A 144,179-nucleotide genomic window follows, 5' to 3' on the forward strand; every position below is an offset into this window, starting at 1 on the left:
TGAGGCCTCACTGTACAGGAGAGACCGGAGCGAGGAGCAGGGGCCTGATCACAAGAGCTGACAATCTGAGGACACAGCAATGCTGAATAACAGTCAACACTGCATCACTAGATCCTTATACATGGGTATAATGAGGCCTCACTGTACAGGAGAGACCGGAGCGAGGAGCAGGGGCCTGATCACAAGAGCTGATAATCTGAGGACACAGCAATGCTGAATAACAGTCAACACTGCATCACTAGATCTTTATACAGGGGTATAATGAGGCCTCACTGTACAGGAGAGACCGGAGCGAGGAGCCGGGGCCTGATCACAAGAGCTGACAATCTGAGGACACAGCAATGCTGAATAACAGTCTACACTGCGTCACTAGATCCTTATACAGGGGTATAATGAGGCCTCACTGTACAGGAAAGACCGGAGCGAGGAGCAAGGGGCCTGATCACAAGACCTGACAATCTGAGGAAACAGCAATGCTGAATAACAGTCTACACTGCGTCACTAGATCCTTATACAGGGGTATAATGAGGCCTCACTGTACAGGGGAGACCGGAGCGAGGAGCAGGGGCCTGATCACAAGAGCTGACAATCTGAGGACACAGCAATGCTGAATAACAGTCTACACTGCGTCACTAGATCCTTATACAGGGGTATAATGAGGCCTCACTGTACAGGAGAGACCGGAGCAGGGGCCTGAACACAAGAGCTGACAATCTGAGGACACAGCAATGCTGAATAACAGTCTACACTGCGTCACTAGATCCTTATACAGGGGAATAATGAGGTCTCACTGTACAGGAGAGACCGGAGCAGGGGCCTGATCACAAGAGCTGACAATCTGAGGAAACAGCAATGCTGAATAACAGTCTACACTGCGTCACTAGATCCTTATACAGGGGTATAATGAGGCCTCACTGTACAGGAGAGACTGGAGCGAGGAGAAGGGGCCTGATCACAAGAGCTGACAATCTGAGGAAACAGCAATGCTGAATAACAGTCTACACTGCGTCACTAGATCCTTATACAGGGGTATAATGAGGCCTCACTGTACAGGAGAGACCGGAGCGAGGAGCAGAGGCCTGATCACAAGAGCTGACAATCTGAGGAAACAGCAATGCTGAATAACAATCTACACTGCGTCACTAGATCCTTATACAGGGGTATAATGAGGCCTCACTGTACAGGAGAGACCGGAGCGAGGAGCAGGGGCCTGACCACAAGAGCTGACAATCTGAGGAAACAGCAATGCTGAATAACAGTCAACACTGCGTCACTAGATCCTTATACAGGGGTATAATGAGGCCTCACTGTACAGGAGAGACCGGAGCAGGGGCCTGATCACAAGAGCTGACAATCTGAGGACACAGCAATGCTGAATAACAGTCTACACTGCGTCACTAGATCCTTATACAGGGGTATAATGAGGCCTCACTGTACAGGAGAGACCGGAGCGAGGAGCAGGGGCCTGATCACAAGAGCTGACAATCTGAGGAAACAGCAATGCTGAATAACAGTCTACACTGCGTCACTAGATCCTTATACAGGGGTATAATGAGGCCTCACTGTACAGGAGAGACCGGAGCGAGGAGCAGGGGCCTGATCACAAGAGCTGACAATCTGAGGAAACAGCAATGCAGAATAACAGTCTACACTGCGTCACTAGATCCTTATACAGGGGTATAATGAGGCCTCACTGTACAGGAGAGACCGGAGCGAGGAGCAGGGGCCTGATCACAAGAGCTGACAATCTGAGGACACAGCAATGCTGAATAACAGTCTACACTGCGTCATTAGATCCTTATACTGGTGGAGAATGAGGCCTCACTGTACAGGAGAGACCGGAGCGAGGAGCAGGGGCCTGATCACAAGAGCTGACAATCTGAGGACACAGCAATGCTGAATAACAGTCTACACTGCGTCACTAGATCCTTATACAGGGGTATAATGAGGCCTCACTGTACAGGAGAGACCAGAGCAGGGGCCTGATCACAAGAGCTGACAATCTGAGGACACAGCAATGCTGAATAACAGTCTACACTGCGTCATTAGATCCTTATACTGGTGGAGAATGAGGCCTCACTGTACAGGAGAGACCGGAGCGAGGAGCAGGGGCCTGATCACAAGAGCTGACAATCTGAGGACACAGCAATGCTGAATAACAGTCTACACTGTGTCACTAGATCCTTATACAGGGGTATAATGAGGCCTCACTGTACAGGAGAGACCAGAGCGAGGAGCGGGGGCCTGATCACAAGAGCTGACAATCTGAGGAAACAGCAATGCTGAATAGCAGTCTACACTGCGTCACTAGCTCCTTATACAGGGGTATAATGAGGCCTCACTGTACAGGAGAGATCAGAGCGAGGAGCCGGGGCCTGATCACAAGAGCTGACAATCTGAGGATACAGCAATACTGATTAACAGTCTACACTGTGTCACTAGATCCTTATACAGGGGTATAATGAGGCCTCCCTGTACAGGAGAGATCAGAGCGAGGAGCAGAGGCCTGATCACAAGAGCTGACAATCTGAGGAAACAGCAATGCTGAATAACAGTCTACACTGCGTCACTAGATCCTTATACAGGGGTATAATGAGGCCTCACTGTACATGAGAGACCGGAGCGAGGAGCAGGGGCCTGATCACAAGAGCTGACAATCTGAGGAAACAGCAATGCTGAATAACAGTCTACACTGCGTCACTTGATCCTTATACAGGGGTATAATGAGGCCTCACTGTACAGGAGAGACTGGAGCGAGGAGCAGGGGCCTGATCACAAGAGCTGACAATCTGAGGAAACAGCAATGCTGAATAACAGTCTACACTGCGTCACTTGATCCTTATACAGGGGTATAATGAGGCCTCACTGTACAGGAGAGACTGGAGCGAGGAGCAGGGGCCTGATCACAAGAGCTGACAATCTGAGGAAACAGCAATGCTGAATAACAGTCTACACTGCGTCACTAGATCCTTATACAGGGGTATAACGAGGCCTCACTGTACAGGAGAGACCGGAGCAGGAGGGGCCTGATCTCAAAAGCTGACAATCTGAGGAAACATCAATGCTGAATAACAGTCTACACTGTGTCACTAGATCCTTATACAGGGGTATAATGAGGCCTCACTGTACAGGAGAGACCGGAGCGAGGAGCGGGGGCCTGATCACAAGAGCTGACAATCTGAGGATACAGCATTGCTGAATAACAGTCTACACTGAGTCACTAGATCCTTATACAGGGGTATAATGAGGCCTCACTGTACAGGAGAGACTGGAGCGAGGAGCAGAGGCCTGATCACAAGAGCTGACAATCTGAGGAAACAGCAATGCTGAATAGCAGTCTACACTGCGTCACTAGCTCCTTATACAGGGGTATAATGAGGCCTCACTGTACAGGAGAGATCAGAGCGAGGAGCAGGGGCCTGATCACAAGAGCTGACAATCTGAGGATACAGCCATGCTGATTAACAGTCTACACTGTGTCACTAGATCCTTATACAGGGGTATAATGAGGCCTCACTGTACAGGAGAGACCGGAGCGAGGAGCAGGGGCCTGATCACAAGAGCTGACAATCTGAGGAAACAGCAATGCTGAATAACAGTCTACACTGCGTCACTAGATCCTTATACAGGGGTATAATGAGGCCTCACTGTACAGGAGAGACCGGAGCGAGGAGCAGGGGCCTGATCACAAGAGCTGACAATCTGAGGAAACAGCAATGCTGAATAACCGTCTACACTGCATCACTTGATCCTTATACGGGGGTATAATGAGGCCTCACTGTACAGGAGAGACCGGAGCGAGGAGCAGAGGCCTGATCACAAGAGCTGACAATCTGAGGAAATAGCAATGCTGAATAACAGTCTACACTGCGTCACTAGATCCTTATACAGGGGTATAATGAGGCCTCACTGTACAGGAGAGAGAGGAGCGAGGAGCCGGGGCCTGATCACAAGAGCTGACAATCTGAGGAAACAGCAATGCTGAATAACAGTCTACACTGCGTCACTAGATCCTTATACAGGGTATAATGAGGCCTCACTGTACAGGAGAGACCGGAGCGAGGAGCAATGGCCTGATCACAAGAGCTGACAATCTGAGGAAACAGCAATGCTGAATAACAGTCTACACTGCGTCACTAGATCCTTATACAGGGATATAATGAGGCCTCACTGTACAGGAGAGACCGGAGCGAGGAGCAATGGCCTGATCACAAGAGCTGACAATCTGAGGAAACAGCAATGCTGAATACCAGTCTACACTGCATCACTAGATCCTTATACAGGGGTATAATGAGGCCTCACTGTACAGGAGAGACCTGAGCGAGGAGTAGGGGCCTGATCACAAGAGCTGACAATCTGAGGAAACAGCAATGCTGAATAACAGTCTACACTGCATCACTAGATCCTTATACAGGAGTATACTGAGGCCTCACTGTACAGGAGAGACTGGAGCGAGGAGCAGGGGCCTGATCACAAGAGCTGACAATATGCAGAAACAGCAATGCTGAATAAGAGTCTACACTGCGTCACTAGATCCTTATACAGGGGTATAATGAGGCCTCACTGTACAGGAGAGACTGGAGCGAGGAGCAGGGCCCTGATCACAAGAGCTGATAATCTGAGGAAACCGCAATGCTGAATAACAGTCTACACTGCGTCACTTGATCCTTATACAGGGGAATAATGAGGCCTCACTGTACAGGAGAGACTGGAGCGAGGAGCAGGGGCCTGATCACAAGAGCTGACAATCTGAGGAAACAGCAATGCTGAATAACAGTCTACACTGCATCACTTGATCCTTATACAGGGGTATAATGAGGCCTCACTGTACAGGAGAGACCGGAGCGAGGAGCAGGGGCCTGATCACAAGAGCTGACAATCTGAGGACACAGCAATGCTGAATAACAGTCTACACTGCGTCACTAGATCCTTATACAGTAGTATAATGAGGCCTCACTGTACAGGAGAGACCGGAGCGAGGAGCAGGGGCCTGATCACAAGAGCTGACAATCTGAGGAAACAGCAATGCTGAATAACAGTCTACACTGCGTCACTAGATCCTTATACAGGGGTATAATGAGGCCTCACTGTACAGGAGAGACCGGAGCGAGGAGCAGGGGCCTGATCACAAGAGCTGACAATCTGAGGAAACAGCAATGCTGAATAACAGTCTACACTGCGTCACTGTCTTACCGAGTTTTCACCTTAAGAGGGGCAAGCCCCTTACGTACGTAGCGCTCACTAATATCCTAATTAGGCAAGAAGACTACTAGGTCTTTATATTGGTAAAACAATTTATAGTTTATTAATATAATAGTCCAATATATATGTATTATAGGCACATGAATTATAGCAGCACTAGTCTAACATCACATGATCATCATCATCATCATCTATAACATAGAGAAAGTCATCATCTATAACATAGAGAAAGTAAGCATCAATATATATTACCAGATATTGCAGCATCACTCCTCCATCGGGGGACTCGACTGGTGAGGAGGAAATATCCAGCAGCACATCATCACAGAAGTTATGGGTCCATAAAATCTCCTGGAATGTCCCTGCTCACCAGTGAGAACCCCCTTTGTTATATGCTGTTTACGATCAGATATCAGTTCAGTCATGCGCAGTACACTTTTTGTAAGTAATACTCATATAACATGTTTACGTTTGACGCCTGCATGATTAATTCTTGAGCTTGTAATCAGCTCATGTCACGCAGGCACTGTATAATTGTTTTTTTTTCACTGAAACCCCCATGCTTTTATCAGGTCATGTAGCGGTCAACCACTTCAGCCATCTTAAACTGTGCTGAATTAAATGCAAAAAGATTAATAAGACCCGTGATCACCTAATCTAGAATCTGGACACCTATCTTCTTCATGCACACACCATATATATCACATAGGTATCACAATCGGTCCTTGATCACGGGAATTATTTTCCACTTCTGTAGGTCACCATCAGCACTTTTGGTTTCCTACAGAAGACTTTGTATGCCATGTAGCAATTCCATATGGATAGAAGCATTACTACAATGACAAGCACCAACACAGGGTGAATGATCCAATTTAACATCTTTTGAGCTGAAGGGGAATGACCCATGAAAATATCATACCAATGATGAGAAGTGGCATCAGCAATTACAGAACCTATTTTAACAATTTTTCCCGCTACTATAGTGGTACTAATTATATGCTGTTGTATAGTCCTATTTAGTATTTTAATCATTTCAGAACCTTCTTTAGATTTTTCTATGATATCCCGAAGTTTGGTCATATTCAGCTCCCAGTTGTTTATCTGCAGCATGGCAGGTTGCCATTGTATGGTTTCCCGCACCACTCGATCAGGAGTAAGAAGAAAAGTTTGATTTTCCCACTCTAAAGCTGAAACATTTTGCAGACGTCCAACATAAGGAACTTTCATACATGGGACCACAGGAACATCCGTTATTACACAAACTTCCTGTGGACCAATTTCCACCAACATTTTATATGATGTTGGGAGAATGGTAAATTCACAAACATTCACAGTTCCTTGTAATAAGCACGGTTCATATATAGCAGAATGCAATCTACAAATTTTACCTTCTAAAGTGTTTTCACATAAACTTAAATCATGTGTACGATTATTATTATCAATATATAGACCATTCATTTTAGGCATCCATAGCCATTGGTCCCCTGGAGGTCCTAACAGCAATGGTAAAATAACATATCTACACATTATTTGTTGATTTGTTACATTATACAGACTTAATATACCTTGGCATACTGTATCATTGCAGACCATTTTGGGAGCCTCAATTTTTAACCTTGAAACTCCAGGGATCGTATTATTAAACACGGTCCTCCATACCCACTCATTTCCTGTCATAAGCCGGGTCTGCATTGTTGCCTTTTGTTGCATTTGATAAATGGCTTGCATGGTACACATGGTCCAATTAAAAATGGCACTAATATTTGATCCTTTTTTCAAAGCAAAAGAATTCGTAGCATTTTGCATTTTTAACAAAAATGTATCTATTTGTAGGGCCTGTTTCCAAGGGTACCATATTGTAGGCATCCACTTCCCCTGTACAGTTAAAACATCTTGTATATCTCTACCTGCATTACTCATACGATTAGCTAATGTTTCTATATCAAACGAATTCAAAGTTCCAATAACCACTCCCACCCCTCCTAATAGTGTGTCATACCATGCTCTTCTTTGTCTAATAGGACAAAGAATGTTAGGCGGAAAAGTTACTATAGCAGTCACTACAGTTTTTTGTGATTGGATTCCAGTCGTTAAACAAGATGAGGGGATCTTCTTCATATGTGCTGAATCGCTTTTAAAGACGGTGCTTTGATATACCCTCAACCATCTACTCCAAGCCGAAGCCCGCAAATTTGGAGTCCCACAACATAGTCCAGAACCATTATAGTCACCCGTGACATTATCACACTGTGGAAATGTCTTCCCCACCAGGAATTCCACCTTTCTATCCGTAGCATTAGCACAAATTATTATCATAGTGTGGTTTAAAGGAAATATAAAAATTGTCTTATTCTCCCCTTTGTCTGTATAATGTATCCAGACAGAAACATTAAGCCTCCCATAACCAATATCTTTCTCTATTTTTTCTTCCCAACAAATTATTTCCTCTTCCGATTCAATAATCACTTGTCCTGTTCCTTTAGTCACGATAGTATCAGGCCAATAATAGTACGCCGCCTCTCGTTGATTCGGATCTTCCAATGGTGGTCCATACATCCAACTCTGATCTGTTTGATTCAAAGTTAAGTTTACTCGGAAGACTGGTTGTGAGAAGTTATAATTTACTCCCCACGTGCCACAGCTTTCTTTGGGTAATGTTCTATTGTACGCATTCCAGTCCCCTGGTTTAGGATGAGGCCACACTTGTTCTGTGGTAAGTTGCGTTCCAGGTGTCCATCCTTCAACCTTGGCCAAATATCCACTTCCAAGGATTCCACATATTCCCAGAAATATCTGAAAAAAAGATCAAAGCACAATTTTATTCACACAAATAGCATTTCTCTTGAGGAACATATTCCCATTTTTCCACTCCGGGTCTCATAATCAACAAAGTGCGATCTTTGCCTACAGCTATTACTTCAGCTGCTGAGGGCGGTCCCTGGGGACTCTGTACCCAAATTTTGGCTCCTACATTGGTCACATCTGATGATCCAAATCCTTTGTCTCCCCTTAGGGATAATTCCAAAGGAGCCTGTCCTTCTATTGCATGACCAAATTGTCAGGGATTACTAACATTTGAGCCATTTTCTGTCCTTTAGGGATGACCAACGGCTCCTGTCCTACATTAAGCATGATTACTTTAATTTTCCCTTGATAATCAGCATCAATTACTCCTCCCACCACTACTGCCCCTTTCACAGCAAAGCTAGAGCGGGTTGCCAACTGGCCATAGTGTCCTTTTGGCATCTGACACCCCAATCCCGTCGGTATAGGAACAGTCTTACCTGGCGGCACAATAGTCACCTCTATTGCGCTGAGATCCAATCCCGCAGACAGGGGAGTTGCTCTTTCAGGAATTTTAGCCTCTTGATTCATCTTCCACCAAGTGATTGTATGTACAATATGAGTTTCGTGTATGGTAAGATTGGGTGTCAGCATTCTCATCAATGGTGTCATGGAATCAGTTATAGGCCTATTGTTGATAATTTGTAAAGCCTCACTCAAATTGTCTCTCCACTGGCCATATTCTCCTTCCTTATTGTGTATCTTTTTCAGAGTGGACTTCAAGAGTCCATTCATCCTTGCCACCAACCCTGCAGCTTGGGGATAGTAGGGCATATGATATACCCATTGGACATTATGCTCATTAGCATAATCCTTTATCTGTTGACCAGTGAAGTGTGACTCATTGTCAGTCTGTATCTGCAGTGGAACACCATAGTATTGTGTGATAATCTCTAATGTACGTAATGTGCTCCATTGTGTGGCTGCTTTGCAAGGGAATCCTATCATAAGTCCTGAGTAGGTATCTACTGCTGTGCAGACATATTTACATCCCCTACTCTCAGTGAGTGGACCAATGAAATCCATCTGCCAAATTTGAGCTGGTAATTGTCCTCGAGCTATGTGTCCCATTACTGTGTGTGGAACTTCCTTTTTTTGTGAATGCTGGCATACTGGACACTGCAATGACTTGTTTTATAATGTCCATGGTTAGTGGAACACCTCTTTCTTGGGCCCACCTGTAAGTGGCTTTTTCTCCAAGGTGTCCACTCTTGTTGTGCGCCCAAACAGCTGTACCTTGCAGCCATTTTTCTTTTTCTTGATCAACTTCAGAAGTCTGTCTAATGGCGGCGGCTTTATCTGCTTCAGAATTGAACAAACGGTCAAGTGAGTCAGCAGGCATATGTGCATCAACATGAAAAACAGTAGTAGGGGTGACTTGAACCATTTCTTCTATAAATTCCCACACCTCCTTACCCCAAACTTCCTTACCATGGATTAGCCAACCATATTTCTTCCATCCCATCATCCAAGTTGCAAGACCATTAGCCACAGACCATGAGTCTTTGAAAAGGTGACACTCTTTCCCTTGTTCAAAACTCAATGCCAGAAAGATAGCATATAATTCTGCATATTGGCTACTTTTACCGTGACCTTCCATAACCAAATGTTTTTCCAGTTTCGGGTTATAAGCCACACTCTTCCAGTGTCGCTTTCCATTGACATATCGAGCTGACCCATCAGTGAACCAAGCATGTTGCTGTTGTTGTTCTGTTAAATCTTCATAAGATTTTCCCCATTTTACAGGGGACTCTTCCAGGACAGTTGGTTTCACAGGGGATTTGATTTCTTCCCCTATTTCAGCTATTTTCTCATGGAGGGAGGCGATCCCGCCTTCTCCTTTCTTTGCTCTTTCAGAAATGTACCATTTCCATTTTATGATACTTTGTTCCTGTGCATGTCCTACCCTATTGGTTTTAGGGTTAGACAATACCCATTGCATTATAGGTATTGCTGGTCTTAATAAGACTTCATGTCCTAAAGTTAGCTGTTCTGTTTCTACCAATGCCCAATAACAAGCTAGCAATTGTTGTTCAAATGGAGTATACTTTTCTCCAGCATCAGGGAGTTTTCGATTCCAAAATCCTAAGGGGATTCTTTTTTTCCCCCTTGTTTTTGCCATAATGACCAATTTGCATAATAATAATAATAATAATAATAATAATAAATTTTATTTTTATAGCGCCGACATATTCCGCAGCACTTTACATTTCAGAGGGGATTTGTACAGACAATAGACATTATAGCATAACAATAATCACATACAGTAGATTATAACAAATAACAAGAGGAGTGAGGGCCCTGCTCGCAAGCTTATAGTCTATGAGGAAAGAGGTAGACACGAAAGGTGGGTGGTAACAGTTGCTCTGATTGTATGGACCAGCCATAATGTTAAGTGTGTAACAGTACAGACACAGAGGGCTAATGGATGCATAAAGCATGTGGGAACATGATGCTGGGAACCTGGTTATGGTAAAACTTTTGGCTCTGCCACACAGGGATAGGTTAGGTTAATGTGTTGAGGCGATAGGCCAGTCTGAATAAATGCGTTTTCAGGACACGCTTAAAATTGTGGGGATTGGGGACTAATCGTATTGACCTGGGAAGTGCATTCCAAAGAATTGGCGCGGCACGTGTAAAGTCTTGGAGACGGGAGTGGGAGGTTCTGACTATTGAGGATACTAACCTCAGGTCATCAGCAGTACGGAGGGCGCGGGTAGGGTGGTATACTGAAACAAGGGAGGAGATGTAGGGTGGTGCTGAGCCATGGAGGGCTTTGTGGGTGAGGGTAATAAGTTTATACTGAATTCTGGAGTGGATGGGTAGCCAGTGTAATGACTGTCACAAGGTAGAGGCATCGGTGTAACGATTGGTGAGGAATATGATCCTGGCTGCAGCATTCAAGACAGATTGGAGAGGGGAGAGTTTGGTAAGAGGGAGACCGATTAGAAGAGAGTTACAATAGTCGAGACGAGAATGAATAAGAGAAACAGTAAGAGTTTTTGCAGAGTCAAAAGTAAGAAAAGGTCGAATTCTAGAAATGTTTTTGAGGTGCAGATGACAAGAGCGAGCCAGTGATCGAATGTGGGGGCAAAGGAAAGCTCGGAATCAAGTATGACCCCAAGACAGCGGGCATGTTGCTGGGGAGTAATAGTGGAACCACACACAGAAATAGCAATGTCGGGTATAGGTACATTAGTAGCGGGAGGAAACACCAGGAGTTCAGTCTTTGACAGGTTCAGTTTCAGATATAGTGAGGACATGATATTAGACACAGCATTTAGACAATCGCCAGTGTTTTCTAGAAAGGCTGGCGTGATGTCAGGAGAAGAAGCGTATAATTGGGTGTCATCAGCATAGAGATGGTACTGGAAACCAAATCTACTGATTGTTTGACCAATAGGGGCAGTGTACAAGGAGAAGAGGAGGGGGCCTAGAACCGATCCTTGAGGAACCCCAACAGTAAGGGGAAGGTGAGAGGAGGAGGAACCGGCAAAAGAAACAGTAAAGGAGCGGTCGGAGAGATAGGAGGAGAACCAGGAGAGAACGGTGTCCTTGAGGCCAATGGAATGGAGCATAGTGAGGAGGAGCTGATGATCCACAGTGTCGAATGCTGCAGAGAGATCCAAGAGAATTAACATGGAGTAATGACCATTTGATTTAGCTGTTAGCAGATCATTAGAGACTTTAGTGAGGGCAGTTTCAGTGGAGTGTAAAGAGCGGAAACCGGATTGGAGAGGGTCGAGAACAGAGTTTTCTGAGAGATAGCGGATAAGACGGGAGTGGACCAGGCGTTCCAGGAGTTTAGAGATGAAGGGAAGATTAGAGACAGGTCTATAGTTAGCGGCACAGTTTTGGTCGAGGGATGGTTTTTAAGTAGTGGATGTATGATGGCATGCTTAAATGAGGAGGGAAAAATACCAGAAGAGAGAGAGAGGTTAAATATTTTAGTTAGGTGAGGGGTGACAGCAGGGGAAAGGGACTGGAGGAGATGTGACGGAAATGGGTCACTGGTGCAAGTAGTTGGGCGAGAAGATGCAAGGAGCCTGCTTACTTCTTCTTCTGTGACTGGTTCAAAATCAGAGAGTGAGTTAGATGCAGTGGGGGAGGGAGGACAGTGCATGGTATGAGGTGATTGGGAGATAATTTCCTGTCGGATCTGGTCAATTTTTTCTTTGAAGTAATTGGCCAGATCGTCAGCTCGGAGCTCCGTGGTTGGGGCCTGTACTCTTGGATTGAGTAGAGAATGAAAAGTGTCAAAGAGACATTTCGGGTTATTGGACAGTGAGGTGATGAGGGTGTTGAAATAGGTTTGTTTGGAGAGGTGAAGGGCAGTGTTGTATGTTCTAAGCATAAACTTAAAATGGAAGAAATCTTCGTGTAGATTGGATTTTCTCCACAGACGTTCGGCGCACCTGGAGCACCGCTGCAGGAAACGTGTTTGCACCGTGTGCCAGGGTTGTCGCCGTCTGTGTTGTGGTGTTCTATTTATAGGGGGTGCAAATTCATCCAGGGCACTTTGAAGTGTTTCATTGTAATGCTTCAATGCAGAATCAGGACAAGAGAGGGAGGAGATAGGGGCCAATGAAGACTGCAAGTTCTTCAGAAGTTTCTGGGTGTTAATGGCCTGTATGTTTCTATAAGTCTGGACAGTGGGGGTGACCTGAGCAGCCTGGCAGTTCTTTATAGAGAATGAAAGAAGATTGTGGTCAGAGAGCGGGAGAGGGGAGTTTGCAAAATCATCCACTGCACAAAGCCGAGAGAAGACCAAGTCGAGGGAGTTTCCGTCTTCATGCATTGGAGAATTAGTAAGCTGCGAAAGGCCAAATGAGGAGGTTAGAGATAAAAGGTGAGTAGCAGATGGGGAGAGGGGAAGAGCAATGGGGATGTTGAAATCTCCCATGATGAGGGTAGGGATGTCACAGGAGAGAAAATGTGGAAGCCAAGTGGCAAAATGATCCAGGAACTGATGGGAGGGGCCGGGAGGACGATACACCACCGCCACTTGCATGGAGAAGGGGGTGTAGAGTCTGACGGCATGGACCTCAAAAGAAGGGAAGACAAGTGAGGGTACTTGAGGGATAACCTGAAAGGTACATTTTGGTGATAGGAGCAGACCAACGCCTCCACCAGCTCTATTGTCTGATCTTGGGGTATGAGAGAAGTGTAGCCCCCCGTATGAAAGAGCAGCAGCAGCGGTAGTATCTGACTGCTGGATCCAGGTTTCAGTAAGAGCCAGGAGGTTAAGAGAATTAGAAAGGAAGAAGTCATGGATGAAGGAAAGTTTGTTACACACTGAGCGAGAATTCCAAAGTGCACAATTAAGAGAGACAGATGGCATGCAGGGAATATTAATAAGATTAGAGGGGTTTCTGAGTGTAGCAGTGGGGGGGTTTGACTTTCTATAACATGGGGGACCAGGGTTGGGAGCAATGTCTCCTGCGACTAGGAGAAGGAGGATAGAAAGAGTGAGCAGATGGTTAAGTGATTTGTGAGAGCGTCTCTGGTGTTGACTGCCTGGATCTGTGCAATTTAACAATGTGAAAAGAGCGTGAGTGCTATACATAGGAGAGGAAAGAAGCGAGGGGCCAATATGGATGGAGTGTGGAGAGTTAATGCCAGGGCGGTGGATGTGTGTGAATGCAGCGGCCAGGATATAAATTACACAAATGCATATGGCATATATTTGTTGCATTCCAAATGTACAGGGAGTAGATGTATATAAATGTCTTACCTGTCTCCTGCCCTGTCTAACAGCCATGTTATAACTGCCAGAAGTACTTTGATACATGTACTTCGATTACATGTGCATAAATGCCACCCCTGCATAAATGCTCCCCCTAGCTATGTCTGAATATATAGGAGGTTAAGGCTAAGTTTTTTTTTTTTGTTTTTTTGTTTTTTTTTGGCTCTCTCTTCTCGTTAATCAATCACACTAAATTGAGACACCAGGACCCAATAAAATGTTGTGGTCAAATAAACACATGTCCAGCACTACATGGATCATAAAGCACTTTGAAAAGTTTCTTGACCTCACAACATAAGGGGACAAGCAGAGTAAGTTGAAAAAAACTATATACCAGATATAAGTTTACAGAGTTGAAAACACATAGATAGCATTCAGGATTAACTGCTTGCTGACATTGAATGGAGACACAGGAGTGGATTCAGAGCAGAGATTGGAAAAGCTGGTTACCTGTATGAAGAGAATAGAGATGCGTGTCACATTCATCCATGTTATAACTGCCAGAAGTACTTTGATACATGTACTTCGATTACATGTGCATAAATGCTACCCCTGCATAAATGCTCCCCCTAGCTATGTCTGAATATATAGGAGGTTAAGGCTAAGTTTTTTTTTTGTTTGTTTTTTTTTGGCTCTCTCTTCTCGTTAATCAATCACACTAAATTGAGACACCAGGACCCAATAAAATGTTGTGGTCAAATAAACACATGTCCAGCACTACATGGATCATAAAGCACTTTGAAAAGTTTCTTGACCTCACAACATAAGGGGACAAGCAGAGTAAGTTGAAAAAACTATATACCAGATATAAGCTTGCATAGTTGAAAACACATAGATAGCATTCAGGATTAACTGCTTGCTGACATTGAATGGAGACACAGGAGTGGATTCAGAGCAGAGATTGGAAAAGCTGGTTACCTGTATGAAGAGAATAGAGATGCATGTCACATTCATCCATGTTATAACTGCAAGAAGTACTTTGATACATGTACTTCGATTACATGTGCATAAATGCCACCCCTGCATAAATGCTCCCCCTAGCTATGTCTGAATATATAGGAGGTTAAGGCTAAGTTTTTTTTTTTTTTTTGTTCTTTTTTGGCTCTCTCTTCTCCTTAATCAATCACACTAAATTGAGACACCAGGACCCAATAAAATGTTGTGGTCAAATAAACACATGTCCAGCACTACATGGATCATAAAGCACTTTGAAAAGTTTCTTGACCTCACAACATAAGGGGACAAGCAGAGTAAGTTGAAAAAAACTATATACCAGATATAAGTTTACAGAGTTGAAAACACATAGATAGCATTCAGGATTAACTGCTTGCTGACATTGAATGGAGACACAGGAGTGGATTCAGAGCAGAGATTGGAAAAGCTGGTTACCAGATATAAGTTTGCAGAGTTGAAAACACATAGATAGCATTCAGGATTAACTGCTTGCTGACATTGAATGGAGACACAGGAGTGGATTCAGAGCAGAGATTGGAAAAGATGGTTACCTGTATGAAGAGAATAGAGATGCGTGTCACATTCATCCATGTTATAACTGCCAGAAGTACTTTGATACATGTACTTCGATTACATGTGCATAAATGCCACCCCTGCATAAATGCTCCCCCTAGCTATGTATATGCATACATATATGCATACATATTTTATACTGATAAATGCAATTCTACACTCCCCGCTGTCATTGGCCATAAATCTACAGCTTGCTGTATGGCCTCTTTTACCATTTCAAAGGCGGTTTGTTGTTCTTCCCCCCAATGAAATTCATATTTCTTCCTCGTAACTTTATACAAAGGGGACAGCATTTGTCCTAAATGAGGTATATGCTGTCTCCAAAATCCAAATAGCCCAATATAAGATTGAGTCTCTTGCTTAGACTTGGGAGTAGGGAAATTAATAATCTTCTGTTTAGCTTTTGGTAAAATTTCCCTATGTCCTGTATTCCATTGGATTCCAAGAAATTTTACAACTTGAGCCGGTCCTTGGACCTTTGCTTCATTTATTTCCCATCCTTTGCTCCTCATATGCACCAAAAGTTTTTCCAATTGTGATTTCACTGCCTGCGCCTCATTTCCTTGTATCATTATATCATCAATATAATGTGAAATTTGCATATCTGAGGGCAAGGAGAACTGATCTAGATGTTCTGCCACCGTCCGGTGACAAATAGTAGGGCTATGAAGCCATCCTTGAGGCAATCTGGTCATTGTATACTGTCGCCCTAACCAGGAAAAGCAAATTGATCCTGCGCCTTTTCCTCTATTGGAATTGTAAAGAAGGCATTAGCCAAATCAATCACTGCATACCAAGTTCCATTATGACTCTGTATATTTTCTATTATAGTGATAGTATCTGGCACTGCAGCTGTTAATGGAGGGGTACATTTGTTCAATTCCCTGTAATCCACTGTCATACGCCAGGAGCCATCACTCTTTTTAACTGGCCAGACTGGATTATTCCATGCAGTAGTAGTGGTACGCATGACTCCTGCGTCCACCAGATTTTTAATTGTTTCAGTAATCTCTTTGTGTCCCCCTGGTATTCGATACGGTTTCATTGCCACCATTTTGGTAGCAGGAGGGATATGTACAGGGGGCATTTTTACTTTTCCTACCGTTACAGGTCTCATTTGTATTTCTGCCCTTTTTACTCCAAAGGAGAATTTTCCCGCCGATAAATTTAAAGTCATTCCTTTTAAAACATCAATTCCCAATATATATTCCGGAATGGGTACTACTAAAACACGGTAATTTCTTATCGGTAGGTTTCCTATTTTCAAAGCAACTTGTGTTTGTACTCCGGTGATTACCTGTTCCCCTAGTCCGGCAATTTTAATTTTTGGACCTTTGAATTTCGTGGGATTTCCATATATTAGGGTAACCTCCGCCCCAGTATCAATCAAAGCAGGGACCCTCTGCACATTGCTCCCTTTCCAATGGATACTTAAATTTACGTATGGACGCTGATCAGCTTTTATCCATACGGGGGCTTGGCTGGCTACCTATGGGATCTCTTCGCCTGAGTCCACATTCTTCCCGGTAGCTGCCTCATAGGCATTCCTACCCCATCCATCACTCACTCGAGTGGCTACTGCTGCAGCTAATTCTTCCCACGGATAAACATTTTTAAAGTCCTCCCAAGACACTTTCTCAGGTGCTGTGGGGGTCTTACCCTGATTTTCAGCTTTACCTATTCTAGTAGTGCCTTTTTCAGCATCAACTTTCTTTGCCGACAGCACCTTTTGTTTATACAACCTCCATAATTCACCTGTCTGTTTTCCATCTATAGATTCTTTGCTCACTCCAGCCTTTAAGAATGCCTGAAACATCTCTCTCCTGGACACTCTATCCATTTGATTTGTAGTATTTCCATCTTTTTTCCATTCAGGGTTATATGGTTTACTGTTATCTGGATGTTTTTGAGAGGAATTCTGAGAGGAGGCTAAACGATCCGTCGCCTTCCAATCACCCATATCCTGCAATTCTCTCATACGTGTAATTACTTGGCTCACTGGGTTCCCTGTCATAGCCACAGTTAACGTCAATATAATGGCTTTGTAAGCGGGAGGAGCAGTCTTCACTAACCTACTTCTCATACTAGCAGTCATTGGAAATTCCAAGTAATCATCATCTATATTGAGTACATCCACGACACTTCGCATCGCTTCCTCCTTCAGTCTGTCAATTCCATCTCGCAAAGTATACCATGGTTTATCATTAGCTGGGATATCAGCTTCAGTAGGATATTTATCCATAATTGCTCGGGCCAAAATGATCACTAAATTCTGCATGTTATCCTGTGCATTTTCTCTAAAATAATTCTTGAAATATCTTTGGATCACTGGATCCCGGGACAATGTGACAAATTTAGAAATATCCTGTGGATCTACATTTATTCCTATTCCTCCATAATCATGCATCCTGACCAACCAGGAGAGTTCTGATTCTCCCAACCGCTGTTTAAATTGCGTTAAAATGCTATTTCATTTTGGGTATAATCTTCCACAGAAACTCTAGTACGGGTATGGGAAACTGTCCGTTCCACCATAATAGGCTGCCTGTTCTCATCTACTTGGAGCTGGCCACCTGCATCACGGACCTGCTCTCGAATAATTTCATTTTCTGTCCGTTCCATCCGTCTCTGATTTGGATTGGCTTTTACCTTAGATCCTTTTGGGGGATCTATAACGGGATCGGGTGGATTCTTCCAATCATCTGATGAGGAGGTATCCCATACATCTCCGTCCCACTTATCTGGGTCCCAATTTACAGATGCAGTGGCTATACTTTTACATACTTTTTCTTTATTGATTTTTCCTTTTCTCTTGCGATATTTATTTTGAGCAACTTTGATAGCAGCTTTCTCTGCCACACTCTGATAATGTTCCAACTTATCTTTGAGCAGACGGGTATTGCAATCCAGCACCACTTTCTGCCCTCCTAACTCTATAACTTTTTGTTCCAACTGGGAACATTTCTTCTGCATCTGTATATTCCGCTCATGCATCGCACGATATGCACTGAGCAGAATCCAGGTTCGTCGCCCAAGGGACACTACATCACCCGCCTTGGCGGGGACACCCCTGAGTACATTAACAACATCAGTGGGTTCACTACCTTTAAGCTTACTAGACCACTGTTCTGCTAGTCCAGAACTGCTCAATTCATGTGCCAATATATTATATGGTGCCTCAGTCCAACCGGGCATATCCACAACATCCTCTTGCTTTTCCTTTCGTTTCTTAAACATTTTAGAGGAAAAAAAAAAAAAAATCCTGCCGACTACGCCAATTTATGTCTTACCGAGTTTTCACCTTAAGAGGGGAAAGCCCCTTACGTACGTAGCGCTCACTAATATCCTAATTAGGCAAGAAGACTACTAGGTCTTTATATCGGTAAAACAATTTATAGTTTATTAATATAATAGTCCAATATATATATATATTATAGGCACCTGAATTATAGCAGCACTAGTCTAACATCACATGATCATCATCATCATCTATAACATAGAGAAAGTCATCATCTATAACATAGAGAAAGTAAGCATCAATATATATTACCAGATATTGCAGCATCACTCCTCCATCGGGGGACTCGACTGGTGAGGAGGAAATATCCAGCATCACATCATCACAGAAGTTATGCGTCCATAAAATCTCCTGGAATGTCCCTGCTCACCAGTGAGAACCCCCTTTGTTATATGCTGTTTACGATCAGATATCAGTTCAGTCAAGCGCAGTACACTTTTTGTAAGTAATACTCATATAACATGTTTACGTTTGACGCCTGCATGATTAATTCTTGAGCTTGTAATCAGCTCATGTCACGCAGGCGCTGTATAATTGTTTTTTTTTCACCGAAACCCCCATGCTTTTATCAGGTCATGTAGCGGTCAACCACTTCAGCCATCTTAAACTGTGCTGAATTAAATGCAAAAAGGAATAATAAGACCTGTGATCACCTAATCTGGAATCTGGACACCTATCTTCTTCATGCACTCACCATACATATCACATAGGTATCACAGTCACTAGATCCTTATACAGGAGTATACTGAGGCCTCACTGTACAGGAGAGACCGGAGCGAGGAGCAAGACCCTGATCACAAGAGCTGACAATCTGAGGAAACAGCAATGCTGAATAACAGTTTGCACTGCATGACTAGATCCTTATACAGGGGTATATCGAGGCCTCACTGTACAGGAGAGACCGGAGCAGGGGCCTGATCTCAAAAGCTGACAATCTGAGGAAACAGCAATGCTGAATAACAGTCTACACTGCGTCACTAGATCCTTATACAGGGGTATAATGAGGCCTCACTGTACAGGAGAGACTGGAGCGAGGAGCGGGGGCCTGATCACAAGAGCTGACAATCTGAGGAAACAGCAATGCTGAATAACAGTCTACACTGCGTCACTAGATCCTTATACAGGTGGAGAATGAGGCTCTCACGGTACAGGAGAGACCGGAGCGAGGAGGAGGGGCCTGATCACAAGAGCTGACAATCGGAGGAAACAGCAATGCTGAATAACAGTCTACACTGCGTCACTAGATCCTTATACAGCAGTATAATGAGGCCTCACTGTACAGGAGAGACCGGAGCAAGGAGCAGGGGCCTGATCACAAGAGCTGACAATCTGAGGAAACAGCGATGCTGAATAACAGTCTACACTGCATCACTAGATCCTTATACAGGGGTATAATGAGGCCTCACTGTACAGGAGAGACCGGAGCGAGGAGCAGGGGCCTGATCACAAGAGCTGACAATCTGAGGAGACAGCAATGCTGAATAACAGTCTACACTGCGTCACTAGATCCTTATACAGGTGTATAATGAGGCCTCACTGTACAGGAGAGACCGGAGCGAGGAGCGGGGGCCTGATCACAAGAGCTGACAATCTGAGGAAACAGCAATTCTGAATAACAGTCTACACTGCGTCACTAGATCCTTATACAGGGGTATAATGAGGCCTCACTGTACGGGGAGACCGGAGCGAAGAGCAGGGGCCTGATCACAAGAGCTGACAATCTGAGGACACAGCAATACTGAATAACAGTCTACACTGCATCACTAGATCCTTATACAGGGGTATAATGAGGCCTCACTGTACAGGAGAGACCGGAGCGAGGAGCCGGGGCCTGATCACAAGAGTTGACAATCTGAGGAAACAGCAATGCTCAATAACAGTCTACACTGCGTCACTAGATCCTTATACAGGGGTATAATGAGGCCTCACTGTACAGGAGAGACCGGAGCGAGGAGCCGGGGCCTGATCACAAGAGCTGATAATCTGAGGAAACAGCAATGCTGAATAACAGTCTACACTGCGTCACTAGATCCTTATACAGGTGGAGAATGAGACATCACTGTACAGGAGAGACCGGAGCGAGGAGCAGGGGCCTGATCACAAGAGCTGACAATCTGAGGAGACAGCAATGCTGAATAACAGTCTACACTGCATCACTAGATCCTTATACAGGTGTATAATGAGGCCTCACTGTACAGGAGAGACCGGAGCGAGGAGCGGGGGCCTGATCACAAGAGCTGACAATCTGAGGAAACAGCAATTCTGAATAACAGTCTACACTGCGTCACTAGATCCTTATACAGGGGTATAATGAGGCCTCACTGTACGGGGAGACCGGAGCGAAGAGCAGGGGCCTGATCACAAGAGCTGACAATCTGAGGACACAGCAATACTGAATAACAGTCTACACTGCATCACTAGATCCTTATACAGGGGTATAATGAGGCCTCACTGTACAGGAGAGACCGGAGCGAGGAGCCGGGGCCTGATCACAAGAGCTGACAATCTGAGGAAACAGCAATGCTGAATAACAGTCTACACTGCGTCACTAGATCCTTATACAGCAGTATAATGAGGCCTCACTGTACAGGAGAGACCGGAGCAAGGAGCAGGGGCCTGATCACAAGAGCTGACAATCTGAGGAAACAGCGATGCTGAATAACAGTCTACACTGCATCACTAGATCCTTATACAGGGGTATAATGAGGCCTCACTGTACAGGAGAGACCGGAGCGAGGAGCAGGGGCCTGATCACAAGAGCTGACAATCTGAGGAGACAGCAATGCTGAATAACAGTCTACACTGCGTCACTAGATCCTTATACAGGTGTATAATGAGGCCTCACTGTACAGGAGAGACCGGAGCGAGGAGCGGGGGCCTGATCACAAGAGCTGACAATCTGAGGAAACAGCAATTCTGAATAACAGTCTACACTGCGTCACTAGATCCTTATACAGGGGTATAATGAGGCCTCACTGTACGGGGAGACCGGAGCGAAGAGCAGGGGCCTGATCACAAGAGCTGACAATCTGAGGACACAGCAATACTGAATAACAGTCTACACTGCATCACTAGATCCTTATACAGGGGTATAATGAGGCCTCACTGTACAGGAGAGACCGGAGCGAGGAGCCGGGGCCTGATCACAAGAGTTGACAATCTGAGGAAACAGCAATGCTCAATAACAGTCTACACTGCGTCACTAGATCCTTATACAGGGGTATAATGAGGCCTCACTGTACAGGAGAGACCGGAGCGAGGAGCCGGGGCCTGATCACAAGAGCTGATAATCTGAGGAAACAGCAATGCTGAATAACAGTCTACACTGCGTCACTAGATCCTTATACAGGTGGAGAATGAGACATCACTGTACAGGAGAGACCGGAGCGAGGAGCAGGGGCCTGATCACAAGAGCTGACAATCTGAGGAGACAGCAATGCTGAATAACAGTCTACACTGCGTCACTAGATCCTTATACAGGGGTATAATGAGGCCTCACTGTACGGGGAGACCGGAGCGAAGAGCAGGGGCCTGATCACAAGAGCTGACAATCTGAGGAAACAGCAATGCTGAATAACAATCTACACTGCGTCACTAGATCCTTATACAGGGGTATAATGAGGCCTCACTGTACAGGAGAGACCGGAGCGAGGAGCCGGGGCCTGATCACAAGAGCTGACAATCTGAGGAGACAGCAATGCTGAATAACAGTCTACACTGCGTCACTAGATCCTTATACAGGGGTATAATGAGGCCTCACTGTACGGGGAGACCGGAGCGAAGAGCAGGGGCCTGATCACAAGAGCTGACAATCTGAGGAAACAGCAATGCTGAATAACAATCTACACTGCATCACTAGATCCTTATACAGGGGTATAATGAGGACTCACTGTACAGGAGAGACCGGAGCAAGGAGCCGGGGCCTGATCACAAGAGCTGACAATCTGAGGAGACAGCAATGCTGAATAACAGTCTACACTGCGTCACTAGATCCTTATACAGGGGTATAATGAGGCCATCACTATACAGGAGAGACCGGAGCGAGGAGCAGGGGCCTGATCACAAGAGCTGACAATCTGAGGAGACAGCAATGCTGAATAACAGTCTACACTGCCTCACTAGATCCTTATACAGGGGTATAATGAGGCCTCACTGTACAGGAGAGACCGGAGCGAGGAGCAGGGGCCTGATCACAAGAGCTGACAATCTGAGGAGACAGCAATGCTGAATAACAGTCTACACTGCCTCACTAGATCCTTATACAGGGGTATAATGAGGCCTCACTGTACAGGAGAGACCGGAGCGAGGAGCAGGGGCCTGATCACAAGAGCTGACAATCTGAGGAAACAGCAATGCTGAATAACAGTCTACACTGCGTCACTAGATCCTTATACAGGGGTATAATGAGGCCTCACTGTACAGGAGAGACCGGAGCGAGGAGCAGGGGCCTGATCACAAGAGCTGACAATCTGAGGAAACAGCAATGCTGAATAACAGTCTACACTGTGTCACTAGATCCTTATACAGGGGTATAATGAGGCCTCACTGTACAGGAGAGACCGGAGCGAGGAGCAGAGGCCTGATCACAAGAGCTGACAATCTGAGGAAACAGCAATGCTGAATAACAGTCTACACTGTGTCACTAGATCCTTATACAGGGGTATAATGAGGCCTCACTGTACAGGAGAGACCGGAGCGAGGAGCCGGGGCCTGATCACAAGAGCTGACAATCTGAGGAAACAGCAATGCTGAATAACAGTCTACACTGCGTCACTAGATCCTTATACAGGGGTATAATGAGGCCTCACTGTACAGGAGAGACCGGAGCGAGGAGCAGGGGCATGATCACAAGAGCTGACAATCTGAGGAAACAGCAATGCTGAATAACAGTCTACACTGCGTCACTAGATCCTTATACAGGGGTATAATGAGGCCTCACTGTACAGGAGAGACCGGAGCGAGGAGCCGGGGCCTGATCACAAGAGCTGACAATCTGAGGACACAGCAATGCTGAATAACAGTCTACACTGCGTCACTAGATCCTTATACAGGGGTATAATGAGGCCTCACTGTACAGGAGAGAGCGGAGCGAGGAGCAGAGGCCTGATCACAAGAGCTGACAATCTGAGGACACAGCAATGCTGAATAACAGTCTACACTGCGTCACTAGATCCTTATACAGGGGTATAATGAGGCCTCACTGTACAGGTGAGACCGGTACGAGGAGCAGGGGCCTGATCACAAGAGCTGACAATCTGAGGAAACAGCAATGCTGAATAACAGTCTACACTGCGTCACTAGATCCTTATACAGGGGTATAATGAGGCCTCACTGTACAGGAGAGAGCGGAGCGAGGAGCAGAGGCCTGATCACAAGAGCTGACAATCTGAGGAAACAGCAATGCTGAATAACAGTCTACACTGCGTCACTAGATCCTTATACAGGGGTATAATGAGGCCTCACTGTACAGGAGAGACCGGAGCGAGGAGCAGGAGCCTGATCACAAGAGCTGACAATCTGAGGAAGCAGCAATGCTGAATAACAGTCTACACTGCGTCACTAGATCCTTATACAGGGGTATAATGAGGCCTCTCTGTACAGGAGAGACCGGAGCGAGGAGCAGGGGCCTGATCACAAGAGCTGACAATCTGAGGACACAGCAATGCTGAATAACAGTCTACACTGCGTCACTAGATCCTTATACAGGGGTATAATGAGGCCTCTCTGTACAGGAGAGACCGGAGCGAGGAGCAGAGGCCTGATCACAAGAGCTGACAATCTGAGGACACAGCAATGCTGAATAACAGTCTACACTGCGTCACTAGATCCTTATACAGGGGTATAATGAGACCTCATTGTACAGGAGAGACCGGAGCGAGGAGCAGAGGCCTGATCACAAGAGCTGACAATCTGAGGAAACAGCAATGCTGAATAACAGTCTACACTGCGTCACTAGATCCTTATACAGGGGTATAATGAGACCTCATTGTACAGGAGAGACCGGAGCGAGGAGCAGAGGCCTGATCACAAGAGCTGACAATCTGAGGACACAGCAATGCTGAATAACAGTCTACACTGCGTCACTAGATCCTTATACAGGGGTATAATGAGGCCTCACTTTACAGGCAAAGACCTAGAAAGATGACTGTGTAAAACGGATTCCTATTTTAAAAAAGAGCCGTTTAAAGAGCCAAAAGAGCCGGCTCATTATGGTGAGCGGAGCCGAATTAGCCGATTCACCAAAAAGAGCCGAACTTCCCATTACTACACCGGATATCATGTGACCCCCTGACTCCTCCCCTTCTGTGACCTCGGCACAGGTCCTGTGCGCAAAGAGGAGTCAGCCATATATGTGGAGTGCGGCTGTGCGGGTGGAGGTAAGTGCTGGAGATTCCCCATTACTGAGTGGAGGGGGGACATTAACCCCTTCACCACTGAGACTCTTTTGGTGTTTTTGTTGCCACTTTAGAATCATTACGTTTCTGTTCTGTTCCCTGTACTAGATACATACGACCCAACTGTGGAAGGGAGGAAACGGATTGTTCTCATAGTACAGGGCCCCTTTCTTGGCCCCCACAGTGTAATGCCCCCATTATGCCCCTTATGCAGTATATATGATGCCCCCCACACAGTGTAATGCCCCCCTTATGCCCCTTATACAGTATATATGATGCCCCCCTTATGCCCCTTATACAGTATATATGATGCCCCCACACAGTGTAATGCTTCCATTATGCCCTTTATGCAGTATATATGATGGCCCCACAGTGTAATGCCCCCATTATGCCCCTTATGCAGTATATATGATGTCCCCACACAGTATAATGCCCCCATTATGCTCCTTATGCAGTATATATGATGCCCCCACACAGTGTAATGCTTCCATTATGCCCTTTATGCAGTATATATGATGGCCCCACAGTGTAATGCCCCCATTATGCCCCTTATGCAGTATATATGATGTCCCCACACAGTGTAATGCCCCCATTGTGCCCCTCATGCAGTATATATGATGCCCCCACACAGTGTAATGCTTCCATTATGCCCTTTATGCAGTATATATGATGGCCCCACAGTGTAATGCCCCCATTATGCCCCTTATGCAGTATATATGATGTCCCCACACAGTGTAATGCCCCCATTGTGCCCCTCATGCAGTATATATGATGGCCCCACAGTGTAATGCCCCCATTATGCCCCTTATGCAGTATATATGATGTCCCCACACAGTGTAATGCCCCCATTGTGCCCCTCATGCAGTATATATGATGGCCCCACACAGTGTAATGCCTCCATTATGCCCCTTATGCAGTATATATGATGTCCCCACACAGTATAATGCCCCCATTATGCCCCTTATGCAGTATATATGATGTCCCCACACAGTATAATGCCCCCATTGTGCCCCTCATGCAGTATATATGATGCCGCCACACAGTGTAATGCTTCCATTATGCCCCTTATGCAGTATATATGATGACCCCCACACAGTGTAATGCCCCCATTATGCCCCTCATGCAGTATATATGATGCCGCCACACAGTGTAATTCTTCCATTATGCCCCTTATGCAGTATATATGATGTCCCCACACAGTGTAATGCCCCCATTATGCCCCTTATGCAGTATATATGATGTCCCCACACAGTGTAATGCCCCCATTGTGCCCCTCATGCAGTATATATGATGCCGCCACACAGTGTAATTCTTCCATTATGCCCCTTATGCAGTATATATGATGTCCCCACACAGTGTAATGCTCCCATTATGCCCCTTATGCAGTATATATGATGTCCCCACACAGTGTAATGCCCCCATTGTGCCCCTCATGCAGTATATATGATGCCGCCACACAGTGTAATGCTTCCATTATGCCCCTTATGCAGTATATATGATTACCCCCACACAGTGTAATGCTCCCATTATGCCCCTTATGCAGTATATATGAGGCCCCCCACACAGTGTAATGTCCCCATTATGCCCCTTATGCAGTATATATGATGCCCCCACACAGTGTAATGCCCCCATTATGCCCCTTAGGCAGTATATATGAGGCCCCCCACACAGTGTAATGTCCCCATTATGCCCCTTATGCAGTATATATGATGCCCCCACACAGTGTAATGCTCCCATTATGCCCCTTATGCAGTATATATGAGGCCCCCCACACAGTGTAATGTCCCCATTATGCCCCTTATGCAGTATATATGATGCCCCCACACAGTGTAATGCCCCCATTATGCCCCTTAGGCAGTATATATGATGCCCCCACACAGTGTAATGCCTCCATTATGCCCCTTATGCAGTATATATGATGCCCCCACACAGTGTAATGCCCCCATTATGCCCCTTATGCAGTATATATGATGCCCCCACACAGTGTAATGCTTCCATTATGCCCTTTATGCAGTATATATGATGGCCCCACAGTGTAATGCCCCCATTATGCCCCTTATGCAGTATATATGATGCCCCCACACAGTGTAATGCTACCATTATGCCCCTTATGCAGTATATATGATGGCCCCACACAGTGTAATGCCCCCATTATGCCCCTCATGCAGTATATATGATGCCGCCACAGAGTGTAATGCTTCCATTATGCCCCTTATGCAGTATATATGATGACCCCCACACAGTGTAATGCCCCCATTATGCCCGTTATGCAGTATATATGATGCCCCCACACAGTGTAATGCTCCCATTATGCCCCTTATGCAGTATATATGAGGCCCCCCACACAGTGTAATGTCCCCATTATGCCCCTTATGCAGTATATATGATGCCCCCACACAGTGTAATGCCCCCATTATGCCCCTTAGGCAGTATATATGATGCCCCCACACAGTGTAATGCCTCCATTATGCCCCTTATGCAGTATATATGATGCCCCCACACAGTGTAATGCTCCCATTATGCCCCTTATGCAGTATATATGATGCCCCCACACAGTGTAATGTCCCCATTATGCCCCTTATGCAGTATATATGATGCCCCCACACAGTGTAATGCCTCCATTATGCCCCTTAGGCAGTATATATGATGCCCCCACACAGTGTAATGCCTCCATTATGCCCCTTATGCAGTATATATGATGCCCCCACACATTGTAATGCCCCCATTATGCCCGTTATGCAGTATATATGATGCCCCCACACAGTGTAATGCTCCCATTATGCCCCTTATGCAGTATATATGATGCCCCCACACAGTGTAATGCCTCCATTATGCCCCTTATGCAGTATATATGATGCCCCCACACAGTGTAATGCCTCCATTATGCCCCCACACAGTGTAATGCCTCCATTATGCCCCTTAGGCAGTATATATGATGCCCCCACACAGTGTAATGCCTCCATTATGCCCCTTATGCAGTATATATGATGCCCCCACACAGTGTAATGCCCCCATTATGCCCCTTATGTAGTATATATGATGCCCCCACACAGTGTAATGCTCCCATTATGCCCCTTATGCAGTATATATGATGCCCCCACACAGTGTAATGCCCCCATTATGCCCCTTATGCAGTATATATGATGCCCCACATAGTGTAATGCCCCCATTATGCCCCTTATGCAGTATATATGATGCCCCCCACACAGTGTAATGCCCCCATTATGCCCCTTATGCAGTATATATGATGCCCCCACACAGTGTAATGCTCCCATTATGCCCCTTATGCAGTATATATGATGCCCCCACACAGTGTAATGTCCCCATTATGCCCCTTATGCAGTATATATGATGCCCCCACACAGTGTAATGCCTCCATTATGCCCCCACACAGTGTAATGCCTCCATTATGCCCCTTAGGCAGTATATATGATGCCCCCACACAGTGTAATGCCTCCATTATGCCCCTTATGCAGTATATATGATGCCCCCACACAGTGTAATGCCCCCATTATGCCCCTTATGTAGTATATATGATGCCCCAACACAGTGTAATGCTCCCATTATGCCCCTTATGCAGTATATATGATGCCCCCACACAGTGTAATGCCCCCATTATGCCCCTTATGCAGTATATATGATGCCCCACATAGTGTAATGCCCCCATTATGCCCCTTATGCAGTATATATGATGCCCCCCACACAGTGTAATGCCCCCATTATGCCCCTTATGCAGTATATATGATGCCCCCACACAGTGTAATGCTCCCATTATGCCCCTTATGCAGTATATATGATGGCCCCACACAGTATAATGCCCCCATTATGCCCCTTATGCAGTATATATGATGCCCCCCACACAGTGTAATGCCCCCATTATGCCCCTTATGTAGTATATATGATGCCCCCACACAGTGTAATGCTCCCATTATGCCCCTTATGCAGTATATATGATGCCCCCACACAGTGTAATGCTTCCATTATACCCCTTATGCAGTATATATGATGTCCCCACACAATGTAATGCCTCCATTATGCCCCTTATGCAGTATATATGATGGCCCCACACAGTGTAATGCTCCCATTGTGCCCCTTATGCAGTATATATGATGCCTGCACACAGTGTAATGCCCCCATTATGCCCCTTATGCAGTATATATGATGTCCCCACACAGTGTAATGCCTCCATTATGCCCCTTATGCAGTATATATGATGACCCCACACAGTGTAATGCTCCCATTATGCCCCTTATGCAGTATATATGATGGCCCCACATAGTGTAATGCCCCCATTATGCCCCTTATGCAGTATATATGATGCCCCCCACACAGTGTAATGCCCCCATTATGCCCCTTATGTAGTATATATGATGCCCCCACACAGTGTAATGCTCCCATTATGCCCCTTATGCAGTATATATGATGCCCCCACACAGTGTAATGCTTCCATTATACCCCTTATGCAGTATATATGATGTCCCCACACAGTGTAATGCTTCCATTATGCCCCTTATGCAGTATATATGATGACCCCACACAGTGTAATGCTCCCATTATGCCCCTTATGCAGTATATATGATGCCCCCACACAGTGTAATGCCCCCATTATGCCCCTTATGCAGTATATATGATGCCTGCACACAGTGTAATGCCCCCATTATGCCCCTTATGCAGTATATATGATGCCCCACACAGTGTAATGCCCCCATTATGCCCCTTATGCAGTATATATGATGCCTGCACACAGTGTAATGCCCCCATTATGCCCCTTATGCAGTATATATGATGTCCCCACACAGTGTAATGCCTCCATTATGCCCCTAATGCAGTATATATGATGTCCCCACACAGTGTAATGCCCCCATTATGCCCCTTATGCAGTATATATGATGCCCCCACACAGTGTAATGGCCCCATTATGACCCTTATGCAGTATATATGATGCCCCCACACAGTGTAATGCCCCAATTATGCCCCTTATGTAGTATATATGATGCCCCCACACAGTGTAATGTCCCTATTATAACCCTTATGCAGTATATATGATGCCCCCACACAGTGTAATGCCCCATTATGCCCGTTATGCAGTATATATGATTCCCCCACACAGTGTAATGCTCCCATTATGCCCCTTATGCAGTATATATTATTCCCCCACACAGTGTAATGCCCCCATTATGCCCCTTATGCAGTATATATGATGCCCTCACACAGTCTAATGCCCCCATTATGCCCCTTATGCAGTATATATGATGCCCCCACACAGTGTAATGCCCCCATTATTCCCCTTATGCAGTATATATGATGCCCCCACACAGTGTAATGTCCCCATTATGCCCCTTATGCAGTATATATGATGCCCCCCACACAGTGTAATGCCCCATTATGCCCCTTATGCAGTATATATTATTCCCCCACACAGTGTAATGCCCCCATTATGCCCCTTATGCAGTATATATGATGCCCTCACACAGTCTAATGCCCCCATTATGCCCCTTATGCAGTATATATGATGCCCCCACACAGTGTAATGCCCCCATTATGCCCCTTATGCAGTATATATGATGCCCCCTCACAGTGTAATGTCCCCATTATGCCCCTTATGCAGTATATATGATGCCCCCCACACAGTGTAATGCCCCATTATGCCCCTTATGCAGTATATATGATGCCCCCACACAGTGTAATGCCCCCATTATGCCCCTTATGCAGTATATATGATGCCCCCACACAGTGTAATGCCCCCATTATGCCCCTTATGCAGTATATATGATGCCCCCACACAGTGTAATGCCCCATTATGCCCCTTATGCAGTATATATGATGCCCCCACACAGTGTAATGTCCCCATTATGACCCTTATGCAGTATATATGATGCCCCCCACACTGTGTAATGCCCCCATTATGCCCCTTATGCAGTGTATATGATGCCCCACACAGTATAATGCCCCCATTATGCACCTTATGCAGTATATATGATGCCCCCACACAGTGTAATGCCCCCATTATGCCCCTTATGCAGTATATATGATGCCGCCACACAGTGTAATGCCCCCATTATGCCCCTTATGCAGTATATATGATGCCGCCACACAGTGTAATGCCCCCATTATGCAACTTATTCAGTATATATGATGCCCGCCACACAGTGTAATGTCCCCATTATGCCCCATATACAGTATATATGATGCCCCCACACAGTGTAATGCCCCCATTATGCCCCTTATGCAGTATATATGATACCCCCACACAGTGTAATGCCTCCATTATGCGCGTTATGCAGTATATATGATGCCCCCCACACAGTGTAATGCCCCCATTATGCCCCTTATGCAGTATATATGATGCCCCCCACACAGTGTAATGCCCCCATTATGCCCCTTATGCAGTATATATGATGCCCCCACACAGTGTAATGTCCCCATTATAACCCTTATGCAGTATATATGATGCCCCCACACAGTGTAATGCCCCATTATGCCCCTTATGCAGTATATATGATGCCTCCACACAGTGTAATGCTCCCATTATGCCCCTTATGCAGTATATATTATTCCCCCACACAGTGTAATGCCCCCATTATGCCCCTTATGCAGTATATATGATGCCCCCACACAGTCTAATGCCCCCATTATGCCCCTTATGCAGTATATATGATGCCCCCACACAGTGTAATGCCCCCATTATGCCCCTTATGCAGTATATATGATGCCCCCACACAGTGTAATGTCCCCATTATGCCCCTTATGCAGTATATATGATGCCCCCCACACAGTGTAATGCCCCCATTATGCCCCTTATGCAGTATATATGATGCCCCCACACAGTGTAATGCCCCATTATGCCCCTTATGCAGTATATATGATGCCCCCCACACAGTGTAATGCCCCCATTATGCCCCTTATGCAGTATATATGATGCCCCCACACAGTGTAATGCCCCATTATGCCCCTTATGCAGTATATATGGTGCCCCCACACAGTGTAATGTCCCCATTATGACCCTTATGCAGTATATATGATGCCCCCCACACTGTGTAATGCCCCCATTATGCCCCTTATGCATTGTATATGATGCCCCACACAGTATAATGCCCCCATTATGGACCTTATGCAGTATATATGATGCCCCCACACAGTCTAATGCCTCCATTATGCCCCTTATGCAGTATATATGATGCCGCCACACAGTGTAATGCCCCCTTTATGCCCCTTATGCAGTATATATGATGCCGCCACACAGTGTAATGCCCCCATTATGCAACTTATTCAGTATATATGATGCCCGCCACACAGTGTAATGTCCCCATTATGCCCCATATACAGTATATATGATGCCCCCACACAGTGTAATGCCCACATTATGCCCCTTATGCAGTATATTTGATGCCCCCACACAGTGTAATGCCTCCATTATGCGCCTTATGCAGTATATATGATGCCCCCCACACAGTGTAATGCCCCCATTATGCCCCTTATGCAGTATATATGATGCCCCCCACACAGTGTAATGCCCCCATTATGCCCCTTATGCAGTATATATGATGCCCCCCACACAGTGTAATGCCCCCATTATGCCCCTTATGCAGTATATATGATGCCGCCACACAGTGTAATGCCCCCATTATGCAACTTATTCAGTATATATGATGCCCGCCACACAGTGTAATGTCCCCATTATGCCCCATATACAGTATATATGATGCCCCCACACAGTGTAATGCCCACATTATGCCCCTTATGCAGTATATTTGATGCCCCCACACAGTGTAATGCCTCCATTATGCGCCTTATGCAGTATATATGATGCCCCCCACACAGTGTAATGCCCCCATTATGCCCCTTATGCAGTATATATGATGCCCCCACACAGTGTAATGCCCCCATTATGCCCCTTATGCAGTATATATGATGCCGCCACACAGTGTAATGCCCCCATTATGCAACTTATTCAGTATATATGATGCCCGCCACACAGTGTAATGTCCCCATTATGCCCCATATACAGTATATATGATGCCCCCACACAGTGTAATGCCCACATTATGCCCCTTATGCAGTATATTTGATGCCCCCACACAGTGTAATGCCTCCATTATGCGCCTTATGCAGTATATATGATGCCCCCCACACAGTGTAATGCCCCCATTATGCCCCTTATGCAGTATATATGATGCCCCCACACAGTGTAATGCCCCCATTATGCCCCTTATGCAGTATATATGACGCCCCCACACAGTGTAATGCCCCCATTATGCCCCTTATGCAGTATATATGATGCCCCCGCACAGTGTAATGCCCCCATTATGCCCCTTATATAGTATATATGATGCCCCCACACAGTGTAATGCCCCCATTATGCCCCTTATGCAGTATATATGATGCCCCCACACAGTGTAATGCCCCCATTATGCCCCTTATGCAGTATATATGATGCCCCCACACAGTATAATGCCCCCATTATGCCCCTTATACAGTATATATGATGCCCCCCACATAGTGTAATGCCCCCATTATGCCCCTTATGCACTATATATGATGCCCCCACACAGTGTAATGCCCCATTATGCCCCTTATGCAGTATATATGATGCCCCCACACAGTGTAATGCCCCCATTATGCCCCTTATGCAGTATATATGATGCCCCCACACAGTGTAATGCCTCATTATGCCCCTTATGCAGTATATATGATGCCCCCCACACAGTGTAATGCCCCCATTATGCCCCTTATGCAGTATATATGATGCCCCCACACAGTGTAATGCCCCCATTATGCCCCTTATGCAGTATATATGATGCCGCCACACAGTGTAATGCCCCCATTATGCAACTTATTCAGTATATATGATGCCCCCACACAGTGTAATGCCCCCATTATGCCCCTTATACAGTATATATGATGCCCCCCACACAGTGTAATGCCACCATTATGCCCCTTATGCAGTATATATGATGCCCCCACACAGTGTAATGCCCCCATTATGCCCCTTATGCAGTATATATGATGCCCCCACACAGTGCAATGCCCCCATTATGCCCCTTATACAGTATATATGATGCCCCCACACAGTGTAATGCCCCCATTTTGCCCCTTATGCAGTATATATGATGCCCCCACACAGTATAATGCCCCCATTATGCCCCTTATGCAGTATATATGATGCCCCCACACAGTGTAATGCCCCTATTATGTCCCTTATTCAGAATATATGATGCCCCCACACAGTTTAATGCCCCCATTATGCCCCTTATGCAGTACATATGATGCCCCCACACAGTGTAATGCCCCCATTATGCCCCTTATGCAGTATATATGATGCCCCCACACAGTGTAATGCCCCTGTTATGCCCCTTATGCAGTATATATGATGCCCCCACACAGTGTAATGCCCCCATTATGCCCCTTATGCAGTATATATGATGCCCCCACACAGTGTAATGCCTCCATTATGCCCCTTATGCAGTATATATGATGCCCCCACACAGTGTAATGCCTCCATTATGCCCCTTATGCAGTATATATGATGCCCCCACACAGTGTAATGTCCCCATTATGCCCCTTATGCAGTATATATGATGCCCACACACAGTGTAATGCCTCCATTATGCCCCTTATACAGTATATATGATGCCCCCATTATGCCCCTTATGCAGTATATATGATGCCCCCACACAGTGTAATGTCTCCATTATGCCCCTTATGCAGTATATATGATGCCCCCACACAGTGTAATGCCTCCATTATGCCCCTTATGCAGTATATATGATGCCCCCACACAGTGTAATGCCCCCATTATGCCCCTTATGCAGTATATATGATGCCCCCACACAGTGTAATGTCCCCATTATGCCCCTTATGCAGTATATATGATGCCCACACACAGTGTAATGCCTCCATTATGCCCCTTATACAGTATATATGATGCCCCCATTATGCCCCTTATGCAGTATATATGATGCCCCCACACAGTGTAATGTCTCCATTATGCCCCTTATGCAGTATATATGATGCCCCCACACAGTGTAATGCCTCCATTATGCCCCTTATGCAGTATATATGATGCCCCCACATAGTGTAATGCCCCCATTATGCCCCTTATGCAGTATATATGATGCCCCCACACAGTGTAATGCCTCCATTATGCCCCTTATGCAGTATATATGATGCCCCCACACAGAGTAATGCTTCCATTATGCCCCTTATGCAGTATATATGATGCCCCCACACAGTGTAATGTCCCCATTATGCCCCTTATGCAGTATATATGATGCCCCCACACAGTGTAATGCCTCCATTATGCCCCTTATACATTATATATGATGCCCCCCCACACAGTATAATGCCCCCATTATGCCCCTTATGCAGTATATATGATGGCCCCACACAGTGTAATGCCCCCATTATGCCCCTTATGCAGTATATATGATGCCCGCACACAGTGTAATGCCCCCATTATGCCCCTTATGCAGTAGATATGATGTCCCCACACAGTGTAATGCCTCCATTATGCCCCTAATGCAGTATATATGATGTCCCCACACAGTGTAATGCCCCCATTATGCCCCTTATGCAGTATATATGATGCCCCCACACAGTGTAATGGCCCCATTATGACCCTTATGCAGTATATATGATGCCCCCACACAGTGTAAGGTCCCCATTATGACCCTTGTGCAGTATATATGATGCCCCCACACAGTGTAATGCCCCCATAATGCCCCTTATGTAGTATATATGATGCCCCCACACAGTGTAATGTCCCCATTATAACCCTTATGCAGTATATATGATGCCCCCACACAGTGTAATGCCCCATTATGCCCCTTATGCAGTATATAGGATGCCCCCACACAGTGTAATGCTCCCATTATGCCCCTTATGCAGTATATATTATTCCCCCACACAGTGTAATGCCCCCATTATGCCCCTTATGCAGTATATATGATGCCCCCACACAGTCTAATGCCCCCATTATGCCCCTTATGCAGTATATATGATGCCCCCACACAGTGTAATGCCCCCATTATGCCCCTTATGCAGTATATATGATGCCCCCACACAGTGTAATGTCCCCATTATGCCCCTTATGCAGTATATATGATGCCCCCCACACAGTGTAATGCCCCCATTATGCCCGTTATGCAGTATATATGATGCCCCCACACAGTGTAATGCCCCATTATGCCCCTTATGCAGTATATATGATGCCCCCACACAGTGTAATGTCCCCATTATGACCCTTATGCAGTATATATGATGCCCCCCACACTGTGTAATGCCCCCATTATGCCCCTTATGCAGTGTATATGATGCCCCACACAGTATAATGCCCCCATTATGCACCTTATGCAGTATATATGATGCCCCCACACAGTGTAATTCCCCCATTATGCCCCTTATGCAGTATATATGATGCCGCCACACAGTGTAATGCCCCCATTATGCCCCTTATGCAGTATATATGATGCCGCCACACAGTGTAATGCCCCCATTATGCAACTTATTCAGTATATATGATGCCCGCCACACAGTGTAATGTCCCCATTATGCCCCATATACAGTATATATGATGCCCCCACACAGTGTAATGCCCACATTATGCCCCTTATGCAGTATATATGATGCCCCCACACAGTGTAATGCCTCAATTATGCGCCTTATGCAGTATATATGATGCCCCCCACACAGTGTAATGCCCCCATTATGCCCCTTATGCAGTATATATGATGCCCCCCACACAGTGTAATGCCCCCATTATGCCCCTTATGCAGTATATATGATGCCCCCCACACAGTGTAATGCCCCCACACAGTGTAATGCCCCCATTATGCCCCTTATGCAGTATATATGATGCCCCCACACAGTGTAATGCCCCCATTATGCCCCTTATGCAGTATATATGACGCCCCCACACAGTGTAATGCCCCCATTATGCCCCTTATGCAGTATATATGATGCCCCCGCACAGTGTAATGCCCCCATTATGCCCCTTATATAGTATATATGATGCCCCCACACAGTGTAATTCCCCCATTATGCCCCTTATGCAGTATATATGATGCCCCCATACAGTGTAATGCCCCCATTATGCCCCTTATGCAGTATATATGATGCCCCCACACAGTATAATGCCCCATTATGCCCCTTATACAGTATATATGATGCCCCCCACATAGTGTAATGCCCCCATTATGCCCCTTATGCACTATATATGATGCCCCCACACAGTGTAATGCCCCATTATGCCCCTTATGCAGTATATATGATGCCCCCACACAGTGTAATGCCCCCATTATGCCCCTTATGCAGTATATATGATGCCCCCACACAGTGTAATGCCTCATTATGCCCCTTATGCAGTATATATGATGCCCCCCACACAGTGTAATGCCCCCATTATGCCCCTTATGCAGTGTATATGATGCCCCACACAGTATAATGGCCCCATTATGCACCTTATGCAGTATATATGATGCCCCCACACAGTGTAATGCCCCCATTATGCCCCTTATGCAGTATATATGATTCCGCCACACAGTGTAATGCCCCCATTATGCAACTTATTCAGTATATATGATGCCCCCACACAGTGTAATGCCCCCATTATGCCCCTTATACAGTATATATGATGCCCCCCATATAGTGTAATGCCACCATTATGCCCCTTATGCAGTATATATGATGCCCCCACACAGTGTAATGCCCCCATTATGCCCCTTATGCAGTATATATGATGCCCCCACACAGTGTAATGCCCCCATTATGCCCCTTATACAGTATATATGATGCCCCCATACAGTATAATGCCCCCATTTTGCCCCTTATGCAGTATATATGATGCCCCCACACAGTATAATGCCCCCATTATGCCCCTTATGCAGTATATATGATGCCCCCCACACAGTGTAATGCCCCCATTTTGCCCCTTATGCAGTATATATGATGCCTCCACACAGTGTAATGCCCCCATTATGCCCCTTATGCAATATATATGATGCCCCCACACAGTATAATGCCCCCATTATGCCCCTTATGCAGTATATATGATGCCCCCACACAGTGTAATGCCCCCATTATGCCCCTTATACAGTATATATGATGCCGCCACACAGTATAATGCCCCCATTATGCCCCTTATGCAGTATATATGATGCCCCCACACAGTGTAATGCCCCTATTATGTCCCTTATTCAGTATATATGATGCCCCCACACAGTGTAATGCCCCCATTTTGCCCCTTATGCAGTACATATGATGCCCCCACACAGTGTAATGCCCCCATTATGCCCCTTATGCATTATATATGATGCCCCCACACAGTGTAATGCCCCAGTTATGCCCCTTATGCAGTATATATGATGCCCCTACACAGTGTAATGCCCCCATTATTCCCCTTATGCAGTATATATGATGCCCCCACACAGTGTAATGCCTCCATTATGCCCCTTATGCAGTATATATGATGCCCCCACACAGTGTAATGCCTCCATTATGCCCCTTATGCAGTATATATGATGCCCCCACACAGTGTAATGCCCCCATTATGCCCCTTATGCAGTATATATGATGCCCCCACACAGTGTAATGTCCCCATTATGCCCCTTATGCAGTATATATGATGCCCACACACAGTGTAATGCCTCCATTATGCCCCTTATACAGTATATATGATGCCCCCATTATGCCCCTTATGCAGTATATATGATGCCCCCACACAGTGTAATGCCTCCATTATGCCCCTTATGCAGTATATATGATGCCCCCACACAGTGTAATGCCCCCATTAGGCCCCTTATGCAGTATATATGATGCCCCCACATAGTGTAATGCCCCCATTATGCCCCTTATGCAGTATATATGATGCCCCCACACAGTGTAATGCCTCCATTATGCCCCTTATGCAGTATATATGATGCCCCCACACAGTGTAATGCTTCCATTATGCCCCTTATGCAGTATATATGATGCCCCCACACAGTGTAATGCCCCTATTATGCCCTTTATGCAGTATATATGATGCCCCCACACAGTGAAATGTCCCCATTATGCCCTTTATGCAGTATATATGATGCCCCCACACAGTGTAATGCCTCCATTATGCCCCTTATACATTATATATGATGCCCCCACACAGTGTAATGCCTCCATTATGCCCCTTATGCAGTATATATGATGCCCCCACACAGTGTAATGCCTCCATTATACCCCTTATGCAGTATATATGATGCCCCCACACAGTGTAATGCCCCCATTATGCCCCTTATGCAGTATATATGATGCCCCCACACAGTGTAATGCTCCCATTATGCCCTTTATTCAGTATATATGATGCCCCCCCACACAGTATAATGCCCCCATTATGCCCCTTATGCAGTATATATGATGCCCCACACAGTGTAATGCCCCCATCATGCCCCTTATGCAGTATATATGATGCCCCCACACAGTGTAATGCCCCCATTATGCCCCTTATGCAGTATATATGATGGCCCCACACAGTGTAATGCCCCCATTATGCCCCTTATGCAGTATATATGATGCCCGCACACAGTGTAATGCTCCCATTATGCCCCTTATGCAGTATATATGATGGCCCCACACAGTGTAATGCCCCCATTATGCCCCTTATGCAGTATATATGATGCCCGCACACAGTGTAATGCCCCCATTATGCCCCTTATGCTGTATATATGATGTCCCCACACAGTGTAATGCCTCCATTATGCCCCTTATGCAGTATATATGATGTCCACACACAGTGTAATGCCCGCATTATGCCACTTATGCAGTATATATGATGCCCCCATTATGCCCCTTATGCAGTATATATGATGCCCCCACACAGTGTAATGCCCCTATTATGCCCTTTATGCAGTATATATGATGCCCCCACACAGTGTAATGTCCCCATTATGCCCCTTATGCAGTATATATGATGCCCCCACACAGTGTAATGCCTCCATTATGCCCCTTATACATTATATATGATGCCCCCACACAGTGTAATGCCTCCATTATACCCCTTATGCAGTATATATGATGCCCCCACACAGTGTAATGCCCCCATTATGCCCCTTATGCAGTATATATGATGCCCCCACACAGTGTAATGCTCCCATTATGCCCCTTATGCAGTATATATGATGCCCCCCCACACAGTATAATGCCCCCATTATGCCCCTTATGCAGTATATATGATGCCCCACACAGTGTAATGCCCCCATTATGCCCCTTATGCAGTATATATGATGCCCCCACACAGTGTAATGCTCCCATTATGCCCCTTATGCAGTATATATGATGCCCCCCCACACAGTATAATGCCCCCATTATGCCCCTTATGCAGTATATATGATGCCCCCACACAGTGTAATGCCCCCATTAGGCCCCTTATGCAGTATATATGATGCCCCCACATAGTGTAATGCCCCCATTATGCCCCTTATGCAGTATATATGATGCCCCCACACAGTGTAATGCCTCCATTATGCCCCTTATGCAGTATATATGATGCCCCCACACAGTGTAATGCTTCCATTATGCCCCTTATGCAGTATATATGATGCCCCCACACAGTGTAATGCCCCTATTATGCCCTTTATGCAGTATATATGATGCCCCCACACAGTGAAATGTCCCCATTATGCCCTTTATGCAGTATATATGATGCCCCCACACAGTGTAATGCCTCCATTATGCCCCTTATACATTATATATGATGCCCCCACACAGTGTAATGCCTCCATTATGCCCCTTATGCAGTATATATGATGCCCCCACACAGTGTAATGCCTCCATTATACCCCTTATGCAGTATATATGATGCCCCCACACAGTGTAATGCCCCCATTATGCCCCTTATGCAGTATATATGATGCCCCCACACAGTGTAATGCTCCCATTATGCCCTTTATTCAGTATATATGATGCCCCCCCACACAGTATAATGCCCCCATTATGCCCCTTATGCAGTATATATGATGCCCCACACAGTGTAATGCCCCCATCATGCCCCTTATGCAGTATATATGATGCCCCCACACAGTGTAATGCCCCCATTATGCCCCTTATGCAGTATATATGATGGCCCCACACAGTGTAATGCCCCCATTATGCCCCTTATGCAGTATATATGATGCCCGCACACAGTGTAATGCTCCCATTATGCCCCTTATGCAGTATATATGATGGCCCCACACAGTGTAATGCCCCCATTATGCCCCTTATGCAGTATATATGATGCCCGCACACAGTGTAATGCCCCCATTATGCCCCTTATGCTGTATATATGATGTCCCCACACAGTGTAATGCCTCCATTATGCCCCTTATGCAGTATATATGATGTCCACACACAGTGTAATGCCCGCATTATGCCACTTATGCAGTATATATGATGCCCCCATTATGCCCCTTATGCAGTATATATGATGCCCCCACACAGTGTAATGCCCCTATTATGCCCTTTATGCAGTATATATGATGCCCCCACACAGTGTAATGTCCCCATTATGCCCCTTATGCAGTATATATGATGCCCCCACACAGTGTAATGCCTCCATTATGCCCCTTATACATTATATATGATGCCCCCACACAGTGTAATGCCTCCATTATACCCCTTATGCAGTATATATGATGCCCCCACACAGTGTAATGCCCCCATTATGCCCCTTATGCAGTATATATGATGCCCCCACACAGTGTAATGCTCCCATTATGCCCCTTATGCAGTATATATGATGCCCCCCCACACAGTATAATGCCCCCATTATGCCCCTTATGCAGTATATATGATGCCCCACACAGTGTAATGCCCCCATTATGCCCCTTATGCAGTATATATGATGCCCCCACACAGTGTAATGCCCCCATTATGCCCCTTATGCAGTATATATGATGGCCCCACACAGTGTAATGCCCCCATTATGCCCCTTATGCAGTATATATGATGCCCGCACACAGTGTAATGCTCCCATTATGCCCCTTATGCAGTATATATGATGGCCCCACACAGTGTAATGCCCCCATTATGCCCCTTATGCAGTATATATGATGCCCGCACACAGTGTAATGCCCCCATTATGCCCTTTATGCTGTATATATGATGTCCCCACACAGTGTAATGCCTCCATTATGCCCCTTATGCAGTATATATGATGTCCCCACACAGTGTAATGCCCGCATTATGCCACTTATGCAGTATATATGATGCCCCCATTATGCCCCTTATGCAGTATATATGATGCCCCCACACAGTGTAATGCCCCCATTATGCCCCTTATACAGTGTTTATGATGCCCCCACACAGTGTAATGCCCCCATTAGGCCCCTTATGCAGTATATATGATGCCCCCACACAGTGTAATGCCTCCATTATGCCCCTTATGCAGTATATATGATGCCCCCACACAGTGTAATGCCCCCATTATGCCCCTTATGCAGTATATATGATGCCCCCACACAGTGTAATTCCCCCATTATGCCCCTTATGCAGTATATATGATGCCCCCACACAGTGTAATGCCCCCATTATGCCCCTTATGCAGTATATATGATGCCCCCACACAGTGTAATGCTCCCATTATGCCCCTTATGCAGTATATATGATGCCCCCACACAGTGTAATTCCCCCATTATGCCCCTTATGCAGTATATATGATGCCCCCACACAGTGTAATGCCCCCATTATGCCCCTTATGCAGTATATATGATGCCCCCACACAGTGTAATGCTCCCATTATGCCCCTTATGCAGTATATATGATGCCCCCACACAGTGTAATGCCCCCATTATGCCCCTTATGCAGTATATATGATGCCCCCACACAGTGTAATGCCCCCATTATGCCCCTTATGCAGTATATATGATGCCCCCACACAGTGTAATGCCCCCATTATGCCCCTTATACAGTGTTTATGATGCCCCCACACAGTGTAATGCCCCCATTATGCCCCTTATGCAGTATATATGATGCCCCCACACAGTGTAATGCCTCCATTATGCCCCTTATGCAGTATATATGATGCCCCCCACACAGTGTAATGCCCCCATTATGCCCCTTATGCAGTATATATGATGCCCCCACACAGTGTAATTCCCCCATTATGCCCCTTATGCAGTATATATGATGCCCCCCACACAGTGTAATGCCCCCATTATGCCCCTTATGCAGTATATATGATGTCCCCACACAGTGTAATGCCTCCATTATGCCCCTTATGCAGTATATATGATGCCCCCTCACAGTGTAATGCTCCCATTATGCCCCTTTTGCAGTATATATGATGCCCCCACACAGTGTAATGCCCCCATTATCCCCCTTATGCAGTATATATGATGCCCCCACACAGTGTAATGCCCCCATTATGCCTCTTATGCAGTATATATGATGCCCCCCACACAGTGTAATGCCCCCATTATGCCCCTTATGCAGTATATATGGTGCCCCCACACAGTGTAATGCCCCCATTATGCCCCTTATGCTGTATATGATGCCCCCACACAGTGCAATGCCCCCATTATGCCCCTTATGCAGTATATATGATGCCCCCACACAGTGTAATGCCTCCATTATGCCCCTTAGCAGTATATATGATGCCCCCCACACAGTGTAATGCCCCCATTATGCCCCTTATGCAGTATATATGATGCCCCCACACAGTGTCATGCCCCCATTATGCCCCTTATGCAGTATATATGATGCCGCCACACAGTGTAATGCCCCTTATGCAGTATATATGATGCCCCCACACAGTGTAATGCCCCATTATGCCCCTTATGCAGTATATATGATGCCCCCCACACAGTGTAATGCTCCCATTATGCCCCTTATGCAGTATATATTATTCCCCCACACAGTGTAATGCCCCCATTATGCCCCTTATGCAGTATATATGATGCCCCCACACAGTGTAATGCCCCCATTATGCCCCTTATGCAGTATATATGATGCCCCCACACAGTGTATTGTCCCCATTATGCCCCTTATGCAGTATATATGATGCCCCCCACACAGTGTAATGCCCCCATTATGCCCCTTATGCAGTATATATGATGCCCCACACAGTGTAATGCCCCCATTATGCCCCTTATACAGTATATATGATGTCCCCCACACAGTGTAAAGCCCCCATTATTCCCCTTATGCAGTATATATGATGCCCCCACACAGTATAATGCCCCCATTATGCCCCTTATACAGTATATATGATGCCCCCCACACAGTGTAATGCCCCCATTATGCCCCTTATGCAGTATATATGATGCCCCCACACAGTGTAATGCCCCCATTATGCCCCTTATGCAGTATATATGATGCCCCTCACACAGTGTAATGCCCCCATTATGCCCCTTGTGCAGTATATATGATGCCCCTCACACAGTGTAATGCCACCATTATGCCCCTTATGCAGTATATATGATGCCCCACACAGTGTAATGCCCCATTATGCCCCTTATGCAGTATATATGATGCCCCCACACAGTGTAATGCCCCCATTATGCCCCTTATGCAGTATATATGATGCCCCCACACAGTGTAATGCCCCATTATGCCCCTTATGCAGTATATATGATGCCGCCCACACAGTGTAATGCCCCCATTATGCCCCTTATGCAGTGTATATGATGCCCCACATAGTATAATGGCCCCATTATGCACCTTATGCAGTATATATGATGCCCCCACACAGAGTAATGCACCCATTATGCCCCTTATGCAGTATATATGATGCCGCCACACAGTGTAATGCCCCCATTATGCAACTTATTCAGTATATATGATGCCCCCCACACAGTGTAATGTCCCCATTATGCCCCATATACAGTATATATGATGCCCCCACACAGTGTAATGCCCCCATTATGCCCCTTATACAGTATATATGATGCCCACATTATGCCCCTTATGCATTATATATGATGCCCCCACACAGTGTAATGCCTCCATTATGCGCCTTATGCAGTATATATGATGCCCCCCACACAGTGTAATGCACCCATTATGCCCCTTATGCAGTATATATGATGCCCCCACACAGTGTAATGCCCCCATTATGCCCCTTATGCAGTATATATGATGCCCCCCACACAGTGTAATGCCCCCATTATGCCCCATATGCAGTATATATGGTGCCCCCCACACAGTGTAATGCCCCCATTATGCCCCTTATGCAGTATATATGATGCCCCCACACAGTGTAATGCCCCCATTATGCCCCTTATGCAGCATATATGATGCCCCCCACACAGTGTAATGCCCCCATTATGCCCCATATGCAGTATATATGATGCCCCCACACAATGTAATGCCCCCATTATGCCCCTTATGCAGTATATATGATGCCCCCACACAGTGTAATGCCCCATTATGCCCCTTATGCAGTATATATGATGCCCCCACACATTGTAATGTCCCCATTATGACCCTTATGCAGTATATATGATGCCCCCCACACAGTGTAATGCCCCCATTATGCCCCTTATGCAGTGTATATGATGCCCCAGACAGTATAATGGCCCCATTATGCACCTTATGCAGTATATATAATGCCCCCATTATGCCCCTTATGCAGTATATATGATGCCGCCACACAGTGTAATGCCCCCATTATGCCCCTTATGCAGTATGTATGATGCCGCCACACAGTGTAATGCCCCCATTATGCCCCATATACAGTATATATGATGCCCCCACACAGTGTAATGCCCCCATTATGCCCCTTATGCAGTATATATGATGCCCCCACACAGTGTAATGCCTCCATTATGCGCCTTATGCAGTATATATGATGCCCCCCACACAGTGTAATGCCCCCATTATGCCCCTTATGCAGTATATATGATGCCCCCCACACAGTGTAATGCCCCCATTATGCCCCTTATGCAGTATATATGATGCCCCCCACACAGTGTAATGCCCCCATTATGCCCCTTATGCAGTATATATGATGCCCCCCCCACACAGTGTAATGCCCCCATTATGCCCCCACACAGTGTAATGCCCCCATTATGCCCCTTATGCAGTATATATGATGCCCCCACACAGTGTAATGCCCCCATTATGCCCCTTATGCAGTATATATGATGCCCCCACACAGTGTAATGCCCCCATTATGCCCCTTGTATATATGATGCCCCCACACAGTGTAATGCCCCCATTATGCCCCTTATGCAGTATATATGATGCCCCCACACAGTGTAATGTCCCCATTATGCCCCTTATGCAGTATATATGATGCCGCCACACAGTATAATGCCCCCATTATGCCCCTTATGCAATATATATCATGCCCCCACACAGTGTAATGCCGCCATTATGCCCCTTATACAGTATATATGATGCCGCCACACAGTATAATGCCCCCATTATGCCCCTTATGCAGTATATATGATGCCCCCACACAGTGTAATGCCCCTATTATGTCCCTTATTCAGTATATATGATGCCCCCACACAGTGTAATGCCCCCATTATGCCCCTTATGCAGTACATATGATGCCCCCACACAGTGTAATGCCCCCATTATGCCCCTTATGCAGTATATATGATGCCCCCACACAGTGTAATGCCCCAGTTATGCCCCTTATGCAGTATATATGATGCCCCCACACAGTGTAATGCCCCCATTATGCCCCTTATGCAGTATATATGATGCCCCCACACAGTGTAATGCCTCCATTATGCCCCTTATGCAGTATATATGATGTCCTCACACAGTGTAATGCCTCCATTATGCCCCTTATGCAGTATATATGATGCCCCCACACAGTGTAATGCCCCCATTATGCCCCTTATGCAGTATATATGATGCCCCCACACAGTGTAATGTCCCCATTATGCCCCTTATGCAGTATATATGATGCCCACACACAGTGTAATGCCTCCATTATGCCCCTTATACAGTATATATGATGCCCCCATTATGCCCCTTATGCAGTATATATGATGCCCCCACACAGTGTAATGTCTCCATTATGCCCCTTATGCAGTATATATGATGCCCCCACACAGTGTAATGCCTCCATTATGCCCCTTATGCAGTATATATGATGCCCCCTCACAGTGTAATGCCCCCATTATGCCCCTTATGCAGTATATATGATGCCCCCACATAGTGTAATGCCCCCATTATGCCCCTTATGCAGTATATATGATGCCCCCACACAGTGTAATGCCTCCATTATGCCCCTTATGCAGTATATATGATGCCCCCACACAGTGTAATGCTTCCATTATGCCCCTTATGCAGTATATATGATGCCCCCACACAGTGTAATGCCCCTATTATGCCCTTTATGCAGTATATGATGCCCCCACACAGTGTAATGCCTCCATTATGCCCCTTATGCAGTATATATGATGCCCCCATTATGCCCCTTATGCAGTATATATGATGCCCCCACACAGTGTAATGCCCCCATTATGCCCCTTATGCAGTATATATGATGTCCCCACACAGTGTAATGCCCGCATTATGCCACTTATGCAGTATATATGATGCCCCCATTATGCCCCTTATGCAGTATATATGATGCCCCCACACAGTGTAATGCCCCCATTATGCCCCTTATACAGTGTTTATGATGCCCCCACACAGTGTAATGCCCCCATTAGGCCCCTTATGCAGTATATATGATGCCCCCACACAGTGTAATGCCTCCATTATGCCCCTTATGCAGTATATATGATGCCCCCCACACAGTGTAATGCCCCCATTATGCCCCTTATGCAGTATATATGATGCCCCCACACAGTGTAATTCCCCCATTATGCCCCTTATGCAGTATATATGATGCCCCCACACAGTGTAATGCCCCCATTATGCCCCTTATGCAGTATATATGATGCCCCCACACAGTGTAATGCTCCCATTATGCCCCTTATGCAGTATATATGATGCCCACCACACAGTGTAATGCCCCCATTATGCCCCTTATGCAGTATATATGATGCCCCCACACAGTGTAATGCCCCCATTATGCCCCTTATACAGTGTTTATGATGCCCCCACACAGTGTAATGCCCCCATTATGCCCCTTATGCAGTATATATGATGCCCCCACACAGTGTAATGCCTCCATTATGCCCCTTATGCAGTATATATGATGCCCCCCACACAGTGTAATGCCCCCATTATGCCCCTTATGCAGTATATATGATGCCCCCACACAGTGTAATTCCCCCATTATGCCCCTTATGCAGTATATATGATGCCCCCCACACAGTGTAATGCCCCCATTATGCCCCTTATGCAGTATATATGATGTCCCCACACAGTGTAATGCCTCCATTATGCCCCTTATGCAGTATATATGATGCCCCCTCACAGTGTAATGCTCCCATTATGCCCCTTATGCAGTATATATGATGCCCCCACACAGTGTAATGCCCCCATTATCCCCCTTATGCAGTATATATGATGCCCCCACACAGTGTAATGCCCCCATTATGCCTCTTATGCAGTATATATGATGCCCCCCACACAGTGTAATGCCCCCATTATGCCCCTTATGCAGTATATATGGTGCCCCCACACAGTGTAATGCCCCCATTATGCCCCTTATGCTGTATATGATGCCCCCACACAGTGCAATGCCCCCATTATGCCCCTTATGCAGTATATATGATGCCGCCACACAGTGTAATGCCCCTTATGCAGTATATATGATGCCCCCACACAGTGTAATGCCCCATTATGCCCCTTATGCAGTATATATGATGCCCCCCACACAGTGTAATGCTCCCATTATGCCTCTTATGCAGTATATATTATTCCCCCACACAGTGTAATGCCCCCATTATGCCCCTTATGCAGTATATATGATGCCCCCACACAGTGTAATGCCCCCATTATGCCCCTTATGCAGTATATATGATGCCCCCACACAGTGTAATGTCCCCATTATGCCCCTTATGCAGTATATATATTGCCCCCCACACAGTGTAATGCCCCCATTATGCCCCTTATGCAGTATATATGATGCCCCACACAGTGTAATGCCCCCATTATGCCCCTTATACAGTATATATGATGTCCCCCACACAGTGTAAAGCCCCCATTATGCCCCTTATGCAGTATATATGATGCCCCCACACAGTATAATGCCCCCATTATGCCCCTTATACAGTATATATGATGCCCCCCACACAGTGTAATGCCCCCATTATGCCCCTTATGCAGTATATATGATGCCCCCACACAGTGTAATGCCCCCATTATGCCCCTTAAGCAGTATATATGATGCCCCTCACACAGTGTAATGCCCCCATTATGCCCCTTGTGCAGTATATATGATGCCCCTCACACAGTGTAATGCCACCATTATGCCCCTTATGCAGTATATATGATGCCCCACACAGTGTAATGCCCCATTATGCCCCTTATGCAGTATATATGATGCCCCCACACAGTGTAATGCCCCCATTATGCCCCTTATGCAGTATATATGATGCCCCCACACAGTGTAATGCCCCATTATGCCCCTTATGCAGTATATATGATGCCGCCCACACAGTGTAATGCCCCCATTATGCCCCTTATGCAGTGTATATGATGCCCCACATAGTATAATGGCCCCATTATGCACCTTATGCAGTATATATGATGCCCCCACACAGAGTAATGCACCCATTATGCCCCTTATGCAGTATATATGATGCCGCCACACAGTGTAATGCCCCCATTATGCAACTTATTCAGTATATATGATGCCCCCCACACAGTGTAATGTCCCCATTATGCCCCATATACAGTATATATGATGCCCCCACACAGTGTAATGCCCCCATTATGCCCCTTATACAGTATATATGATGCCCACATTATGCCCCTTATGCAGTATATATGATGCCCCCACACAGTGTAATGCCTCCATTATGCGCCTTATGCAGTATATATGATGCCCCCCACACAGTGTAATGCACCCATTATGCCCCTTATGCAGTATATATGATGCCCCCACACAGTGTAATGCCCCCATTATGCCCCTTATGCAGTATATATGATGCCCCCCACACAGTGTAATGCCCCCATTATGCCCCATATGCAGTATATATGATGCCCCCCACACAGTGTAATGCCCCCATTATGCCCCTTATGCAGTATATATGATGCCCCCACACAGTGTAATGCCCCCATTATGCCCCTTATGCAGTATATATGATGCCCCCCACACAGTGTAATGCCCCCATTATGCCCCATATGCAGTATATATGATGCCCCCACACAATGTAATGCCCCCATTATGCCCCTTATGCAGTATATATGATGCCCCCACACAGTGTAATGCCCCATTATGCCCCTTATGCAGTATATATGATGCCCCCACACATTGTAATGTCCCCATTATGACCCTTATGCAGTATATATGATGCCCCCCACACAGTGTAATGCCCCCATTATGCCCCTTATGCAGTGTATATGATGCCCCAAACAGTATAATGGCCCCATTATGCACCTTATGCAGTATATATAATGCCCCCATTATGCCCCTTATGCAGTATATATGATACCGCCACACAGTGTAATGCCCCCATTATCCCCCTTATGCAGTATGTATGATGCCGCCACACAGTGTAATGCCCCCATTATGCCCCATATACAGTATATATGATGCCCCCACACAGTGTAATGCCCCCATTATGCCCCTTATAAAGTATATATGATGCCCCCACACAGTGTAATGCCCCTTATGCAGTATATATGATGCCCCCACACAGTGTAATGCCTCCATTATGCGCCTTATGCAGTATATATGATGCCCCCCACACAGTGTAATGCCCCCATTATGCCCCTTATGCAGTATATATGATGCCCCCACAAAGTGTAATGTCCCCATTATGACCCTTATGCAGTATATATGATGCCTCCCACACAGTGTAATGCCCCCATTATGCCCCTTATGCAGTGTATATGATGCCCCACACAGTATAATGCCCCCATTATGCCCCTTATGCAGTGTATATGATGCCCCACACAGTATAATGCCCCCATTATGCACCTTATGCAGTATATATGATGCCCCCACACAGTGTAATGCCCCCATTATGCCCCTTATGCATTATATATGATGCCGCCACACAGTGTAATGCCCCCATTATGCAACTTATTCAGTATATATGATGCCCCCCACAAAGTGTAATGTCCCCATTATGCCCCATATACAGTATATATGATGCCCCCACACAGTGTAATGACCCCATTATGCCCCTTATGCAGTATATATGATGCCCCCCACATAGTGTAATGCCTCCATTATGCCCCTTATGCAGTATATATGATGCCCCCACACAGTGTAATGCCTCCATTATGCGCCTTATGCAGTATATATGATGCCCCCCACACAGTGTAATGCCCCCATTATGCCCCTTATGCAGTATATATGATGCCCCCCACACAGTGTAATGCCCCCATTATGCCCCTTATGCAGTATATATGATGCCCCCCACACAGTGTAATGCCCCCATTATGCCCCTTATGCAGTATATATGATGCCCCCACAAAGTGTAATGTCCCCATTATGACCCTTATGCAGTATATATGATGCCTCCCACACAGTGTAATGCCCCCATTATGCCCCTTATGCAGTGTATATGATGCCCCACACAGTATAATGCCCCCATTATGCCCCTTATGCAGTGTATATGATGCCCCACACAGTATAATGCCCCCATTATGCACCTTATGCAGTATATATGATGCCCCCACACAGTGTAATGCCCCCATTATGCCCCTTATGCATTATATATGATGCCGCCACACAGTGTAATGCCCCCATTATGCAACTTATTCAGTATATATGATGCCCCCCACAGTGTAATGCCCCCATTATGCCCCTTATACGGTATATATGATGCCCCCACACAGTGTAATGACCCCATTATGCCCCTTATGCAGTATATATGATGCCCCCCACATAGTGTAATGCCTCCATTATGCCCCTTATGCAGTATATATGATGCCCCCACACAGTGTAATGCCTCCATTATGCGCCTTATGCAGTATATATGATGCCCCCCACACAGTGTAATGCCCCCATTATGCCCCTTATGCAGTATATATGATGCCCCCCACACAGTGTAATGCCCCCATTATGCCCCTTATGCAGTATATATGATGCCCCCCACACAGTGTAATGCCCCCATTATGCCCCTTATGCAGTATATATGATGCCCCCACAGTGTAGTGCCCCCATTATGCCCCTTATATAGTATATATGATGCCCCCACACAGTGTAATGCCCCATTATGCCCCTTATGCAGTATATATGATGCCCCCACACAGTATAATGCCCCCATTATGCCCCTTATGCAGTATTTATGATGCCCCCACACAGTGTAATGCCCCCATTATGCCCCTTTTGCAGTATATATGATGCCGCCACACAGTGTAATGCCCCCATTATGCCCCTTATGCAGTATATATGGTGCCGCCACACAGTGTAATGCCCCCATTATGCAACTTATTCAGCATATATTATGCCCCCCACACAGTGTAATGTCCCTATTATGCCCCATATACAGTATATATGATGCCCCCACACAGTGTAATGCCCCCATTATGCCCCTTATACAGTATATATGATGCCCCCACACAGTGTAATGCCCCCATTATGCCCCTTATGCAGTATATATGATGCCCCCACACAGTGTAATGCATCCATTATGCGCCTTATGCAGTATATATGATGCCCCCCACACAGTGTAATGCCCCCATTATGCCCCTTATGCAGTATATATGATGTCCCCCACACAGTGTAATGCCCCCATTATGCCCCTTATGCAGTATATATGATGCCCCCCCACACAGTGTTATGCCCCCATTATGCCCCTTATGCAGTATATATGATGCCCCCACACAGTGTAATGCCCCCATTATGCCCCTTATGCAGTATATATGATGCCCCCACACAGTGTAGTGCCCCTATTATGCCCCTTATATAGTATATATGATGCCCCCACACAGTGTAATGCCCCATTATGCCCCTTATGCAGTATATATGATGCCCCCACACAGTGTAATGCCCCATTATGCCCCTTATGCAGTATATATGATGCCCCCACACAGTGTAATGCCCCCATTATGCCCCTTATACAGTATATATGATGCCCCCCACACAGTGTAATGCCCCCATTATGCCCCTTATGCAGTATATATGATGCCCCCACACAGTATAATGCCCCCATTATGCCCCTTATGCAGTATATATGATGCCCCCCACACAGTGTAATGCCTCCATTATGCCCCTTATACAGTATGTATGATGCTCCCACAGTGTAATGCCCCCATTATGCCCCCTATGCAGTATATATGATGCCCCTCACACAGTGTAATGCCCCCATTATGCCCCTTATGCAGTATATATGATGCCCCCACACAGTGTAATTCCCCCATTATCCCCCTTATGCTGTATATATGATGACCCCACACAGTGTAATGCCCCATTATGCCCCTTATGCAGGATATATGATGCCCCCCACATAGTATAATGCCCCCATTATGCCCCTTATGCAGTATATATGATGCCCCCACACAGTGTAATGCCCCCATTATGCCCCTTATGCAGTATATATGATGCCCCCACAGTGTCATGCCCTCATAATGCCCCTTATGCAGTATATATGATGCCCCCACACAGTGTAATGCCCCCATTATGCCCCTTATGCAGTATATATGATGCCCCCACACAGTATAATGCCCCCATTATGCCCCTTATGCAGTATATATGATGCCCCCACACAGTGTAATGCCTCCATTATGCCCCTTATTCAGTATATATGATGCCCCCACAGTGTAATGCCCCCATTATGCCCCTTATGCAGTATATATGATGCCCCCACACAGTGTAATGCCTCCATTATGCCCCTTATACAGTATATATGATGCCCCCCACACAGTGTAATGCCCCCATTATGCCCCTTATGCAGTATATATGATGCCCCCACACAGTGTAATGCCCCCATTATGCCCCTTATACAGTATATATGATGCCCCTCACACAGTGTAATGCCCCCATTATGCCCCTTATGCAGTATATATGATGCCCCTCACACAGTGTAATGCCCCAATTATGCCCCTTATGCTGTATATATGATGCCCCCACACAGTGTAATGCCCCCATTATCCCCCTTATGCAGTATATATGATGCCCCCACACAGTGTAATGCCCCATTATGCCCCTTATGCAGTATATATGATGCCCCCACACAGTGTAATGCCTCCATTATGCCCCTTATTCAGTATATATGATGCCCCCACAGTGTAATGCCCCCATTATGCCCCTTATGCAGTATATATGATGCCCCCACACAGTGTAATGCCCCCATTATGCCCCTTATGCAGTATATATGATGCCCCCACACAGTGTAATGCCTCCATTATGCCCCTTATTCAGTATATATGATGCCCCCACAGTGTAATGCCCCCATTATGCCCCTTATGCAGTATATATGATGCCCCCACACAGTGTAATGCCTCCATTATGCCCCTTATACAGTATATATGATGCCCCCCACACAGTGTAATGCCCCCATTATGCCCCTTATGCAGTATATATGATGCCCCCACACAGTGTAATGCCCCCATTATGCCCCTTATACAGTATATATGATGCCCCTCACACAGTGTAATGCCCCCATTATGCCCCTTATGCAGTATATATGATGCCCCTCACACAGTGTAATGCCCCAATTATGCCCCTTATGCTGTATATATGATGCCCCCACACAGTGTAATGCCCCCATTATCCCCCTTATGCAGTATATATGATGCCCCCACACAGTGTAATGCCCCATTATGCCCCTGTAAGCAGGTTCTGCAGCCACAACCAGCTGCGTCTGGCACATTTCCATGGCCGGTACCTCAGATTCTTCCCTGGCACCCCGTTCCTTTGCTTGGTGCCAAATTTGCTCTGGCTTTGGGGTCCTAACCTTTGTAATATCAGGAAACTGCGCCATCAAGATCACCTGACCTCATGTACCATCTAGACTTGTTCCTGAAACTCTCCCTCTTCCCATTGATTCCATAGGGTTCTGTCTGGATGGCAGATGGCAGTCTTTTTGTACAAATGCCGCACAGCCTGAGATTCCTTCTTGTGACACGCCTTACAACACCCCTTATGCAGTATATATGATGCCCCTCACACAGTAAAATGTGTCCATAGTACTGGCATCTCTCGTATCCCCCCCCCACACAGTATAATGTTCCCACATTACCGCCATTCCCGTAATAATAATAATAATTAATATTTTTATATAGCGCTAACATATTCCGCAGCACTTTACAGTTTGCACACATTATCATCACTGTCCCCGATGGGGCTCGCAATCTAGAATCCCTATCAGTATGTCTTTGGAATGGGGAGGAAACTGGAGTATCCAGAGACAACCCACGTAAACACGGGGAGAACATACATACTCCTTGCAGATGTTGTCCTTGGTGGGATTCAAACCCGGGACTCCAGCGCTGCAAGGCTGCAGTGCTAACCACTGAGCCATCGTGCTCAGTAGACAGTATAATGTTCCAACAGTACCGCCATCCCACCACATACAGTATTTTGCTCTCACAATACTGCCCTCTACATTCACAATATAAAAATCAAAGACAAGAATTGTGTATAATGGACGCGATCAACCCCAGAATCAAGAGTGTAATATGATATATAAAAATAGTAGATTTTATTAGCATACAAAAAAGACACACACAAGTGACAAGAATCAAATTAAAAACAATTAAAAAGGCCAAGACAAATTGGCCATATTTTTGACACTCCAGAGAAAAAAGTTCTAAGGCTTCTTTCACACTTGCTTTTTTTTGCAGCGCGTTTTTCCCGCAAAAAAATGCATGGAAAAAACGCATACAAATGCTGCGTTTTTTTCAAGCATTTTTATGAGCATGCATGAAAAAACCGCAGCGTTTTTATGCGTTTGTATGCGTTTTTAGTGCGTTTTTACCGCGTTTGCGTTTTTTTCCAACATTAGTTGGCCCCTCACACTAACCCAAACGATGATTTTACTAACCCTGACCCTTAACCAAACCATACTAACCCTAACCCTTAACCAAACCCTAACCCTAACTAACCCTTAACCAAACCATACTAACCCTAACCCTAAACCCCCTTAACTAACCCTAACTGTAACCCAAACCCCTAAATTCCATTGTCTAACTAATGGTCAACAAAAAAACGCATGCGCAAAAAAACGCATACATGAGCATGGTAGTGCGCACATATGCGCACCCATAGACTTATAATGGGTGTCTTGCTGTAAAAAAACGCATTGCGCGCGCATGCATTTTTTTGAGGCAAGTCGGACGCCCAAAAAATGCAACAGGATGCATTTTGTGCGCCCGAGCGCACACCACAAAAAAACGCATGCGCGGAAAAACGCATACAAACGCATGTGTATGCGCACATAAGCGCATCCCATGCAAAATATAGGAAAAAAAAACGCATGCGTTTTTTAGCGCTAAAATCCAGCGCAAGAAAACGCAAGTGTGAAACCAGCCTAAAACAAGGACCTAGTGCTCACTTCCTCCAATATGCTGGGCAAAAGCACACAATACAGTAATGCATAGGACAGAATGCAAATATATGCAGAAAGCAAGACCTATATAAAACATAAACTAGAGATAATGATAATACGTAACATGACAAGGCATTAAGTACAAAGAGCAAAGAATTGCATATCCTGAAGAACTATCAGGTGGACTCCTTATTAGCTACCATAAAAATTCAGACCTGTGTCATTGAGATAAAAATAAGCAAGGTAATATATATCACAATGAGTAGCCTGTAATTCTCAATACTGTCCTCAGGCTCTCAGATGGTAAAATTAACCAAGGCTCCTCCTCCGCTGACATCACAGAGTGAGAGAGCGCATCAGCCCAGACATTCTTCTCACTGGAAAGGAAATGTAGGGTGAAATGGAACCGGGAGAAGGAGAGACCATCGGGCTTGGCGAGAATTTAACCGCTGGGTGGTTTGGAGATAGACCAAGTTTTTGTAGTCAGTGTAAACTTGGAAGGGATAGCGAACCCTCTCCAGGAGGTGTCTCCATTCAGAAAAGGCCAACTTCATGGCTGGCAACTCCCTGTCCCCAGTGGAATAGTTTCTCTCCGCCGACGAGAAGGTCTTGGAAAAGAAGAAGCAAGGATGCTTCCGACCTTGAGCATCCTTTTGGAACAGGACTGCTCCAACACCGACGGACGAGGCATCCACCTCTAAAATAAATGTCTTATCCACATAGGTGATGTAAAATGGGAGCGCTAGCGAAGTGGGACTTGATGGAGAGGAAGGCCTTGGAGACCTCCTCTGACCACAATTTAGAATTCGCTCCCTTCTTGGTGAGGGCAACCAAGGGAGCTACCAAAGTCGAGAAGTGCGGGATGAATTGGCGGTAGTAGTTAATAAATCCCATAAAGCGCTGCACCGCTATGAGGGAGTGAGGCTCCTGCCAATCCATCACCGCCTGTAGTTTGGCAGGATCCATGGCCAACCCCTGGGCCGAGATGATATAGCCCAGGAAAGGCAAGGACTCCTGCTCAAGCACACACTTCTCCAACTTGGCATGTAGGGAGTTTGCCCGTTGGAGATCGAAGACTTTGCAAACATCCTTCCGGTGGGAGTCTATATCTGGAGAGTAGATGAGGATATCATCCAGAGAGACTAAACCGAGGTGGTGAGCATATCCCAGAATAGGTCGTTCACAAAGTCTTGGAAGACAGCAGGAGCATTATAGAGCCCAAAGGGCATCACCAGGTATTCATAATGCCCGTCCCTGGTGTTAAAGGCCGTCTTCCATTCGTCTCCCTCACGGATGCAAATCAGGTTGTAAGCACCCCGCAGATCCAGCTTAGTGAAGACCCTCGCTCCCCGCAGCCTATCAAAAAGCTCAGATATTAGGGGCAAAAGGTACTTGTTCTTAACGGTGATTGTTATGAATTGGTCGCCGAGGAAAAAAAAACACCACAAGCTAGCAACTAGCAGCAGTCTTGGAGCGTTCCTACGTTGGTCCTAGATGCCTCGTCACAACCGGAGAGCTAAATAAGCCTAAAGCAGGAAAAGAGGAAAACTAATTGCCCCAGAGCAGACCTCAAAGGAAAGACAGCCCCCCAACATGTATTGACGGTGAAACAAGATGAAAACACAAACAAAGGCAGAAAAATAGGCTGAGCAAACGACGGGGCAAAACTAACTAGAAAGGAAAGGAAAGACACTGTCTGCAATCTGCCGAAAACCCTACCAAAAATGATGTCCAACACATCTGATAGCAAAATTAAGCCTGAAGTCACTAGACTTCTCCCACTATATCAGCACTCTGAAATATTCTGAGACAGAGCAAAAAGAGGCCAGTCTAATAAGGGACAAAAAAAAAGCAAATTGGCAAATACAGATAAATAAGAGTGGAAATTCAGCACAGCCCAGCTGGGCTGGCTGACCACACAAGAAACTGAATTGACAACAAGAGCAAGTGTGAACATTATCAAAAACAAACTTAACTTGAGAAGACTGGAACAGAGCTGAGTCCAAGACCTGAGAAGCAGACTGAATCACCAGCACCAGGATAGGGCGTCGGCTGTCTTATATCCAGTCTGATACTCCAGAGATCCAATCGTTATCCTCCTCACCAGGTGGCAGATTACTACCAATTAAACCAACCTCACTATCTCGTGTCACCACCAGAGGGAGAACGGAAGGAGAACTCTCAACTGGTGGAGCAGAAAATGAGCTCATAACAGGTGATGGCGTTAAGACCCCTGTAATCTATGCATGGACATAATTCTCCGTTCATCTTCTGCACGAAGAAAAACTCTACCCCTGTGTCATGATCCATGCTGGATCAGGACATATAAAAAGCACAGGTAACCTTTTTTTTTTTTCCTAAGCTGTGCTTGGGGTTGGTTTTTGCCCCCGGGGGCCATTAGGATTATTGCACTGTGGTGTTGTTTGTTCTAAGTTTGCCCCCAGTGGTGGTGAGCGTCATTGCACTCTAGTTTCTTTAGTTAAGTGCACATGTTTATTATGCAGGTGTGATGGCTGGCTCTGCTATAAAAGAGTCACAGGTGTTGCAATCAGGGTTGGTGATAGTGTTCATTTCAACCATCCTTGGTGGAGGAAGGAGCTGGAGAGCGTTCCTTGGAACTCTGTCTTAGCCTGGTGTGAAAGGAGTCATATGGGATTTCCTCGTAGCTCTGACAGAGCTTGGTGGCAGCGATTCAGGAGGAGAGGTGGATGCTGGTGGTGGACTCTGTTGCCAGGAGCAAGTGCAACAGAGTAAAGCTAAGTGTTGTCTCCCTGTCTGTGTTTTTCCTTAGTGTGTATTAGTGCAGTGGTGGGGCCAGTGCCTGCACCACCCAGATTCCTAGCAAGGGATAGTTGTAGGGTGTGCTAGGGCGACAGGTTCCTGATCGGCGCCCGGTGCGGAATCGGCATAGGGAACGTTAGGAGTGTTAGGGACACTGACTCGGGAGTTCAGGAGGTCTCCACGTCCGCTTTCTCTTTCGCAGAGCCCACCGTTGTAACCTTTTCCCTTCCCTTTGTCTTGTTGTTTTAGTTACCGGCCTGCGAGCCGTGTCACACAGGACAGTATCACGTGCCACGTCCTGTTGTTCTAGTTACCGGCCTGCTGGTCGCGTCACACAGGCCGGGTCAACGTGACACCCTGCAGGTGACACTGACTTCCTAATAAAGCCTCTTGCCAGATTCTCCCTGATGCACTGAGACAAGGCCTCTGTCTCCGGGAGAGATAAGGCGTAGACTCGACCCCGGGGAGGCTCCACACCCGGCAAGAGGTCACTAGATAGTCATACGGGCGATGCGGTGGAAGGGTCTCCGCTGCCTTTTTGGAGAACACGTCCGCATACTGTCGATAATGTTTAGGGAGTGAGGAAAGATCTGCGGGGACCTCGGTGGAGGCAACCTTGACACACTCCCTCAGACATCTACCCTCACATGACTTACTCCAACCAAGAATTCTCCCCGAGGACCACTCTATATGGGGAGAGTGGTACCGCAACCAGGGGACCCCTAGAAGGACCTGGTCGATACCATTGGGCATGACGAAGAGGGATTTCATCTCCTGATGAGATGGAGACACCAAGAGTATCAGTGGAGCGGTTTGGTGGGTAATCTGTGAGGGCAGAGTCACACCGTTCACTACTCTGATGGTGACTGGCTTAGATATCATAACCAGTGGTATTGCGTGCCGTTGAGCGAAGGCAGATGACATAAAATTGCCCTCTGCTCCAGAATCCACGCAAACCTCAACCGCCAAAGTAGAAGAACTAAACTCAAGTGTCCCCTTAAAGGACAACTTTGAGAAAAACGCCGCGGATTCTAGTGAGCCACCTCCTACAGCCACTAGATACGAGCGTTTCCCCAGCCACTGTGGGCACCAGTTGGCAAGGTGACCGGACTACTGGCAACCAAGACAGATCACAGGGACTCGAGCGGACCGGGGCCTGGATCCCTCACGACAAGTGCCCTGATGCTCGGACGCCCGATTGGGAGGTTCCAGAGGTTTAGCAAAACTGGATGCCAACCTAAACCTCTGCCTACACTGGGACTGCTCCAAACTTCGCTCGGCAAACCGAAGGCATACGGGTGGAGACGGTGATAAGCTCCTCCAGTGTAGCGGGAATCTCCCTGGTGGCCAGAGCGTCCTTCACATGGTCAGCCAAACCTCTCCAGAATGCCGGGATGAGGACCTTATCTGGCCACTCTAACTCTGAGGCCAGTATCCGGAACTGAATGGCAAAGTGGCTGACCATGGACGAGCCCTGTGACAATGCCAGCAGCCGGATCGTGGTGTCATGGGTGACTCGCTGTCGCAGGAAGACCTGCTTCAGAGTGCCCAAGAACTGCAAAGCACTCTGCACCACATGATCACCACGCTCCCACAGCGGTGTGGCCCACTCCAAAGCCCTGCCCGACAAGAGGGAAATAATAAATCCCACCTTAGCCTGCTCGGAGGGGAATCGTGCTGCCAGCAGCTCCAGCTGTATAGAGCACTGGCTCACGAAACCCCTACAAGAAGCACTATCGCCTAAGAACTTCTTGAGCAGCGGGAGGCGGGACAAAGTCGGGGCAGGGATGGCAGTGGTCACACGGGAGACAGCCTCCGTGGCTGCCTGAACAGCGACCGCAGTAACATCCGCAGCTGAGGCTGAACACTCGAGAGCCGCCAACCTGCCCTGCAGCTGCCGGATGTACTGCAGCAGTCGCTGTACGGCCGCCATTACTAGCCAGACCCTGGTGCTAGTATAATGTTTGGGCTAGCGGAACACACCTGATAATAAAATAATAGTAAGGTGCGTTCACATCCCGGGGTCCACCGTGCAGGGGTGGTAAACTGCAGCTTAGTAATGGCGGAAGTATAAAGCGGTGTTCAAAATGTCACACATGGGTTAACATCACCCAGTGTGAACAGAAGCGAACTCTGTTAACTCACAGAGCCGCGCTACCGCAGAACATTAATGCCGGGGCCTGTTTAGCTCACAGAGCCCGGCCACGGAGTGCACGGAAAGTGGTCACAGAACTCTGCCCCAAGGACACGGGGTCAGAGTCCCTCCAGACCATCTGAGCGCACGGTGTCGCACCTGCTGATGTCACTATAGACGCTGACTATGGAGTGCACCGTGGACACTCAAGCCTGTCTCAGACTCTGTCCTACCTACACCTAAGCCTGGGCGCTTAACAGGTTAGGCTGCACAACACATACGTATCAAGGGTAGGGGTTTCTTAATGAGTCATTCACCAGAGACATTCATACATGCATACGACACTCACTCCTCATAGTCTGATAATGCAGTCTATACTAGCGCATGGCCGAGCGACCATGTGAACCTTTTATAGCCATGTCCTTCTGGGACCTTCCTGACCTTTCTGATGGTCCAGTCCAAGCTGGAGAAGGACCTGAGCATGTAACCTCCGATCTCCAATGAGAGATCGTCCCACGGGCATGCTCAGTGGACCGAAAGGAGGACTTAGTCCCTGGAGTAGCTCGCTGCTGAACAGCATGCGTTGCTATAGCTGGGCCAGAGGTGGCAGCAGCAACCAAACTCGCAGAGCTCCGGGATCGATGAGTCTGCTTAGCAGATACCTCTGCGGCTGAAGAGGAGTGGGAGACTGCCGAATGCAAGGCTCGGGATTCCTGCTGTGCAGCGACAGGAACCCAATGCCTAACAATGTGTCTTCTGTTTTTCCATGTTTTTTTCTTTTTGCAAGAATTGTTGGAACCATGTTTTCTTTTCTGGTGTTTTTCTAGTAATATACAGTAGGAAAGTCTAAGGCCAGAAATAAACCTCATAAATCACTGTCCATGGAGACTTTGGGATCAGATAATTTCCATGGTGTTTCTGCAGACAAAAAACAACTTTTATAAAAGCCTCAAACTTCTGTGTATGAATCAGACATGAGATCTAACTTGATAGAAGATTAGAATGCGGGGAAGACGGGAAACCTTCATATAGACGGCCGGTGGTGATGGAGTCAGTGACGGACTCTGGACAGATATGTGTCTAGAGCCGTAGTAGAAGATGAAGATGTCGTCCTCATCATGAAGTAGTTATTTCTCCTGTCACGTGTAATGAATATCTCCTGCAGTATTGCTAATGCCGATTCCAGTGTCGGGAAATGAGACGAGAATTAGCGTTTTGCAAGATGAGTCTATGAGAAACGTATTCAGCTGCCGACTCCGAGGAAGAAACTGCTTGTTGTCTGTGGCCTAAATATATAGGTTTTATTAGTAGATGTAAAGAAGAAATCTATATACTTTAAAATAATAAATCTCCTCATATGTTTCCCTTATTATCTCCAGTAATTGTATTATTACACAGGATTTTTATGATGTTACATCGGCTCGTCTTCTCATTCAGGTCTCTACAATATCGGATCCTGTGAAGATCATCTATATAAGAGAATTTTCCTGATTTACCCATCGAAGATGGATATGGACAGAGACAAGATGGCGGAGAGGATATTACACCTCACCCTAGAGATCCTCTTCCGACTTACTGGAGAGGTGAGAGATTCTGATGACGTCACATTACATCATTCTTATCTATGGGAATAACAGATGGACAGAACTGGAGAGGTGAGGACTCTGGAAATGTCTGTAGTGAGATATATTAATGTGTCTCTTCATAACCAGGATTACACAGTAGTGAAGAAGACCTCTAGTGAGCGCTGCCAGGACCCTGTGTCTGAGGGATGGGGAAGACCCCTGAGCCCAATCACGGGGCCTCCACCTCACCCTCTGATACATGAGGACATCAATGACCAGAAGATCCTAGAACTCACCTACAAGATGATTGAGCTGCTGACTGGAGAGGTGACTCTGCTGGAAATGCTGGGATATTATACTGTAACCGTCTGAAGGGATTGGGGGGATGACGGTATCATTTTATGTGTCAGGTTTCTATAAGATGTCAGGATGTCTCGGTCTATTTCTCCATGGAGGAGTGGGAGTATTTTGAAGGACACAGAGATCTGTACAAGGACATCATGATGGAGGTTCCCCAGCCCCTCACATCATCAGGTAATAGACAGGACTAAATACACATGGCCTAGAATTATCTATATGTAAAGAATGAATTCAGTCCCTGTATGTGTTTCCTCCAGATCTATCCAGTATGAGGACAACACCAGAGAGATGTCCCCGTCCTCTTCTTCCACAGGATTGTAAACAAGAAGATCCCAATGTTCCTCAGGATCATCAGGTAGATGGAGAGAAGGTGTCATGAGATCTCCCCTATGATGTGTAGACGGCTGTGAAGGTCTTGTGCTCAGTCTTGTTTTATCCACCAGTATTATATGTTTTATACTTGTGTAATGAGAATGGTGGAAATGGCAGGATTAGAGCTGATCATAGATGTGACTTCTCCATCTGTCTGACTTTTACAATATTTGTTTCAGGGTGAAGAACTGACCTATATTAATACTACAGGGACATATGCGAAGGGTGATGAGTGGTGTAAAGAGGAGATTCCTACATATGACTACCCAGGTGAGTAGTAACCACTAAATGCAGAGAAGTAACAGATTCTTCTCAGTCACCAGCTGTGGCTGCTTTATCGGTGGTGTAGTACGGCCGAATTACCATGGTCACCATTTTGCCTCTAGACCACAACATTCTCCTCCACCCAAAATTGTTCTAATGATTTTGGGCATTGAAAGCCCTTTTCCAGGACGTCCACCTGACAGCACCATGGAGGACGTCCTCCTCCTCCTTACAGGGACAGGAAGCACACGAGAGGTTAAAGGTCACGTCCCACCCCCTCTCCCTCAGTGTTTTTCCTGTCCCTGCACGGAGGGACACACGAGAAGCTTACCGGAGGGGCTCAGGGGATCGTACGGCTAGTCCAAGCCTTCCCCTGTCAAGAGGCCCCGGGGCCGAAACTCTCCAGTGGGGAGTCCCTCTGCCCCAAAGGCCAGGAGCAGGACGACGCTCCTGGAGGGAACCGTTCCTCCCTATGGGAGGCTCTCGGCTCCAGGAAACTCACCGCCATGGCAGGTGATAGTCGGCTCCCCGCAGGCGGCTGGCCGGGCGGGCACCGACGGACGACTGACGCAGCGGCACTGAGAGGCAGGAATGAGGCCTCCGCAGTCCGCCATAGCAGGCGAAGAGGCCGGAGTGGCAGTCCGCCGCAGATGGATGGGGGTTGGCTCCCCACGGCGGCAGGCCAGCGGAGGCCGCCATAGATGCGCAGAACAGGAAGTGGAGGAGGCGGCCTAGCGCGAGAGGCCGCGCGTCACATCCGGTGACGTCAGACGCTGGCCTTTGAATCACAGCGCACGCTTCTGAAGCCACAGAGCGCTCGCTTCTGAAGCCAGACAGCGCTCGCTACTGACAGCGCTCGCTTCTCAAGCCACACAGCGCTCGCCACTGAACCACACAGCGCTCGCCTCTGGGGTCCACAGCGCGTGCTCCTAAGGCACAGAGCGCGCTTCTGGAGATCCAGGGATCACGCTTCGGAGGTCCATAGCACCCTGCGGACCGCGCCAGGATGGAAGGGGGCGCTCCAGCAGGCGGAGGGGTAAGTGCGCATAGCGCAGACCACCCTCCCCCACCCATTACCCCAACCCAGATCTGAGCAGGTGCCCCTTCTGTATTATTAGGAAAAGGGAGCCCCGACAGAATCCCCCTCGGGGGCGAAGGACCCGGCAAAGGCCACCTCCAAATCGGTTAAGTGCCCAGTATGCAGAGTAAAGCTGCCAGACGCATATAACAAGACCCTATGCGGCCCCTGTACCTCAAGGGTCGTAGGCGAGGAACAGCCATCCCTCCTGGCCGAGATGAGATCGCTGATAAGGGAGGAAGTTCGGGCCTCTACATCCAGCCTCGCACGACGTCAGTCCCCCAGCGCAGGGCCGAGTCGCAAACGTCCAAGGTGGGAAGCGGACCCAGAGTCGGAAGTAAGCCCTAGTGAGGAGTCCGAATTCCGGGATTCGGATCAGGAAGAAGAAGGCGAGATCCGGGGGGATAGACAGGATCAGAGCAGGAAATACCTATTCAGACTGGAGGACATGGACGAGTTGGTCCAAGCAGTCAGAAATACTATGCAGATAGAGGAGGTCCCTAAACCACAGTCCAGACAGGACTTAATGTTCGGAGGACTGGTGGCCCGGAGACAGGTAGTGTTCCCTGTAAGTGAACACATCAAAACGATGGTCCAGGAGGAGTGGAAGGAGGCAGAGCGTCGACTGACACTCTCCCGAGACTTTAGAAGCAGACTGCCTTTTGATCCTGAGGAAACCCGGGCATGGGAGGAAATTCCTAAAATAGATGTCCCAGTCGCTAAAGTTGCCAAGAAGACGGCTATTCCATTTGAGGACTCATCAGGTCTTCGAGACCCGATGGATAGGAAGGCAGACGTCTTATTAAAAAGAGCATGGGAGACGTCGGCGGCTCTTATTAGGGCCAACATAGCAGCCACCTCGGTGGCCAGGTCTATGTTTTTGTGGATGGGGCAGTTGGAAGAGCACCTAACCAACAAGACCCCTAGATCTGACATCCTAGCATCCCTTCCGCTCATGAAATCGGCTACGGCGTTCCTATCAGATACGTCGGCCGAATCGGTAAGATTTGCAGCCAGAAACAGCTCCCTCTCCAACGCGGCCCGAAGAGCTGTCTGGCTCAAATCCTGGTCGGGGGACAACGTTTCAAAAACTAAGCTATGCGCCATCCCCTTCTCGGGCCTGAGGGTGTTCGGGCCAGCCCTAGATAACGTTCTAGAGTCGGTGTCCGATAAAAAGAAGGGATTCCCGGAGGAAAAACCCAGGCGGCCCCAGTCCTTTCGGAGAGGCTCCTTTTCTAGGAGGCAGACCGAGTTCAGGGGTCGGGCAAGGTCTAGTAGAGGCTCCTATAAGGGCTCCTTCAGCCAAACCGGAAGGGACAGAGGTCCTCCATTCACATCAACCTCTAGATCGAGGAGGCAATGACGCCATAGGTATTGGGGGGAGACTTCGCCACTTCGCAACAAACTGGTCCCGAGTCACCCACAATCAGTGGGTCCTCAAAACCATCGCGGAGGGCTACAATATAGAGCTTTATTCTCCTCCCCCCGAAAGATATATTACCCCCACGGTTCATAGAATCATAGAATCGTAGAGTTGGAAGGGACCTCCTGGGCCATCTGGTCCAACCCCCTGCTCAAAGCAGGATTCGCTAAATCATCCCAGTTAGATGTCTGTCCAGCCTCTGTTTGAAGACTTCCATTGAAGGAGAACTCACCACTTCTCGTGGCAGCCTGTTCCACTCATTGATCACTCTAACTGTCAAAAAGTTTTTTCTAATATCTAATCTGTGTCTCCTCCCATTCAGCTTCATCCCATTGCTTCTAGTCTTTCCTTGTGCAAATGAGAATAAAGTTGATCCTTCTACAATGTGACAGCCCTTTAGATATTTGTAGACAGCTATTAAGTCTCCTCTCGGTCTTCTCTTTTGCAAACTAAACATTCCCAAATCCTGCAACCTTTCCTCATAAGACAGGGTTTGCAGACCGGTCACCATTCTGGTCGCTCTTTTCTGAACTTGCTCCAGTTTGTTGATGTCTTTTTTAAAATGTGGTGCCCAAAATTGGACACAATATTCCAGATGAGGTCTGACCAAAGAGGAGTAGAGGGAAATAATTACTTCACGTGATCTAGACTGTATGCTTCTGTTAATACATCCTAGAATTGCATTTGCCTTTTTTGCTGCTGCATCACACTGTTGACTCATATTCAGTCTGTGATCTATTAGTATACCCAAGTCTTTTTCACATGTGCTGTCACTTAGCCCTATTCCTCCCATTCTATATATGCTTTTTTCATTTTTATTGCCCAGATGTAGTACTTTGCATTTCTCCCTGTTAAAAACCATTCTGTTAGTTGCTGCCCACTTCTCCAGTTTATTTAAATCTTTTTGAATCCTCTCTCTCTCTTCTCTAGTATTAGCTATCCCTCCTAGCTTTGTGTCATCAGCAAATTTAATCAGTTTACCCTCAATTCCTTCATCTAAATCGTTGATAAAGATGTTGAACAATACAGGGCCCAGGACAGAGCCCTGTGGTACCCCACTTGAGACATTCTTCCAACTGGATGTGCAGCCATTTACGACCACTCTTTGGGTCCGATCACTAAGCCAGTTATGAATCCACCTAACAGTTGCCTTGTCCATTCCATACTTAGTCATTTTTTCAATAAGGATTGTATGAGAGACTTTGTCAAATGCTTTGCTGAAGTCAAGATATACTATATCTACAGCATTTCCTTGATCCACCCAATCAGTAATACCGTCATAGAAGGAAATTAAATTAGTCTGACATGACATATTAGTTACAAACCCATGCTGACTCTGTTTAATCACTTCATTCTTATCCAGGTATTGACATACATGTTTAATAATTTGTTCAAAGATCTTTCCTGGTATAGAAGTCAGACTCACCGGCCTATAGTTGCCTGGGTCCACCTTCTTCCCCTTTTTGAAGATAGGAACAACATTTGCTCTTCTCCAGTCTTCTGGCACTTCTCCTGTTCTCCAAGAATTTTCAAAGATTATGGAGAGGGGTTCAAAAATTTCTTCTGCTATCTCCTTCAGTACTCTGGGGTGTAATTCATCTGGACCTGGAGACTTGAATACATTTAGGTTAGCTAAGTGTTTCCTCACTATCTTTCTGTTTATAGATATCCTGGATTCTTCTATTCCCTTAATAGGACAGTGAATAACAGTTGATGTTACATTTCCTTTCTGAGAGAAAACAGTCCTGGAGGACTCCGCAATGTGGACGGATCTACAGGACATGGTAAAATCAAAAGTCATAGTATCAGTTCCCCCGTCAGAAAGAGGGAAGGGACACTATTCGTCCCTGTTCTCGATCACAAAACCGTCTGGCGAGGCCCGTACCATCATAAACCTGAAACCACTAAATGCCTGGTCAGGTACAAGAGATTCCGGATGGAATCGGTCCGATCCGCAACCCTCCTGATAGATCGGGACGCCGTCATGTGCACCCTAGACCTGAAGGCCTACTACCAGGTCCCTATCCATCCCTCATCCCAGAGACTGCTAAGGTTTGCGGTCAGTTTACCAGCCCGGACCTGCCACTTCCAGTTCCAGTGTCTTCCATTCGGGTTGGCCTCAGCTCCCAGAATCTTTACAAAGCTGGTGGGAGAGGTAGTGGCCTACCTGAGAGGTCAGGGTATTGTGATCATACCCTATTTAGACGACTTCCTATTGGTGGCAAGATCCAGGGAAGCGCTCGTTCGCGACAGAAACCGAGCAACTGCGGTAATGGAGTTTCTTGGATGGGTGATCAATTGGGAGAAGTCGAACATCAGGCCAGAAACCAGGAAAATATTTCTCGGGGTCCTCCTAGACTCAACCGACAGAATATCCTGGCTACCCGAACAGAAGCAGAGGACTATTCAGACCAGAACCAGAGACCTGTTGAGACGTCAGTGCTCCATAAGAGAGGCAATGGAGGTCCTGGGCCTCATGATGGCCTGCATTCAGTGCGTCCGATGGGCCCAATTCCACTCAAGATCACTGCAGAAAGAGATCCTTGCGAGGTGGGACAGAAATCAGGCGTCGCTGGACAGACCCCTAAGGCTGTCAGAACAAGTAAGAGAGTCCCTTCGGTGGTGGACACGGTCCAGAAACCTTCAGGTGGGCTTATTCTGGACAGCCTCTCCATACGTGGTAGTCACCACGGACGCCAGTGCGTGGGGTTGGGGAGCCCACATAGAAGGGAAAATCTTCCAGGGGAGATGGCCAGTAGACATCAAGACCAGATCCTCCAATTTCAGAGAACTCTACGCGGTCTGGAAAGCGCTACGGCGGAACCAGTCGATACTGGAGAATCGTCATGTCCGTATACTATCCGACAATATGACGACAGTGGCATTTCTGAAGCACCAGGGAGGGCCCAGACATCGACCACTACAGGACCTAGCGGGAAAAATATTCTCTTGGGCAGAAAGAACAGTCCAATCAGTGACCGCAGTACACCTAGAGGGTTCCCAGAACGAAGTAGCAGACTACCTGAGCAGACAACGGATCCGCCCGACAGAATGGGAACTGAACGAAGAGATCTTCAACCATCTCTGTCAGCGTTGGGGGACCCCCAGTATAGATCTCTTTGCAAGCCGAAAGAATTCAAAAGTCCCCAGATTCTATTCCCTGAATCCGACGGAGCACCCAGAAGGTGTGGATGCCCTGAGTCAGACCTGGGGAGAACCCCTCTCCTACGCATTCCCGCCACTGGCCCTCATACCGGCAGTGCTCAGAAAAATACGCGAGGACCACGCAAGAGTGATGCTGATCGCTCCATACTGGCCGAAGAGAAGCTGGTTTCCCCTTCTAGGAGCCATGGCAGTCGGAAATCCAGTTGAGCTACCCCTGTGGAAGGACATCATCCACCAGGGCCCGATCTACCATCCAAACCCAGCAAGACTTCATCTATCGGCTTGGATCCTGAGAGGGACATCCTGAAGTCAAAGGGATTGTCAGACCAGGTCATATCCACCCTACTGGCCAGTAGGAAGCCGGTGACATCCGCAATCTATAGAAAGATATGGAAAAGATTCTGTCTGGAGGGTGGCAGGTCCGATCTCGTGGCAGGCAGCCCCGACCTCCCTAGCATACTAAGTTTTTTGCAGGCAGGTTTTAATAAAGGCCTTAAGCCTAGTACTCTAAAGGTCCAGATTTCAGCCTTAAGCACCTTCTTCGATTACCAGCTAGCTTCACATCCCTGGGTAATAAGATTTATAAAAGCCACGCAGCGCCTGCGCCCCACGATTAGGCAGCTCACCCCGCCTTGGGACCTGGGCCTGGTACTCAGGTTTCTCTGTACAGACCCCTATGTTCTAGATGAGAAAATAACCATCTCTGCCCTCACCCGTAAAACGGCCTTCCTAGTAGCCATTACCACGGCCAAGAGAATAGGGGAGATCCAGGCCCTGTCCACTAAGGACCCATATCTTCAGATAAGAGAGGATAGTATAATCCTAAGGTTAGACCCGGCATTTACCCCGAAGGTAGTCTCCTCAAAAAATCTAAACCAAGAGGTAGTGTTACCATCGTTCTGCGACAATCCCCGTAATAAAAAAGAACAGCACCTTCACTCGTTGGATGTGAGGCGCGCGGTGCTAGACTATCTAGAAGCCACCAATAGCTGGCGCATTGACCCAAACCTGTTCATCCTCTTTGGGGGTAAAAATAAAGGGAAGAAAGCCTCAAAGGCGTCTATCGCGCGCTGGATTACCTCAGTAATCTCTGACGCCTACCAAGCTGAAGGCGTTAGCCCGCCAGGGTCCATAAAAGCCCACTCTACGAGGGCGGTATCAGCCTCATGGGCTGAACGGGCGGGGGCCTCGGTTGACCAAATCTGTAGAGCAGCAACCTGGGCCAATCTGAATACATTTTGCAAGCACTACAAGCTTGACATGTTGGCTGGTCAGCAGACCGCATTCGGGAGAAAAGTTCTCCAGGCGGTAATCCCACCCTGAGGAGGTGCTTTGGTACTCTCCATGGTGCTGTCAGGTGGACGTCCTGGAAAATAGGTATTAGACCTACCGGTAATGATGTTTCCAGGAGTCCATCCTGACAGCACGGGTAGTTCCCTCCCTGTTATGTTATGCTATGTTGTATTTTGATATGTCATATGCTGTAATATGATTGTTTCATTAAACTGTTACTAGCATCATCCACCTTGCGGTACTTGTTAAATCACTGAGGGAGAGGGGGTGGGACGTGACCTTTAACCTCTCGTGTGCTTCCTGTCCCTGTAAGGAGGAGGAGGACGTCCTCCATGGTGCTGTCAGGATGGACTCCTGGAAACATCATTACCGGTAGGTCTAATACCTATTTTCTATAGAACTTACCACCTGGAGGATCCACCTACCCCCTGGGATTAGGAGACGCTGACCGTTACCTGCCCAGTTTTGTAAACTACAAAGCCAAATGACAGCGTACGTAGAATGTGCTGACAAGTTAGAAAATCACTTGAAGAAAAATATTATGATGGGCCTGTAAGAGAAAGAGGAGGGTAATGATGCTGTTGGCTTCCTAGAACCCTGATATCTTATTGGATGAATCTACCTTCTCTCCCTTCTGTGCTGCTGAATGTCTCATATGGTCCCTACAAGACCAGGTCCAGTCTTTCTGGCCAAACTTTGCTTTTATGATCAACTACATTAAATGTGCAGTGAGGCCAAGTGTGAATTTCCCTTTATCCTGACATTTTAATTTGTTTTAAAACTAACTAATTTGAAGGAGGTTTGTGATAAACTACAGGGCAACCATTACACCTGTGCCATGATATATCTCTAAGCTGTGTGTGGCTGATGGCTGTAATATACATTTATTCACCCCTGCAGGAGATGTCTTGGCATGGCTCGAGCCCTGGTTTCATGGATTCACTCCACGTCATAAATTACATTGTTTTCGATCCTAAGAAATTCAGATTACTGCACAATCTCTCCTGAAATGGGGAGTAATATTATCTTCTCTAATCTTCTGGTCAGGATTCATAGTAGTTCCAATGGTCCACCATAAATGAGTGCAACTCCGGTTTACTGTTGGAGTTCTCCCCTCATACATACATACGTTGTTGTTGGGGATGTAACATAAAAAAGACTTTTTTTAATTCTACCTGTTCATTCTGTATGATAGTTTGATTGTGGTGGGATTGTCCTGCCTCACTTATGTGAGTCTGTAGCTCCCTGATGGTCCTGGTGATGTAATCCATCTTGGTGTTGTTGTTCAGTCTGTATTTGTAGTTTTCAGTTAATGAGATTCTCATGCTCTGGGGCGGGGCTGTGGGCGGGGCTTTATGTGGTGCTCTGATTACATATGCATCTGTATTGGCTTATGACAGGTCACTAATCCTTCAGTGACCTGCCCCCCATTTTTACATAATGCATATGATAGTGTTAGTATTCTTGTTGATTATGCCTATAATATTGTGGCTATTCTGAGGCTTAGAAAAAAACCCACCCAAAACACAGCTAAAAACACCCAAGAATGGCTAAGAGGAAAACATTGGACTATTCTGAAGTAACATCTATGACCACTGACCGAAATCCTACTGAGCATCTTTGGAAAGAGCTGAAACATGCCGTCTGGAAAAGGCAACCTTCAAACACGATGGAGCAGATTGCTCTTGAGGAGTGGGACCAAATACCTGTCCAGAGGAGCAGACGTGTCATTGACAGTTACGGGAATCGTTTGATTGCAGTGATTGCCTCAAAAGGTTGCGCAACAAAATATTAAGTTAAGGGAACCATCATTACTGTCCAGGCCTATTTCATGAGGTTTATTTTTTAATTCTGAGGAAGCATAGCTGAAAAGCAATGTCTGACTTTCATTTGTTCATTTTCACAGATTTTTTTATTTATTACTTTTGTTTTGTTTTTGTTTTTATTAATTTTAAAGTCATATTTAAAAACCATTTTGCCTCCAATCATTGTACATTGTTACAGAAATTTCCTCAAAACATTAATCGGCTAAATATAATAATAATTGAACATGGCTAATTATTATAGGGGAAAGGGAAGGGGTGATGACAGCAGACTATTATACCCGTGTATTACTATGAATAGCTCTATTACCTCTCTATAACCCCAGTATTTAGTCTGGAGGATCGCCAGCTGTCCCATCTCCTGAGATATGATGTTGTATTATCGGTGGATGAAGCAATTATCTTCTCTGATAATTGTCATTCACCAATGCTACGATCTCAGTCAATGACGGACATTTGGAGTTTTTCCAATACCCTGCAATTTTATTTCTACTAGCTATGAGGATGTGTGTAATCACTGTCCTGAACTCGTGTGGAATTAAATCCAGGTCCATGGCCAGAAGCGCCTACTCTTTCCTAATATTTATTGGGATGGCGCTAATTTGAGACACTAAATGGGAGATTGCGTCCCAGAGCTGCTCTACTTTACCAGACATGTAACATATCTGCGTTGGTGTCTCCGCTCCTCCAGCACACATCTGGGGTGTTGTGGTAGATCTTAGACAATCTGTATGGTGTGAAGTACCACCTGTACAGCAGCGTTCTGGCATTCTCCAGGTGACTGGTGCACTTAGAGTGTGTCCCTATCATTGAGAAGGACGTCCACCATTGACCCGGGGTGATCCCGCACTGCAGATCAGTCTCCCATTTGTGGAGATACGAGTCCAGACAGGGGAAGGTCTCCTCCAGCATACGTTTATAGCTTAGACATCACTCTTACTTGCCGTGCTGGGGCGAGGAGCATTGCATATAATTTGGAGGGTTGTGAGAATGTTCTCTTTTTTTTTTTCCCCTGTAGAAAATGTCTTATTTGTAGATATTTATAATGATCTCTATGTTGTAGCCGATATTTCTCTCTGATCATAGAGAAGGATAACAATATTCCCTCCTTATACATGTCTCCAATCAGTAGGACTCCCAGGGATTTCCAGGTTTGAATCTTGAGGTCCGGAATACACAGCTCCAAAGTCTCTATGGGGGCTTTAGAGAGCGCCAAATTGATAGTATGCAGTTTATTGCTTAGAAGGCTCCACACTCCCAGCGCCGCTTCCACCGCTGGTGGCAGACACAATTTTTTTATCATCACCGGGGTTAGGCCCAATAATGATATGAGTTAAAAACCAATGCAGCATTTGGGGATTTTATGAGATGTTTGTCGATTTCTATCCAATGTCTGTTATCCTTATCATTCCACATCAACCTCAGTTGTTAAGATATAAGGCTGCCCTATAATACATCACCACTGAGGGGCAGCCCAGTCCCCCCTCTTTTATTGGGATATATAGTATATCTGCTTTAACTCTGTGCTGTTTTTCCTGCCATATGTATTTTAATATGATTGTTTGTAACATTTTGAGTATTTTCATGGGGACAGGGAGTTTGCGGAATACGTACAATACCTGGGGGATTAAGAACACTTTTACGAACCCTGTTCTTCCTAACCAAGACATGTTGTGTTGTCTCATGCGCAGCATGTCGCCTTTGATCTTCTGTCTGAGAGCTTCAGAATGCTCTCATTAAATTATATCTACTGAGGGGGATAAGCGGATTCCAAGATATGTTATGTTTTCGTTTTCCGGCTTAAAAGGGTACTTAGCTGTAAGATTTACAGGGTGTGGTGCGGAGGGTGTTAGATTTAGAATTTGGGGATATTTAATTTATATATATAATCGTCATATCATGTCTGTCTGTAACCGAAATCCTGCGTCGCTGATTGGTGGCGGCCGGCCGGGCTTGACCAATCAATCAGCGACGCAGGATTTTCGTGACAAACAGGTACTGTATGGTCATGGGTATGGCGCCAGAGATCGCGATCTCCGCTGTCATACTTACCTCACCAGGAGGAGCGTTGCCGCGGCGCTTCTCTTCTGCCGGTGACCGGGGCAGGAGTGCGTGTTGAAATCGCGCAGGCGCATAGCGCGATCTGGCGCCATTTTCCTGAAGACACATTTGCGGTGTGTCTTCAGGAAAATGGCGCCGGACAGCACGGTATGGAAATGCTCGTACTCTGGCGCCAGACTCCTCCCCCAGCCTCCGGCAGAACGGGACAGCGCTGGACCACAGGAAAGATGGGTGAGTATAAACGTTTTGGTTTTTTTTTTAAATGTGTGCAATTTCCTAGGGGTGAGGGGGGCCATACATATCAGGATAAGGGGGGTGAGGGGACCATGTATACCAGGAAAGGGGGGGTGAGGAGACCATGCATACCAGGAAAGGGGGGATGAGGGGGACCTTGCATACCAGGATAAGGGAGGTGAGTGGAACATGCATTCCAGGATTGGAGGGTGAGAGGGACCATGCTTACCAGGATAAGGGGGTGAGGGGAACCATGCATACCAGGAAAGGGGGGGGGTGAGGGTAACCATGCATACCAGGAAAGGGGGGATGAGGGGGACCATGAATACCAGGAAAAGGGGGTGAGGGGAACCATGCATACCAGGAAAGGGGGGTGTGGGGACCATGCATACCAGGAAAGGGGGGTGTGGGGACCATGCATACCAGGAAAGGGGGGTGTGGGGACCATGCATACCAGGAAAGGGGGGTGTGGGGACCATGCATACCAGGAAAGGGGGGTGTGGGGACCCTGCATACCAGGAAAGGGGGGTGAGGGGGCCATGCATACCAGGAAAGGTGGGTGAGGGGGACCATGCATACCAGGAAAGGGGGGTGAGAGGGACCATACATAACCTAGGGAAAACAAGGAAAGAGGAGGGTGCAGCCCCCCGGTCTACCGCCCTCCCGATGCGATAGCATCGGGCCTCCATCTAGTAGTATGATACTTGGGTAAAAGAGTCTATCGCTTCCATTACGCTACTGAGCGACTCTTCGGGATTAGTAAGGGATAAGATAGTCGTCCGCAAATAGCCCGATTTTGTGCTCTACATTACCAATTTTAATACCGGTTATTCCAGGGTGTGATCTAATTTTTTCAGCTAAGGGTTCGATTGTTAGTGCAAATATTAGAGGAGAGAGTGGGCATCCCTGCCTCGTTCCATTAACGATATCAAATGTATCTGACATCATTCCAGAAATGAGGACTGACGCTGACTATTAACTAGGATTTTGGAATAGATTTTAAGATCTGTTTTAATGATATCGGCATAAAATTGACGGTTCAGTCCTGATTTTTCCTGGTTTGGGGAGGGGTATAATTGTTGCCTGAATCATCTCTTTTGGAATTTTTCCTATCAGTATAAAATTTTGGAAAAATTATGTCATGTGAGGGATTAGTATGTCTTGAAACGTTTTATAATATTCGTTCGTTACTCCATCAGGGCCGCGGGACTTTATTTTTCATCCCTCTCATTGTTTGCTGTATTTCTGCTTGGGATATTGGTTGGTTTAATATACAGTGCCTTGCGAAAGTATTCGGCCCCCTGGAACTTTTCAACCTTTTCCCACATATCATGCTTCAAACATAAAGATACCAAATGTAAATTTTTGGTGAAGAATCAATAACAAGTGGGTACACAGTTGTGAAGTTGAACGAAATTTATTGGTTATTTTAAATTTCTGTGGAAATTAAAAAAACTGAAAAGTGGAGCGTGCAATATTATTCGGCCCCTTTACTTTCAGTGCAGCAAACTCACTCCAGAAGTTCGTTGTGGATCTCTGAATGATCCAATGTTGTCCTAAATGACTAATGATGATAAATATAATCCACCTGTGTGTAATCAAGTCTCCATATAAATGCACCTACTCAGTGATAGGCTCAGGGTTCTGTTTGAAGCACAGAGAGCATCATGAAGACCAAGGAACACAGCAGGCAGGTCCGTGATACTGTTATGGAGAAGTTTAAAGCTGGATTTGGATACAAAATAATTTCCAAAACTTTAAACATCCCAAGGAGCACTGTGCAAGCAATCATATTGAAATGGAGGGAATATCATACCACTGCAAATCTACCAAGACCCGGCCGTCCCTCTAAACTTTCATGTCAAACAAGGAGAAGACTGATCAGAGATGCAGCCAAGAGGCCCATGATCACTCTGTATGAACTGTAGAGATCTACAGCTCAGGTGGGACAGTCTGTCCATAAGACAACAATCAGTCATACACTGCACAAATCTGGCCTTTATGGAAGGGTGGCAAGAAGAGAGCCATTTCTCAAAGATATCCATAAAAAGTGTAATTTAAAGTTTGCAACAAGCCACCTGGGAGACACACCAAACATGTGGAAGAAGGTGCTCTGGTCAGATGAATCCATAATACAACTTTTTGGCAACAATGCCAAACGATATGTTTGGCATAAATGTAACACAGCTCATCACGCTGAACACACTATCCCCACTGTCAAACATGGTGGTGGCAGCATCATGGTTTGGGCTGGCTTTTCTTCAGCAGGGACAGGGAAAATGGTTAAAATTGATGGGAAGATAGATTGAGCCAAATACAGCACCAATCTTGAAGAAAACCTGTTGGAGTCTGCAAAAGACCTGAAACTGGGATGGAGATTTGTCTTCCAACAAGACAATGATCCCAAGCATAAAGCAAAATCTACAGTGGAATGGTTCACAAATAAACGTATCTAGGGCCAAGTCAAAGTCCAGACCTGAATCCAATCGAGAATCTGTGGAAAGAGCTGAAAACTGCTGTTAACAAACGATCTCCATCCAACCTCACTGAGCTCGAGCTGTTTGTCAAGGAAGAATGGGCAAGAATTTCAGTCTTTCGATGTACAAAACTGATAGAGACATACCCCAAGCGACTTGCAGCTGTAATCGCAGCAAAAGGTGGCGCAACAAAGTGTTAAGTTAAAGGGGCCGAATAATATTGCACGCCCCACTTTTCAGTTTTTGAATTTCCACAAAAATTTAAAATAACCAATAAATTTCGTTCAACTTCACAATTGTGTCCCACTTGTTCTTGATTCTTCACCAAAAATTTACATTTGGTATCTATTATGTTTGAAGCATGATGTGGGAAAAGGTTGAAAAGTTCCAGGGGGCTGAATACTTTCACAAGGCACTGTATGTAAAGTGTCCTCTGGTATCTTAGGAAGTTTTATGTTCTCCAACAATTGATTTTTTTCCCGTCTCCCATGACGGCACACATGAGAGAAGGGATCCGCCCAGTCAGGACAGGAACCCTACTGAAGATAAAAGGGTGGTACCTCTCCCTCGCTTCAGTTGGGTTTCCTGTCCTGACAGGGACCCGTGTGCTGAAGACAGCGGTCACACGTACCTGCCCCTCTCCCGTGCCGGCGTGGAAGGTCAGGCTGGTTTGCTGAGCGCTGTGCGTCGGGAGGGGGAAGCGCCGTCCGCGGGTCCCCCGGGGGCTCAGCGTCCGAGCGGGCGCAGAAACAGCACGGCTGGGGTCCTGGGGCTCTGCCGTGGCTGTCGCGCCGCCCTCTCCCCCTCTGCCGCATCCAGAGCAGCACAGGAGCGGCCGCTTCCGGGTCGCGCCCCCCTGACGTCACGCGAAGGGCACGCTGGGAAAGGGGCATGCCCGCGTGACGTCGGGAGGCGGCGCCACCAATCCAAGATGGCGGCGCCCATAGTAAACAACGCCGGCCGGCGAAAGGAGATCCTGGCAGCATGACGGGGGGGAGGGGCTGTGAGGGTAACCGGAGGAGGCGGAGAGTGCAGTGGATCCCCCTTACATAAGACGCACTCATGCCCAAGGCTTCAAGATGGAAGTGGGGCAAGACGAGCAGCGTCAGCAGCAAGACCTCTCGCCAGATTCCAAGCCGAGCCGCCAGCATACCAGGAGCAGTCGCTCGAGTGGTGGGAGCGGCAGTCATAAACGCAACCGGCATGACTCTGAGATGTCCAGGAGAAATGTCACGAATACATCTGAGGAGCCTCCGAGATCGGTACCCTTGATTGACAGCGGTGGTGAGTGATCTACGTGAATGTCACCCTTATGGTAACGGGGTTCCATTTTCTCTGTTTGATCACTAGGGGTCGAGGAAGGCCAGCAGCAAAACCAAAAATAGAGAATGCGCCCTGTGTAAAAACCCGCTGGCAGATCAGTGGCAGAAAGACCTCTGCGCTGACTGTATAAACAAAACTATACAGGAGGAGACCCCTGATTTGGTGACTAGCCTTAAAGAGTTAATACAGCAGGAGGTGACAGGCTCCCTAAAGGCAGCCCTCAAAAAGAAAGAGAAAAGAAACCGTAGAAGGAGCTCCGATTCAGAGGCCTCGCCAAGGCAGAAGGGGCGGGATAGATCCTTGTCCCCCCTCCACCTACTCTTCTTCTACTCAGTCCTCAGAATCCTCCTCGGACAGCGATATAGGCGGCCGTCCATGTTTCCCAACGGAGGACGTAGAAAAGCTGGTCAAAGCTATTAGGGCTACAATGGGCCTTAAAGAGGAAAAGGCTCCCAAATCATTAGAGGATGTAATGTTTGGGGGACTGGAAAAGCGAAAATGTACCTTCCCTGTAAATGATAAAATAAAAGCACTAATTGACAGGGAATGGAAGAAACCGGAGAGGTCAGGGGGCTTACCTTCCACATCAAAGAGGAGGTATCCTTTTGAGCAGAAGGATTCAGAAACCTGGGAAAAAGTCCCTAAAATTGATGGGGCCGTAGCTAGATCCTCAAAAAAGGTATCCCTACCATTAGAGGATTCCGGCGTGTTGAAAGACCCGCTTGATAAAAAAGCAGACGGTTTCCTAAAGCACATCTGGGAAGCTTCAGCAGGTGGATTGAAGCCAGCGATAGCTGCTACCTGTACCGCTCGTGCCCTCATGGTCTGGCTGCAACAAATAGAGGACCAGATCAAGGATAGAGTTCCTAGAGACGAAATTCTGTCTAATTTGACACTGGTGCACGGAGCAGCGGCTTTCCTAGCAGATTCCTCTGCAGACTCCGCAAGATTGACAGCTAGAGCAGCAAGTCTATCAAATGCGGCAAGACGAGCCCTGTGGCTTAAAGGGTGTCCCGGAGATTTACCATCAAAGCATAGGTTATGTTCCATTCCATGCGATGGCCAATTCCTCTTCGGGAAAAAACTAGAAGAGATTTTGGAACATGCGGGGGATAGGAAGAAAAGCTTTCCCCGATTTCCGGGAGAACCTAAAAAGCAGCCCTTTCGGAGGAGGAGATTTAACAGGGGTCGTCCCCCGGGAGATAGAAAAAGCTGGGACTTTAAAGAAAAGTGGATCGGGCTATATGTTTAAAGGGCCCTCCACTTCCTCCAAAAAATCTCCCCAATGACATTGGGCCGGAGGTAGGGGGAAGGCTTTCTCTCTTCCTTTCCGCCTGGGCAAATATCTCCCCCAGTACATGGGTCCTAAATATAATCAAGGACGGCTTAAAAATAAAATTCATCTGTCCGCCCAGGCATACCTTCATAATGACACCCAGAAGGAAAGCCCAAGAGCAACAGCTGGCCCTGGAGACGGAAGTCTTGGGACTAGTGAAAAAACAATAAAGTGAATAAACAAAACATGGCCAGGTTTTGTTTATTCACTTTATTGGCTTGGGACCCTACCTGTGCACCACACCAGTAGTGCCACGTCTCTTACCTGATAGTGAAAAAACAAGTCCTACAGGAAGTCCCAGTGCAAGAAGAAGGAAGGGGGTTCTACTCCCCCCTCTTCTTAATACAAAAACCAGACAGCTCTTGGAGAACCATTGTCAACCTGAGGAGACTCAATTAGTGGGTAGACAATTGCTCCTTCAAAATGGAGTCAATCAACACGGCCACAAAGATCCTGTTCCAGCATTGCCTCATGGCAGTGATAGACTTAAAAGATGCCTACTATCACCTTCCAATTCATCGGGAGTATCAAAAATATTTGAGAGTAGCGCTCTTATTTCCAGGGGCAGGTGAAACACTACCAATACGCAGCCCTTCCGTTTGGCCTGTCTACAGCCCCCAGAGTATTCACCAAAGTGATGGCCGAAGTAATGTCTTTTTCCCGTCTCCCATGACGGCACACATGAGAGAGGGGATCCGCCCAGTCAGGATAGGAACCCTACTGAAGATAAAAGGGCGGTACCTCTCCCTCGCTTCAGTTGGGTTTTCTGTCCTGACAGGGACATTGCCTCATGGCAGTGATAGACTTAAAAGATGCCTACTATCATATCCCAATTCATCGGGAATATCAAAAATATTTGAGAGTAGCGCTCTTATTTCCAGGGGCAGGTGAAACGCTACCAATACGCAGCCCTTCCGTTTGGCCTGTCTACAGCCCCCAGAGTATTCACCAAAGTGATGGCCGAAGTAATGTCTTTTCTGCGTTCCAGGGACATAGTGATCGTCCCATACCTAGACGACTTTCTGGTAATAGGGAGGTTGGATTCCCACTGCACACATCAAGTGAAGGAAGTGATAGGAATTCTAGTAGGACTAGGATGGATAGTAAACATCCCCAAATCAAGGATAACCCCAGCAAAAGAGCAATCCTTCCAAGGGTTGATATTGGACTCCGAGCAACAACGCTGCCTCCTCCCAGAGAGCAAAGTGACCAAGATAAGAGGCCTAGCTCGCACAGCAATACAAAGACCAAATATGACACTGAGGAACGCAATGTCCCTTTTAGGCTCACTGACATCATGCATACCCGCAGTAGCATGGGCGCAGTACCACGTAAGGCAACGACAGTGGGAAGTTTTGTCAGCACAGAAACAATTAAAAGGGCATTTAGAAGGCAAACTATGTCTCTCAGTGGCTGTAAGAGATTCCCTGCTCTGGTGGACTGTAGAAAAGAATCTAACAGCCGGTGTCCCGTGGCAAAAACCAGTCGAGGACATCATTACAACAGACGCGAGTGCCACAGGATGGGGAGCACACCTGAGATCCCACTCAATACAGGGGACCTGGTCCTCGCTAGAAAGGGATCACGGTTCAAATGTAAAAGAACTATGGGCAGTGGAAATAGCCGTGAAACATTTCCTTCCCTTACTTCGGGGCCGCCACACCCGGGTCATGACAGACAATCAAGCAGTAGTAGCCTACATCAATCACCAGGGGGGAACGAGATCTCGGGGCCTCATGCAAATATCAGATCTACTCTTCCAGCTAGCAGAACATCTGTTATCCATCACAGCACTGCACATAAAGGGGGCAGAAAATATACAGGCAGAGTTCCTGAGTCGCAGGCACCTAAAACAAGGGGAATGGTCCCTAAACCCCCAAGTCTTCCAACAAATAGTTCAGGCCTGGGGCAAACCAGAAATAGACCTGTTCGCTACCGCACAGAACCGGAAGGTCAGGAAGTTCTGCTCACTAAACCCAAGGAAAAACCCCTTCGCAGTAGATGCCCTACAAATACCCTGGAAGTTCATCCTGGCCTATGCATTTCCCCCGATAACAATGATCCCAGTAGTGGTCAGGAAAATCAGGGAGGATCGAGCGAGAATAATTCTTATAGCTCCATTCTGGCCGAGAAGGCCTTGGTTCTCCCTTCTGAGGCTCATGTCAGTGACAGATCCATGGATACTACCGGAGATTCCAGACCTGCTTTCCCAGGGACCAGTGGTCCACTCTCAGGTGAAGGGCTTCCATCTAGCAGCCTGGAATTTGAGAGGGCGCTACTGAGTCGCCAGGGATTCTCTCCAGGGTTAGTCTCCACCCTGTTGAAAAGTAGGAAACCTATAACATCCCAAATCTACGGTAGAACGTGGAAAAAGTTCCTAGACTTCCTGGGGGAACCCTTGGGGGATGTAGCGCCAGTGGGACCTATCCTAGAGTTCTCACAGTCGGGGCTACAACTGGGGTTAGCCACTAACACACTCAAAGTCCAAGTCTCAGCTTTGGGGGCCCTATATAACTGCAACTTAGCAGCCAATAGGTGGGAGTCCTGATTCATAAAGTCCTGTGGCAGGTCAAGGCCGGTCATTATCCCAAAGATACCACCCTGGGACCTCAACCTAGTCTCAGAGGCCTTAACCAAAGATCCCTTTGAACCACTACTAGAGCTGTCACCAAAGCTACTTACACTTAAAACTGTCTTACTGGTAGCCTTAACATCAGCCCGAAGAGTCAGCGACCTTCAAGCTCTGTCTATATGTTCTCCATATACACAGATATTGGAGGACCGAGTAGTTCTAAGACCAGACCCGGCCTATCTCCCCAAAGTAGTCCAAAAGTTTCACAGGACTCAGGAGATCTCCTTGCCATCTTTCTGTAACAATCCTAGAAACCCTGGGGAGCAAAAGTTCCATACATTAGATGTAAGAAGAGCCATATTACAATATATGTCAGTAACTAGTCAGTGGAGGAAAGATCAGTCCCTTTTTGTAGCCTTTCAGGGTAGTAGAAAAGGGCACGGGGTAGCTAAGAGTACCATTGCCAGATGGATCAGGGAGGCCATTATGTTATCCTACTCCGCAAGTGGCGCTCCGGTTCCAGAAGGCATCAAGGCTCACTCCACCAGAGCCGTGGCTACCTCCTGGGCAGAGAAGGCTGAGGTATCAATTGAACAAATTTATAAAGCCGCTACTTTGTCCTCACCTTCGACCTTTTTTAAGCACTACCGACTTGATCTGTCTTCCTCTACTGACCTAACCTTTGGTAGAAGGGTGCTGCAAGCGGTGGTCCCTCCCAAAGGTGTCTTATTGTACAAAAGTCTCTCATGTGTGCCGTCATGGGAGACGGGAAAACACCAAGGTTACTTACCGGTAGCCGGTTTTTCCGGAGCCCATGATGGCACCTGTATATTCCCCCCCCTTTTCACTCCTTTGGTGTGCACTATAGTTTGGGTGTTTTTTTAGTTAGATATAATGTGGTGATAGTTTTACCATGTGTACTAACCCGGGGGGCCTCTCATGCTCTGTAAACCAACTGAAGCGAGGGAGAGGTACCACCCTTTTATCTTCAATAGGGTTCCTGTCCTGACTGGGCAGATCCCCTCTCTCATGTGTGCCGTCATGGGCTCCGGAAAACCGGCTACCGGTAAGTAACCTTGGTGTATTAGTTGGGTGGTGGGTTGTGGTATTTTCCTGTAGATTATAGAGGGAGGAATAGTAATGTGAGATGGTATTTGTGATTTCCTTGGGGTTATATATTATATTTTTTGGTTGTCCTGTATGTGGGATAATCTTTGGTCATTTTGGCTTTAATTTTGTTGGCTAATATTTTTCCTGCTTTGTTTCCCTGACAATAATATTTGGCTTTGCTTTTCCATATATTATGCTCATATTTGTGTTGGAGCAGTTGACATAATTCATACCTTAGATTCTGTAATTTTTGGAGAATTGTGTTTGTGGGGCTATGTTTGAGCATCTCTTCTAGAGCAGCAATATTTTGATTTCCTCTATTTGGCGTAGTCTCGCTGTTTTATTTTGGGATGCTATTTGGAGCAGTTTACCTCGGATGTAGGCTTTGTGAGCACACCATACTGTAGATACGGACACATCAGGTGTGTTATTAACCCCTTCCCGGTATGCAACGTACTTATACTGCTCTGAGAGAACTGCGTTCCCGCAAACAGCAGTACTAGTACGGCGGCACGATCGCGCGGCCTCACGCTGAGCGCCGCGACGATCGCATGCGGGTGTCTGCTGTATGTGACAGCTGACACCCCACAGCAATGCCCACAATCGTGGGCATTTAACCCCCCTGATGCCGCTGTCGGTACTGACAGCGGTATAGAGAGGAATCACGCAGTGAGGGGGCTCCCTGCGCTCTCCCACCGGAACAATGCAATGCGATCGCATTGTTCCAGTGATCTCCATGGAGACCCCGTCTCCAAGATGGCTGCGGGGTCCTTCCGGGTCCTGCAGCGAGGTAAATTAAAAAAAAAAAATTATGTGTAAAAATATTTTTTTTTTAATTCCTCAAAGAAAAAAAGTAAAATCTTTTCCAATAAATCCATTTATTTATGTAAATAGTAATCAACATATTTAGTATCGCCGCGACCGTAACGACCCACTCTATAAAACTAGTTAACCCCTTCAGTGAACACCTTAAAAAAATAAAAACGAGGCAAAAAACAATGCTTTATCATCATACCATCGAACAAAAAGTGGAATAACACGCAATAAAAAAGACAGATGTAAATAAAAATGGTACCCCTGAAAACGTCAACTAATCCAGCAAAAACTAAGACCTCACATGACTCAGTGGGCCCAAAATATGGAAAAATGACCGCTCTCAAAATGTGGTGATGCAAAAACTATTTGTTGCAATAAAAAGCATCTTTTAGCATGTGACAGCTGCCAAACATAAAAACCCACTATAAATAGTAAATCAAACCCCCCTTTATCACCCCCTTAGTTAGGGAAAAATAATAAAATAAAAAAAATGTACTTCCATTTTCCCATTAGGGTTAGGGCTAAAGTTAGGGATTAGGGTTGGGATTAGGGTTAGGTTTGTGGTTGGGATTAGGGTTAGGGGTTTTTTTGGGGTTAGGGATGGAGTTAGAATTGGGGGGTTTCCACTGTTTAGGCACATCAGGAGCTCTCCAAATGCGACATGGCGTCTGATCTCAATTCCAGCCAATTTAGCATTGAAAAGTCAAACGGCGCTCCATCCCTTCCGAGCTCTGCCATGCGCCCAAACAGTGGTCTACCTGCATATATGGGGTATCCGCGTACTCTGGACAAATTGTACAACAAATTCTGTGGTCAAATTTCTTCTGTTACCCTTAGTAAAATAAAACAAATTGGATCTGAAGTAATATTTTTGTAAAAAGAAAAAAGTTAAATGTTCATTTTTTTTAAACATTCCAAAAATTCCTGTGAAGCACCTGAAGGGTTAATAAACTTCTTGAATGTGGTTTTGAGTACCTTTAGTGGTGTCATTTTGGGGCATTTTTTTTCATATAGGCCCCTCAAAGTTACTTCAAGTGTGAGGTGGTCCCTAAAAAAATGGTTTTGCAAATGTTGTTGTAAAAATGAGAAATCGCTGGTCATCTTTTAACCCTTATGACTTAACAAAAAAAAAGTTTGGTTTCAAAATTGTGTTAATGTAAAGTAGACATGTGGGAGATTTTACTTATTAAGTATTTTGTGTGACATATCTCTGTGATTTATGGGCATGAAAATTCTAAGTTGGAAAATTGCAAAATTTTCGCAAAATGTATTTATTTATTTTACTCATTTATATGGCACCAATAATTTCTCAGTGCTTTACAGACATTATTTCTGTTTTTTTCACAAATAAACGCAAGTCATATCGAATAAATTTTATCACTATCCTAAAGTTCAATATATCACGAGAAAACAAACTCAGAATCAGTGGGATCCGTTGAAGCGTTTCAGAGTTATGACCTCATAAAGTGATAGTGGTCAGAATTGTAAAAATTGGCCCCGTCATTAAGGTGAAAACAGGCTTCGGGATGAAGGGGTTAATTGCAAAGAATTCTGTCAGTACATTCTGTAGTTGGGGTCTAATTTTCTGGGATGTAATTAGGTAGTTGTTTACCCTCCATGGGGAATATATCGGGTAGTTATACCCCTCTATAATTTGGCAGGATACCAGGGTGTGGTCCGACCAGGTGATGTTCCCTATCGTGGCTTCTTGGATGTCCTGCAATAACCATTTATCTGTGACCATTACATCGATTCTGGAGTAACCTCTGTGCGAGTGTGAATAGAAGGTGTAATCCCGCTCGGTGGCGTGCAGAACCTGCCAGATATTATATAATTCTTCCGCTAGGAGGGTCTAAGAGAGTGATCGGGTATTTTCTTTCTTTTGAGGGGGTATTGATTTATCAATGTTGGGACAAGGGGTGATGTTAAAGTCCCCGCAAATCAACAGGACGACTTTTTTACCTTTTGCTACTACCACCAGGGTGTCCTTAAGAAACAGAATTTGCTTGGAGTTAGGGGCGTAAATAGAGACAGTTGTGTAGGTTTTGTTTATGGTGCAGACTAGGATGACTTATCTGCCCTCATCGTCCATTACATGGTGATTTGCTGGAAGACGACGGTGTTCTTTATCGCAATTACTACTCGTCTTTTTTATCTATTGCATGGGAGTGGAATACGTTTGGGGAAATTCCTATTCTGCAATCTGTGGGCGTCAGTGCTATTCAGGAGGGTTTCCTGAACACACAATACATCTGCTATAAAGGATTGGGCCTCTTTCCATAAAAGGAATCTTTTAAACGGACTATTCAGTCCTTTTACATGCTGGAAATATGAAGAACCATATACAGATTACAGATAAAATCTTTATGTCACCACTAGAAAAGTAGGAAAAAAAGGGGAATAGCAAAAAACAAATTTTAATTTTATGTAAAACTTTATGTATGCTCCGCTATCCAGTATATAGTTGGGGGTATTGAAAGAAACCAAAAATTCTCCTCTTGTGCCTCTGCAGACCATGGTGAAGAATAAGTCTTCTACTTTCTTGTTCATGTCCACTCCCTCATCAGGGTGGGCGGCTTCTTTAGCGGGGAGCTGGTATCCTCATCCACTTTCGCCAGCGGCCACTTTTGCAGCAGAGTCATGGCCTAAAGGGGGAAGTCACGACCTGGCTTCATTCTTGGTGACGATCAGCTTCACAGGGTAATCCCACTTGTACGCAATCCTGTTGTCCCGTAGGATCTTGCTGGCTGTGGAGAATTCCCTCCTGTTCAGGGTGATGGCGGAGAGGTCGGCGAACACCAGGACACTCTTGAATCTCTCCGGGAGCTCCAGTCTGCCCGCTGCTGCTTTACTGATGGTTTCTTTGAAATGATAAAAATGAAGCCAGTCAGTTACATCCCTGGGTGCAGAGGCAGGGGAACTTTTGGGTTTGGGGATCATGTGCGCTCTGTGTATTATGAGGTCTCGCTGTTCCTACTCGGAGATTATTGCGGTAAAGAAATTCATTAGGAACTCCTTCAATGCATCCACAGCAACGCTTTCTGGTATCCCCCTGAAGCACAGATTGCTGCGACTGGAGTGGTTCTCCAAGTCCGCCAGCTTCAATTTTAGGGCTTCGATCTCCTCATCTTCCTTATTGTGAAAATCCACTAAGTGGTTGTGGGGTGTGGTGAATTCCTCCAGCTTCTCCTCAATGTGGGCTGTTGTGTCACCTATGTGCCCAATGTCTTTCTGTGGTGCAATGAAGGCTGAGGTGATATCACTGTGCATAGTGTGCTTTAGATCTCCTAGCAGGGTCTTTAGTGTGGCCTCAGTGATGGGGGTGGAGCTATGCCCTTGCGGTTTGGTGCCTTGCTTCTCCAGGCCCCTGGGTGAGGATCTGCCAGGTCCCTCCTGTGAGAACATACCAAGAACCAAAGATAAATGTAAAAAACATATTTGTATAAAAAGCGAGATGCTCTCCATGAAATATGAGAAGCAATAGAGAATATATGGGAGCTTACATCCCTAGAATATACATCAAATGCTTATGTGTGAAATTAATCAATAGAGAAGACCAAAGCCCTATTTATGCCAAAATGTAACAAAGACTTTATTTACACATTGCAAAAATCCGGGCTCATATATGTACAAGTAAATTACACCACATTTATGTCATGGTTAGGACATGGTTAATGTCCTGTTCTCACAGGGTTAACTTTTGCCGGCCTCTCTTTGGATCTGGAAGGGGTATTTATACTCCCTCCAGACTAGCATTCTCTATCAGCTATACTGTTATTCAGGCTGTGTGTCTGACCGACCCCCCCTGGTGTGCGTGTATTCTGCATTGCTTGTTTGATTCCCGTGTATGACCCGGTCTGTTCCCTTACTCTCTACTCCGTCTCTCGTTTTGGTTCTATTCTCCGGTTCTGACCTCCTGGCTTGGCTATGGTTACTCAGTTGCAGTTTGTCCCTATTGTACCATCCATTGCCCGTTCTGGTTTTCTGACCTATTGCTACGTCCTGACTATTCGCTCTGTCTAACCCTTTGGTACTGTCCTGCTATCTCGTGCTTTGACCCGGCTTGATCTGGTTTCTATCTCTGTCTATGCCCCTTGGTAACAATGTCCTATAGTTACCTTTCTAGGAGTTTCTGTGGAGCTTAGGCTAGTTTCACACTAGCGTTTAAACGACGCGCGCACGGCGCCGCTAAGCCACGCCCCCTGCCGGCTCCCTGCCCGCCCCTTCCTGTCAGCGCCTCCTCCGAGCGCACAGGGCTGCATGCGTTATGGCACCCTATCTTTAGCATAGGGTGCGCAGGCCGTGCGCAACTATGAATGTAGCGTGCGCTGCACATTTTTGAGTGTGCGCCGTGCGCGCCAAAATGCAACATGCTGCGTTCGACGCGCACGGCGCACCTCCAAAAATGCGCAGCGCACGCTACATTCATAGTTGCGCACGGCCTGCGCACCCTATGCTAAAGATAGGGTGCGCATAACGCATGCAGCCCTGTGCGCTCGGAGGAGGCGCTGACAGGAAGGGGCGGACAGGGAGCCGGCAGGGGGCGTGGCTTAGCGGCGCCGTGCGCGCGTCGTTTAAACGCTAGTGTGAAACTAGCCTTAGGCCACGCCCCCAGCAGTCACGTGCTTCAGGTCTTGGAGCATGCATCGTCACCACTGCTGCTCGCTCCACAGGTATCTTTGAGCACTGTTTTTGTACTTAGGACACGCGCACTGGCTCATTGAGCAAGTGTGGTGTTCCTGACAACATATAGTGAAAGAGAACAGTAATAAAAACCAGTGGACAATGATGCAACCATGGTGCAACAATACAGGCTAGAAAAGGTAAGTAAATTGGGCAATGGTGTGCTGATGTGTAACACATATAACTAATGACCCAGTTACCCACAAGTGGGCAAAGAGATGACAAAGAGGATATTCCATGCAGGACAAAGAGTATACATCTGGCATAAAACAATAAAAAAAATGCTTAATAGTAGTAACATACTCAGTAACGCCAGATAATAACTGTCCTGCCAGGAGCACTATAGATTAACTGACCACATTGTAAAGGACAGTCAAAGTCAAAAAAATGCAAGGTAAAAACACACCCTCTTACCCATATTTTGGTGCCTGTAAGTCACGCCAAGGCCCTGACGCACATTTCGCTTTTCCACTTCCTTGGGGGGTACTCCTCCTGTGCCTGCTCCGCTGTGCTGGGGGTCCACTCCGGTGAGGTCTGACCTGATGTGAGATGTCCAGACCCCCCAGACCGCTCCACACCGCTCCAGGCCGCTTGTTGAGTCAAGCCAAAGACTGGTATTCTGCCCGGCGCTGCTCCCTAGCTCCTGGTGACGCTCCCCATCGGTGCCTGAGGCCGCAGTGAGTCTTATTGTGGATTTTCCCCGCTGTTACTTGCTGCCTTGAGCTGCGATGGCCTGCTGGGGAATGAAGCTAGTGATTCCTGTGCCCGCTCAGCTCCTCATCCAGACATGCCCCGTTATTACTTTTGTCAGATTCAAGTTATTTCTGTGACCATTGTGGGATTTTACATCATTAAATGAGAGGTTCCAAAAATTTTGACCACGTGTGTAGGAGGATTGAATATTTTGACTCCACGGCCACTTTCCGGAAATTAACATGCAGTGGATGTAGGAAAGTGAAAATTACACGTTTGCCATTTTATTACCCAACACATTGGGCACTAATTGTGCTCCACAGTAAATTAAGTGGTTTCTTCTCACTACAATATTGCTAAATACAGGGATCCAAAATGTTAGAAATCAACAAAAGAAAGGGAATAGCGCCTCACCGTGTGTTATGTGGTAGATAGCCTCCGATACTGCAGTTAGGATCCAGATAACGTTTGACCATCGGATGAATTAGAAAAGAAAATTGGATCAGCAAACTGAATTTCAATGAAAAAATTCTTTATTTCATTCTTTTAAAAAAGTAGTCCAGACAAAATGTAAAATCATGTAGCATTCTTGCGCGTTTCTGGCCGTAGCCCCAAGTCATTCATTAAAAGATAATAATTGTTTTTATCTTAGCAGATGACTGTACCAGGAGATCAGAAGGACAGCTGACATCTTCAATTTTTAAATCTAATGATTTTGAGATCCTACAAGATACAACTGAAGTGATTGCTGTTACTCCAGATATACCATCATCCATTCACAGCAAAGATCTGTCATCTGATCCTATGAAACAGGTCCTGTCTTCTGATTCATTACTGACTACTAAGGAAAATCAAAGTCACAAAAGAGGCATTCAAAAACAAGCTGCTCCTAAAGCAAAGAAGTCATATTCATGTTCAGAATGTGGGAAATGTTTTAACAATAAATCAGTTTGTGATAGGCACCAGAGAGCCCACACAGGGGAGAAGCCTTTTTCCTGTTCAGAATGTGGGAAATGTTTTAACAATAAATCAGTTTGTGTTAGGCACCAGAGAATCCACACAGGGGAGAAGCCTTTTTCCTGTTCAGAATGTGGGAAATGTTTTAACCAGAAATATTCTCTTTATAGCCACCTGAAAACCCACACAGGAGAGAAGCCTTTTTCCTGTTCAGAATGTGGGAAATGTTTTAACAATAAAGCAGATTGTATTAAGCACCATAGAATCCACACAGGGGAGAAGCCTTTTTCATGTTCAGAATGTGGGATATGTTTTACAGAAAAATCAGCTTTAGTTAGGCACCAGAAAAATCACACAGGGGAGAAGCGTTTTTCCTGTTCAGAATGTGGAAAATCTTTTTACTGGAAATGGGTTCTTGATAGCCACCAGAGAACACACACAGGGGAGAAGCCTTTTTCATGTTCAGAATGTGGGAAATGTTTTGCAGAAAAATCAGTTTGTGTTAAGCACCAGAGAGCTCACACAGGGGATAAGCCTTTTTCCTGTTCAGAATGTGGGAAATGTTTTAACCAGAAAGTGCATCTTGATCGGCACCAGAGAAAACACACAGGGGAGAAGCCTTTTTCATGTTCAGAATGTGAGAAATGTTTTCAAAATAAATCAGATTTGGTTAAGCACCAGAGAGCACACACAGGGGAGAAGCCTTTTTCATGTTTAGAATGTGGGAAATGTTTTAACAGTAAATCAACTTGTGTTAAACACCAGAGAATTCACACAGGGGAGAACCTTTTTTTCTGTTCAGAATGTGGGAAATGTTTTAACCAGAAATGGAATCTTGATAGCCACCAGAGAACACACACAGGGGAGAAGCCTTTTTCATGTTCAGAATGTGGGAAATATTTTACTTGCAAATCATCTGTTAATAGACATCAGAGATGTCACATAGGGGAGAAGCCTTTTTTATGTTCATAATGTTGGAATAGTTTTAACCAAAATTGGATCTTCTTAAAGGGGTTGTCTCTCATCATTCCTCATGTTTGCTGACAAAAGGATAAAACTAAACTTTATTATTTACAAATGTAAAACTATACCCATAATTCACCCCCTGAAGGTTAGTCAGAAGGTGAGTGGTATATACTATCTATTCCTGACACTGGAGTATCTTATAAACTTACAAAGTATATAGTTTGAAGTCTGGAATCTGCCAATATGTGGCTAGTTTTCTGACTGTTTCGGATAACATGATATTAGGGTTTTCTTCGTCTAGTCTCGCTTAAATATAGGTCAATATTATTAAATAGTATCTTGATGAGTCGCCTTTAGTGAGGATTATGAAATCCATAGAAATGAGAGGTTTGGAGAGTGAGTGTGTATACGTCACCTCATCCTATATAATGAGTCGTGGGGTATATATTTTTTTTCTATTAGTCACCTTCTGACTAACCTTCAGGGGGTGAATTGTGTGTGTGTGTGTATAATATAATATAAATATATATACTGTATATAAATAAAAAATTTTCTCAGTGAACTTATTCTTCATGTTTGGCCTCATTAAAATATAAACACTCATACTCCGCTGGTGTGCCGGCTCCATTTCAGTGTTGTTGACTCTCGGTGTCCATGGGCTTATGTGTATGTGTTACATCACATGAGCCCTGCACCCAATCAGCTGCAGCTTCACTGTTTCCACCTTTGGACGGTATTGAACATCAACAGGAAGCCAGGGCTGCGGCTGCTCTCTGACTGCCTCATGATGCTCGATTTGTCCAAAAGTGGGGACAGTGACGCCAGTGCTGACTGGTCACAAGGCTCACATAACATAAAAAACTCAAGAGACCCAAGGACGCAAGTGCCGAAATGGTGCCAGGATGGGAGGTTTGTATAAGTGTTTTTATTTTAACAGGATCAAACATAAGGAATGAGAAGGGATTGTCCAACTTGTGGACAACCTTTTTAAACATAAGATATCCCACATAGAAGTCATTATCATACCATATCAGGAAAATCTTATTTTGTTGACCACGAAAAATAACTCAGACGGGTAGAACCTATATATATTATTGACAAATTTTACAAAAACGTGATGCGTGCAGCGTGCTTTCAAGGATGGAATATTATATGGGAGTTTTATAGGAAAAACCAAATACCAACAGAAAATAAACTACCCAAAACAAACATTTATCAGTAAAAATAACTCTTTATTAGGTAAAGTATAAAAGAATTGCGCCATTTTCCGATACCTGTCGCGGCTCCATTTTTCACGATCTCAAGTTGGGTGAGGCCTTATTTTTTGTGCGCCGAGCTGTCGTTTTTAATGAATACCATTTGGTGACGATACGATCTTTAGATCGCCCGTTATTGCATTTTATTGCAATGTTGCGGCGACCAAATAAATGTACTTCTGGCGTTTTGACATTTTTCTCATTTTGCCGTTAGCTATCGGCTTAATTCCTTTTTTATATTGATAGATCGGGCGATTCTGAATGCGACGATACCAAATGTGTATGTGTTGGAGGTGGTTTCCCGTCCTGAATATTTCCTATATAATCAATAACTCAAGTTTGGGAGAATGACAAAGATATTTAGTGACAAGTAAAATAAGATAGTAATAAGACAATTCAAACAATAATATAACAATAAAACCTTTCTTCAAAGTCCTAGAATTAGATAAATACCAATACAAATAACTATGTAATACAAGTATACTTAGCAATGGTTCTTCATGGCAGTAATGAGAGAGAGAAATTGCATTGATTCTTCCTCCATTTATACCCAGATTTCACATTCACACCCACATACAACCCATGACTCCACCCTTCTTCAGGTATCTTCTGTGGCAAATGTCCAATCATCTTCCTGTAATAGGAACACTGTCATTGGCTGCAGTATTCATCATTTTCCATTATCCTTGGATTTAGGATAAAGTCTTGGTGTCAAAAGGCCTGAGGGCATTCAGTTTTGACCAAGACTAGATGTCTAGCTGAAGAACAATAGTTTATCATCCAAACACCAACAGACATTGTGTATCAATATACATATCCATAGGCTGGAGACAGGATGTCTATCTCAGGACCACTGGTTGGTAATGGAAACCCACAGGAGCTGTGTACGTATGCAGATTGCAATAGGTCACAAATGGATAGAGGCTATTCATTCAAGACCTCCACAATTTACATCTGTATCTTCTATCATGTTGGAAGGCCAGTATTCATTTCGTATGCATATGCACTTTTATCTTATGTCTAAAACGAAAGGACAACACACAAGAAAATAGGCCTTCTCAGGTACACAGTCTTGTATCTGGTTTCAGCTCTCAAAAACTCAATATAGAGTTCAGTGATTCCTATGATACATAGATTGTCCATGTTATCTTCCAACAGTATGTTTTTTTTTATTTTTTTTGTTTTATTTTGAATGGGGCAAAAGGGGGGTAATTGGAACATATAATATTTTTAAAAACTTTTTTTTTTACTTTTCGCATTGTGAAGACATACAGAACTATATCTTAATTAACCAGATGACTATTTTTAGCAAGCAAATAATATAATGTAATCTGTATGTTGGCTTTCAAATTTAAGTGTTGATTTCTGGTTAATCAAGAAAACTGACTTTTGTTTGTGTTAGCCGGTAATAATGACTTTGATTGTGCATTTATCCTTGATCACTTGTGATGTTTGCTGATATGCTGATTATGCATTGTGTTATTGAGCCAGTTTGTTGACTTCTAAAGCAGAGAGGGAAAAGCTATGCAAATAGTTTAAATAATCAAGTAATGCTACTTGATCTCCTCTCCATTTATGTAATTACCCTTTATGTAATTACTGAATGAGGGATACTTGTTAAGTCTAAAAATAGGTTACCGTATATACTCGAATATAAGTCGAGTTTTTCAGCCCCCTTTTTGGGCTGAAAAAGACCCCCCTCGACTTATATTCGGGTCACGGTTCAAACTTACCTGGTCCCCGTCGTCTCTGCGTTCCCCGGTATGTGTCTGCAGTCCCCTGCAGCCTGTCAGTGTCCCGGCGGCGGCGTTACAAGTCGCTGTGCGCCGCTCTCTCCCGTCCTCCGGCAGTGACGTGCAGGGGGCGCGATGACGTGGTAGCACGCGCCCTCTGCCTGAGTCACTGAAGAGCCGGTAACGCTCAGGAGCAGCTGTCAGCAACGGAGGTGAGTATATAGTGTTTTTTTTTTTTTTTTTTAAATTCCAGCAGGGGCAGCAGCAACATGATAGGATTACCGGTACCGGTAATCCTATCACTTGGCCAATAAATCATGCACTGTGCAGCATTTATGGGGGCATACCTGTTGTGCAGCATTACGGTATTTGGGCCACCATTACTCACTGTGCAGCATTTATGGGGGCATATGTTCTGCAGCATTACGGTATTTGGGCCACAATTACTCACTGTGCAGCATTTATGAAATTTACCAGTATCTTCGGCAATTCCCACCCTAGACTTATACTCGAGTCAATAAGTTTTCCCAGGTTTTTGAGGCAAAATTAGGGGGGTCGACTTATACTCGGATCGACTTATACTCGAGTATATACGGTACATGCCTCTGTATAAAGACTGAGAGAGAAACAGCCAGAGATATTCTGCCAAGACATCCATACATCCAAAGGACCAGAGCCAGGACAGCAGCAATTTTACATCATGGCTCCATCACGAGGGACACAGCTCTATCATTCTATAGGAAACAACCTGGGGGTTTTCAGCCTCAATTGGAAGAATAGAGATCTACTCCACTGGCCATCGCTGAACCATGGATATGTTTGGAGAAGTCAGGTTGTGATCCTCAGATTAACTGGCTTTGTATCTTGTATGGACTCAATGGACTGTCATCTTCCTACACATGTTGTTACCTCCTCTCTGTGTGCGTGCCACAGGTGGAGTAGTCGACCCTGGAATATAAAGCCAGATTGTGATCCTCGGATCAACTGGCCTTGTACCTTGTATGGACTGAATGGACTGTGATCTTCCTACGCTTGTCGTTAATAAAGCATTGCCACACTGTTTTACCCTTACCCTGTGTTGTCTGAGTAGTGTTTTGCCCACGTTAAAAGGAGAACAGGAGTTCTGCAGGATGATCCCTGGTCTATGCGGTTTCGGCTAGCAGATCGGGACGCCCACTGACACCCGCCATGTATCCACATGCATTCTTCAATAGTCTACATGGGAGACTAGTAGCTGCCATAACCCGATCGTCTCTGCTACATACAGGCGATTATTAGATTGCCTGTATGTAGCAGAGTTGCTCACTTGCTATGAGCGCCGACCTCTGGTTGTTGCACTAACCCATCAGCACTAACACTAACATGTGATCACGTGACAGGGTCACCGATGGGCTGGGATTTCTGGCCCATCATGTGCCATAAAAGATATGGGCTCAGCGCCGGAGCCTACACCAAAGGGAGGGAGTGCGACGTCGACGTATATTTTCTCCAGATGTCGCAAACGGGTTAAAGGGGATTGTTTTTACACAGATAGAATGGCAGGCACGGTACTGCATAAGGAACGTGCATCTGACTGCAGAGCCCCCTTGTAAATAACTTAGAAAGGAATTCTGTGTAGTGCCTACCACTACTCCCCCAGGTGATGCCATAATTAGGACGCCTAACTGACCAACGGGAAGAGAGGAAGGGGCATCCGACCACACCCTCGGGGGTTAAATTCAGGTGCTGGGGTGGGGGTCTTCCTCTCTCTCCTCGGCTGACCCTTAGAAGCTTTTGTCTCCCCTTCAGCCAGGTACGAAGCCATGATCGAGGCCATGTGGCAGAGAGCATCACAGGAAGGTGAGCAATCGTTTCAATCCCTTGTGTCCGGCGCCTGAGTGCTCACCTCCCTGTGCCCTCTCATGACCCCCTAACTTTGCCGCAGGCCTCCCCTTATATTAACATCCCCAGGGCTCCATTGATTCCTAGGCCGCAGTCCTGTACATCTCCCGAGGTCGCTGGCTTCCTTGGCATCCCCCATCCTCCCCTAGCCTCCTCGCTGATGGTATTTCTTGCTCTCCCTGTGCTGTCCACCCCGTACCCACCTCCTGCGGGCTATTCATCCTGCTTGCCCATGGCTTCTCCCAGCTCGGCCCCCCTCACACTACTCCGGCTCTGCGCGGTCCTCCCACCATCCGATGCAGATCCACGACGGCTGCTGGTCATCGCCACCGCTCCATCCACAAGCCCGATCGCGTCGGGCGCTGCTGTTGCTGTGCACGGGCCCGGGAGCATGTGCCCTGAGCACATTCCTCCTCCGCCGGCGTCACGCTCCACACGCCTAGGATCAGACCTCCGTGACTTCTCCCAGCATCGTGCTGAGGCCTGGAAGGCCCCGCCCACTTCCGGCCGATACGGAGCCGGGCCTGAACACGCCGCAGCTGCGGAACTCTCAGACCGTCCACTTCCTCTCAGCAGGCCTGTGATAGCCCCGCTCACCTTCTGGCAGTGAGCCAGGGATAGCCCCACCTGCCTGCGGGAAGCTCGGCCTGTGCTGCAGATTGGCCAGGCCTGAGCTCCACAAGTGTTGGGAGACCAGGACACCCAACTGGCTCCCAGTCCACGGGACCGGGTGTCCAGGATCGTGCCCCCCCAAATGCTGAGGTTGCACCTCCCGACGGGACCCCCACAAATTCCCCCCTTAACCCCACACCTGGCCAGCAGCATCTCCGGCAGGCGAAGCTGCACCGCCTGCTCGGGATGACTTGGGGTCAGGTGTCAGAATACAAAAGGCTGCTGCAGAACGCGCGGTCCGGTCCGACCCGACTTCAACATGCTCTGCTGCATAAACAGTATGTCTAAAAAGCACGTAACACAAGCACTCCAACCACACAGTACACACCGCCAACCCCCCAATGACCCTTTCAATAAAAAAAAAAAAATACCCCCCTGTGAGAAACAGCACAACGTTACCATTTATGCCCATAGCCACAACGGGCGCAGGGGGTAACATCACTCCCCTTTGTAGCAGTGGTCCAAGGTGTAGATGCTGCATGACCTCCCACTCCTCAGACGACTCCGTCACCATTCCCACTATCCCTCTAAGAGCCGATCATGCTACATCAATGACCGTCAGCCAGAGAAAAGCTTCACCCTGGGGTACAAGCCAGTCCAACCACCAGATAACCCCAGATTTCCCCCGTCGTGAGTCACTCAGGCTCGGGCACACGACAGGGATCAGACGTCACATGCTCCATCACTGGCCTGTCAGCCTTGGAAATCTATCCCACACACCCAGGGTTTGTTTCTGGCCACTGCAGACACAGGACCTCAAACAACGATACAATGGAAGCCGGAGTTCCTCCATCACCTGGAGTCACACCTCGGCCAGAGTCAAATAGTGGTGAGTGTTCTCACCCCAGTGATCTACATGTTATAAATCACTCAGAAAATAACAATGGTGTTTCCACCTGCTGGCGGTATGAGGAGTTCTGCAAGCGTTTGGCCCTACAGCCCAATATAGGCTGGGGAGTAAAAGCAACAGATGTTTGGCTATGATTGATGATCGCTCAAAAGCAGCCCACCCCCTTTTTTCATACGCGACCACTAATTACTCCAAGACTCAACGGTCGTACGTGGACCAGGGGCCCACTTACTATGTAACGAAGGATACTGCTGATTTACGTGGTAAATATAAACATGGATGCTCATCCTGCGGATGCAGACACCCTGCATCATGGTGTACCCTCCTAGCAAATGGAGCACTTACAAGCTGCTCAGCCGATATATTATGGATTTGATTACAGGTTTTACCCCCGTTAAATTGAGTAAGAGTCCCTGGAGTGGACTCAGTGGAGTATGTATCTCACATAAAAAAGTGGAATGCGGATCCAGGAGTCGGAGTACACCAGTTCAGGTATCATTTTTTCTGAGACACATATACATCGATAATGAATAAATACTGAGAAAGGCATCTACTATTAAAAAAAAAATACAATGCTTAACGACACATCTATTACTGAAGCAAAACCAATTACGCAGCTACCATCTTTACATTAAAGGACATCCTGCATCAAGGTGTACCCTCAAAGCAAACAGAGCAATTACGGGGCATAATCTCAGCGGGCGTAACCGCCATAGTTAAATCATTGCCTTTCAGAATCTCGCTAATGGCTGAGTAGGTAAATTCTTGGGCTTATAGAGCAGCAAATGTGAATTTTACCCCAATTGAAAGTAAACTTTGTTCCAAAAAAAAAGAACACTGACATTATAGGCTATTACATCATCTTTCTTACCCAAAGGTTCAGATCCCACTGCTGCCAAGTAGCTCTTTAAAAATCTCGCCTTTAGGTATTGTGCCCAAAAGAGAACCCGGTAAATATCGGCTAATACATCACCTTTCTTACCCAAAAGGCGATTCGGTCAATGACGCGATACCCCCAGAAGACTCGTCGGTAACCTACGCTTCGTTTTACAGAACAATTGAACTCGTGCTCACGGCAAGGCCCGGCGCCCTACTGGCAAAAAACTACATAGTCAGCTTTCCGTCTTTTACCTGTGCACCCTGAATGCTTCCATTTGTTGGGCTGACCACCTATTATACTTCCACGTGTGCCTACCAATGGGCTGCTCCATTTCCTGTCACTATTTCAAGCTTTTCAGTACCTTCTTTGACTGGGTAGTGCGTCATGAAACAGGCAGCAATTCAGCAATCCATTACCTCGATGATTTTTTGTTCGTCGGACCTAGGGAATCTGAACTATGTTCTTTCCTTCTCCAAAAGTTTAAGTTTATTTCTCGGTGTTCCACGATCGCCGGAAAAAACAATCGGGCCATGCAACATTCTCCCTTTCCTCAGCATCGAAATTGACACCAATGGAATGATTTTCGTCTACCGGTGGATAAAATACAAAAAACACTCCAAACGATTAAAAGTTTCCTTGATGAAAAGAAAGTCACCCTTTAGCAAATGCAGCCCTTACTAGGTTTACTCAACTTTGCTTGTCGAGTTATGCTAGTTGGTAGGGCTTTTTCGTGCAGATTATCATTAGCAACAAAGGGCATTGCCCAGCCGAGCCACAGAATCATAGAATCGTAGAGTTGGAAGGGACCTCCTGGGCCATCTGGTCCAACCCCCTGCTCAAAGCAGGATTCGCTAAATCATCCCAGTCAGATGTCTGTCCAGCCTCTGTTTGAAGACTTCCATTGAAGGAGAACTCACCACTTCTCGTGGCAGCCTGTTCCACTCATTGATCACTCTAACTGTCAAAAAGTTTTTTCTAATATCTAATCTGTGTCTCCTCCCATTCAGTTTCATCCCATTGCTTCTAGTCTTTCCTTGTGCAAATGAGAATAAAGTTGATCCTTCTACAATGTGACAGCCCTTTAGATATTTGTAGACAGCAATTAAGTCTCCTCTCAGTCTTCTCTTTTGCAAACTAAACATTCCCAAATCCTGCAACCTTTCCTCATAAGACAGGATTTGGAGACCGGTCACCATTCTGGTCGCTCTTTTCTGAACTTGCTCCAGTTTGTTGATGTCTTTTTTAAAATGTGCCCAAAACTGGACACAATATTCCAGATGAGGTCTGACCAAAGAGGAGTAGAGGGAAATAATGACTTCACGTGATCTAGACTGTATGCTTCTGTTAATACATCCTAGAATTGCATTTGCTTTTTTGCTGCTGCATCACACTGTTGACTCATATTCAGTCTGTGATCTATTAGTATACCCAAGTCTTTTTCACATGTGCTGTCAATTAGCCCTATTCCTCCCATTCTATATATGCTTTTTTCATTTTTATTGCACAGATGTAGTACTTTGCATTTCTCCCTGTTAAAAACCATTCTGTTAGTTGCTGCCCACTTCTCCAGTTTATTTAAATCTTTTTGAATCCTCTCTCTCTTCTCTAGTATTAGCTATCCCTCCTAGCTTTGTGTCATCAGCAAATTTAATCAGTTTACCCTCAATTCCTTCATCTAAATTGTTGATAAAGATGTTGAACAATACAGGGCCCAGGACAGAGCCCTGTGGTACCCCACTTGAGACATTCTTCCAACTGGATGTGCAGCCATTTACGACCACTCTTTGGGTCCGATCACTAAGCCAGTTATGAATCCACATAAGTTGCCTTGTCCATTCCATACTTAGTCATTTTTTCAATAAGGATTGTATGAGAGACTTTGTCAAATGCTTTGCTGAAGTCAAGATATACTATATCTACAGCATTTCCTTGATCCACCCAATCAGTGATACCATCATAGAAGGAAATTAAGTTAGTCTGACATGACTTATTAGTTACAAACCCATGCTGACTCTGTTTAATCACTTTATTCTTATCCAGGTACTGACATACATGTTTAATAATTTGTTCAAAGATCTTTCCTGGTATAGAAGTCAGACTCACCGGCCTATAGTTGCCTGGGTCCACCTTCTTCCCCTTTTGAAGATAGGAACAACATTTGCTCTTCTCCAGTCTTCTGGCACTTCTCCTGTTCTCCAAGAATTTTCAAATATTATGGAGAGGGGTTCAAAAATTTCTTCTGCTATCTCCTTCGGTACTCTGGGGTGTAATTCATCTGGACCTGGAGACTTGAATTCATTTAGGTTAGCTAAGTGTTTCCTCACTATCTTTCTGTTTATAGATATCCTGGATTCTTCTATTCCCTTAATAGGACAGTGAATAACAGTTGATGTTACATTTCCTTTCTGAGAGAAAACAGATGCAAAATAGGAATTTAAAAGTTCAGCCTGTCTTACCATTTCATCATTTTCATCCTGTAAAAATCCTATAGCATCTTTGACTTTTCTTTTACTTTTGACATATCCCCAAAATCCTTTATTATTGCTTTTGACTTCTCTTGCAAGCCTCAATTCATTGTCAGCTTTAGCTAATCTGATTTGTGCCCTGCAGGTTCTGCAGACAGCATTATATTCTTCTTTAGATATGCCTCCCTCTTTCCATTTTATAAACATTTTTTTCTTCCTTTTTAGCATGTGCTTAAGTTCTGTGTTCATCCATCCTGGTTTCCGTAAATGCTTTCTATTCTTCCCTCTTTTCGGAATTGTTAACAACTGTGCTTTGAGAATTTCATTTTTCAAGATTTCCCATCCTTCCTGGACATTTTTGTCTTTAAGGATATCCAGCCATTGGATCCCTCCAATTCTCTTTCTGAATCCCTTAAAATCTGCCTTTCTGAAATCTAACCTTGACGTCTGAGTCTTCACAGGTCTTCCGCCTCTAGTTATCCAAAATTCTAAAATAGCATGGTCGCTACCTCCTAGGGTCCCAGCCACTTTTACCTCCTCAACCATTTCCTCCCTGTTTATAAGGATTAGATCCAAGGTAGCAGTTCCCCTTGTTTTCTCCCTTACCTTTTGGAAGATAAAGTTGTCAGCAAGAGAGGATAAGAATTTCCTTGACCTGTTAGTTTTGCCTGAGAGAGATTCCCAACAAATGTCTGGATAGTTGAAATCTCCCATGACAACTATGTCATATTTTTTGGAGAACTTGGCCATTTGATGCATAAAGAGTTCATCCATATCTTCAGCTTGCACAGGCGGCCTGTAGTAAATGCCTACAATGGTGTCCTTTCCATTGTTCTGTCCTTGTATTCTTACCCAAACAGTTTCCACAGAACTCCCAGTCTCTGAAGCTTCAATCTCTGTGCAGATATACGCGTTTCTAACATACAATGCGACACCCCCTCCTCGTTTATCAAGTCTGTTTCTTGCAAATAAGTTGTATCCTTCTAGTCTTGTATTCCAATCATGTGTATTGTCCCACCAAGTTTCAGTGCTTCCAATGACATCATATTTCTTTTCCTGTGTTAGTAGTTCCAATTCTCCTTGTTTGTTGCCCATGCTTTGTGCATTAGTATAGAAACATTTTAGTTTGTGATTGGTTTCTCTTTCTCCAATATTTTTATTAATTAGATTCTTTCGTCTTTGTTCTTCCTTTCCACTTCTAATCACTCAATGAAAGAGGATTTGTCCATCTGAAAACATTTTTCTACAAGGACCGATGGTGCAAAAACAGTTGGCCGGACCTATGGACCTCAGCCACTTGGGCCACAACCATGTTTTGATGGAGATTTTTGCTATAGTAACATCAGTCGAACTTTGGGGTGACAAATTAAAAAATACAAACATCAGATTTTTAACCAAACAACTGGGTACTGCTAAATGCTTAAACAGTATGTCCTCTTCATTGCCACCGGTTCTCGCGCTGTTGCGCCGCCTTGCACTATTATGCCTTAGACACAACATCTGGTGTCGTGTCAGAGTTATGTCTACTATGGATGATAAGATGGTTAACTCGTTGTTGTCTTCCGATTGGCAGGCTTTCAAAGTATTCCTTCCCAGCGCAGAACCAATGGGCCTACTGTGTCCTCCCTTTGGGACACGGTGGCCAATCACTGATGCCCTTGATCCGTGCCTCAGCGACACCGGCTACCTGGCAGGTGTTAAAGAAGGGGTTAATTTCTGTTCTGAATAATACTAGAAAATAGTATTGTGCAAGAATGACCTTTTATCCAGTTATCATTCTACGTGCAGATTCTTTTATGGCCTGATAGTTCTGCATATATTCCAAGAAATTGGTACAGAACATATTGTTGCTTCCAAAATTCTGTAACTCAGTCCAAGTTCTCTTAAGAACTTCAACTTTTGAACCAGGTCCCACTGACATATGAAAAGTTCTGGAATGTTCGCCCACAATGTATTGTGCAATCTGTCTCGTGTCTCAGGATGTGTTTGACAACCAATTGTATAACTTTTATTTCTGTCAGATTATTTTGTAACCTCCCTTTTTATTTTTTTTGCCAATTGTTATGTAATCTTATTTCCTGTGATCATGTTCTATAAAAGACCACGCTGTCAATAAACTACACAGACTATTTGGAAAGAAAACGAGCAGTCTGTCTCTCTGATTATGCTTCAATTCATGGGTACCCATAAGACAGATATACCTGAGGAGACATAGAAATCCCTTCTCTGACAACTTGGAGGCCTTCAGCGGGATATAATATTCCCTTTCGACTTTCATCTCAGGCTGAACAATTGACCGCCTCTTTCCTGAACAGAAAACCAGATCCCGGGTAAGTGAGTAGATTTGTTACTCACACAGTTTTCTCTCCTGGAAAAGAGGCATTCTAGAGTCAGTCAGTTTATGGTAAGGCATGGGAAGAGTGGTGCTCTTTAATTAAAGGAAGGCCTGTCGATACGTGTGATCCGGCGAGATGTGATGTGGTGGTAGAACTCCTGAATCCGCTCAGGCATAGAGGCACGTCGGGTACATTAGCGCAACGGCATTTATCGGGAATAGCCTTTTTCTTCCAGCTAATGGGATGGGCGGACGTAACAAAATATTTTTCATCAAGCAAGCCGTTAAAGGTTCCAACCTAGTCAAGAATGTCGTTGCCCCGTTTCTTTAAGTTTGTTGCATAATATTATCACAATCGCTAAAACGGTATGCAGGTCACAATATGGTTCAACCCTAATATCTACAGCGTTTGCAATCGCATTCTTCGGGGTGCTACGGATTAGCGAATTAGTGCTGTGTTCAAAAACAGCAGCAGTATGCGGGTTAATTAATGAGGATTTCGTAATATGTAGTGACGCTGTGCGCATTAGAGTGCGGAAGTCCAAATGTGACCCCAACGGTCGAGGGTCCTGGGTCCTGGTCAAGGCTTTAGACGGCCCCTTATGTCCTGTTAAAATAGTCAGATGCTACATGGTTATAAGACACGAAGGTACATGCTTTCTCTCACGCACCGACGGGTCCCCGCTTACTAAATATCAATTTCACACAATTTTTAAGCTATGTCTACAAGCTGTGGGCGGGAAGCCAAAAGAATACGGAACACATTCTTTTAGAATCGGAGTGGCCACTGAAGCAGCTAGGGCGGTGTAGCAGAAGTTGAATTACAGAGGTTGGGCCATTGGAAATCCGCATGCTTTGCAAGATACATAAGACCAGACCTGCTCTAACACATCTTGTCTCTTACAGGCAATCATAAGCCCACAGTATGAGTATTGGGACATTCTTTTATTTATTGGGCATGCAAAAGAGCCGGAATACGCCCCAGTAGAAAAAATTTTTACGTCCCGCAACTAGAGGTCAACTGGAGAGTCATCAGAGGGCTTCAGTGGCATAAGATCTTCCCAGAGGTGGTAAAAAAAAATGGCTAAGATCGTGAAAGGGCCGCTGATATAGGTATTACACGATGGTGGTAACGATTTGTGCAAAAAAAAAAAAAAAAAAACAGGTGCTGAGCTCTACACAATGTCAACGCACTTCAGCTGGATCATTTCTTCTTTTATTACTGCTGTGCGGCCAGGGCAGGGCCGGATCCGAGTCTGAGGTGCGGTGAGGTCAGACGTGGGTGAGCTGGTCTTTCAAACCATGGAGCTAAAGCCATTGACAAATCAAGGAGAAAAATCAACTCGAAGATGGCAAAATTTGCCAAAGAGAACTACGGCATCGTGGTTCACCACCACAATCTGGAAAAAGACATCTCACTCTTCCTGAGACCGGACGGAGTACATCTCATGGATATCGGGATAGATGTATTTTTATCTAATTTGCAGGATGACCCTTAGAAGCTTTTGTCCCACCCTCCCTCCCTTATAGAATTTTCGATATGCGGGCGCGTTTATTGTTTAAATTTATTAAAAAAAAATTGTTTTATGCAAAGATATTATTCACGTTGTTATTATGTCACAGCGTTAGTGTAGAGGGGGCAATGTTCGTAACCGCTTATCAGCTTCCTTGCCCAGCGGAAAGTGATGGGACTTCCAGCTATGAGTCCGTTGCGAATAGCACTTGCCTCTCTCTGCTTAGGCTACTTTCACACATCAGTTTTTGTGCATCAGGCGCGATGCGGCGAAAAGTGTGAAAACCGGATCCGGCGCCTGTTGCCACCGGATCCGTTTTCTTCCCCATAGAGTTTCATTATTGCCGCATTGCGCCGGATGCCTATGCGGCGTATCCGGTTTTTGCTGGATCCGGCAAAAACAGCCGGTCCGGCGTCTGGAAAAAACGTTACATGTAACGTTTTTTGTCTGCGGTAAAAAACCGGAAGACGCCGGATCCGGCGACATACGGTTTTTTTTTATAATGGTAGTCTATGTTCGCCGGATCCGGCGGCATCCGGTTTTTGCCTGATTCCGGCGCCGGATCCGGTTTTTGCACTGAGCATGCTCCAAAAAGTATCAAATTTGGGGAAAAACACCTGCCAATCTCCACCCACCCTATAGGAAAGGTAGAGAGAGGGCATTAATCACCCTTAATACAGAGGAGAAAGAGCTACTGGAGACACACACAGCCACTGGATTCTGCCACATATACACCAGCCAGACAGACATCCAGCAACCAACTGGATTTTTGACAGCCATCCACTATTGGACCTCCAGCGAGCAGGAGTTTGAGTGTGAGTATAAAAATTTTCTTGCAAGCATAGGTTTTCGTTTTGTCTGTGTGACTGCCGATACCTGCGCACCCATCCCCGTCACAGCCAGCGACTGTCTTGCCGCCTTCCCAGATAAACTTGTCACCACCATGACCCCCACAACCGCCACTTGAACCCTCTGCCGCAGAACCCCCATCACTGCTGTCACTGCTAGCCACCACGCTGGAGTCCCATGCTGTACCTGCTGCTGCCTGCCCAGCATGTATATGTATATATACACACACACACATGTATGTTGTTCATACATTGTACTATTGTTTTTAAAAAGTTTCAGGTGTGGTCATCAGTGTGGGGGGGATTCTAATTATGAAGGACAGTGTGAAGTAGTTTGCGTGGGTGGGTGTGTGAATTTATGTGTAAATACTGTAGGGGGAGGTACTGTATATACTCGTGTATACGCCAAGATGTTAGGCCCATTTTTGGTGCTAAAAGTCCCCCTCTTGGCTTATACACGGGTCATCTCCCTGTGGGTCAGAGGGGGAGCAGGGGTGTCACAGATCATCCTGCTGTCATATCTGTAGCCTTGCTTGCTTCTCCACTGTCTCCCTTCCTGTCTTCAGTGGTAACGTTACCATTCCTGAATCTGTGCGTTGCAAGCATAGTGATATCCACCTTTCCTGGGTCCATTGCTGCTCACTGCGGTCTCTGCTGCATCCTCAGTGGGTGCGTTGATGTGAGAAGTGCGTGTCCCCCTCTGCTGGATGAACAGTCACTGACACAAGAAGTGGCAGACAGGGGCGATGGACCCACAATAGGTTTTTTTTTTTTTTGGCATATGGGGGCAATACTATGGAACAGCATATGGGGCCATAGTGTATGGGTTACACACTGGGCTTATGTGTTCCCAATTTTTGGGCCGGTGCGGCTTATACACGGGTATATACATAGTAATTTTGCGATGGTTTGTTGTCCAAGCTGCATTTTATAGGGTGGTGAGAGTGGAATTCAAAAAATCTTATTTTTTACTATTTTTGTTGTTTTGTTTGATTGTAAAAATAAATGTTGCACACAGCACAAATCTAAACTACATTGTGCTTTTTTCATGCAGGAACTTGCCCAGGACACTACTGCAAAATCCTAATTTGCAACCCATATTGTAAGTATACAGGCCTGAAAGCTTTGAATATGGTTAGTGTTGTAGGTAACAATTGTTTTCATTACAGAATTTCAGCCAGACATGTCTTCTTCTGGGAGCCCTCCCTCACATCGCCAGCGAAATGAGGTATTTTTTTTTTTATTATTGCCAGAACATTCTTGGTACACATAACCCTATATATGCATTCTTGTTTAATAGGAAGCTGAACCAGAGGGTCTCTCAGAAGGAGACGGGCGTAGCGGAGAAATGCCTGGAGTGGGCTCCCCGCATGTAAGTATCTTTGCATTAATTGCACTAAAACATGTTCTTACACATCACTGGACCTAAAAACAAGATCAACATAACAGCATTTAATTTTCCTTTTCTTCTTTTTTTTTCATTATAGGCTTCTGAATCTGTGGCTCGTCCGAGAGTTCCTCAAAGTGCCTCCCAGAGTCGTCGGCAACCACGCCGGGGCGGTCGCCATAGAGTAAGGTTTTTTTTTTTTTTAGGACTTTTATAAGGTTTGTACATAATGCTGTGATTGTTATGTTTACCTTTTTTGTCTTTAAACAGGCTTCACAGCGTGCTCACGATTCCGACTGTGAGGATGTGGCTATTGATGTGGACCTCTTAATTGATATGGTGAGAGATCGTGAGCCGCTCTGGAATATGGCGGACCGCTTCCATGCAGATGCTTGTGTTACTAGACGACTCTGGGAGGAAGTGTGCCAGGCTGTGCTATCTAACTGGGAGGAACTCCATTCTCGGGCACAGAAAGAACAGCGTAAGTATTCACATTTCAGTAATGTTTCCGGATGTATTATGCTTGATCCTAATCATTTTGTGTTTTCAATTTTCAGGGGAAAGAGTTCAGTTGCGGTGGCGGTCAATGCGGGATCGCTTCAAGAAGGAGTTCAACAAAGAGATGCAGGCTCCCAGCGGATCAAGAGGACGCAGGAGCCGCTATAAGTATTCTGAGGCCCTGTCATTCCTGAGATCAACTATGGTGACAAGAAGGTAAACATTCCTACCAGAAGTGACTAAATAAAAAATGGTCAAATGTGTAATCTTTTTTTTGGCAGCCAGGGCTAATGAATATCATGATATTAATGTCTATTTTTTTCTACTTTTTTCAACAGCACCTTCAGCAGCACGCGGGAGCCTGCATTGAACCCTTCTGGAGCGATCCCCCAGGAGGCCGTCATCATGGACCACAACATACCCAACCCCTCTGCACCCTCCCTGCCTTCCCTTGTGTGTGATCCCTCAGCCCCATCCACCTCTGCTGGAGCATCTGTGCAGGCTTCATTACATGAAGCTGCTGTTGACGAGGTAGGCTTTCCTTTACCTCACCCCTCTGACACAGCTGCCCTCTATAGAACACCTTTGAGTTCTGGGCGGCTGCGTCAGCGGGGTCAGGAAAAGCAGTTGGCTGCAGAGTTTATGAATCTACATGCATCCTTTCAAAACACTATGAAAGTCATGACCCAGCAAATGTCTGCTGGGTTCAATCTTGTTACTAGAGAGGTGCTTGATTTAGGCACGCGTGTTGAAAGGATGCATCTAGATGCAAATAAAGCGCCGCATCATTCTTTTTTCAAAGCTGTGATTGAGCGACTGGACAACCTAACTCCTGAACAGCAGCTACATGTAATGCAAGCCTGCCAGGTGGCCTTAGCACAGGTGACATCAGCAGCCCCTCCAACAGGCCCAGTAGTTGCTCCAGGCCCGGTCCTTCCTACCCCTCCTGTACCATACCATTTTACCCAGTACCAACCTCCTGCCCCTTTCCAGTCTGCTTCCCCGTACCAGTTCCCAACTGCATCCGTGCCTCCACTCCCTTCCCAACCTACACTCCCTTCCCAACCTACACTCCCTTCCCAACCTACACTCCCTTCCCAATACATCCAGTCTCCTTCCACATCCCAAATTCAAGCGTCCTTCACCCACAGTTTAGTTTCCCCCCCGTCTATTGTTTTCTCCACCCCTTCATCAGCTTTATCCACCCCTTCACCTTCTTTCTCCATTCCTATACCTTGTCCTTTGCTATCTGACCCCTCACAAACTACATCCTCCCACAACACCCCTGTTGAAGTGGTCCAAACTGAGAGCCCCTCCAATACTATTTCCGCTACACATTACACCAATCTTTAATGTGTTTTGTTGTTACCAATAAAAAAGTTTTATTACAAAAATATAAAAGAAAAAATTCCAGCTAAAGCTGATAAAAATAAAAAAAATTTTCAGTCTGTCAAATGTTTTTGTTTGTTTTACTGTTAATATAACATGTCGATGTATAAAACTCAATGATTGTGTGTGTGAGTGATTGTGTGAGAGTAGGTGTGTGTGAGTATGTGAATGTATGGGAGTGTGTGTACAAGAACATGTATGAGTAACGTACGTGTGTGGCGGTGGGGGGAGGCCTGCTGGTGGGCAGTACTGTGGAAGGTCCTTGGATACCGCTTTATAGCCCCTATATTATTTTCTACACACCACACTACATGATTTAGTAGAAAGTTTTTTACTAAATGATAATTTTTGTTCAATTTTAAAAGAGCTTTGTCAGGAATTTAAAAAATGGCAATATTTTGGTACAAAAAATAGGTAGTAAAACAATATAGAATACTGATACAAAGGTACTAATACTTTACCAAAATTAAGGCTAACAAGGTACAGTAACTTAAACCACAGAAATGGTTTCGTACAACAAGGTTAAAAATTGGTTTTAACATCTCAAACCATGTCATCCTGCCATTCAACTCTACCTTCAGGTGACATAAAGTACTCGGCAAATGTGTCCCTCATTCTGGACACTGCTACAGTACTTCGCACATTAACACTGCGATAATCATGCAATGTGGTTTCAACATCATTGTCTTCGATGGCAATCTGTTCCTTAGTAATAACCAAATTGTGTAGCACAACACATGCTTTTACCACCTCATCCACATTTTCTGTTTTCAAGTTAATTGCGGTCAACAGTAGTCTCCATTTAGCGGTAAGAATTCCAAACGAACACTCCACCATCCGCCGTGCTCGTGTCAGGCGATAGTTGAACACTCTTTTTGTTGGTGTCAAGTCTCTGCTTGCGTACGACTTCAGCAGGTGTTCTGACAGCTGAAACGCTTCATCACCTACGCAGACAAATGGCAGTGGTGGCCCAGAAGTTTGAGGAAGCGGTCTTGGAGGTGGGAATTGGAATGTGTTTCCGTACAAATTACGTCCCATTGCTGAAATTTTAAAAACTTGTGAGTCATTGGAGCGTCCATAGGCCCCAATATCCACCGCAATGAATTTGTACTTGGCGTCTGCAATCGCCATCAGGACTATTGAGAAATACTTTTTATAATTAAAAAACTCAGATCCCGATCCTGCTGGTTTAGTGATCCTGATGTGCTTGCCATCAACTGCACCCAGGCAATTCGGAAACTGACAGATGCTGTAAAATTGGTCAGCTATTTCGAGCCACCTCTCTGTTGTGGGCTGTGGGATAAACTCTTCATGTAGACTGTCCCACAATGCGCGGCATGTGTACTTGATGATACCTGATAATGTTGAAATCCCAATCCTATACTGGTACTGTTGCAAGGAATCTGTGGGAAAAGTTAAAAAAATAATTAATGCAAAATAACTGCAACAACAGGAGGAGACACATTTCCAGTATACTGAAGTCTGCTTTGAAGGACAAAGAATAACAATTGCTTACCGGAGAGTGACCATCAAACGCTCCGGTGGTGAGATGGAGAAGCGGCAGTAGGTGTCACGTCTCCGGATCAGTTCTCCAACCCTGTCCAGCAAAAAATCAAAAGTTTCCACTTTCATCCTCGTATACTGAAAAAACTTCTCTGGATTTCCTCGCAACGACAGATATAACGTTGCAAACACTCCCAGTGTGAGCCTCTGTGCAGTTATAGGGTGAATCCAGAAACGACGTCGGCGCAGACGCATGATACGCTGCCTTTGTCGCTCCTTCGCCATGACAATTGCTGCCAAAGAATTGGCCTCAAAAGTGAAATCAATGTAAGCCTGAGCGATGTTCCCAATAATGGCTTCCATCTTGCTCCAAAACAACAACCTCTCAACAGGGTGTATACCAAGGTATATATAGGATTTTCTGTAAATGCCAGTAGCCAATGGTGGCTTTTGGGCGTTTTTTTAAAAACCTGATCCGGCAAAAAAACGGACAAAACGGATGGAAAAACTGATAAAAACTGATGCACCGGTTCCGGTTTTTTGCCGGATCCGGCATAATCCGTTGACCGGATCCGGTAAAAAACCGGAACCGGTGCATCAGTTTTTTCACATGTTATGCCGGATCCGGCAATGCGGCACGGTGCCGCATCGCGCCTGATGCACAAAAACTGATGTGTGAAAGTAGCCTTATTAATAAACTGTGACCGACCTGTTCAACCCATCCACACTTGTCGGTGTTTTGTTATTACGGGATTGGTGGGAGGCGGGAAGGCACTGCTTATGACACACAGGTCTCTGCAGTTGTGGTAATCAATCATGTATACATACAAATAATTACAAAAATACATAGCTTATAATGTTAAATAGTATATAGTTAAGACAAGAAAATATAATTTGTGTAATCCATGTGTAGATATAAAAATTCACGCAAATGTCAAATGTTGCTCCATCTAGTGGCTATGTGCAAAAGGGCCATTATAGAGTAAAATGTATCCTAAGAGAGTGTCACTATCAAGGTTGAAATGAGATTAAGTGCACCGTATTTATTGAGTATAAGATAAATACATAGCTATAAAAGGATTGTAGATATATCACTTGATACCAGTTTATAAGGTCAATAGATACTGGGCACTTATAAATGAATAGCTCATATAATGAGAGGACACAGAGTAAAAGGTAACATAGTAACATAGTTAGCAGGGCCAAAAAAAGACATTTGTCCATCCAGTTCAGCCTATATTCCGTCAGAATAAATCCCCAGATCTACATCCTTCTAAAGAACCTAATCACTGTAAGATACAGTAAGGTTACACCCCAGAAAGACATCCAGGCCTCTCTTGAACCCCTTGACTGAGTTCGCCATCACCACCTCCTCAGGCAAGGAATTCCAGATTCTCACTGCCCTAACAAATGTGTGGATAGTTAAAATCTCCCATGACATAGTTGTCATGGGATATTTCAACTATCCACACATTTGTTGGGAATGTCTCTCAGGCAAAACTAACAGGTCAAGGAAATTCTTATCCTCTTTTTCTGACAACTTAATCTTCCAAAAGGTAGGGGAGAAAACAAGGGCATCTGCTACCTTGGATCTAATCCTTATCAACAGGGAGGAAATGGTTGAGGAGGTAAAAGTGGCTGGGACCCTAGGAGGTAGCGACCATGCTATTTTAGAATTTTGGAAAACTAGAGGAGGAAGAACTGTGAAGACTCAGACATCAAGGTAAGATTTCAGAAAGGCGGATTTTAAGGGATTCAGAAAGTGAATTGGAGGGATCCAATGGTTGGATATCCTTAAGGGCAAAAATGTCCAGGAAGGATGGGAAATCTTGAAAAATAATTCTCAAAGCACAGTTGTTATCAATTCTGAAAAGAGGGAAGAATAGGAAGCATTTAAGGAAACCAGGATGGATGAACACAGAACGTAAGCACATGCTCAAAAGGAAGAAAGAAATGTTTATCAAATGGAAAGAGGGAGGCACATCTAAAGAAGAATATAATGCTGTCTGCAGAAATTGCAGGGCACAAATCAGATTATCCTAAAGCTGACAATGAATTGAGGATTGCAAGAGAAGTCAAAAGCAATAATAAAGGATTTTGGGGCTATGTCAAAAGTAAAAGAAAAGTCAAAGATGCTATAGGATTTTTACAGGATGAAAATGATGAAATGGTAAGACAGGATGTTGAGAGGGCCAAACTTTTAAATTCCTACTTTGCATCTGTTTTCTCTCAGAAAGGAAATGTACCACAGGGCTCTGTCTTGGGCCCTGTATTGTTCAACATATTTATCAACGATTTAGATGAAGGAATTTGAGGGTAAACTGATTACATTTCCTGATGACACAAAGCTAGGAGGGATTGCTAATACTAGAGAAGAGAGAGGATTCAAAAATATATAAATAAATTGGAGCAGTGGGCAGCATCTATCAGAATGGTTTTTAACAGGGAAAAATGCAAAGTACTACATCTGGGCAATGAAAATGAAAAAAGCATATACAGAATGGGAGGAATAGGGCTAAACAACAGCACATGTGAAAAAGACTTGGGTATACTAATAGATCACAGACTGAATGAGTCAACAGTGTGATGCAGGAGCAAAAAAGGCAAATGCAATTCGAGGATGTATTAACAGAAGCGTACAGTCTAGATCACGTGAAGTCATTATTGCCCTCTCCTCTTTGGTCACACATCATCTGGAATATTGTGTCCAGTTTTTAGGGCATCACATTTTAAAAAAGACCTCAACAAACTGGAGCAAGTTCAGAAAAGAGCGACCAGAATTGTGACCGGTCTGCACACCATGTCTTGTGACGAAAGGTTGCAGGATTTGGGAATGTTTAGCTTGCAGAAGAGATGACTGAGAGGAGACTTAATAGCTGTCTACAAATATCTGAAGGGCTGTCACATTGTAGAAGGATCATCTTTATTCTCATTTGCACAAGGAAAGACTAGAAGCAATGGGATGAAACTGAATGGGAGGAGACACAGATTAGATATAAGAAAAAACTTTTTTACAGTTGGAGTGATCAATGAGTGGAACAGGCTGCCACAAGAAGTGGTGAGTTCTCCTTCAATGGAAGTCTTCAAACAGAGGCTGGACAGACATCTGACTGGGATGATTTAGCGAATCCTGCTTTGAGCAGGGGGTTGGACCAGATGGCCCACGAGGTCCCTTCCAACTCTACGATTCTATGATTCTATGAACAGTAAAGAATCCTCTTCTATGTTGGTGGAAAAATCTCTACTCCAGACACAGAAAATTTCACCTTTTAATGGTCACCTTCCTTGGTATAAACAGATCCTTGGAGAAATATTTGTATTGTCCCCTTATTTACCTATACATGGTTATTAGATCACCCCTCACTCGTCTTTTTTCTAGACTAAATAATCCTAATTTTTCTAATCTCTTGGGGTATTGTAGTTCCCACTTCCCCTTTGTTGCTCTCCTTTGCACTCACTCTAGTTCCATTACATCCTTCCTGAGCACCGGAGCCCAAAACTGTGCACAGTACTCCATGTGCGGTCTATCCAGTGATTTGTACAGAGGCAGTATAATGCTCTCATCATGTGTATCCAGACCTTGTTTAATGCACCCCATGATCCTGTTTGCCTTGGCAGCCACTGCCTGGCACTGGCTGCTTCAGGTAAGTTTGTCATTAACTAGGATCCCCAAGTCCTTCTCTGTCAGATTTACCCAGTGGTTTCCCAATGTGTAATGGTGATATTGATTCCTTCTTCCCATGTTTAACACCTTACATTTATCAATGTTAAACCACATCTGCCAACTTTCGGCCCAAGTTTCCAACTTATCCAGATCCACCTGTATCAGAATACTATCTTGTTTTGTATTGACTGCTTTACATAGTTTTGTATCATCTTCAAATATTGATATTTTACTGTGTAGACCTTCTACCAGATCGTTAATAAATATGTTGAAGAGAACAGGTCCCAACACCGACCCCTGTGGTACCCCAATGGTCACAGCGACCCAGTTAGAGACTATACCATTTATAACCACCCTCTGCTTTCTATCACGAAGCCAGTTACTTGGCAACATAGTAACATAGTTATTAAGGTTGAAGGAAGACTTTAAGTCCGTCTAGTTCAACTCATATTCTATTCTAACTTGCCCTAACATGTTGATCCAGAGGAAGGATAAAAACCCATGTGGAAAACAGTAAGCTTCACATTGGGGGAAAAAATTCCTTCCCGACTCCTCATACGGCAATCAGACTAGTTCCCTGGATCAACACAATATTAAGGAAACTAGTGTATATACCCTGTAATATTATACTTTTCAAGAAAGGCATCCAGGCCCTTCTTAAATTTTAGTAGGGAATCACTCATTACATCCTCTTATGGCCGAGCGTTCCATAGTCTCACTGCTCTTACAGTAAAGAATCCGGATCTGTGATTATGCTTAAACCTTCTTTCCTCCAGACGTAGAGGGTGCCCCCTTGTCCGCATCACAGGTCTAAAGCCCCCGTTACACACTGCGATATCGCTAGCAATATCGCTGTAAAGTCACCGATTTTGTGACGTTGCAGCAATATCGCTAGCGATATCGCTGCATGTGATACTTACCTCCGACCGGCTCCCCCGCTGCTCATCGTTGGTCGCGCGAGAAGGTCCTGGATCATTTCTCGTCGTCAGCATCCTGCGGCGCTTCCTGCTGTGACGACGAGCGACGCGTGGACGCGGGCGGGAGGACGTCAGGATCGCCGCGTCTGACAGGTAAGTAGCGATCCCCGACCCCTGCGATGTCGCTGGTGAGATCTGCCTGTGTGGCAGCTCACTAACGACCACTTAGCGATGCACCAGCGATCCATATTGTTGTCGGGATTGCTGGTGCATCGCTATGTGTAACGGTACCCTAAGAGTAAATAGATCATTAGAAAGTTCTTTGTACTGCCCCCGCATATATTTATACATTGTAATAAGATCACCCCTAAGCCTTCGATTTTCCACACTAAATAACCCCAAGTGTAATAACCTGTCTTTGTATTGTAGACCCCCCAGTTCCCTAATAACCTTGGTCGCTCTTCTCTGCACCCGCTCCAGTTCAGCTCTGTCTTTCTTATACATTGGAGACCAGAACTATTCTAAGTGTGGTCGCACTTAGTGACTTGTATAGACGTAAAATTATTGTCTCCTCATGAGCATCTATTCCTCTTTTAATGCATCCCATTATTTTATTTGCATTTGCTGCAGCTGCCTGACACTGGCCACTAAATGTGAGTTTGTCGTCCACCCATACAGCCAGGTCTTTTTCAGTGACAGTTTTGCCCAGTGTTTTACAATTAAGCACAATTAACTTACAATTAACTTAATTTACAATTAAGAGGAATTAACAAAGATCATCTATGGGTTTGACTCTGTCATCCTCCCTACTGGACATAATACCAGACAACCCCAAAATAGGTACCGTCTACATGTTACCTAAAATACACAAAGAAGGTAATCCAGGGAGACCCATCATCTCTGGTATTGGGACATTAACTGAGAATATCTCTGGCTGGGTGGAGAACATTTTGAAACCCTTGGTGACGCAAACACCCAGCTACATCCAGGACACCACAGACATTCTCTGCAAATTGTCAGCACTGGGTCCACTTCCAGAGGATACAATATTGGCCACCATGGATGTAGAGTCCCTATACTCCAACATTCCTCACAGAGATGGGATTGCTGCATGCAAATATTTCCTCCAAAAAAACAATCTGGCCATGGAACCAACCCTGCAATTCATCAGGTTTGTGCTCCACCATAACTATTTTTCCTTTGGAAACAATATATACCAACAGTGCATGGGCAGCGCCATGGGAAGCAAAATGTCACCACAGTGTGCTAACCTGTTTATGGCTAAACTAGAACAAGACTTTTTGGCATCCTGCACTATCAAACCTCTAGCATACTTCCGCTACATTGATGACCTACTAATAATCTGGAAAGGCTCATAGGAGGACTTGCTTACCTTCCACAACAACTTCAACAAGTTCCACCCAACCATCAAGCTCACCCTCAACTTTTCAAAATCCCAAATCCATTTTCTGGACACAACTATATACATCAAAGACAATACCGTACAAACGACTATTTACCATAAACCAACAGGACGTCCGGCATACCTGAGATGGAACAGCTTTCATCCGAGACACACAAAAAAATCAATAATCTACAGTCAAGCTCTAAGGTACATTCGGATCTGTTCAGACAATGAGGATAGAAAACTACTATCACTCAGAAAAATATTCCTACACCAAGGATATCAACCACTTGTAATTGATGAACAAATCCACAGAGCTACAAGGATCCCAAGAAGCAGCCTCCTGGATTACAAACAGAAGGAGGAAAACAACAGGGTGCCGCTTGTGGTCACGTACAACCCTCACATGAACATTTTAAGGAAAATTCGTGCTGACCTCCAACCCATATTCCACAGAGTCCACAGACCGAAAGCAATATTCCCGGAGCTGCCACTGCTCTCCTACAAACAGCCTCCCAACCTAAGGAATATCCTTGTCAGAAGTGCCCTCACATCACCTTCAGAGACAGGCACAGTCCCCTGTAACAGTAAGAAATGCAAGACCTGCACCCACATATCACCAACAGATAAAGTCCCCATACTAAACACAAATCAGGACTATAAGATCATGGACTCTTTTTCATGTACATCCTCCAATGTCGTGCACATGATACAGTGTACAAGGTGCAATGCAGGGACATACATCGCGGAAACTAAGCAAAAACTACAAACAAGGATGAATCTGCATAGACATACGATAAAAAATGAGCTGGACACACCTGCAGGGATACACTTCTCTAGACCTGGACACAGCTTGGCATATCTAAAAGTCCTAATATTGAAAGGTCATTTTAATAGTGACAGAGAAAGGAAAATTTGGGAGTATAAATTTATAAATATGTTCCAATCGCTAACAATAGGACTGAATTTGACACCTGGATTCATGGCTCATTACATGGACACAGTTCACACCTCCACAAGAAGGTCTTCAGATCTCTAATAGAACACTTGGTCCTCATCTGCATGTGTAACAAAAACCTTAATTTGATTTCCTTGGCCTGTCTATAGCTAGCATCATCTCATGTCCTGTTGTAATTCCTATTTAAATGTTGCCATCTTTTCTCAGTAATTCACTTGTAATTTAGCCTGATGAAGGGGCCTTTTGAGCCCTGAAAGCTTGCTTGCAAATATAATTTCTCTGGTTAGCCAATAAAGGTATCACACCTTGAATACTTTGCTCAATTTTTTTTGGGGGGGACATAAGTATTTACATCTATTTTTCTGGCTATCACGGTACCACAATTATATTTTGTATTGTACATCGTAACAATTAAGCACATAATTATACATCTTATTTCTTCTGCCCAAGTGCATGACCTTACATTTATCCCCATTAAAGCTCATTTGCCATTTATCACCCCAGGCTTCTAGTTTACATAAATCCTCCTGTAATATAAAATTGTCCTCCTCTGTATTGATTACCCTGCAGAGTTGTGTCATCTGCAAATATTGAAATTCTCACTATGCCCCCTACAAGGTCATTAATATGTTAAAAAGAAGCGGGCCCAAAACTGACCCCTGTGGTACCCCACTGCTAACCGTGACCCAGTCCGAGTGTGCTCCATTAATAACCACCCTTTGTTTCCTATCCCTGAGCCAGCTCTTAACCCACTTAAATTCATTTTCCCCTATCCCCATTGTTCTCATTTTATGCATCAATCTTTTGTGTGGCACCGTATCAAAAGTATTGGAAAAATCAAGATCTACCATGTCCAATGACTCACCTTGGTCCAGTCTATTGCTTACCACTTCATGAAAGCTGATTAGATTGGTTTGACAGGAGCGATTCCTCATAAACCCATGCTGATATGGAGTTAAACAGTTATTCTCATTGAGATAATCCAGAATAACATCCCCCAACAATAGAGGTTAGACTTACTGGCCTATAATTTCCAGGTTCACTTTCAGAGACCTTTTTGAATATTGGTACCACATTTGCTATGCGCCAGTCCTGTGGAACAGACCCCATTGCTGTAGAGTCCCTAAATAATAAGAAATAATGGTTTGTCTATTACATTACTTAGGTCTCTTAGTGCTCGTGGGTGTATGCCATCTGGACCTGGACATTTATCTATTTTATTCTAATTTAGCCGATTTTGCACCTCTTCTTGGGTTAGATTGGTGACCCTTAATATAGGGTTTTCTTTGTAACATAGTAACATAGCTATTAAGGTTGAAGAAAGACTTTAAGTCCATCTAGTTCAACCCATATCCTATCCTAACTTGCCCTAACATGTTGATCCAGAGGAAGGCAAAAAAAACCCGATGTGACAAACAGTAAGCTTCACAATGGGGGAAAAAATTCCTTCCCGACTCCACATATGGCAATCAGACTAGCTCCCTGGATCAACGCAATATCAAGGAAACTAGTGTATATACCCTGTAATATTATGCTTTTCAAGAAAGGCATCCATGCCCTTCTTAAATTTTAGTAGGGAATCACTCATTACAACATCATATGGCAGAGCATTCCATAGTCTCACTGCTCTTACAGTAAAGAATCCGCGTCTGTGATTATGCTTAAACCTTTCCTCCAGATGTAGAGGGTGCCCCCTTTTCCCTGTCTCAGGTCTGTGAGTAAAAAGATCATTAGAAAGGTCTTTGAACTGTCCCCTCATATATATATATATATTTATATATTTATTTATATATATACACATTAAAATAAGATCACTCTTTAGCCTTTATTTTTGCAAACTAAATAGCCCCAAGTGTAATAACCTGTCTTGGTATTGCAGACCCCCCTGTTGTGAGTTCATTTTTCCCTTCACCATTGAGGTCTGATGAACTCCCTCCTCTAGTGAAGGAAGGTAGTGAGACTGATTACCAAACACCTGGGCAGCTAGATGATGACTGGGTGGCTGGAATTGAGGACTGGATATAAGGCTGCCAACGCCCTTCTTCCTGGCTGGTGATTTTCCTGCTGGATTCTTGGAGACCAGTCTGATTCCTGCATCTCAAAGCTAAGTTTTTCTGCTCTGCTTTGTACTCTTCAGTTTTGTTTTTGTTTTGCCTTGTTTTTTGGGAGTTCTGCCATCCCCGGCCGGGGGTGAGCTGAATTCCATTTTTGTCTCTGATCTGTTGATATTTTGCTCTGTCTTCAGAATATACCTGAGTGCTGATATAGTCTTTTGAAGCCTAGCGACTTCAGAGCCTGTTTTTCCTATCAGTCGGTTGGCTCATTTTGATAGGGTTTTTGCGGATGGCAGACAGCAGCTTTCCTATCCTGTCCTATGTAGTTAGTTTGGGCCCCATCATTTGCTCAACCTATCTTTCTATCTGTGTTAGTGTTTTCATCTTGCTTCACAGTCATTATATGTTGGGGGGCTGCCTGTTGCTTTGGGGTCTGCTCTGGGGCAGTTTAGTTTTTCCCCTTTCTGTCTTTAGGCTATATAGTTCTCCGGCTGTGATCGAGGGGTCTAGGGCACCGTAGGAACCCCCCACGGCTACTGCTAGTTGTTGTGGATATGTTCAGGGGTCTGCAATCCGATAGCTGCCAACCTCTCTGGTTTTTCTGGACTTAGCTGGTATTTTGTTTTTTCCTCCTTCGGTGACTCGATCACAGCCGGAGAACTATATAGCCTAAAGACAGAAAGGGGAAAAACTAAACAGGATAGGAAAGCTGCTGTCTGCCATCCGCAAAAACCCTATCAAAATGAGCCAACCGACTAATAGGAAAAACAGGCCCTGAAGTCGCTAGGCTTCAAAAGACTATATCAGCACTCAGGTATATTCTGAAGACAGAGCAAAATATCAACAGATCAGAGACAAAAATGGAATTCAGCTCACCCCCGTCCGGGGATGGCAGAACTCCCAAAAAACAAGGCAAAACAAAAACAAAACTGAAGAGTACAATGCAGAGCAGAAAAACTTAGCTTTGAGTTGCAGGAATCAGACTGGTCTCCAAGAATCCAGCAGGAAAATCACCAGCCAGGAAGAAGGGCGTCGGCAGCCTTATATCCAGTCCTCAATTCCAGCCACCCAGTCATCATCTAGCTGCCCAGGTGTTTGGTAATCAGTCTCACTACCTTCCTTCACTAGAGGAGGGAGTTCATGAGACCTCAATGGTGAAGGGAAAAATGAACTCACAACATCCCCCAGTTCCCTAATAACCTTGATCGCTCTTCTCTGCACCTGCTCCAGTTCAGCCTTTCTTATACACCGGAGACCAGAACTGTACAAAGTATTCTAAATGTGGTCGCACTAGTGACTTGTATAGAGGTAAAATTGTGTTCTCCTCATGAGTATCTATGCCTATTTTGATGCATCCCATTATTTTATTTGCCTTTGCAGCAGCTGCCTGACACTGGCCACTAAATTATTGGATTGGTTGGAGAAATCCGTCTTGTCTTTCTCTTTTTAATCTGTGTTTGAATTTTTAAGTTAATGAGGATGCTTCATGCCAGACGAAGAGAAGTTCCTTATAATCGGTTCCCCCTGCAGTCTGTGTCAGAGGGTGGTCTGTGTCAGCACGGTAATAAATTGTAACATAGTAACATAGTTAGCAAGGCCAAAAAAAGACATTTGTTCATCCAGTTCAGCCTATATTCTGTCAAAATAAATCCCCAGATCTACGTCCTTCTAAAGAACCTATTAACTGTAAGATACAATATTGTTATGCTCCAGGAAGACATCCAGGCCTCTCATGACATGAACCCCTCGACTGAGTTCGCCAGTTACTTATCCATTTACACAAATTTTCCCCCTGACCCAGCATTCTCATTTTGTGTACCAACCTCTTGTGTGGTACGGTATCAAACGCTTTGGAAAAATCAAGATCTACCACATCCAGTGACTCACCTTGGTCCAGTCTATAGCTTACCTCTTCATAAAAACTAATTAGATTGGTTTGACAACCAATTCCTCATAAACCCATGTTGATATGGAGTTAAACAGTTATTCTCATTGAGATAATCCAGAATAACATCCCTCAGAAACCCTTCACATATGTTACCAACAATAGAGGTTAGACTTACTGGCCTATAATTTCCAGGTTCACTTTTAGAGCCCTTTTTGAATGTTGGTACCACATTTGCTATGCGCCAGTCCTGTGGAACAGACCCCGTTGCTATAAAGTCACTAAATATAAGAAATAATGGTTTGTCTATTACATTACTTAGTTTTCTTAGTACTCATGGGTGAATGCCATCCGGACCCAGAGATTTATCTACTTTAATCTTATTTAGCCGGTTTCACATCTCTTCTTGTGTTAGATTGGTGACCCTTAATATAGGGTTTTCTTTGTCTCTTGGCATTTCACCTAGCATTTCATTTTCCACCGTGAATACCGTGGAGAAGTTGTTTAATATATTAGCTTTTTCCTCGTCATCTACAACCATTCTTTCCTCACAATTTTTTAAGGGGCCTACACTTTCACTTATGATTCTTTTACTATTGATATAGTTGAACAGCTTGGAATTAGTCTTACTCTCCTTAGCAATGTGCTTCTCTGTTTCCTTTTTGGAAGCTTAAATTAGTTTAGTAGATAAAGTATTTTTCTCCCTATAGTTTTTTTTAGAGCTTCAGCGGTGCCATCCTGCTTTAGTAGTTTAAATGCTTTTTATTGTTAATTTGCCCCTCTTCTTTGTTTAGCCACATTGCGTTTTTCCGATTTCTTGTCCTTTTATTCCCACAAGGTATAAACCGCTTACAGTGCCTATTTAGGATATTCTTAAGCATTTCCCATTTATTATCTGTATTGTTATTTCTGAGGACATTGTCCCAGTCACCAGATTGAGGGCATCTCTAAGCTGGTCAAACTTTGCCTTCCTAAAGTTCAGTGTTTTGTGACTCCCTGACATGTCCCCCTAGCAAAAGACAAGTGAAACTGTACAATATTGTGGTCGCAATTTCCTAGATGCCCAACAACCTGCAGATTTGCTATTCTGTCAGGTCTGTTAGATAGTATTAGGTCTAAAAGTGCTGCTCCTCTGGGTGGATTCTGCACCAATTGTGAAAGATAATTATTCTTGGCTATTAGCAGAAACCTGTTGCCTTTACGGGTTTCGCAGGTTTCTGTTTCCCAGTTAATATCCGGGTAGTTAAATTCCCCCATACCAAAGACCTCATTATGGGTTGCAGCTTCATCTATCTGCCTTGGTAGTAGACATTCCATGATTTCTGTTATATTTGGGGGTTTGTAACAGACCCGAATGACAATTTTGTTACTATTTTTCCCTCCATGCTTTTCGACCCATATGGACTCGACATCCTCATTCCCTTCGCTAATATCCTCCCTTAATGTGGACTTTAAACAAGACTTTACATAAAGACAAACCCCTCCTCCTCTCTGATTTTTACGATCCTTTCTAAAAAGACTGTAACTCTGTAAGTTAACTGCCCAGTCATAGCTTTCATCTAACCATGTCTCGGATATTCCCACTATGTCATAGTTACCTGTAGATATTTCTGCTTCTAGTTCTTCCATCTTGTTTGTCAGGCTTCTGGCATTTGCGAGCATGCAGTTGAGAGGATTTTGTTTTGTTCCAATCTCCTCCCTGTGGATTGTTTTAGACATTTTCTTACCTACTTTCGTAGTATGTTGTCTTGGGTCTTTTTTGCCACACCTCATATCCTTCATCAATATATTTTCTGGCATATTTTCTGGCAGCATGTTCGTGTCTAATGTTTTTCTTCCCGTCCCCGCTTCTTCTAAAACCCCTGGCAAAAATTATGGAATCACCGGCCTTGGAGAATGTTCATTCAGTTGTTTAATTTTGTAGAAAAAAAGCAGATCACAGACAGGGCATAAAACTAAAGTAAATTCAAATGGCAACTTTCTGGCTTTAAAGCTATGTGCACACGTATGCAGAAAATTTCTGCATAAAAACCGGATTCCTTCCCAGAAACCGCGGGTTTTTGCGCAAAAAACGTGTGGTTTTTATGTTTTTTTTTTTTCACGCGGTTCCAGACACACAGAACGAGCCAGAAATGCAGAAAAATCTGCGAAAGTTATGAGCATGCTGCGCTTTTACCGCAAAGAGTTTTTTTCCCGGTAAAAAACGCATCAATATGCACAAAAAGTGCAAAATGCATAGAAATGAATGGGAAGCTTATTTTAAGCGTTTTTTGAGCGGATCTTTTGGCAAATCCGTGCAAAAAAACGTGAAAAAAATGCTACGTGTGAACACAGCCTAAGAAACACTAAAAGAAATCAAGAAAAAAAAATGTGGTAGTCAGTAATGGTTACTTTTTCAAACCAAGCAAAAATTATGGAATCGCCCGGTAGTTTTGGGAATGAAAATTTAACACCTGCATTAAATTAGATCTGCTCGTTAGTCTACATCTAAAAAGAAGTGCGCACACCTTGGAGAGCTGTTGCACCAAGTGGACTGACAAGAATCATGGCTCCAACATGAGAGATGTGAATTGAAACAAAGGAGAGGATTATCAAACTCTTAGGCTAAGTTCACACGTAGCGGAACCCTTGTGGAAATTACCGCGAGAGTTCCGGAATTCCATTCCGCGGGAATATCGCATTTTAAATTCCCGCGATTTTCCTGCGGAAAAACTAGCGATTTGCAAGCGTAATTAGCTTGCAGAATGCTAGCGTTTTCCAAGCGATCTGTAGCATCGCTTGGAGAACTGATTGACAGGTTGGTCACACTCGTCAAACATAGTGTTTGACAAGTGTGACCAACTTTTTACTACTGAGGCTGCCTATGCAGCCTCAGTAGTAAAAGATAAAATGTAAAAAAATAATGAAAAAAATAAAAAATGGTGTTATTCTTACCTTCCGACGTCCCGCGCAGCCTTCCCTCCTGTCTCCACGCTGCTGTTCCCAGTAATCCTTTGCGAAAATGCCCTTGATGACGTACGTGATCGCGACGTCTCGCGGTAATTCGCGATGATGTTGCGCGAATGACCGCGAGACTTCACGATCCCGCGAGAACGGACGTCATCGCGGGCATTTTCGCAAAGGCTTACTAGGAACGGGAGCGTGGAGAGAGGCGGGAAGGCTGCGCGGGACGTCGAAAGGTGAGAATAACAATATTTTTTATTTTAAATTCTATTTTTTACAGGGATATGGTACCCAAAGCCCAGAGGACAGTCTCTTCTCCTCCGGACCGTGGGTACCATCCGCAATTGTTCTGCCTACTTTTCGCATGGTGTGCACAGCCACATGCGGGAAGTAAGCGGAACAATGCATTCCTATGGGTTCGGGATCGCCGCGATTCCGCAAAATTAATGAGCATGCTGCGTTTTTTACCGCAAAGCGATTCCGCCGTGGTAAAAACCGCAGCATTAGCACAGCATTGCGGAATCGCATAGGAATGCATGGGATGCTTATTTTTCGCGTTTTCGCGGCAAAATCGCACGGATAAAACCGCCGTGGAAACGCGAAAAAAAAACGCCACGTGTGAACTCAGCCTTAAAAGAGGGTAACTCATCACGCAATGTTGCAAAAGATGTTGGTTGCTCACAGTTAGCTGTGTCTAAAATCTAGACCAAATACAAACAGCATAAGAAGATTGTTAAAGGCAAACATACTGGTAGACCAAGGAATTGTCAAGACCGGAAACTTAAAGCAATATGTCTCCAAAACAGGAAATGCACAACAAAACAAATGAGGAACGAACGGGAGGAAACTGAAGTCAACGTCTGTGATCGATCTGTAAGAAACCGCCTAAAGGAAATGGGATTTACAGATAGAAAAGCTAAACAAAAGCCATCATTAACACCTAAACAGAAAAAAAAGGTTACAATGGGCTAAGGAAAAGCAATCATGGACTGTGGATGGCTGGATGAAAGTCATAATCAGTGATGAATCACGAATCTGCATTGGGCAAGGTGATGATGCTGGAACTTTTGTTTGGTGCCGTTTCAATGAGATTTATAAAAATGACTGCCTGAAGAGAACATGCAAATTTCCACAGTCATTGATGATATGGGGCTGCATGTCAGGTAAAGGCACTGGGGAGATGGCTGTCATTACATCTTCAATAAATGCACAAGTTTATGTTGATATTTTGGACTTTTTTCTTATCCCATCAATTGAAAGGATGTTTGGGGATGATGAAATCATTTTTCAAGATGATAATGCATCCTGCCATAGAGCAAAAACTGTGCAAACATTTCTTGAAAAAAGAAACATAAGGTCAATGTCATGGCCTGCAAATAGTCCGTATCTCAATCCAATTGAAAATCTTTGGTGGAAGTTGAGGAAAATAGTCCATGACAAGGCTCCAACATGCAAAGCTGATCTGGCAACAGCAATCAGAAAAAGTTGGAGCCAGATTGATGAAGAGAACTGTTTGACACTTATTAAGTCCATGCCTCAGAGACTGCAAGCTGTTATAAAAGCAAGAGGTGGTGCAACAAAATACTAGTGATGCGTTGCAGTGTTATTTTGTTGGTTTGTTTTTCATGATTCCATAATTTTTTCCTCAAAATTGAGTGACTCCATAATTTTTTGCCTATGCTTGGTTCAAAAAACTAACCATTACCGACTACCACATTTTTTTTATCTTGATTTCTTTTAGTGTTTCTTAAAGCCAGAAAGTTGCCATTTGAATTGACTTTAGTTTTATGCCCTGTCTGTGATCTGCTTTTTTTCTACAAAATTAAACAACTGAATGAACATCCTCCAAGGCCGATGATTCCATAATTTTTGTCAGGGGTTGTAGTTTAAACCCTCCTGATGAGTGAACCGAGTCTTCTGGCGAATGTCTGTTTCCCAGGTTTGTTGAGGTGTAGTCCGTCTCTGTCGAGAAGTGCATTGTACAGGTAATTCACACCATAGTCCAGGATTCCGAATCCTTGTTGTCTGCACCATCGTCTTAGTCATTTGTTCGCATCAAGTATCCTGTTCTATCTCATGGTGCCATGCCTGTCTACTGGTAGGATAGAAGAAAAAACTACCTGTGCATCCAATTCCTTTACTTTCTTCCCCAACTCTTCAAAGTCCTTGCAGATTGTCAGTAGGTCTGTAGTTGCCGTGTCATTGGTGCCAACTAGTGATGGGCGAGCACTAAAATGCTCGGGTTGAACAAATTGGAATCCTTGGATAGTCGGACAGAACAACGAGCCCAATGTAAGTCTAAGGGAGACCCAATCTTTTTTGCTGCGATCTCCCCCGGGGGTCCTTTAAAGGTCTAAAAACATCTGGAAATGATGGAAACACTGCTCAAATGACACGGGGACATCATGGGGATCACCCCTGGAAGCATTCCTGATTCCTATTTCACAGCTTTAAACAATTTTTAAGGAGTTTTATGCTATTTTTACAGCTGCACCAAAAAACACACCAAAACGGAACCAAAACGGATTTTGCTGGGAAAAATGTTAAGGCACATCCTTTCGAGGTTAATGACTTGCATATAAGGCAAAATAATTAACCCCAGACCAAAATGTTCCTCCCCCACTTGGGCTATGTTCAGATGCAGTGTTTTTGAAGCGTTTTTCAACTTTAACATTGCTTTCAACCACTACAAATGCATTCACTGGGAAATGTCATTGCAACATTTAACAACCCTAGCTGGCCATGTGGTGTGAAACACATAAGCAGACACATCTTGTTTCATTTATGAAGGAGGGACTCTTAAAGTTACAGAGCCTATTTTACAGGGGCATCAGGCGGCATTAATCTTCTTAAAGAGCCATAATTAAACAGTGGGTCTCCTAAACTGTTGTTGTCCATGCAGTGAGTGGATGGGCTGCCAAGAATTACAACGCACCACAATAACCCTTTCACGAGAGGTACAGGAGGGCTTCCTTAAAAAATGTGGCATTGAATGCAAGGCCTGGCCTGCCCCAAAGTTACATGTACCCCAATAAGCTTTTTCAAGCCACTTACTGGATGGACACTGGAAAATCCACTTCACATTATTCATTTTGTACTCCCATTCTGTTTTCTTATGCATTGACAAGCAAGGCCTGCCCTGCTACCAAGTAATATGCACCCCAATAAACCTTTGAACCTACAGTACATACTGGATGGGCACAGGAAAATCCACTTCACATTATTCATTTTGTACTCCCATTCTGTTTTCGTATGCATGGACAGCAAGGCCTGCTGTTGTGAACTCATTTTCTGCTCCACCAGTTGAGAGTTCTCCTTCCGTTCTCCCTCTGGTGGTGACAGGAGGTAGTGAGGTTAGTTTAATTGGTAGTGATCTGCCACCTGATAAGGACTATAACGATTGGATCGCTGGAGTATCAGACTGGATATAAGACAGCCGACGCCCTATCCTGGTGCTGGTGATTCTGTCTGCTTCTCAGGTCTTGGACTTCAGCTCTGTTCCAGTATTCTCAAGCTAAGTTTGTTTTTGCTAATGTTCACACTTGCTCTTGTTGGTCAATTCAGTTTTTTTGTGTGGTCAGCCAGCCCCGGCTGGGGCTGTGCTGAATTTCCACTCTTATTTATCTGTATTTGCCAATTTGCCTTTTTTGTCCCTTATTAGATTGGCCTCTTTTTGCTCTGTCTCAGAATATTTCAGAGTGCTGATATAGTGGGAGAAGTCTAGTGACTTCAGGGTTAATTTTGCTATCAGAAGTGTTGGACATTATTTTGGTAAGGTTTTTGGCAGATTGCAGACAGTGTCTTTTCTTTCCTGTCCTTTCTAGTTAGTTTGGCCCCATCATTTGCTCAGCCTATTTTCCTGCCTGTGTTTGTGTTTTCATCTTGTTTCACCGTCAATACATGTGGGGGGCTGTCTTTCCTTTGGGGTCTGCTCTGGGGCAGTTAGTTTTCCCCTTTTCTTGCTTTAGGTTTATTTAGCTCTCCGGTTGTGACGAGGCGTCTAGGTTCATTGTAGGTACGCTCCACGACTGCTGCTAGTTGTGTGGTTAAGATCAGGGATCTGCAATCTGCATAGTTACCAACCTCTCTGGTTTTCTGTGACCTAGCTTTTTGTTGTCTTCCTCGATGACCCATTCATAACAGCCTGCCCTGCTTCCAAGTCATATGCACCCCAATAAGCCTTTGAACCCACATTCTGGATGGACACAGGAAAATCCACTTCATATTATTTATTTTGTACTCCCATTCTGTTTTTGTATGCATTGACAGCAAGGCCTGCCCTGCTGCCAAGTGATATGCACCCCGATAAGCCTTTGACCCCACATACTGGATGGGCCCAGGAAAATCCACTTCACATTATTCATTTTGTACTCCCATTCTGTTTTCTTATGCATTGAATGCAAGGCCTGCCCTGCTTCCAAGTCATATGCACCCCAATAAGCCTTTGAACCCACATACTGGATGGGCACAGGAAAATCCACTTCACATTATTTATTTCTCCAGTCACCTTCCACAACAGCAACATCGGAGGATGTCTTCCCACCCTAATAGGGAACAGGAACACAAAGAGGTTAAATACCCTTCCCCTTCCTGCAACCACCAGTGTTTTCCTGTCCCCTATGGGGCATGAAGAGGTCTCTGATGGTGCTGCCTTGGCTGGTGATTGGGGGCACCCCACATTACCTTCAGAAGAAAATGCTGTGCAGCAGAGGTCGGGGGCTGTGCAGCAGAGGTCGGGGGCTCTGCTCTCCTCCTTCGGTGGCTGCTCTCGTCTCCTCGCATCTGCGGGACTCGAGACCCTCCCGCCTCTGCTGCACCCCCCACGGGGGTAAATCGGGGTGGTGATGTACGGCCGGGGTCCTCCAGTAGCTCCCCGGTATCCTCCCCCAAGCTGCTGACCCCAGGGAGCACGCGTCTCCACTACCGGTTCATCCCGTGTGCGTTTCATGCTGGGGCGCACGTCACTTTCGGTGGAGTGTGCATCACTTCTGGTTTCCTCCTTATGCGTTCCACTCTGGAACGCTCATGCTGGTCGGCGCATGGCTCCCTGGACCAGCGGCCACATCATGTGGTGTTCCTACAGCAGTTCCCCCATTGGGCAAGGGGGGAGGAGCACAAGTTTACGCTGGACCCTCGATTTCTTTAAAATCCGGGTGAGGGAGTCAACAGGTAAGATATTCTGTCTGACGCTGACTGTGGACAGACTGACATGGACAGTGACAAACCCTCCTTCTCTGCGTCTGCAGAGCCCAGATCCCCCCTCCTACTGTAAGTAGCAGGTGTTGGCCCCGGCTTTCCAGGTATACCCACCGTGACTTAGTATACCTTCTCGCTCTTATAGGGAGAAAAGGACTCTGACCCTAAGAAAACCAGCCACAAATGTAAGATGTGTGCTGTCAGACTCCCCTCTACATATAGGAAAAAGCTCTGCCAGTCCTGTATGGATGAGGTCTTATGCTCCGAGCAGCCCACTCTCCTGGATAGCATCAGAACCCTCATAAAACAGGAAGTCCAGTCCTCCATGGCTACCTTCTCCCAGATCCTGGTACCACAACCACCTACTTCTAGGAAAAGGAAGAAAGGTCCGGAAGAATCTTGTCATGATATCAGTGCTGGTGGACCTGCACTTCTGGGGTTAATGTTTTCATCTCAGTGCAGACTCTTACCTGCACACCTGGAACTTATAATGGTGGCCTCTCATTGGTTCTGGGAAAGCTTCTTATAGCCTCAGGAAGCTCCCATCCCCGTCAGTTACACTTTCGCCCTTGGCAGAGATGTTTTGACCCCTGAGTGTGTTTGTGCTGTGTTCTGGTTGCTTGATACTTTGTGTACAACTCGGTCTGTTCTCTGGATATTACTTGTTGGATTCTGCTTGGTACCTTCTATGTCTGTTTGGTTTTGACCCCTGCTTGGCTCCGACTATCCGTTCTGTCTCATCCCTGTTACTTTACAGCTATCTCTGTGTATGACCTCCGTTTTGCCTGACTCTGAGTATTTCTGTTTAGCGTCCTGCCATCTCTGGAAGCAGGACGCTAAGCCCTGCCACTTGCAATCATATGATCGCAGGTCCTTCACTGCTTGCTAAACTTCAGCGTCCCCAGGTCCTGTTAGTACTTTCCAGCTGTACCTGACCCCAGGCCCCCCTACAGTGTGGGTGAGTCCCTGCTCGGCGGAGGCTGCACGCTGGTGCTGACAGGACCCTGAAATTATAACTGACCAATAAGTTTTTGGGGTTTTTTGTGCAGAGAATTATGGATCCCATACAGTCTCTGGCTGACCAGATGAAAAATCTGAGTCAGATGTTTCAGGGTTTATCTCTGGAGCAGCAAGCTCTTGCTCGTTCCCAGCAGCAGGTTTCTGAGACAGTGCGAGTGGCTTTATCTGCTAGGTCTCTGGGGGCTGGGGTGAGGGATGTTGTTCTGGTGTCCCCGAAACCATCTGTTAAACTGCCTGACTTCTTTTCTGGTAGCAAAAAGGAGTTCAGGATCTTCATGGAGGGTTGCAAACATTTTTTTAGTTTGAGACCACGTTCCTCTGGGGATGAAAACCAGAAGGTAGGGGTCATTATGTCCTTATTAAGAGGGTTTCCACAAGCTTGGGCTTTCTCCCTTCCTCCCACTGCCCCTGTGAATGCATTCTTTGAGGCCCTCGGGTACATATATGATTAGCCTGACCGAGTGCGATTGGCAGAGGACATGGTGATGAGCGTCTGTCAGGGGAAACACTCGGCCGAGTGGTTTTGCACTGAATTCCGCCACTGGGCTGCAGAGATCTCTTGGGGAGACGCTGCGCTTCGAGGACTCTTTTGCACAGGCTTGTCTGAGTGGCTGCAGGATGCCTTGGGGTTACATCTCCCACATAACTCTCTCGAGGACACCATGACCCAAGCCGACCGGATGGACCGCAGGCTGCGGGCCAGAGGGGTGATACAGGTGGAGACTCCATTGTTCCCCAGTGGAAAAGAGACTGCCCCTGAGCTCATGGATGTAGGCATCCTCTCCCTGAAGGATACAGAGAGGAAACGCCGGAAGGACAAGCAGTTATGCTTTTACTGCGGTAAAACGGGACATGGGAAAAGGGAGTGTCCTGATTGCCCGTCTTTGACCCGGTCGGCGGTAAAAGACTAGGTCTAGGTAGTCAACGGGGAGACTACTCAGACCCTCAGGTACCCTTTTCCTCGTTTTCTAAGGTTTAACTTCATGTGGAACTGTTTGTGGACGGTAGATCTTTTCCCTCTACAGCCTTCGTGGACTGCGGATCATCCATTAATCTCATTGACTCCCAATTGGTCACACGCTGTAAGATAGGGACAGTTAGGCTCAAGATTCCGATCAAGGTGGTGGCCATTGACTCCTCTCTCTTCACTAAGGAGGGAATACTCTTTATGTCTGACTTGTTTTTGCTCAGAGTGGGCGCTACTCATGTGGAAAACCTAAGTTGTTTGGTTCTGGACAATCTACCTGCAGGGTTGGTGTTGGGCATGCCCTGGTTACAACGCCATAGCCCAGTTATTAACTGGAAAACGGGGGAGATTGTTCAATGGGGGTTTAATGATTTTAAGTTGTGTGATAAATCTGCACTGCTGGTTGAACCTGTTAAATCTGTGTCTGTATTATCTGTCGAGCTGGAAGGTATTCCGGAATGCCTGAAGGACTTCGAAGATGTATTCTCTGAAAGCGATGCCGAGGCGTTACCGACACATAGACCCTTTGACTGCGCTATCGAGCTGGTTCCGGGGGCTAAATTACCTAAAGCCCGTCTGTTTAATTTATCCGGCCCTGAGCGCTTGGCTACGAAGGAGTACATTGCTGAAAGTCTGCGCAAGGGACACATACGTCCTTCAGTCTCACCTGTGGTGGCAGGTTTCTTTTTTGTAAAGAAAAAGATGGCGGGTTACGTCCCTGTCTCGATTTTCGGGAGCTTAATCAGATTACTGTACGGAATACATACCCCCTTCCGTTGATTCCCGATTTGTGTAACCAACTATCAGGGGCAAAATGGTTCTCTAAAGTGGATCTTCGGGGGGCATATAATTTGATAAGGGTCCGAGAGGGGGATGAATGGAAAACTGCATTCCTCACGTCCGAGGGACTGTTTGAAAATTTAGTCATGCCGTTTGGTCTTACCAATCCTCCCGCCATATTTCAGAATTTCATCAACGTGGTATTCTCGGATCTCATTGGTCGTTTTGTTGTTATCTACTTAGATGATATTTTGATATACTCCTCTGACAGGCATTCTCATCTGGAACATGTACGAACTGTTCTCCAATGACTGAGAGAAAATCATCTGTTTGCCAAATTGGAGAAATGTGTATTTTGTGTTCAAGAATTGTCTTTTTTGGGATGAATTGTATCCTGTGAGGGTTTTCGCATGGACCCCAAGAACGTGCAGGCCATTGCGGATTGGGTGCAACCCCAAGATCTTAAGGGTCTTCAGCTCTTCTTGGGGTTCGCCAATTATTGCCGCAAATTTATCCAGGGGTTTTCGCAGGTGGTCAAACCACTCACGGATCTAACATGCAAAGGTGTGGAAATGAGAAATTGGTCCTCGCTCGCAAAAGAGGTCTTTGCGACTCTGAAAAAATGTTTTATGTCTGCTCCTGTGTTGGTACAGCCAGATCCGTCCAAACCATTTGTGGTGGAGGTGGATGCCTCCGAGGTGGGGGCGGCGGCAGTGTTGTCCCAAGGGCCTGCCACTTTTACCAACCTCAGGCCATGTGCTTTCTTTTCCAGGAAGTTCTCTGCTGCTGAAAGAAATTATGATGTAGGCAATAGAGAGCTTCTTGCGGTCAAGTTGGGGTTTGAGGAGTGGATGCACTTTTTGGAGGGGGCCAGTCACCCAGTTACTGTGATCACTGATCACAAAAATTTGTCATACATTGAGTCTTCTAAAAGGCTAACGCCCAGACAGGCCCGTTGGTCGCTTTTTTGTTCTCGTTTCCAGTTTACTATTACATTCCGTCCAGGGTCAAAGAATGTCAAGGTTGACACCTTATCTCGCAGTTTTCATCCTGTGTCTTCCCCTGATGCCAACATCCTCCATTCTGCACCCTGGGGTGATGTTAGCAGGGATCTCATCTGAATTGGAACGGGAAATTGAGGGGGCCCAGTCGCTGGCTCCTGCGGCCAAGCCAAGGGGCAAGTTGTTTGTCCCAGAGCAACTGATGCCCTTGGCAGTTCCCGAAAGACAATGGACTCACCTGTCCATGGATTTTATTACCAATCTTCCCTCTTCCAGGGGTAAAACGGTGGTATGGGTAGTGGTGGACAGATTTTCAAAGCAGGCTCATTTTGTACCCCTGTCCGCATTACCTTCTGCTGAGACCTTATCCAGATTGTTTGTGCAGCATGTGGTCCGCTTGCATGGGGTACCCCTGAATGTGGTGTCTGATCGTGGTGTGCAGTTTGTGGCTAAGCTTTGGCATGCTTTCTGCAAAAAATTAGGGATATCTCTGTCCTTTTTGTCTGCATACCATCCCGAGAGTAATGGTCAGACGGAATGCACTAATCAGTCTCTGGAACAGATCCTCAGATGTCCGACTTCTGCTAGACAAAATGACTGGTGTGATATACTGTATTGGCTGAATTTGCCTTCAATAGTCGGGTGAGTCAATCCACTGGTTTGTCCTCTTTCTTGATCAACTATGGGTTCAGTCCTCATTTTGGTGAGTTTTCTCGTCTAGATTTGTGGTGTCCCAGGGCTGAGGACTCTGTTCAGCGGTTAAAAGATACATGGGCAGAGGTCCAGCGGCGTATATCTAGGTCTCAAGGCAGGTATAAGTTTTTTGCGGACAAGAAACGAACACCTGGTTCCATGTTTCATGTTGGAGAGAAAGTTTGGCTCTCCACCTGAAACATTAAGTTAAAGATTCTGTCAGCCAAGTTGGGCCCCAAATTCATTGGCCCGTACAAGATTGTGGAAAAAAATAAACCCAGTGGCGTACAGGCTGTGCCTTCCACCCTCTTTCAAGATCCCTAACGTCTTCCATAGATCTCTACTGAAACCTTTTGAAGCAGTCCGTGGAGAATCCGAGTCCGCTGCTCCTCCGGTTTCGGTTGAGGGACATGTGGAATATGAGATTGGTCACATCGCAGATTCCAGGTTGGTACGGCGCTCAGTACAGTACCTAGTTCATTGGAAGGGGTATGGGCCGGAGGACAGGTCCTGGGTGCCGGCCCAGTTGATGCATGCGGATCGCCTGGTTTGGGCTTTCCATGCTAGATACCCGGGCATGCCTGGGGGTCCAGAGGCCCCCGTTGAGAGGGGGGTACTGTCATGATACCAGTGCTGGTGGACCTGCACTTCTGGGGTTAATGTTTTGATCCAGTGCAGACTCTTACCTGCACACCTGGAACTTATTATGGTGGCCTCTCATTGGTTCTGGGAAAGCTTCTTATAGCCTCAGGAAGCTCCCATCCCTGTCAGTTATACTTTCGCCCTTGGCAGAGTTGTTTTGACCCCTGAGTGTGTTTGTGCTGTGTTCTGGTTGCTTGATACTTTGTGAACGACTCGGTCTGTTCTCTGAATATTGCTTGTTGGATTCTGCTTGGTACCTTCTATGTCTGTGTGGTTTTGACCCCTGCTTGGCCCTGACTATCCGTTCTGTCTCATCCCAGGTACTTTAGTGCTATCTCTGTGTATGACCTCCATTTTGCCTGACTGAGTATTTCTGTTTAGTGTCCTGCCATCTCTGGAAGCAGGATGCTAAGCCCCACCCCTTGCAGTCACATGACCATAGGTCCTTCACTGCTTGCTAAACTTCAGTGTCCCCAGGTCCTGTTAGTACTTTCCGGCTGTAGCTGACCCCGGGCCCCCCTACTGTGCGGGTGAGTCCTTGCTCAGCAGAGGCTGCACGCCGGCGCTGACAGGACGCTGACAAATCTGACTCAGAATCGGGCGAGATTCTTTCCTTCGGTTCGGAGGACGTTTGAGAGAATGAGGGAACCACTTCCACTTCTACCCCTAAATCAGGGAACAAAAAATATTATTTTAGTTCCGAGGATATGGGTGAACTGATCATTATGGTGAGAAGCACTATGGGGGTTAAGGGGGAGGAAGTTATGTACTCAGTACAGGACGAACTGTTTGGGGGTCTGAAGTCCAAAAATCAAAATGGATTTCCTGTGCATGAAAATGTACGGAATCTTATCCTCCACAAATGGGGCCTCCCTGAAAAAGGCCTTAGCGTGCCCTCAGAACTTAAAAAACAATTCTGCATAGACAGGGATAGCTCCTTATAGGAAACCCCAAAAGTAGATGTCCAGGTGTCAAGGGTAGCTAAAAAGACATCCCTTCCCTTTGAGGACTCTTCCCAGCTCAAAGATCCTATGGATCAGAAAATAGCTTGTTAAGGAAGACCTGGGACACCTCTACAAATCTACTGAAAACAAATATAGCCTCAACATGCGTGGCCAGATCCTTATTTCTTTGGCTATGCACACTTGAGGATCATCTGACACAGGGCACCTCAAGATAGGAAATGCCCGACTCCCTTCCCCTCCTTCAGAAGGCAACGGGGTTCCTAGCCGACGCCTCCTCTGAGTCTGTCTGGGTAGTGGCACAATCTGCCGTCCTCTCCCAACGCATGTAGGAGAGCACCCAGAGCAGACCCCAAAGGAAAGATAGCTCCCCACATGTATTGACGGTGAAACAAGATGAAAACACAAACAAAGGCAGGAAAATAGGCTGAGCAAATGATGGGGCCAAACTAACTTGAAAGGACAGGAAAGGAAAGACACTGTCTGCAATCTGCCAAAAACCCTACCAAAAATAATGTCCAACACTTCTGATAGCAAAATTAACCCTGAAGTCACTAGACTTCTCCCACTATATCAGCACTGTGAAATATTCTGAGACAGAGCAAAAAGAGGCCAATCTAATAAGGGACAAAAAAGGCAAATTGGCAAATACAGATAAATAAGACTGGAAATTCAGCACAGCCCAGCCGGGCTGGCTGACCACACAAAAACTGAATTGACCAACAAGAGCAAGTGTGAACTGTTATGATTTAGTCACCGAGGAGGAAAAAACAAAACACAAGCTCAGCCCAGAAAATCAGAGAGGTTGGAAACTAGCGGATTGCAGACCCCTAATCCTATCACACAACTAGCAGTAGCCGTGGAGTGTTCCTACAGTGATTCTAGACACCTCGTCACAGCCGGAGATCTACATAAGCCTAAAGAGAGAAAAGGGAAAAACTGACTGCCCCAGAGCAGACCCCAAAGCAATAGGCAGCCCCCAACATATAATGACAGTGAAGCAAGATGAAAACACTAACCCAGACAGAAAGATAGGTTGAGCAAACGATGGGGACCAAGCTAACTAAAAAGGACAGGACAGAAAAGCTGCTGTCTGCAATCCGAGAAAACCCTGCTAAAAATATTACCAACACAACTGATAAGCAAAAAGGACCCTGAAGTCACTAGACTTCAAACCCTATATCAGCACTCAGAATATTCTGGAAGCAGAGCAAAAGAGAACACTGATCAAGGAAAAAGAATCCAGCACACCCCCGGCTGGGGATGGCTGAACTCCAAAAAACAAGGTAAACAAAACCAAAACTAATAAGTTCAATAGCAGAGCAAAAACTTATCTTTGGGAAGCAGGAATCAGACTGGTCTCCAAGAATCCAGCAGAGAAATCACCAGCGACTCAGAAGGGCGTCGGCTGCCTTATATCCAGTCTGAAGTTCCCGGTACCCAGTCACCATCCACCTGATCAGGTGTTTGGTTTCTTTCATCAAAATCAGCCTCACTACCTTCCTTCACCAGAAGAGGGAGATCCTCGGACACAAAAAGTGAATGTACAGATGAGCTCACAACAGTGAACATTAGCAAAAACAAACTTAACTTGAGAAGACTGGAACAGAGCTGAGTCCAAGACCTGAGAAGCAGACTGAATCACCAGCACCAGGATAGGGCATCGGCTGTCTTATATCCAGTCTGATACTCCAGAGATCCAATCGTTATCCTCCTCATCAGGTGGCAGATCACTACCAATTAAACCAACCTCACTACCTCCTGTCACCACCAGAGGGAGAACGGAAGGAGAACTCTCAACTGGTGGAGCAGAAAATGAGCTCATAACTCTCCTCTTCTTCCTCCACTTCGTCCAGGTCAGTTGCCCTCACTGACAATGGCTGACTGTCATTAAGGCTTCCCTCCTCCTCTTCCTCCTCCTCTGCTGCAGACGCCTGATGCTTAATGTGCGTCAAACTTTGCATGAGCAGATGCATAAGAGGGATGCTCATGCTTATGATGGCATCATCTGCGCTTACCAGCCGTGTGCATTCCTCAAAACACTGAAGAACTTTACAGAGGTCTTTCAGCTTTGACCACTGCACACCCGACAACTCCATGTCTGCCCTCAAACTGCCTCTAAAGAGTATTCATGGCGCCCAGATCGAGCTGAACTTACTTGTCCCAAAAGTCACGCTAGCTATTATTTCTTCAATATGATAAATTTGGTTGACTTTATGTAGCCATTCTGCCAGGGAAGGACAGTTCTGAGATAGCCAGTACAAAGGAATCAGCATTTTAGCTGCTGCTAACAAATACATAAGAAGTTTTTTGTGTTTAAATTGTGCTGATTCACCAGACCAGTTCAAAAAGATCAATTTCAAGGATGGGGGTTTGGGAGTAGACAGTGTTTTGTCGAAATTTTAAGCAATTTTCTCCAAAATGGCTGAATTTTGTCGCACTGCCACCAAATGTGTATATACGATCCCTTCTCTCCCAGACATCTCCAACAATTAGAGGATGCCTCAGGTTGCCATTTCTTTCTTGTGTCAGGGGTGGCATACCACCTAGTAAGGACTTTGTAAGAGTTTTCCTGGACCTTTTACACAACCAAAAGGACCATGCGAGTTTTTATAAATCTTGTCAACCTCCCATTCTTGCAATTCAACCTCAAGGTCTTTTTCCCACTTTAATATGAACGCTCTTTTAACTGAGGTAGAGTGGGTCAAGAGCATCTGATAAAGCTTACCCAGCATTCCCTTTGGTTTATTTGTCTGGGTCATCAACTTCTCGAAAGCAGACAACTCTAAATGGCAGTCCAGATTGTAAATATGACCTGAACGATTTTTTGAGCCTGTTGTAATGAAGAAAGTTAATATGGTAGTGTGGGAATTTCGCTTGCAAATCCTGCAAAGGGAGGATCGCTCCATCTTCCATAAAATCGTCTAGACTTTCGCTTATTTTGTGTAAAGAGTCTGTGTCTTTGATATAGGGGTAGTCTAGATAGAGGCCAGGTAGGTCTCTTACTTTTATCAGAGGAGATGGGAGCGGCATCAGTGAGGTTGAGAATTTAGACCAGGACTTAATCAAGTTCTTTGTTATTGCATTTTGGAAGAATACTTTTTTTATAAAAACCATGGATGAATGGAGTATAGTGGAGATTGGTACTGATAGTGACTCATTCGCAATTTCTATCCAGAGTTTGTGATTACTGTCCCTCACCCAGTCAATTAGTAGCGATAAAGTTGCCGATGTGTGGTACTTTTGTGGGTCTGGTATTCCTATACCTCCTTTATGTTTAGGTAGGGAAAGTGTGCTATAGCTTATTCTAGGTTTTAGGCCTCCCCATTTATATTTTCTTGAAAGAGATAGAACCTTCTGGATGAACGTGTCTGGCACTGTAATTGGTAACATTCTGGATATATTACTGTACTTGGGTAAAATAAATCCTTTGATGAGGTTTTTTCTCCCCATCCAGGAGACATAGGGAGCCCTCCATGATTTAACGGCTTCCAGAATATTATCAAGAAGGGGCACGAAATTGAGTGAGAAAAGGGAGTTCCAATGTGGGCTTAGCTAAATACCTAAATATTTAATATATTTAGAGTTCCATTTAATTGGAAAAGTTGCTTTGAGATTTTGGATCATTTTAGGTCGTATGTTTTTTCCCATTGCCTCAGATTTCTCTAAGTTGATCTTGAAGTTCGAAAGCGCTCCAAAAGCCTCAAACCTCTCTAGTACTGCCAGAATTTCCCTCTCAGGGTCCGACAGGAGCAAGAGAAGGTCATCTGCGAACCCCGCCACTACATCTGAGGAGTCCGCAATTCTAATGCCCTCTACTGCCGGGTGCTGTCTAATGCTCTGAATTAACGTCTCAATGGTTAGGACAAACAACGCTGGTGAGAGGGGGCAACCCTGACATGTGCCATTTTTTATCTCAAAGGGAGGTGAGAAATCCCCATTTACTCTCACTTTAGCGGATGGTGACTTATACATTTGAAAGATGGCTTCAATAACCGTGGGGGGAAAACCAAACCTCACCAGGGTTTCACACATAAATGTCCAGTCCACCCTATCAAACACCTTCTCTGCGTCGGTACCCATTAAAACTAGGGGTTTGTGGTGGTTATGCGCATGTTGCATCGGGTCCAGTACTCTCAGGGAGTTGTCCCTCCCCTCTCTTCCCCTCACAAAACCCACTTGTTCCGGAGAGATGAGTGTGTCTAGGATCAGGCTAACCCTTGTGGCCATCATCTTTGCGAATATTTTTAAATCATTGCTCAACAGTGAAATCGGCCTATAATTACTGCACAGTTCGGGATCTGTGCCTTCTTTGTGTATTAATAAAATATGTGCTTCTAATGTTTGTCTCGTGAAAGCTTCGCCCCTCAGTATATCATTACATAACTTTAGTAAATGCGGACCTAGCGTCTCTTGGAAAGCCCTATAGTAGGATGTCGGAAGGCCATCCGGACCTGGGCTCTTGCCCATAGGGCAATCCGACAGGGTGGACTGGAGTTCCCCAATTGTAAAAGGGGCAGACAGCTCCTGTTGCTGAGTTTCAGATAAGGTTGGGAGGTTTAAATTTTGTTAGAATTCTTTTATACTAACTCGTCTTTTTTCGAGTTGTTCCACACTGTCTCCCGGTCTTAAGTCGTATAGGGCTGAATAGTATTCCCTAAAGGCAGAAGCTAGTCCGTCTGGATTTGTAACTTTGACTCCATCCAAACCTTTAATCATATAGATAAGAGATTTAGCTTTACTTTTTTGATCATGGATGTCATAAATTTCGTCATTTTGTCCCCATGTGCAAATACCCTGTGCTTCCATCTGGTGTAAATTTTTAACGATTCTTTGTTTAGTAAGTTTCTAAGAGATTGTCTCTTCTGAGTAAGCAGGGTTAATGTATTGGGTTCAAGTGTCGTCTTACGATCTCGTTCTAGTGTTTGACTCTCTTTGTATAGAGTCTCAATTTTTTCCTTTCTGCTTTTGTTCTTATGCAAGGCCATAGAGATCAATTCGCCTCTGATTACGGCCTTGTGAGCCTCCCAGATAGTTGAAAATTGGATATTTTCACTCAAATTGATCTCAAAGAACGCCTGAATTTTCTTTATTTTATTTCTGGAAGGCTCATCTACAATTAAAGTTTAATTTAACCTCCAAGGGTTATTGTTTGGCCTATGGCCTATCATAAGTTTGGTTAATAATATGGAGTGATCGGAGTGAACACTCGGGATTATTTGTGAGTCTCTCAAGTATGAGGATGTCTGGAATGGGATAAATAGTCAATTCTGCTGTAGGACGTTTGTGCCTGTGAGAAATGTGAGAAGTCGCATAAGAAATCTCCAAGAGTCAATCAATTGGTGTATATGTAAGGTTGTTTGGATGCGCGTTAATGCATTTTTTGAAATGCTTGACTTCCCGGTAGAGAAATCTATTGGTAGCTCAAGAGGAACATTCAGATCTCCTCTCAGAATCAAAGTGCCCTCTGTAAATTGGCTTGTCTCCCTCATAATTCTAGAAAACCAGGTGTCTTGTTTTGTGTTTGGAGCATATATACAACCTATCGTGACCAATTTATGTGCTAAATTCCCCTTTATGAAAATATATCTACCATCTTTGTCGTGTAGCTGATCGATATGCTGAAAAGGTGTATTTTTTGCAAAAGCAATTGCTACTCCAATTACCTTCCTGGAAAAGGAAAGTGAGTGAAACCATGTATTATAGTAGTGTTTCTCAAAACCCGGGGTTTTCTCCCGTATAAAGCGGGTCTCTTGCAGGAGTGCAATGTCAGTCCCTAATTTCTTAATGTGTACCTGTGCTCTTTTAACTAGTGCATTCAATCCTCTTAGGTTGTATGATGCAATTGTTGTTTCTTGCATTCGGTCAGCTATGTCAGGTCAGAGGGTACCAGGGCTCAGAGTGAGATAACAGATGATTCGCCGGCGGACAAGGGAAAAATTGTGAAAGGAAAGAAAGAAAGAAAGGTAAAAGACAAAAACATTAACATGTAATCAACGAAAAGGGCTTGTTGCCCTAGATTAGCAACTTTTTTTGTTATAAACAAAATAGCAAATGCCACTATAATAGCCATCAGGGAGTATAACAGAAGAGAACATGACTAACTTGTCAAATTGTTCCATGTGGAGGCAAGATAATCCAGGTGGATCATCTAAAAGGTTGCATGTCAGGAAGACCAAGGGGTAAGGGTCTCCAATTCAATCGGTGGAAGGGTTCTGCCTCCATGCTTGCCTTTTTCTGTTTCTTTGCTCTTTGGAGTTGCCCGCTTTTCTCCAGGGTTCTTGTAGTGACAGGTCTGGGAGACTAAAATCGGTGCGAGCAAGGCGAAGATCCAGTATCGGGTCCAGTTGAATGTCCAGCTCTGTGCACACCTTGGTGATGTCAGAGGATGACTTGACAGTAAATCTTTTGCCATCTGCCGTGATGAAGAGGCAGAATGGGAAAAGCCAACGGAAAAGGAATTGTCTCTGTTTGAGAGTATCCGTAAAAGGTTTCAGTGGGTATTTTTTGGACAAGGTTGATGGTGCCAGGTCCTGGAAAACACGGATTTTAGAGCCTTTGTATTCCAGAGTGCTTAGCGACCTTGTCTTTTTTAGAATCTTTTCTTTCATGCGGAAGTCCAAAATTCTACAAATTATATCTCTTGGAAAGTCTGATTGTTTGGACTTGGGTTTCAACGCCCTGTGTGCTCTCTTTAGGATTAACATCTTTCCCTCCTCTGGTTCTAGCATAGGTAGAAAAAGTTCACGAAGAATGGCTGGCACATCTTCTCGGTCGGGGGCTTCCGGAACTCCCCGGTTTCTGAGATTGTTTCTTCTGTTTCTATTTCGATGTCTTCCATTGCTGTATAAAGGGAATTGAGATGATTCTCCTGTTGTTGAAGACCAGATTTTAGGTCTCCAGAGAAGGCGGACAATTTTGAATATGCTTCCTCCAGCTCCTCCACTCTGCCTCCTATCTGTTGAATATCTTTTTAATTGTTGATAGATCTTTCGCCAAGGGAGCCAGGGCTGAAGATAAGATACTTTTAATGAATCCTCTGGAAATCGGTTTATCCGAGTCCGAAAAATCAGAAGGATCTTCTTGCAGATCGTCTAGCCCTTGGACGTCGCCTGCGTCTTTATATTCCGGTGGTCCTTGTTTAGGTCCGCTTTGTTTTCTGATATATTTTTCCATCTTTTTGGACGTTTGTGGACCAATATTAGTGTTGGTATTGGGTCACCCTCCCAGGGCTGTGGGGTACTCGGTACCAGGCCGGTCTCTCAAAGGGGAATGTCACAGCAACGGTGACCCGGTTCGTGGCCCTGGGCGCCCATGTAAAAGGGGTTAAGTGATGGAATAAAGTTTATGAATGTTTCGTGACGCCACCTGTGGTGTTCGGCAAGGGAGGTGTTAAGCCAACGCTGCAAGCAGATTCTCTGGGACAGAAGGTGTGGTGCAGCAATGATGTTATGGCCCTCCACAGGCAGGGCTGTAGTCCCAGGGCAGAGTAGATGAGGAGGCGATGGGGGGACGTGAATGGTGCAGAGTCGGGCACAGAAATGTAGCAGTGCTGAGTGTGTTGACGCTGCAATAAGTGGAGGACACCAGGGCATGTAGTTACAAAGCTTTACTCAGTCTGCTGTGGTACAGGTGCCCGCATCCGTGCCATGTCCTCCGGGGCAGGGGCCCATTCAACCTCCAAGCAAGATGAAGTACTCCGTTCCAACACTCCGCCAACATGTGCCTTTCCTGAACATCTCCCTCTTAGCGCCTATGTGAAGTACTCTCAGTACTGAGTTACACTGGAGTTCCTCCTTTCAGATGTTCCTATGAACTCTATTTGTACGGCAGACAGCTGTAGCCTGCTTCGGGGAC

At 45.5% G+C, this 144,179-nt stretch overlaps 2 protein-coding genes across 3 annotated transcripts; both read left to right on the forward strand.

The window, feature by feature from the left end:
• Window positions 1–24,876: 24,876 nt before the first annotated feature.
• Window positions 24,877–92,586, forward strand: LOC141059320 (uncharacterized). 2 transcript variants are annotated; one of them, XM_073555648.1, is made up of 7 exons: window positions 24,877–24,994; window positions 62,891–63,036; window positions 63,166–63,345; window positions 63,429–63,552; window positions 63,636–63,733; window positions 63,930–64,020; window positions 90,754–92,586. In XM_073555648.1, exons 2-7 carry the CDS (start codon window positions 62,959–62,961, stop codon window positions 92,028–92,030), a joined length of 1,848 nt encoding a protein of 615 aa, XP_073411749.1. In that variant the 5' UTR covers window positions 24,877–24,994; window positions 62,891–62,958; the 3' UTR covers window positions 92,031–92,586. The 2 variants fall into 2 exon arrangements, with proteins under 2 accessions (XP_073411749.1, XP_073411750.1); XM_073555649.1 differs by having other exon boundaries at window positions 90,757–92,586.
• A 13,095-nt stretch (window positions 92,587–105,681) lies between these two features.
• Window positions 105,682–109,696, forward strand: LOC141059321 (uncharacterized). Its single transcript, XM_073555650.1, has 8 exons — window positions 105,682–106,425; window positions 107,513–107,560; window positions 107,628–107,686; window positions 107,759–107,830; window positions 107,946–108,029; window positions 108,116–108,326; window positions 108,403–108,559; window positions 108,682–109,696. The coding sequence occupies exons 3-8, from the start codon at window positions 107,642–107,644 to the stop codon at window positions 109,694–109,696; spliced, it is 1,584 nt and encodes a 527-aa protein (XP_073411751.1). The 5' UTR covers window positions 105,682–106,425; window positions 107,513–107,560; window positions 107,628–107,641.
• Window positions 109,697–144,179: the final 34,483 nt, after the last annotated feature.

The sequence above is a fragment of the Dendrobates tinctorius genome, unplaced genomic scaffold, assembly GCF_039654945.1.
Source record: "Dendrobates tinctorius isolate UK_male_01 unplaced genomic scaffold, ASM3965494v1 ptg000226l, whole genome shotgun sequence".
NCBI lineage: Eukaryota > Metazoa > Chordata > Amphibia > Anura > Dendrobatidae > Dendrobates > Dendrobates tinctorius.

Coding starts and splice junctions, on each gene's coding strand:
- LOC141059320 (XM_073555648.1), top strand. CDS start 62,959: ATGGATATGGACAGAGACAAGATGGCGGAGAGGATATTACACCTCACC. Junction 63,346..63,428: donor TTGAGCTGCTGACTGGAGAG/GTGACTCTGCTG, acceptor TTTATGTGTCAG/GTTTCTATAAGATGTCAGGA. Junction 63,734..63,929: donor ATGTTCCTCAGGATCATCAG/GTAGATGGAGAG, acceptor TATTTGTTTCAG/GGTGAAGAACTGACCTATAT.
- LOC141059321 (XM_073555650.1), top strand. CDS start 107,642: ATGTCTTCTTCTGGGAGCCCTCCCTCACATCGCCAGCGAAATGAG. Junction 107,687..107,758: donor CACATCGCCAGCGAAATGAG/GTATTTTTTTTT, acceptor CTTGTTTAATAG/GAAGCTGAACCAGAGGGTCT. Junction 107,831..107,945: donor CTGGAGTGGGCTCCCCGCAT/GTAAGTATCTTT, acceptor TTTTCATTATAG/GCTTCTGAATCTGTGGCTCG.